Here is a 144,179-nt window from a genome sequence, read left to right as displayed (position 1 = left end):
CTTGATATAATGAAGAAGAAAACATTGTGGTTCTGTAGTCCTGGAGGGGAGACTTAGTTTTGTATCCTCTAGGCACATAGCTATGTGGCTTCCTCTCTTGCCTCTCAGAGAAACATCAGGAATATAGTTCCACAGGCTTCAATACCTGAAAACTGTGAGACATCCAATGGACTTCTCTGAGTATCATAAAACTGCTATAAAATAGACTCCTTCCTATTGAGATGGGATGACTCCACCTTCCTCCTTAGGATGCCTTTGAATTTTATCAGAGGAAATAATTACTCTAAATAATGTGGCCAGAGTAAACTTCCTGGCTTTCAGAGTAGCAAAGCTACTTGAGGGAACCACAGGACTTGTCATTGGAACCCCAGGGGTAGGTTCAGAGCTGAGCTGACTGCCAAGTGCAAGGACCCTTGGTTAAAAGGGGGAGGGGCGTGCACAGACCAGGGAACCAATCCAGAATGGCAGTTTGAGAGGAAGTAGCTGGCTGCCTGTTCTGGAACCTCTTCTAATGTTTAGAATGTTCTCTCTCATTAATCCTATTTAAAGCTCTGCTGCTGAGAGGCAAGGCACAGAGTCCTGTTTCGACTTGAGTTGTGAGGTTTCCTGTGCCGCCTCTGCTGAACGCTTAGGCTCTGGGATGGAGGAGGGGCAAGCAGACTTGAGGGCCACTGCTGCGGGCTGTCAGTGACACTCCCTAGACAGGCTCAGGCTTCTTCTCCCTCAGGCCTGCTGTTTGACTGGCCAGCCATTGATCCTGTCATTTGCTGAGGGAAAAAATGCTGGCTAAGAAGACAGGCAGGCTGCTGGTCTGCTAAAGAAGGGGTATTGGAGACAGGTGACTGACTCCCTACTGAAGTGAATGAGGGAGGTGGGGAAAAAAATCGAGGTGGTGGTGGAGGGGTGGGGGGTGGGAGCTCTTCTGCAAGAGCTTGCCTGGGAAAGTCCCTCTCTCTCACTTGGCCTGAGGAGGGAGGGCTCTAGCAAAATTTAAAAGCTAAAAAACAACACATTCTTCCTTTAGGGTTCTCAAGGAAGTGTCTGATCTTGGGGAAGGGACTCTTTCTTGTCTCAAAAGGGAGCTGAGTAGATGAGCCTGCTACTAATAATGAAGGGTTAGCCACTTGAAGAGAAAGAATAGCAGGTCCCATTGACCTCTGTGTTGTTATTTCGGAGAATCCAAACAGAGATTCGATTTTTAAAATATCCCTCTGTAATTGACAGTCAGTGCTTAAGTTTCATTTGCCGGCCAGTCAGAGCACATGGACAGGAAAGAGCTTGAGCAACTTTGACACTATCCTAGCTGTATGGCCGCATCTCATGTCAGAGGATTTGTCTGTAAGTGGAGAGAGTGCCCTGCCCCATTTTTATATCTCACTGCATCATCAACAGGACCGAATGAGGTGACCTGCAATGACAGGGCAGATGCATCCCATGGATTCAATTAATTCCAAACTCCCTGGAGGCAGAGGTGGGCAGATCTCTGAGTTGAGCTATCCTGGTCTACCTAAGAAGTTCCAGGCCAGCCAGGGCTATATTGAAAAGGAAAAGGAAACAAAACCTGCAAGACCAAGTTTCCTCTAATCTTTTCCCTTTGTTGTTGTTTTGAGACAAGTTCTCTCTATGTAGTCCTGGCTGGTCTTGAACTTGCAACTCTCTGAGTCTCTTCAGTACATTGTGCTACCACTCTGGACTCCCTGAGCCTTTTTTAATAATGAACATATATTAATTATACATGATGATGGGTCTCATGCAATCAATGCGTTTCACCATATGCACTGCAATTATCCTCTCTCCTTTCCTCCCACGCTTGATCCCTTTATGTTCCCAGCTTTCTATTTTCCTGTTTTTTTCCTTTTGTGATCCATTGTATTTTATTAGTGTTTCTTGAAAGATTCTGGCTCAGGGAGTATTTTGCAAGAACACTGGATTCTTTTTTTTTTTTTTTTTTTATTAACTTGAGTATTTCTTATATACATTTCGAGTGTTATTCCCTTTCCCGGTTTCCGGGCAAACATCCCCCTCCCCCCTCCTCTTCCTTATGGGTGTTCCCCTCCCAACCCTCCCCCCATTGCCGCCCTCCCCCCATAGACTAGTTCACTGGGGGTTCAGTCTTAGCAGGACCCAGGGCTTCCCCTTCCACTGGTGCTCTTACTAGGATATTCATTGCTACCTATGAGGTCAGAGTCCAGGGTCAGTCCATGTATAGTCTTTAGGTAGTGGCTTAGTCCCTGGAAGCTCTGAGAACAAGGGATTCTTATCAGAGAATTCTAATTGATTGTCTTCAAAGATGCTCCTTATACAAGTCTTAGGAAACCATTCTTCTTGGCAATTCTAGCCAGCAGTTGAGAGAAAACTCAGGCGTTGTGATCAAAGAAAACACCTTGGCAAAAGCAGAATCTTCTAGTGTGGTCTGATGACTCAGGAACAATTAGATAGACGAATAGGAAATGAAACTTGGAAACTCAGGACAAACACCAAGTGGACTTTGTGGAGGCATTTACTTTTTTATCTTCATTTTTTTTTCTCTCGTAAAATGGGGATAATTAAACACATCTCTTGTTCCCATTTGGCCTGCACGAGTGTGACAAGAGATTGAATGGACCTAAGGGCTGCAAATATAAGGTAATTTAGACCTCTGGTAGCTCGGGCTGTCTTTGATAAATGCCTACCTGCTTGGCAGCACTTTTGTTATCTTGTTACACAACCAACTTCAGTATGATTTGCATTAAACTCCCACAATGCCAGGCACCGTTCTCATTGCCTTGAAAGAAATTGGGGGAAAATATGCTATTTTAAAACTTAAAACTGGAAAAAAAATCACTCTGCATAAAAGGATTATTTAACTGGATTGTACTCGGGAGGAAAGGAGAAACATTCTATATTAACTTCTAATCAACTCCTACTTCACAATGTGTAGCAAGGGGAAATCATTACATCTGAAAAACAAAACAAAACAAACAAACAAACAAAAAACCCCAAGTTAAAAGCCTATTATCACTGAGCAGGGAAAGAGAGAGACACAGATAAATTATCTCTAAGGTGTCCCTGGGGTTGAGGAAAAACTTTTGTTTCAGGCTGACAGAAACAAATTGTCATGGCTGGATTTCCTTCTTCACCTAAAGAGAAGAGACTTAGTACTTTATACTGCATTTTGCACTTTCAAAATTCAAAATTCAAAAATTCTCTCACTTGAATCACACACACCCACTTCCCACTCCCTTCAATATCTCTTAGCCGAGGAAAAAGTGGAGGAAACAAATTTTACAAAAATGGTAAGGTTTTGTTGCTTACCCTACAAGCCACAGAGCAAGGCAGGAATCACACACACACACACACACACACACACACACACACACACACACACACACTTTACTCCAATTCTTGACACTCAAAACTGAAAGACACAGTGTCCTAGAAATAGATGCAGTGACATGTCATCCTGGCCAATATCATCAATGTAAAAATTCTTAGCACCTCACACACAGCAGGCAGTTATCAACTTGTCAGGATGAGTTATATTAACGAATAACTCTCTGCTCTCCGAGACACACCGTTCTATTTGCAGCATGCCTACAATCTCAGCAAGTGAAAACAAAGACCATGCAGGGTCTGGTTGGTGTAAGGCTGTAACACCAGATGTTTGGGAGCCTAAGGTAAAAGGATTGAAAGTTCAAGGTCAGCCTGGGTAACTTAGCAAGAGTCTGTCTCAATATAAAATGTATAAAAAGGGACAGGGCTATAGCTCTGTGGTAAGGTACTTGCCTAGCATGTTTGAGGACAGAGAGAGAGAGAGAGAGAGAAAGAGAGAGAGAGAGAGAGAGAGAGAGAGAGAGAGACAGAGAGACAGAGAGACAGAGAGAGACAGAGAGACATAGAGACAGAGAGTGGGAGTGACAGAGAGAGAGACAGAGAGAGACAGAAAGAGACAGAGAGACAGAGACAGAAAGAGACAGAGAGACAGAAAGAGACAGAGAGACAGAGAGACAGAGAGAGACGAGAGGGAGAGACAGAGAGACAGAGAGACAGAGACAGAGAGAGGTAAAGTAAAAGGGAATGGTATAATGAAATTTATTTTCATAATGTATATTCAGTGGTTTCTATGCTCAGAAATTATGCAATCGGTGGTTCCAGGCCTGAGGGATAGGCCTACTATGCACTGGTGGGTGAGCTCAAGTCTATTCCAAGTGTATGCTTTGCTGTCTACTTACATGATCCTGATAATCCTACTCCTCGTAGATATCTCAAAGTTACAACCTGCTCTACATGAAGTCTCTCCTTGTGAGGTTTACCCTTCCATATACATTGTTTTTTTTTTAAAGATTTATTTATTTAATGTATATGACTACACTGTCACTGCTTCAGACACACCAGAAGAGGGCATCAGATCCCATTACAGATGGTTGTGAGCCACCATGTGGTTGCTGGGAACTGAACTCAGGACCTCTGGAAGGGGCAGTCAGTGCTCTTAACCACTGAGCCATCTCTCCAGCCTGCAAAGTTGGTTTTAGGAAGGAAATTTCCATTTTGGTTCATGGTTTTATCTGGTAAAATCTATTATGATGGAGAACGTACCTAGAAGGTAGGAGCCTTCTAGGTGATGCCTGGTGTGAGAGCATTTAAGCGTTTTTACCGTAAGTTCAGTGGATCAGGAGAAATAGAGAGGGCCAGAAACAGATGGTAGTGGATGTGCTGTAAAACAGCCCCCTGCTCCATCAGCAAGCAACTCCACTAGCCAGGCTCTGCCTACACAAGGCTACAGAAGCACCCAAAACAGTGCCACCAGATGGAGATCAAGTTTTCAAACATAGCAACTTTGTTTCTGGTACCCTGAGGTTAGCTAAAGTATTAATGGATGTCCAGCCAGGCCTGTTTGATGGTGTTTGTTTGTTTGTTTGTTTGTTTGTTTTTTAATGGAAAAGAAGCAATTCAGAACTTACTCAGATTCTATTTCACCTTCAGGCTTTGGCCCCAAATTCTGGTCTCTGACATTCTCTTCTTCAGTTTCTTTGTTTATACTACTGCTGTTGCTGCTGCTGCTGCTGCTACATTATTATTATTATTATTATTATTATTATTATTTCTCTCACCAAAGATACATTTACAAAGCACTAGGAGCACACTGGGGTTATCTCAGTTTTTTCAGAGAAGAAAGTATTCTTTGTAAATGAGGAGGTTACCAAAGCAGCTGCAAAATGGAGAAGGATCCCAGGGACTCTTCTGCTTCTAGGATATTGTCCTGCTCTCCATTTTCCTACTGACTTCCTTCTGACTTCTGCTCATATTCTCTCTCTCTCTCTCTCTCTCTCTCTCTCTCTCTCTCTCTCTCTTTATCTCTCTCCCTCCACTGTTCCTTCCCCTTGCCTTTTCTTCGTGTCTTTGTCCTTCTGCACTGGACCGTCAACTGCATTTGCTGGTACTAAAAGCACAGAAGATCTGACTGCCTCTGCCACCACTACTCAGCATAGCTGGAGCTGTCTGGATGAAGCGCTCTCCCTGATCTAGTCAGCTACAGACGAGGCTGAGAGACGTCATGCTAAAAGAAGCGTGGTCTCCAACTGCCTAAGGAGCTCTCACAGGAGGCGTGTGAATATGCAGGCTGAAACCCACCGTTGTTGTCGGATTCTGGAACCAGCTCCTGGCTTATATTAGGCACTAATTCCCTGAACCGTTTTTGTTATGTATCCTGGGTGTCATCCATTTACGTCTTCAATTTGGACCTGATATATTACCTTTCTCTTCCTGTAGTTGCTTGAATGGAGAATCACAGCCCCCGAGAGCCAGCAGAGCCACTGGGGATGTCCTACTTTTTTTTTTTTTTTTTTTTTTGGTTCTTTTTTTCGGAGCTGGGGACCGAACCCAGGGCCTTGAGCTTCCTAGGTAAGCGCTCTACCACTGAGCTAAATCCCCAACCCCAAGGGATGTCCTACTTTTAATCTAATTGATGCTATAACAGGAATGCCCCGTGCATCAAAGAAGACACTCTCCAATCGAGTGGTAGCAGTAACGGTCATTCATTTGCCCACTCTGTCTCTCACTTTCTGTCTCTAAATCGATTCTTTCATGGCCAACTAAGAATGGAAACTCAGAGGGTGGTTCTCTTAAAGGGTGAAAATCTCTAAAAGGATTCCATGATCCCTGTGCTCAGGCATTCAAACTGGTACTGGCTCTTGTAGTCCGGGTTTAGCTAGAGACACTACAACGTGCTTTGGTATCAGGAGGGTGTGGGTCTGGGTACCACCACCGCTGTTCTGCTTCAAGCCCTAGCTTGACCTTACCAGGCTTCCTTTCAGTGTCCACCTCCCCACATGGGGACAAATGAAGAATGACATTAAGACACAGTATTAACCCTTATCCACAAAGGATATGTTCTAAGATCCCCAGTGGATGTCTGAAGCCACATATATGTATGTTGTATACACTTTACATACAATGTTTTCCTATACACATAAACCTATGATAAAGTTTAATTTACAAATTATACACAGAAAAGAGCCAATAATAACTAATGATTAAACATGGCAATTATTAAAGTATACTATAATAATAGTTATATGACTTTAGTCTTCCTTCCTACTAAGACAGTCTCATGTGACCCAGGCTGGCTTTGAACTCACCATGAAACCATGTAACTTTTGGGCTTTTTATCTTCCTACCTTCATTTCCCAAGCACTGGAATTGTAGGTGTGTGTACACACCATGAAGCCCAGTTTTATGCAGTACTGGGGATGGTACCCAGGGCAAGCATCCAGAGCAAACTGTCTATTGAGTTAGCCTCAACCTTGTCCCAATATTTTCCCATATTGTAGTGCCATTTTCTTGTCAGGATTTGAAAAACTGTAACGCCTCTGTCATGTAATGGAATGAAGAGGGATGTGTGGTGTAGACGTTCTGACACCATGTTAAGGCTGATACACAGTGTTTCTGAACCACAACTACAATGAGATCACAGCAGTCTATCTGATAATTAAGATGGCTACCAAATAACTGATGAGGACACATATCATGAATGTGCTGTGTATCCTATACACAAGAGATGATTTCTCTTCTGGTCAGGATGCAATTAAATTTCGTCTTGGTAATCAGGTACAATTTGATAATTATGAATTATTTATTTCTGGAAGTTTTCACTTTATTTTTGGATTGTAGCTGATTGTAGTTAATGGAAACTATTGAAAAGGGGAATGGGTGAGGGAGGAATAGAAATGTCTGTCTGAAGGACAGCAGAATGGTTTAATTCATAAATGGGCTGGGGACAATCTGAGGGAGACCCTACAGGTGTCCAGGTTCTATCCTTGGAACCCACATGCTTGCAGGAGAGAACGGACTCCTACAAGTTGCCTTCTGACCACCACTTGTGTGATAAAGAACTTGCAAACACACAATAAATACATGGGACCAACATTGTTTTGAACATTAAAGCTTGTATGATCAGTGTTTAGTCAGAAATTCTTTTTAAATTTTATTTATTTGAGTATTTTGAATATTTTTTAAGAGACAAATTTTCATGGAGTCCTGACTGGCCTCAAACTTACTATTAGCCCTTGAACTCTTGATTCTCCTGCCTCTTTCAAGGTCTAAGATTATTGATCTGTGTCATCAAGCTATTCAGTGGTTTTCTTAGTAATAGGAATTTGTCCTAAATGCAGAATTGCAGGCATAGCCTCGCCCTGGGCACTTGCCAATCTGTGTTTCAGCCAGCGTTCTATGTGGTCTTGATGCGTATTCAGTTTGGGCAATAACTTCTTGAGAAATCCTTTAAAAATGTCACTAACTGTGGTAAAGGGTAACATAGATGTGCATTCTACATATTCATAAGAACAATGATACAAATCTCTGTGTGTATGAATGTATATTTAAATATTATTAAAATCTCATGTATGTATATGTACTTAGTGATATGTGTAGTAGTCTGGATTCTCTGAAGCAACAGGACTTATAGAATATATATACATATACATGCACACATATACATATACTTATGTGGACATATCCATATATATACATATATATGTATACACACACCTTTACCTATAACTTTTCATATGCATTCAGCTCACTTGAAGAGATCTATCCATGTACTTCCTCAGATGTTTTTCTCATCAATTTCCCAGTCATGCTCTTCCCAAGTCCCTGACCATCCAGCCAATCTGAGGGAGACCCTACAGGTGTCCAGGCAGGGAAGCAAGCCATGAAGAGGTAAGAATGAAAACTTGGGTCAGGTAGACTTTGTCTACCTGGATCAGCTTTGTGGGTGGGAGAACATGTTCACTAGATTCTGGCAATGGAGAACACTGCATTGTGGTTTATATTCATAAGTAGTTTTTCATATGGGTATTTCCTATGAAAGTACTGCTCCCCATAAGAATTATTCTGAGGATCCAGAAAACCTAACTACTTTGAGGCTACTGTTTTTGGTTTTTTTTTTTTTTTCTTTCTTTTTTTTTTTTTATTAACTTGAGTATTTCTTATATACATTTCGAGTGTTATTCCCTTTCCCGGTTTCCGGGCAAACATCCCCCTCCCCCCTCCCCTTCCTTATGGGTGTTCCCCTCCCAACCCTCCCCCCATTGCCGCCCTCCCCCCATAGACTAGTTCACTGGGGGTTCAGTCTTAGCAGGACCCAGGGCTTCCCCTTCCACTGGTGCTCTTACTAGGATATTCATTGCTACCTATGGGGTCAGAGTCCAGGGTCAGTCCATGTATAGTCTTTAGGTAGTGGCTTAGTCCCTGGAAGCTCTGGTTGCTTGGCATTGTTGTACTTTTGGGGTCACGAGCCCCTTCAAGCTCTTTCAGTTCTTTCTCTGATTCCTTCAATAGGGGACCTATTCTCAGTTCAGTGGTTTGCTGCTGGCATTCGCCTCTGTATTTGCTGTATTCTGGCTGTGTCTCTCAGGAGCGATCTACATCCGGCTCCTGTTGGCCTGCACTTCTTTGCTTCATCCATCTTGTCTAATTGGCTGGCTGTATATGCATGGGCCACATGTGGGGCAGGCTCTGAATGGGTGTTCCTTCAGTGTCTGTTTTAATCTTTGCCTCTCCCTTCCCTGCCAAGGGTATTCTTTTTCCTCATTTAAAGAAGGAGTGAAGCATTCACATTTTGATCATCCGTCTTGAGTTTCGTTTGTTCTAGGGATCTAGGGTAATTCAAGCATTTGGGCTAATAGCCACTTATCAATGAGTGCATACCATGTATGTCTTTCTGTGATTGGGTTAGCTCACTCAGGATGATATTTTCCAGTTCCAACCATTTGCCTATGAATTTCATAAACTCGTTTTTGATAGCTGAGTAATATTCCATTGTGTAGATGTACCACATTTTCTGTATCCATTCCTCTGTTGAAGGGCATCTGGGTTCTTTCCAGTTTCTGGCTATTATAAATAAGGCTGCGATGAACATAGTGGAGCACGTGTCTCTTTTATATGTTGAGGCATCTTTTGGGTATATGCCCAAGAGAGGTATAGCTGGATCCTCAGGCAGTTCAATGTCCAATTTTCTGAGGAACCTCCAGACTGATTTCCAGAATGGTTTTACCAGTCTGCAATCCCACCAACAATGGAGGAGTGTTCCTCTTTCTCCACATCCTCGCCAGCATCTGCTGTCACCTGAGTTTTTGATCTTAGCCAATCGCACTGGTGTGAGGTGAAATCTCAGGGTTGTTTTGATTTGCATTTCCCTTATGACTAAAGATTTTGAACATTTCTTTAGGTGTTTCTCAGCCATTCGGCATTCCTCAGCTGTGAATTCTTTGTTTAGCTCTGAACCCCATTTTTAATAGGGTTATTTGTTTCCCTGCGGTCTAACTTCTTGAGTTCTTTGTATATTTTGGATATAAGGCCTCTATCTGTTGTAGGATTGGTAAAGATCTTTTCCCAATCTGTTGGTTGCCGTTTTGTCCTAACCACAGTGTCCTTTGCCTTACAGAAGCTTTGCAGTTTTATGAGATCCCATTTGTCGATTCTTGATCTTAGAGCATAAGCCATTGGTGTTTTGTTCAAGAAATTTTTTCCAGTGCCCATGTGTTCCAGATGCTTCCCTAGTTTTTCTTCTATTAGTTTGAGTGTGTCTGGTTTGATGTGGAGGTCCTTGATCCACTTGGACTTAAGCTTTGTACAGGGTGATAAGCATGGATCGATCTGCATTCTTCTACATGTTGCCCTCCAGTTGAACCAGAACCATTTGCTGAAAATGCTATCTTTTTTCCATTGGATGGTTTTGGCTCCTTTGTCAAAAATCAAGTGACCATAGGTGTGTGGGTTCATTTCTGGGTCTTCAATTCTATTCCATTGGTCTATCTGTCTTTCTCTGTACCAATACCATGCAGTTTTTATCACTATTGCTCTGTAATACTGCTTGAGTTCAGGGATAGTGATTCCCCCTGAAGTCCTTTTATTGTTGAGGATAGCTTTAGCTATCCTGGGTTTTTTGTTATTCCAGATGAATTTGCAAATTGTTCTGTCTAACTCTTTGAAGAATTGGATTGGTATTTTGATGGGGATTGCATTGAATCTGTAGATTGCTTTTAGTAAAATGGCCATTTTTACTATATTAATTCTGCCAATCCATGAGCATGGGAGATCTTTCCATCTTCTGAGGTCTTCTTCAATTTCTTTCCTCAGTGTCTTGAAGTTCTTATTGTACAGATCTTTTACTTGCTTGGTTAAAGTCACACCGAGGTACTTTATATTATTTGGGTCTATTATGAAGGGTGTCGTTTCCCTAATTTCTTTCTCGGCTTGTTTCTCTTTTGTATAGAGGAAGGCAACTGATTTATTTGAGTTAATTTTATACCCAGCCACTTTGCTGAAGTTGTTTATCAGCTTTAGTAGTTCTCTGGTGGAACTTTTGGGATCACTTAAATATACTATCATGTCATCTGCAAATAGTGATATTTTGACCTCTTCTTTTCCGATCTGTATCCCTTTGATCTCCTTTTGTTGTCTGATTGCTCTGGCTAGAACTTCAAGAACTATATTGAATAAGTAGGGAGAGAGTGGGCAGCCTTGTCTAGTCCCTGATTTTAGTGGGATTGCTTCAAGTTTCTCTCCATTTAGTTTAATGTTAGCAACTGGTTTGCTGTATATGGCTTTTACTATGTTTAGGTATGGGCCTTGAATTCCTATTCTTTCCAGGACTTTTATCATGAAGGGGTGTTGAATTTTGTCAAATGCTTTCTCAGCATCTAATGAAATGATCATGTGGTTCTGTTCTTTCAGTTTGTTTATATAATGGATCACGATGATGGTTTTCCGTATATTAAACCATTCCTGCATGCCTGGGATGAAGCCTACTTGATCATGGTGGATGATTGTTTTGATATGCTCTTGGATTCGGTTTGCCAGAATTTTATTGAGTATTTTTGCGTCGATATTCATAAGGGAAATTGGTCTGAAGTTCTCTTTCTTTGTTGTGTCTTTGTGTGGTTTAGGTATAAGAGTAATTGTGGCTTCGTAGAAGGAATTCGGTAGTGCTCCATCTGTTTCAATTTTGTGGAATAGTTTGGATAATATTGGTATGAGGTCTTCTATGAAGGTTTGATAGAATTCTGCACTAAACCCGTCTGGACCTGGGCTCTTTTTGGTTGGGAGACCTTTAATGACTGCTTCTATTTCCTTAGGAGTTATGGGGTTGTTTAACTGGTTTATCTGTTCCTGATTTAACTTCGATACCTGGTACCTGTCTAGGAAATTGTCCATTTCCTGAAGATTTTCAAATTTTGTTGAATATAGGTTTTTATAGTAAGATCTGATGATTTTTTTAATTTCCTCCGAATCTGTAGTTATGTCTCCCTTTTCATTTCTGATTTTGTTAATTTGGACACACTCTCTGTGTCCTCTCGTTAGTCTGGCTAAGGGTTTATTTATCTTGTTGATTTTCTCAAAGAACCAACTTTTGGTTCTGTTGATTCTTTCTATGGTCCTCTTTGTTTCTACTTGGTTGATTTCAGCTCTGAGTTTGATTATTTCCTGCATTCTACTCCTCCTGGGTGTATTTGCTTCTTTTTGTTCTAGAGCTTTTAGGTGTGCTGTCAAGCTGCTGACATATGCTCTTTCCTGTTTCTTTCTGCAGGCACTCAGAGCTATGAGTTTTCCTCTTAGCACAGCTTTCATTTTGTCCCACAAGTTTGAGTATGTTGTATCTTAATTTTCATTAAATTCTAAAAAGTTTTTAATTTCTTTCTTTATTTCTTCCTTGACCAGGTTATCATTGAGTAGAGCATTGTTCAATTTCCACGTATATGTGGGCATTCTTCCCTTATTGTTATTGAAGACCAGTTTTAGGCCGTGGTGGTCCGATAGCATGCATGCGATTATTTCTATCTTTCTGTACCTGTTGAGGCCCGTTTTTTGACCAATTATATGGTCAATTTGGAGAAAGTACCATGAGGAGCTGAGAAGAAGGTATATCCTTTTGCTTTAGGATAGAATGTTCTATAAATATCCGTTAATTCCATTTGGCTCATGACTTCTCTTAGTCTGTCTATGTCTTTGTTTAATTTCTGTTTCCATGATCTGTCCATTGATGAGAGTGGGGTGTTGAAATCTCCCACTATTATTGTGTGAGGTGCAATGTGTGTTTTGAGCTTTAGTAAGGTTTCTTTTACGTATGTAGGTGCCCTTGTATTTGGGGCATAGATATTTAGGATTGAGAGTTCATCTTGGTTGATTTTTCCTTTGATGAATATGAAGTGTCCTTCCTTAAGTTTTTTGATGACTTTTAATTGAAAATTGATTTTATTTGATATTAGAATGGCTACTCTAACTTGCTTCTTCTGACCATTTGCTTGGAAAGTTGTTTTCCAGCCTTTCACTCTGAGGTAGTGTCTGTCTTTGTCTCTGAGGTGTGTTTCCTGTAGGCAGCAGAATGCAGGGTCCTCGTTGCGTATCTGGTTTGTTAATCTATGTCTTTTTATTGGGGAGTTGAGGCCATTGATATTGAGAGATATTAAGGAATAGTGATTATTGCTTCCCGTTATATTCATATTTGGATGTGAGGTTATGTTTGTGTGCTTTCATTCTCTTTGTTTTGTTGCCAAGACGATTAGTTTCTTGCTTCTTCTAGGGTATAGCTTGCCTCCTTATGTTGGGCTTTACCATTTATTATCCTTTGTAGTGCTGGATTTGTAGAAAGATATTGTGTAAATTTGGTTTTGTCATGGAATATCTTGGTTTCTCCATCAATGTTAATTGAGAGTTTTGCTGGATACAGTAACCTGGGCTGGCATTTGTGTTCTCTTAGGGTCTGTATAACATCAGTCCAGGATCTTCTGGCCTTCATAGTTTCTGGCGAGAAGTCTGGTGTGATTCTGATAGGTCTCCCTTTATATGTTACTTGACCTTTTTCCCTTACTGCTTTTAATATTCTTTCTTTATTTTGTGCGTTTGGTGTTTTGACAATTATGTGACGGGAGGTGTTTCTTTTCTGGTCCAATCTATTTGGAGTTCTGTAGGCTTCTTGTATGTCTATGGGTATCTCTTTTTTTAGGTTAGGGAAGTTTTCTTCTATGATTTTGTTGAAGATATTTACTGGTCCTTTGAGCTGGGAGTCTTCACTCTCTTCTATACCTATTATCCTTAGGTTTGATCTTCTCATTGAGTCCTGGATTTCCTGTATGTTTTGGACCAGTAGCTTTTTCTGCTTTACATTATCTTTGACAGTTGAGTCAATGATTTCTATGGAATCTTCTGCTCCTGAGATTCTCTCTTCCATCTCTTGTATTCTGTTGGTGAAGCTTGTATCTACAGCTCCTTGTCTCTTCTTTTGGTTTTCTATATCCAGGGTTGTTTCCATGTGTTCTTTCTTGATTGCTTCTATTTCCATTTTTAATTCCTTCAACTGTTTGATTGTGTTTTCCTGGAATTCTTTCAGGGATTTTTGCGATTCCTCTCTGTAGGCTTCTACTTGTTTATTAATGTTTTCCTGTGTTTCCCTAAGTGTGTTCATGTCTTTCTTGAAGTCCTCCAGCATCATGATCAAATATGATTTTGAAACTAGATCTTGCTTTTCTGGTGTGTTTGGATATTCCATGTTTGTTTTGGTGGGAGAATTGTGCTCCGATGATGGCATGTAGTCTTGGTTTCTGTTGCTTGGGTTCCTGCGCTTGCCTCTCGCCATCAGATTATCTCTAGTGTTACTTTGTTCTGCTATTTCTGACAGTGGCTAGACTGTCCTATAAGCCTGTGTGTCAGGAGTGCTGTAGACCTGTTTTCCTCTCTTTCAGTCAGTTATGGGGACAGAGTGTTCTGCTTTCGGGCGTGTAGTTTTTCCTCTCTACAGGTCTTCAGCTGTTCCTGTGGGCCTGTGTCTTGAGTTCACCAGGCAGCTTTCTTGCAGCAGAAAATTTGGTCTTACCTGTGGTCCCGAGGCTCAGGTTCGCTCGTGGGGTGCTGCCCAGGGGCTCTCTGCAGCGGCAGCAACCAGGAAGACCTGTGCCGCCCCTTCCGGGAGCTTCAGTGCACCAGGGTTCCAGATGGTCTTTGGCTTTTTCCTCTGGCGTCCGAGATGTGTGTGCAGGGAGCAGTCTCTTCTGGTTTCCCAGGCTTGTCTGCCTCTCTGAAGGTTTAGCTCTCCCTCCCACGGGATTTGGGTGCAGAGAACTGTTTATCCGGTCTGTTTCCTTCAGGTTCCGGCGGTGTCTCTGGCAGGGGTCCTGCCGCTCCTGGGCCCTCCCCCACGGGAGCCCAGAGGCCTTATAAGGTTTCCTCTTGGGCCAGGGATGTGGGCAGGGGTGAGCAGTGTTGGTGGTCTCTTCCGCTCTGCAGCCTCAGGAGTGCCCACCTGACCAGGCGGTTGGGTCTCTCTCTCACCGGGTCTGGGAGCAGAGAGCTGCTGCGGGCCGGGATCCTCGGGTGTGGGACTTCCCGAGGCTACTGTTTTAAAAAACAAATTCCCCTGCAGTTTTTGTGTCTGACGTGATTACAGGCATGTAGACAAAGGCAGATATACAGAGAGACTGGATACGTGTGTGGAATGTTCTCTTTACTTAGGTTCTGAGTATTGTATAGGATAGGCCGTTTTCTCACGTTTAGCTTTTCCATTGATGTCCAAAGATCATTTGTAGTAATATTCCGTCAGTAAAAAGTATATCGCCTTTTAAAGTCACAAACAGTATCCTTAAAGATCCCATTTAAAGACAAATCATGGTTATACTCATTTTTATGTGTGTTACTTTGTTTTGAAGATTAAACATGAACACTTGTGGTTGACACTCTTGTAAACAGAGTTTCAGAAACACAATGTGTGCCTGTGGTGGTTATGAGCCATCATAACCATGTGGTTGCTGGGAATTGAACTCAGGACTCTGCAGGAGCAATCAGTGCTCTTAGCTGCTGAGCCACCTCTCCAGCACTCAAGGAAATATATTTTAAACCCAAGCAAGGGCAGCAAAGTCATTTAACAACTCAAGATACTTGCTACTGAGTTCGAGTACTTGCGTTTGATTTCTAGAACTTGGGTGGAGAAAGGTGAAGACAGACACATGTGAGCTGTTCTCTGATTTCCACATGCACATCATGGCATACAAACGCTCAGATTTTTTTATTTATTTATTTATTTTATGTATGTGAGTACACCATTGTCTTCAGACACACCACAAGAGGGCATCACATCCCATTAAGGATGGTTGTGAGCCAATGTGTGGTTGCTGGGAATTGAACTCAGAACCTCTGGAAGAGCAGTTACTCTTAACTGCTGAGACATCTCTCCAACCCCAAGCTGTATCTTTTTAAACGGAAGAAATTAACAAGCCACAGAAAATAGACAAAATATTAAGTAAACAAATTTATGTTTTACAGTTTGAGATTAATACCTTAAATTGTCCCAAGAATTGGCCCTGTTTACCAAAACAACAGTTACTAAGTCTCATGTTATGCTTTCATTCTTTGATTTAATGATAGCTCAGTTTAAAGACTTATGTCAAATTTCGAAAACTTTTCTATTATACTCTGGACATGTTCATGAATGTGAGTTAATTTGGCCATTGCTTTGTGGTGTTTGCTAGGATTTAGTGTGATGTATTTCATTTGCATATAGTAGTAGGCGGGAACTTGAGTTACAGTTAAATAAAACATGCTGATTTTTTGATACTCATCTAGTCTTTTTACGAACCTTTACAACCTTATTATCTCTGTAAAAAAAAAAGGCAATCTAAATAAGTAAAGGTGAGTTGATTTTGGCCACAGTTTCAGAGATTTTCAGGATTTCAGGATTTCAGAGTCCATTCTTTAGATGAATTTATTCTCTGCATTGCTTTTTCTTCTTTTTCTTTTTATATTTTTTATTAGATATATTTCTTTACTTACATTTCAAACGTTATTCCCCTTCCCGGTTTCCTGTCCATAAGCCCCCATTCCCTCTCTTCCCACTCCCCCTATACATCCTCCTTATTGTCCTCCCCCCATATTCCCTTGCACTGGGGGTCTAACCTTGGCAGGACCAAGGGCTTCCCCTTCTCCTGGTGCCCCAACAAGGCTATTCTCTGCTACATACTCTGCATTGCTTTTAATGTGTGTTTTTCTCTCTTCCCCTTTCCTCTTGCTGTCTCTATGTGACTATGGGGAGGCATCCGTGTGTGAAGATGGATGCTTGGAAAGAATATTGGGTGACAGGGGGTAGAGCTATAGGCACTTGTGATATACTGACATGCAGTCTTGTTCAAATTCAAGTCCTCATTACATCATCAAGTTTTCTTACTTACTGGCCGTCCTTAGCCTTGCGATGAGTTTCTAATGTGTTTGATCATTTCTACAATTGATCTTCCAACCATATGACTCTTAACATCTCTAAAGACTATCTGGATAGTATTCTGTGAACTACGTAAACATTTTTTGGAAAAATACTTATTTATTTATTTATTTATTTTTTGGTTCTTTTTTTCGGAGCTGGGGACCGAACCCAGGGCCTTGCGCTTCCTAGGTAAGCGCTCTACCACTGAGCTAAATCCCCAGCCCCGGAAAAATACGTATTTGATGCTCATTTATATCTGTGTGAATCAATGGAATCATAGAAATCCTGTTATCCAATCTAAAAAAAAGTCTAATAAATTAAAGATGCAAGCTGGTTCCTGGCAGTGTCAGTAGATTCTGAGTAATGGTTCTTAAAAAAATGCGTTGAGCTCAGAAATTTAAGATCCCAAATAAAGAAAGCACCTATGTTTGACCTAACATTCTTGTCTGCAGCAGTACAGAACTAAGGTTGGAGAACAGCAGAAGTCCTTACCGTGTGATTGGATGAGTGTTCATACAATTTCAAGGCTCGGCCTGTAAATGAGTCTGGAGTTTGTATCAGACCTGAGTGAATGTGAGCTGCAAGAGTTAACTCTCTGGCCCAATAAACCAGAAAAGGCTTCATGTGGGCTTACTTAGACAGTGTTTAGATTTCTGGAATCCCCTGTAGCAAACGGTAAGCATCAGTCATGTACAACAATCAGAAAACAGGTGCATACTTTAAAAGATGTCTTCCAGGCCATTTGTAATAAAAAGGCCCCAGAGGACAAAAATAGGTTCCTGAATTTCATGCTTGCTCAAGCTTCCTTCTGTTTTATACATTGTATTCTACGTGTTTCCTCTCACTTTTAAGACATCGATAATTTTAACATTAATGACAGTTCTTAATAGTTTTTGCTGTCGTTTATTAGCTGGCTTGGCTTTGGTGTTCAGACAGGGTCAGGTTGAATTTAGTTAGGAGCTTAACCTGTCTTTACACTCACTGAAGTCTCAGTGTCTTCTGAGAGCTGGGATGAGAGTCATGAACCACCATGCAGTCATTCAATCCCTCGTGATCTTGACTGAGGGTGTTATGTGAGTAAATGCTTGAGCTCCTACCTGTACACCTCTGAAACGATAACTTGGAATCACAATGCAAACAGACCCTTTCTCCATAGAGTTGATTTGGGCAGGCGATTTATACAAATAGACAGTAATAAATAAAATAGAACTAGAATAGAAATTGATATCAAAGATGTGTGGCTGCTGGCTGGACTAATGCGATTTTTGTGGCGTTTTCTGTTTCCAGGTAATTTTGTGAGCAGATGGTGGAGGTTTTTTGAAAACAGGGCTGTAAATGCCATTGAGTTCTGAAATGTCATGGAGGGGCTGTTCTTGTTGAACAGTGGAAGAGCGTTGAGAGAATCACTGACAGTTGAAGGCCGAGTTTCTGGAGTCTCAGAAGGGAACCTAGAATTATTAGTTATTAAGTCAAGGGCCATTTGTTTAATATTTTGACTCAGAGACTGTGTGTGCTAACTCTGCTGGTCCTGTGGAGGCAGCAGCATCTGTTGAAGAAAACACTACCATGGAATGGTGTTGAGGTCTGTGCTGCTCCAAGGTTTTCCCTGAGGCCATGATTTATGGAGAGAAAAAAAAAGTAGTTCCAGAAGCATGTTTGGCAGAGTCATTAACAGAGCAGGAAAGAGGTAAGCAAGTATGTGTCTAATCTCTGTTGGCCTTAACTGTGGGTGTGATGTGATTAGACTCCATTGTTTCAGCATCTGTTCCTTGTAAATAATGGGCTGCCATTTAGAATTGTGAACCACATGAAATGTTTTCCCCTGTACAGTGCTTTGGGTCAGGTTATTTTGTTAGCCCAAGAGGAATGAGAATAGGCCACTGCTCTATGTGTGGCTCAAAATAAAGAGATCTAGGACATTAATTCATGGAACATCTCCAGCCTCTCCTCTTAAAACATAGTTTGGATAGTGAACCCTGGCACACAAGGCTGAGTCTTCTTCGTTATCACTGAAGTATATTTTTTTACTGCTTCCTAGTGCTTTTCATTCTGATGCCTGTGAATGTGGCAACTGTTAGACCTGACTCGCTTGGCCAGGTAGACAGAGAGTCAGCCACCCACAAAGAGATGAGAAAAATATATAAAGTTATTGACATACACATTTAGGTAAAGATGAGCTAGGGCCAGGTAACAACTTTATATAAATAGGACTGTGGACATTATTGTTCTCCTAACATGGTGATTATTCAAAAACTGATATTGGAATGGAGTGAAGAAGAACTTGAGCATGTGGTAAAATGTCTAAATAAGTTATAAAAAGTTTATGAGAGATAAAACTTTCTGAAAGGACATTTGTCCTGGAAAATGGTAATGATTCCTGATGTCAAAATGGATAAATTATTTCTGATGACAATATGTTTTTTTTAAAAGGTTGGAATATGACACAGATAACTACTCATTTTATTTATTGGTGGAGATCTTCGCCATTGAAATAAAGATACCCAGTTTTGTCTTTTAAACTGGGAATGTAAAGCAAATAAAACAAAGCTTCTCTTTTCCCCTCCCCCAGTCATAAACATAACAGCAATTGACAGTGTTGACTGCCCCACAACCACCAACTTTCTCTGATCACTCACTCTGCATTAATGTTCATTAATGCTTATTCATCTCATATATCTTCTGCAAGTCAAGCCAATTCCCACTCTTTTGACTTATGGGGAAAAGTTCTTTATATTCTGGTCACAACATAATAATCATCTTCTCATGCACTGGCTGGTTGTACTAAACTACAGTATAAGTCATGTTTTTCCTAGTTTGATTTTTTCTAATTTATTTTTTTGCATATGTATGTTTTGTCTTCATGTATGTCTATGTACCACATGCATGTCTGGTACTTGCAGAGGCCAGAAGAGGATGTTGGATCCACTGGACCTGGAGTAACAGATGGTTGTAAAACCTGTGTGTACTTGGAATCAAACCTGGATCCTCTAGAAGAGCAAATCTCTAAATCGTTGAGTCATCTCTCCAGTGCCTTAATATGCTATTTTGATGCTGATGATAGCAATTAATTTATAAGATTTCTTCCATTTATTTAAGAAGACAATGATAGGAGGCTGGAGAGATGGCTCAGCGGTTAAGAGCACTGACTGCTCTTCCAGAGGTCCTGAGTTCAATTCCCAGCAACCACATGGTGGCTCACAACCATCTGTAAAGAGATCCGATTCCCTCTTCTTGTGTGTGTGAAGGCAGCTACGGTGTGCTTATATATAATAAATGAATAAATAAATCTTAAAAAAAAACAAAAAAGAAGACAATGATAATTTCAATACACACAGAGAACATACATAGAAGTTGTTGGGAAATGGGAGGTAAATGAGCTGCCTCTTTTCCTAGCAAAGCATACACTGTCTCTCAGAATAGTGTACATGCGAATTTTAGTGCTATGCCGGTTAAAGTTTAATTCATATAGTTGGCAGAGATGACTTGAGATTGGAGATAAAAGAATCGTCCTTGTGTAATGGAAGCTCTGTCATCTGCCTTAATTGGTAACACAGTTTGTTTTCTAAATAAGCCTATGTAGCAATCATTGCTGATAGGTATACGCCAAATTTGCCAAAGCTATAATTGTCAGGCATTACCTTGAAATTTTTACTTTAAAAAAATAACTTTCCCAGAACATGTAGCTGTAAGACAGGATGTGACAGCTGAAGTTTCATTTGGAAGTCGTCAATAGAAGATACAACTAACATAAGCCAAGGTGGTTTCCAAGCCAGACCACACTTCAGGAGTGCAGGGTGGCTATAGATACAATGCTGACACTTTGCTTTAGAGATCAAATGTAAGACCATTACGTACAACACCATAGAAATAGAGCATTAATAGTAGAACATGTGATTAACATTCCATGGCATTGTATGTTGGAAACAAAACAGTCTCATTTAAAATTATGGTAGATTTTTGGTCAACTAAAAAGTTACTGTCACTATCTAAGAGTTGAAGAAAGATGCATTGGTGAAATGAAAATGGCTTCCATAGCCTTGTGTGTTTGAATAGTTGTTTCTCAGTTTGTGGAACTCTTTGGGAAGGATTAGAGGTGTGGCCTTTTTGAAGGAGATGTATCATAGGCATAAGCTGTGAATGCCTCTGGCCATGCCCGGTGTATTCTGTACTTTCTACCTGAGGTTCCAGATGTAAGCTCTCAGTGCTTCCTGTTGCCCTGTGTTTATTGTGCCAGCACCATCTCTAACTGTGGATCTGTAAGCCCAATTTACTGCTTTCTTTTAAAACCTGCCTTGGCCATGTTATGTTTTATCACAGCAGTAGAAGGGGAACTGTATGGGAGTGTTCTGTGGAAGATCAGAATACTGATGTCTCTCCATCCAAGTACAGGAAACCAGGAAGGGGTGTGTTTTAACTGTAGCTCTACAGCGTGTAGCATGAGGTACCTTGAAGGTAGAAGATTCCAAGATGACGAGTGTAGACTGCCATGAGCAACCACATAAGGAACATTCTCATCTACTCCTAAACAGAGTTAGCAATACTAATTTATTCATTAGCTCTCTCTTTTATAGAAGACTGGAAAGCTAGCATTGATGGTCCAAAGGAACATGACTAAGTGCATATGTGAATTTATTAATGATTCAATCTATAGTTTGTCTTAGGGTTCACTACTGTGAAGAGACACCATGACCAAGGCAACTCTTATAAAGGACAAGATTTATTTGGGGCTCTATAACAGGTTAAGATGTTCAGTCCTTTATTATCAAGGCAGGAGTCTAGCAATGTCCCGTCAGGCATGGTATAGGAGGAACTGAGAGTTCTACATCTTGTTCAGAATGCAAAGAGAAGACTGGTTTCCAGGTCTCTAGGGGGAGGACATTTTTTTCTCCATCTTTATTAAATTGGGTATTTCTTATTTTAGGAGAAGGATATTAAAGCCAACACCCATAGTGACACGCCTACTCTAACAAGACTACACCTCCTAATAGTGCCATTCCCTGGGCCAAGCATATATACAAACCATCACAATTATACATTATAGTATACACAGTGAGTTGAAGTAAGATGAGGTTCTTTGTGAGGTCCTGTCTCAACCAAAGGAAACAAAAATTACATTCACTTTTTAAAATGTTTGGGAATTTTCTTGAGATTAGTTTTATCATGAAAGTGACTAGGTAGACAAAAATGGCCTTGAACTCACGGATATCTGCCTTTGCCTTCTAAGTGCTGGGATTGATGGCTATTGCAAGTGATTTTACGGGCACCAATGGCAGACAACTGAAATGACTTCAGAGGTTTGACACTGTCCCAATTCTCTCATGTTCCTTTCCTCTATTATTCCTCTATTATTCAGTTTTGTTCTTCTGTCCCTCTTTGTGTGTGTGTGAATGTGAATATGTATGTGAATGTGTGTGTATGTGTATGAATGTGTGTGTGTGTGAATGTGTGTATGTGAATGTGTGTGTATGTGTATGAATGTGTGTGTGTGTGAATGTGTGTATGTGAATATGTGTGTGAGTATATGAATGTGTGTGTGTGTGTGTGTGTGTTGGCTATATAGCACAGGCTTTCCTCAAAATCAGTGATCTTTCTGTCCCTGTGTCCTACTTGCTGGGATTAAAAAAATGCAAAACCACACCAAGCTTGAAAAATACCAGGTGTTTCTTCCTTCCTCTTTCTCTTCCTCTTCCTCCTCCTCCTCCTCCTCTCCTCCTTCTCCTCTTCTTCCTCCTCTTTTTCTTCCTACTCCTCTTTTTCATCATCTTAAGAAAAAGTACCTCATTTGTATTTTATGTACATGGGTGTTTTGTGCTGTTTATGTGACTTTCCCCTCATTCCTGCCTGGTAAATGTATGCCTGCCTTGGAAGGCAAACTGATGGTACTAGAACTCCTGAAACTGGACTTAGAGATAAATGTGAGCTGCTATATGTCCTGGGATGAAACCTGGGGGGAGGGGCGAATGAGGCTCCCAAGGTTTCCATTCTTTATAATATTTCCTGTCCAAGGCTGCCTAGGTCATTAGAAGGGTGATACTCCCACTGCACATTAAAGAGTTCAATTCATCTGCAACAGAACCAGCTGGAGGCAGGAATACACTCCATAATTGGCCATTTAATGCAATATGATCACTCCTGAAACTGTATACGTACAATCAACAACAACAAAAGACTCAGCTGGGTATAGTCATATAGTAAGAACTTACTCATACATAACAAGGAAGAATTTGGGAAGGAGAGGAGGGAGGACAAGGAGGAGTGCAATAAAGATGCAATAAATCTCAGTGGAGAAGTATAAGAGTAAACTTTAAATTTAAAAGAGAGAGGCTAGCAAGATGGCTCAGCAAATAAAACACTTGGTGTGTTGTCTGGAGGACCCAGGCTCCTTTTCCACAACACAGATGGTTGCTAAGGATGAGCTGTGACTCCAGTTGTTGGTATCTACTTCCCTCTTCTGGACACTCCCGGTACTGCGTACAGACTCAAGCAGGCAAACAGCCATGTAACTAAAATAAAAATGAAGGGTAGAAAATACAGTGTATACATGGGAATAAACCTGGATCCTCTAGAAGAGCAGCCACTTCCCTAAGTTGTTGATCCATCTCTCCAGTGCCTTGACATGCGATTTCAATGCTGCTGATAGCAGTTGATTTACAAAATCACTTTCCATCCATTTAAGAAGAAAAATACCGTTCCTTTTGGTGATGATGTCACAGTCCCGAGACAGACAGCAGCCAGGGTTAGTTAAAGCAACCCCTTTCTGGTCCTACATGGAAGCTGTGGCCTTCCTCTGAGCCAGCTTGCTCAGAGGCAGAAGCTGCTTTCTTCTGAGCATAAAATAGGCTCGGCATAGCTGTTCAGCTAAGTACAGTGTCTACTGTGCTAATTGGTGACTTTTCCTTGATGTTTGCTGTATTTGTGTATCCGTGGGAATTGTCGCATTGGTGCACCTATCTTTTAGAACATACGTCACGATTAACAGGAAGTATTGGCTCCTAAGCAAGCAATGCTCACAGCATTATTTACTTGTGAGGAACCTGCCTGACTCCATTTTGAAAGCAGCAGCCATTATGCTATATTTTTAAAAACAGGTTTCCATTTACTGTAAGAGCTGATTTGCTGTACTTAAGTCTATTTCCTAGAGCCTGACCTGTCTGACCCATGGCCTTCACATATTTTTGAGAACACTCTGAACTCCCCTGACCCTCCTTAACCGCAAACTGACCACATTCCGTTCATTCGTTCATTTTGTCTGTATTTTCTTATTGCCCCATTGTCTGTTTTCTGTAAACCTGTTTGGCAAAAGCTTGTGATTTTACTGCACTAAGCATGGACTCAGGGCTGATCTCTTTGAAGACTTAGCTTGTGATTTTACTACTTAAAAGAGGCACTAGAAATGGATCCAGGACTGACTTCTTTAGCAAGAATTAGGAGTCAGTTGACGGCTAGCTCTTAGGTGCTTCAAGTTTGTCACAAAATTGTGGTAGTAGTTTTATCCCTGGGTTCAGTTAGCATTTGAGTTTCAGTTATGACCTTGAGGTTGAACATGCCAGCGACATTTCCTTCTGTCTTTTTTTTTTTTTTTTCGGAGCTGGGGACTCCTTCTGTCTTCTTAAATAGATTGTATATGTTTCTGCCTAACACTGAGCTAGGAATACCACTAAATCAGGTAGAACTCTCCATGAATTATCCTCCAAACTCCCTAGGAAAATAATCCCTATGCTTCCTTTTTTTTTTTTTTTTTGTAAAATCATTCCTGTCCTAGCTGCTGGTAAGAAATAACTCTTTTGTGTTGGCTGTTATGATGGCTATTCTTGGTAGACAAACTGACTACAAATTAACTAAAACCCAAAGAGTTGCATATACCTGTGAGAAATCTTTCGTAATTAAAACTTAACAAGTGAGAAGACCCTTCTGGATCTTTTGAGGTGATAAGATCCGCCTTTAATCTGGACCACCCCTTCTGGTGGCAAAGGAGCTCCTCCTCCCCTCCCCCTACCTCTGCCCTTTTCTGGCTAGCAAGTTCATTCCTTTACTAGCATAAGAGTCCACTTCTTTGAAAATGTGGTATACAGTGAAGCCCAGCTTAGCCTCATGAACTGAACCATTGGATTCTTCTACTTTTTTTTTCTTGGATTCTTCTACTTTTAATTGGTAGACAGCCTTTGTTGGACTTGCGGGACCACAGCCTGTGAGCCATTCTAATAAATCCCCTTTCTACATGCCTAGAGGGAGAGCGACTCATTTTATCGGAATCTTGACTAATACAGTTGTGTTTTCTCACCTTAACCAGGAAAAGGCTGGCTAAGAATAGTGTTCGTAAGCAGCATTCCTCCTAGAACTATTTCTTTGTAATTATTCAAGTTACTGTGGAGACTACACTTATCATTAGTGTTAATTTGTCAAGAGATAGACCCGAATTTTAGGAAGAAAACTCCTATAGGAATGTATTCACCACCCAGCCTTCTTGTGGGAGAAACACAATTCCATCGCTTGTGGTCTGGCTCCAGCTTTTCTCTCAGGATTGTCCGATGTACCCTTGCCAACCAGGTAAAACGTAGCTGCAGTTCACCTGACCTCACGGTGAACTCACAGAACAAATGTTTGTTTTCTAAATCTCTCCTTAATTGTTTTAATGTCGTGGGCACCCTTCTACCTGTGGGGTAGAAGAAACACTCTACTCCACATGTGCAGTGTAAAGCAGCTATCTTGTGTCGAGGAGGAAGGAGACCTCTCTACCAAGCACAGGAAAACAGACGTGAAGCTATTGGAGGTCAAGGGCAAGGGCTACTGAGATGGAAAAACCTGCAGATCTGGGAAAGATCTTTCTCAGCATCAGGAAATACTGTTTTGTGCTCTTCCTTAAACTTCAACTACAAAGGAGGTACTCTTGTCACTCAGGCCTCATTAGCCAATTAGAACCTGTAGTCGGAGCATCAGTTATAAGAGAGGAGGGCTCTTCCTGGCGCCAGGCTCCAGGCCCCAGGCTCCGTCCTGAAGCTGGGGAAGTAAGTGCCAGTGGTTCTTTGCACGTTCCAGGAGCTGTGAAGGGTGCGTGCGAGCTTGGAAGCCACAGTATGGTGAGCGAGGCGCCGCAGCGTGGGGAGGAGTGGGCTGCTGAACCTCGGGATCCCTTTTGATAGGCGATCCTTGGGACTGGATAGGAACTAGTGACCAGATGTAGCTTTGTATGCAGTCTTTTGCGGTCCCTGTAATTCTCGGTACCTGAGTGGTGGCCTCTGAATAAGTTCACTTTGTGGGCTAAATCTATACAGAGCTTTGGGAACACGAGCAGTGTGTAGAAACATCTTTGTAGTCAACGTCACCATGCTTTTTGTCCACCAGTGGGCGGCAGGATACCATTTTAGTTTCTCTAGCATCTCTAGAATTTCTTTTCTAAGTATTTAACATTTAGGAATAAGATCCACTTGGAGTTAATTTTGTGGATGTTGTAAATGGAATCTTATGCGTTGGGTAGCACGCCATTATTATGCTGAGATGTAGAAGCACAATTGAAAATGGCAAGGATTTACCAGTGCTTAGATGGTAACCACTAAGGGTGGAGCTGCCTCTGAAACACCTGCTCATGAGACCTGTGAGAGATTAAGTGCTAGATCCCCATGCTTGTTCACCAGGATTGCGTAGACATTTGGCTCTAAGTGTAACGAAGGAGACAACCCTGATTTTAAACAGCCACTAGTCCAATGCCCATATTAAAGGACAGGCGTCTAAGAAGCTGCTCAAAGGAGCAGGTAGGGTCCTAACCAACATGACCTCCCATGGAGGCTTGAATATGCCTAGCCCACGGGAAATGGGACTATTAGTTGGTGAGACTTTATTGGAATATGTGTGTCCTTGGACAAAGTTTCTCTCTGTGTATGGGCTTTGAGAGCTCCTAGTGCTCAAGGTACGCCCAGTGCAGAAGAGGCTTTCCTTCAAGCTGGCTGTGGAAGAGGTTTTTTCTGTCTGCCTTTGGATCCAGATGTAGAACTTGGAGCTCTGACTCTAGCACCATGTCTGCCTGCTTGCTACCATGCTTCCCCGATATGATGGTAGTGGACTGAACCTCTTAAATTGTAAGCCAGCCCCAATGAAATGTTTCCTATCTAAGTCTTTCCTTATATAGGAAATTTATCAATGTTTCCTATATGAGTGTTGTCTCTTCACGGCAATGAAACACTAACCAAGACAGTGGCAAATTGATTTCCAAAGTGATTGTACAAGTTTGCACTTCCACCAACAATGGAAGAGTGTTCTCATTACTCCACATCCTTGACAGCATGCCCTGTCCCTTGGGATTTTCATCTAAGCCATTTTGATGGGTATGAGATGGAATCCCAGAGTGGTTTTGATTTTCATTTCCCTGCTGACTAAGGATGTTGAAGATTTCTTTAATTGTCTCTCAGCCATTTATGATTTCTCTGTTGAGAATTCTCTCTCTCTCTCTTTTTTAGCTCTGTAACCCATTTTTAAATTTGGTTGTTTGGTTTGTTTGTGTCTTAATTTCTGCATCCTTTTGACAATGTCCTTTGCCTTACAGAAGGTTTTCAGTTTTATAAGGTCCCATTTATTAATTGCTGATCCGAGCAACTGAGCTGTTGAGGCTCTGTTTAGGACCTTGTCTCCTGTGACAGTGCATTCTAAGCTATTCCCTCACTTTCTCTTCTGTTAGATTTAGGATATCCTGTTTCATGTTGAGGTTTTTGAGCTGCTTGAATTTGTGCAGGGTACTGTTTATCAGTCTACTTGCAGTTTTCTGTATTCAGACATTCAGTTAGACCAGCACCATTTTTTGAAGACACTTTCTTTGTTCCATTGTACAGTTTGTGATTCTTGGTATAAAATTAATTGTCGATATGACTTTACTTCTGGGTTTTTGATTTGATTCCATTGATTGACGTGTGTGTGTGTGTGTGTGTGTGTGTGTTTAAATGACAATACCATGTGGATTTTACTACTATTGTTCTGTAATACTGCTTGAGATCAGGGATGATGATACCTCCAGAAGTTCTTTCATGCTAAAGGATTGTCTTAGCTGTCCTGGGTGTTTGGTTTTTCCGTTTGAAATTCAGCATTGATTTTTTTCAAGGTCTGTAAAGAGCCATCTTGCAGTTTTGATGGGAATTACATTGATGGGAAGTACATCGTTTTTGGTGTGATGCCCATTTTTGCTATGTTAATCCTACCAGTCCAAGAGTATGGGAAATTTTCCCCATCTTCTGATATGTTCTTTAGTTTCTTTCTTCAAAGACTTGACGTTCTTGTCCTGAAGACTTGCTTGGTTAGAATTATGCCAAGTTATTTTATGTAATTTGTGGCTATTGTGAAATGTGTTGTTTCCCTAATTTCTTCTTTAGCCTGTTAATCATTTGTATAAAGAAGGCTACTGATTTTTTTTTAGTTAATTTTGTATCCAACCACTTTGCTGATGGTATTTATTACCTGTAGGAGTTCCTTAGTAAAATTTTGGGGCCCCTTATGTATACTACCATATCGTCTGCAATAATGCTGTTTTGACTTCTTCTCTTCCAATTTGTATCCCTTTGATCTCTTTTAGTGTTCTTATTGCTCTGGCCACATTTCAAGTACTACATTGAATAGATATGGAGACAGTGGGCAGCTTTGTCTTGTGCCAGATTTTTTTTTTTAAGATTTATTTATTCATTTATTATATACAGGAGTACACTATAGCTGTCTTCAGACACACCAGAAGAGGGCATCGGATCTCTTTACAGATGGTTATGAGCCACCATGTGGTTGCTGGGAATTGAACTCAGGACCTCTGGAAGAGCAGTCGGGTGCTCTTAACCACTGAGCCATCTCTCCAGCCCTTGTGCCAGATTTTAATGTGATTGCTTTAAGCTTCTCTACATTTAGTTTGATATTAGCTATTTGCTTTCTGGATATTGCTTTTATTGGGTTTAGGTATGTGCCCTGTATCTGTGATCTCTCCAAGACTTTTATTATGAAAGGGTGGAGGATTTTTTTTTTCAATTTTCTTTTTAGCATCTAATGAAATAATCACATATGGTATTTTTTATTCCTTTTGTTTCTATGTTGCATTACATTGGTGGATTTTCATATGTTCTCTTATTTCTGCATTTGTGTAGTGAAGCTTACTGGATTATGGTGGGTGATGTATTTTGTTTTTTGTTTTTTTTGTTTTTTGTTTTTTGTTTTTGCTTTTGTTTTTGGTTTTTTTTTTTCATTTTATAATACCAGTTTTACCTGGGAACTGGATCAAGAAACGCAAGAAAATTGCAGACCAACGTTCTTTACCCACAGCCACGGAATGACCAGCAGCTCACAGCTCCACTATAGAGCAAAGAGGAACTTGAGAATGCAGGACTAGTTCGGTGTGTGGAAACCAGCTAATATATTCTGCCCTGTGAACAGTCTTTTTTTTTTTTTTTATGTTGGAAGTTGACTTTTTTTTTAATCTTTATTAACTTGAGTATTTCTTATTTACATTTTGATTGTTATTCCCTTTCCCGGTTTCCCGGCCAACATCCCCCTAACCCCTCCCCGTCCCCTTCTATATGGGTGTTCCTCTCCCCATCCTCCCCCCATTACCACCCTCCCCCCAACAATCACGTTCACTGGGAGTTCAGTCTTGGCAGGACCAAGGGCTTCCCCTTCCACTGATGCTCTTACTAGGCTATTCATTGCTACCTATGAGGTTGGAGCCCAGGGTCAGTCCATGTATAGTCTTTGGGAAGTGGCTTAGCCCCTGGAAGCTCTGGTTGCTTAGCATTGTTGTTCATATGGGGTCTCGAGCCCCTTCAAGCTCTTCCAGTCCTTTCTCTGATTCCTTCAACGGGGGTCCTGTTCTCAGTTCAGTGGTTTGCTGCTGGCATTCGCCTATGTATTTGCTGTATTCTGGCTGTGTCTCTCAGGAGAGATCTACATCCGGCTCCTGTCGGCCTGCACTTCTTTGCTTCATCCATCTTGTCTAATTGGGTGGCTGTATATGTATGGGCCAAATGTGGGGCAGGCTCTGAATGGGTGTTCCTTCTGCCTCTGTTTTAAACTTTGCCTCCCTATTCCCTGCCAAGGGTATTCTTGTTCCCCTTTTAAAGAAGGAGTGAAGCATTCCCATTTTGATTATCCCTCTTGAGTTTCATGTGTTCTGTGCATCTAGGGCAATTCAAGCATTCGGGCTAATATCCACTTATCAATGAGTGCATACCATGTGTGTTTTTCTGTGATTGGGTTACCTCACTCAGGATGATATTTTCCAGTTCCATCCATTTGCCTATGAATTTCATAAAGTCATTGTTTTTGATAGCTGAGTAATATTCCATTGTGCAGATGTACATTTTCTGTATCCATTTCTCTGTTGAAGGGCATCTGGGTTCTTTCCAGCTTCTGGCTATTATAAATAAGGCTGCTATGAACATAGTGGAGCATGTGTCTTTTTTATATGTTGGGGCATCTTTTGGGTATATGCCCAAGTGAGGTATAGCTGGGTCCTCAGGTAGTTCAATGTCCAATTTTCTGAGGAACCTCCAGACTGATTTCCAGAATGGTTGTACCAGTCTGCAATCCCACCAACAATGGAGGAGTGTTCCTCTTTCTCCACATCCTCACCAGCTTGCTGTCACCTGAGTTTTTGATCTTAGCCATTTTCACTGGTGTGAGGTGAAATCTCAGAGTTGTTTTGATTTGCATTTCTCTTTTGACTAAAGATGTTGAACATTTCTTTAGGTGTCTCTCAGCCATTCGGCATTCCTCAGCTGTGAATTCTTTGTTTAGCTCTGAACCCCATTTTTTAATAGGGTTATTTGTCTCCCTGCGGTCTAACTTCTTGAGTTCTTTGTCTATTTTGGATATGAGCCCTCTATCTGTTGTAGGATTGGTAAAGATCTTTTCCCAATCTGTTGGTTGCCATTTTGTCCTAACCACAATGTCCTTTGCCTTACAGAAGCTTTACAGTTTTATGAGATCCCATTTGTTGATTCTTGATCTTAGAGCATAAGCCATTGGTGTTTTGTTCAGGAAATTTTTCCAGTGCCCATGTGTTTGAGATGCTTCCCCACTTTTTCTTCTATTAGTTTGAGTGTATCTGGTTTGATGTGGAGGTCCTTAATCCACTTGGACTTAAGCTTTGTACAGGGTGATAAGCATGGATCAATATGCATTCTTCTACATGTTGACCTCCAGTTGAACCAGCACCATTTGCTGAGCATGCTATCTTTTTTCCATTGGATGGTTTGGCTCCTTTGTCAAAAATCAAGTGACCATAGGTGTGTGGATTCATTTCTGGGTCTTCAGTTCTGTTCCATTGGTCTATCTGTCTGTCTCTGTACCAATACCATGCAGTTTTTAATCACTATTGCTCTGTAATACTGCTTGAGTTCAGGGATAGTGATTCCCCCAGAAGTCCTTTTATTGTTGAGGATAGTTTTAGCTATCCTGGGTTTTTTGTTATTCCAGATGAATTTGCAAATTGTTCTGTCTAACTCTTTGAAGAATTGGATTGGTATTTTGATGGGGATTGCATTGAATCTGTAGATCGCTTTTGGTAAAATGGCCATTTTTACTATATTAATCCTGCCAATCCATGAGCACGGGAGATCTTTCCATCTTCTGAGGACTTCTTCAATTTCTTTCTTCAGAGTCTTGAAGTTCTTATTGTACAGATCTTTCACTTGCTTGGTTAAAGTCACATCGAGGTATTTTATATTATTTGGGATTATTATAAAGGATGTCATTTCCCTAATTCTTTCTCGGCTCCTTTCTCTTTTGTGTAGAGGAAGGCTACTGATTTATTTGAGTTAATTTTATACCCAGCCACTTTGCTGAAGTTGTTTATCAGTTTTAGTAGTTCTCTGGTGGAACTTTTGGGATCACTTAAATATACTATCATATCGTATGCAAATAGTGATATTTTGACTTCTTCTTTTCCAACCTGTATCCACTTGATCTCCTTTTGTTGTCAGATTGCTCTGGCTAGAACTTCAAGAACTATATTGAATAAGTAGGGAGAGAGTGGGCAGCCTTGTCTAGTCCCTGATTTTAGTGGGATTGCTTCAAGTTTCTCTCCATTTAGTTTAATGTTAGGTACAGGTTTGCTGTATATGGCTTTTACTATGTTTAGGTATGGGCCTTGAATTCCTATTCTTTCTAGGACTTTTATCATGAAGGGGTGTTGAATTTTGTCAAATGCTTTCTCAGCATCTAATGAAATGATCATGTGGTTTTGTTCTTTCAGTTTGTTTATATAATGGATCACGTTGATGGTTTTCCGTATATTAAACCATTCCTGCATGCCTGGGATGAAGCCTACTTGATCATGGTGGATGATTGTTTTGATATGCTCTTGGATTCGGTTTGCCAGAATTTTATTGAGTATTTTTGCGTCGATATTCATAAGGGAAATTGGTCTGAAGTTCTCTTTCTTTGTTGTGTCTTTGTGTGGTTTAGGTATAAGAGTAATTGTGGCTTCGTAGAAGGAATTCGGTAGTGCTCCATCTGTTTCAATTTTGTGGAATAGTTTGGATAATATTGGTATGAGGTCTTCTATGAAGGTTTGATAGAATTCTGCACTAAACCCGTCTGGACCTGGGCTCTTTTTGGTTGGGAGACCTTTAATGACTGCTTCTATTTCCTTAGGAGTTATGGGGTTGTTTAACTGGTTTATCTGTTCCTGATTTAACTTTGATACCTGGTATCTGTCTAGGAAATTGTCCATTTCCTGAAGATTTTCAAGTTTTGTTGAATATAGGTTTTTATAGTAAGATCTGATGATTTTTTGAATTTCCTCTGAATCTGTAGTTATGTCTCCCTTTTCATTTCTGATTTTGTTAATTTGGACGCACTCTCCGTGTCCTCTCGTTAGTCTGGCTAAGGGTTTATCTATCTTGTTGATTTTCTCAAAGAACCAACTTTTGGTTCTGTTGATTCTTTCTATGGTCCTTTTTGTTTCTACTTGGTTGATTTCAGCTCTGAGTTTGATTATTTCCTGCCTTCTACTCCTCCTGGGTGTATTTGCTTCTTTTTCTTCTAGAGCTTTTAGGTGTGCTGTCAAGCTGCTGACATATGCTCTTTCCTGTTTCTTTCTGCAGGCACTCAGCGCTATGAGTTTTCCTCTTAGCACAGCTTTCATTGTGTCCCATAAGTTTGGGTATGTTGTACCTTCATTTTCATTAAATTCTAAAAAGTTTTTAATTTCTTTCTTTATTTCTTCCTTGACCAGGTTATCATTGAGTAGAGCATTGTTCAATTTCCACGTATATGTGGGCATTCTTCCCTTATTGTTATTGAAGACCAGTTTTAGGCCGTGGTGGTCCGATAGCACGCATGCGATTATTTCTATCTTTCTGTACCTGTTGAGGCCCGTTTTTTGACCAATTATATGGTCAATTTTGGAGAAAGTACCATGAGGAGCTGAGAAGAAGGTATATCCTTTTGCTTTAGGATAGAATGTTCTATAAATATCCGTTAAGTCCATTTGGCTCATGACTTCTCTTAGTCTGTCGACATCACTGTTTAATTTCTGTTTCCATGATCTGTCCATTGATGAGAGTGGGGTGTTGAAATCTCCCACTATTATTGTGTGAGGTGCAATGTGTGTTTTGAGCTTTAGTAACGTTTCTTTTACGTATGTAGGTGCCCTTGTATTTGGGGCATAGATATTTAGGATTGAGAGTTCATCTTGGTTGATTTTTCCTTTGATGAATATGAAGTGTACTTCCTTATCTTTTTTGATGACTTTTAATTGAAAATTGATTTTATTTGATATTAGAATGGCTACTCCAGCTTGCTTCTTCTCACCATTTGCTTGGAAAGTTGTTTTCCAGCCTTTCACTCTGAGGTAGTGTCTGTCTTTGTCTCTGAGGTGTGTTTCCTGTAGGCAGCAGAATGCAGGGTCCTCGTTGCGTATCCAGTTTGTTAATCTATGTCTTTTTATTGGGGAGTTGAGGCCATTGATATTGAGAGATATTAAGGAATAGTGATTATTGCTTCCCGTTATATTCATATTTGGATGTGAGGTTATGTTTGTGTGCTTTCATTCTCTTTGTTTTGTTGCCAAGACGATTAGTTTCTTGCTTCTTCTAGGGTATAGCTTGCCTCCTTATGTTGGGCTTTACCATTTATTATCCTTTGTAGTGCTGGATTTGTAGAAAGATATTGTGTAAATTTGGTTTTGTCATGGAATATCTTGGTTTCTCCATCAATGTTAATTGAGAGTTTTGCTGGATACAGTAACCTGGGCTGGCATTTGTGTTCTCTTAGGGTCTGTATAACATCAGTCCAGGATCTTCTGGCCTTCATAGTTTCTGGCGAGAAGTCTGGTGTGATTCTGATAGGTCTCCCTTTATATGTTACTTGACCTTTTTCCCTTACTGCTTTTAATATTCTTTCTTTATTTTGTGCGTTTGGTGTTTTGACAATTATGTGACGGGAGGTGCTTCTTTTCTGGTCCAATCTATTTGGAGTTCTGTAGGCTTCTTGTATGTCTATGGGTATCTCTTTTTTTAGGTTAGGGAAGTTTTCTTCTATGATTTTGTTGAAGATATTTACTGGTCCTTTGAGCTGGGAGTCTTCACTCTCTTCTATACCTATTATCCTTAGGTTTGATCTTCTCATTGAGTCCTGGATTTCCTGTATGTTTTAGACCAGTAGCTTTTTCTGCTTTACATTATCTTTGACAGTTGAGTCAATGATTTCTATGGAATCTTCTGCTCCTGAGATTCTCTCTTCCATCTCTTGTATTCTGTTGGTGAAGCTTGTATCTACAGCTCCTTGTCTCTTCTTTTGGTTTTCTATATCCAGGGTTGTTTCCATGTGTTCTTTCTTGATTGCTTCTATTTCCATTTTTAATTCCTTCAACTGTTTGATTGTGTTTTCCTGGAATTCTTTCAGGGATTTTTGCGATTCCTCTCTGTAGGCTTCTACTTGTTTATTAATGTTTTCCTGTGTTTCCCTAAGTGTGTTCATGTCTTTCTTGAAGTCCTCCAGCATCATGATCAAATATGATTTTGAAACTAGATCTTGCTTTTCTGGTGTGTTTGGATATTCCATGTTTGTTTTGGTGGGAGAATTGTGCTCCGATGATGGCATGTAGTCTTGGTTTCTGTTGCTTGGGTTCCTGCGCTTGCCTCTCGCCATCAGATTATCTCTAGTGTTACTTTGTTCTGCTATTTCTGACAGTGGCTAGACTGTCCTATAAGCCTGTGTGTCAGGAGTGCTGTAGACCTGTTTTCCTCTCTTTCAGCCTGTTATGGGGACAGAGTGTTCTGCTTTCGGGCGTGTAGTTTTTCCTCTCTACAGGTCTTCAGCTGTTCCTGTGGGCCTGTGTCTTGAGTTCACCAGGCAGCTTTCTTGCAGCAGAAAATTTGGTCTTACCTGTGGTCCTGAGGCTCACGTTCGCTCGTGGGGTGCTGCCCAGGGGCTCTCTGCAGCGGCAGCATCCAGGAAGACCTGTGCCGCCCCTTCCGGGAGCTTCAGTGCACCAGGGTTCCAGATGGTCTTTGGCTTTTTCCTCTGGCGTCCGAGATGTGTGTGCAGGGAGCAGTCTCTTCTGGTTTCCCAGGCTTGTCTGCCTCTCTGAAGGTTTAGCTCTCCCTCCCACGGGATTTGGGTGCAGAGAACTGTTTATCCGGTCTGTTTCCTTCAGGTTCCGGCGGTGTCTCTGGCAGGGGTCCTGCCGCTCCTGGGCCCTCCCCCACGGGATCCCAGAGGCCTTATACAGTTTCCTCTTGGGCCAGGGATGTGGGCAGGGGTGAGCAGTGTTGGTGGTCTCTTCCGCTCTGCAGCCTCAGGAGTGCCCACCTGACCAGGCGGTTGGGTCTCTCTCTCACCGGGTCTGGGAGCAGAGAGCTGCTGCGGGCCGGGATCCTCGGGTGTGGGACTTCCCGAGGCTACTGTTTTAAAAAACAAATTCCCCTGCAGTTTTTGTGTCTGACGTGATTACAGGCATGTAGACAAAGGCAGATATACAGAGAGACTGGATACGTGTGTGGAATGTTCTCTTTACTTAGGTTCTGAGTATTGTATAGGATAGGCCGTTTTCTCACGTTTAGCTTTTCCATTGATGTCCAAAGATCATTTGTAGTAATATTCCGTCAGTAAAAAGTATATCTCCTTTTAAAGTCACAAACAGTATCCTTAAAGATCCCATTTAAAGACAAATCATGGTTATACTCATTTTTATGTGTGTTACTTTGTTTTGAAGATTAAACATGAACACTTGTGGTTGACACTCTTGTAAACAGAGTTTCAGAAACACAATGTGTGCCTGTGGTGGTTATGAGCCATCATAACCATGTGGTTGCTGGGAATTGAACTCAGGACTCTGCAGGAGCAATCAGTGCTCTTAGCTGCTGAGCCACCTCTCCAGCACTCAAGGAAATATATTTTAAACCCAAGCCAGGGCAGCAAAGTCATTTAACAACTCAAGATACTTGCTACTGAGTTCGAGTACTTGCGTTTGATTTCTAGAACTTGGGTGGAGGAAGGTGAAGACAGACACATGTGAGCTGTTCTCTGATTTCCACATGCACATCATGGCATACAAACGCTCAGATTTTTTTATTTATTTATTTATTTTATGTATGTGAGTACACCATTGTCTTCAGACACACCACAAGAGGGCATCACATCCCATTAAGGATGGTTGTGAGCCAATGTGTGGTTGCTGGGAATTGAACTCAGAACCTCTGGAAGAGCAGTTACTCTTAACTGCTGAGACATCTCTCCAACCCCAAGCTGTATCTTTTTAAACGGAAGAAATTAACAAGCCACAGAAAATAGACAAAATATTAAGTAAACAAATTTATGTTTTACAGTTTGAGATTAATACCTTAAATTGTCCCAAGAATTGGCCCTGTTTACCAAAACAACAGTTACTAAGTCTCATGTTATGCTTTCATTCTTTGATTTAATGATAGCTCAGTTTAAAGACTTATGTCAAATTTCGAAAACTTTTCTATTATACTCTGGACATGTTCATGAATGTGAGTTAATTTGGCCATTGCTTTGTGGTGTTTGCTAGGATTTAGTGTGATGTATTTCATTTGCATATAGTAGTAGGCGGGAACTTGAGTTACAGTTAAATAAAACATGCTGATTTTTTGATACTCATCTAGTCTTTTTACGAACCTTTACAACCTTATTATCTCTGTAAAAAAAAAAGGCAATCTAAATAAGTAAAGGTGAGTTGATTTTGGCCACAGTTTCAGAGATTTTCAGGATTTCAGGATTTCAGAGTCCATTCTTTAGATGAATTTATTCTCTGCATTGCTTTTTCTTCTTTTTCTTTTTATATTTTTTATTAGATATATTTCTTTACTTACATTTCAAACGTTATTCCCCTTCCCGGTTTCCTGTCCATAAGCCCCCATTCCCTCCCTTCCCACTCCCCCTATACATCCTCCTTATTGTCCTCCCCCCATATTCCCTTGCACTGGGGGTCTAACCTTGGCAGGACCAAGGGCTTCCCCTTCTCCTGGTGCCCCAACAAGGCTATTCTCTGCTACATACTCTGCATTGCTTTTAATGTGTGTTTTTCTCTCTTCCCCTTTCCTCTTGCTGTCTCTATGTGACTATGGGGAGGCATCCGTGTGTGAAGATGGATGCTTGGAAAGAATATTGGGTGACAGGGGGTAGAGCTATAGGCACTTGTGATATACTGACATGCAGTCTTGTTCAAATTCAAGTCCTCATTACATCATCAAGTTTTCTTACTTACTGGCCGTCCTTAGCCTTGCGATGAGTTTCTAATGTGTTTGATCATTTCTACAATTGATCTTCCAACCATATGACTCTTAACATCTCTAAAGACTATCTGGATAGTATTCTGTGAACTACATAAACATTTTTTGGAAAAATACTTATTTATTTATTTATTTATTTTTTTTGGTTCTTTTTTTCGGAGCTGGGGACCGAACCCAGGGCCTTGCGCTTCCTAGGTAAGCGCTCTACCACTGAGCTAAATCCCCAGCCCCGGAAAAATACGTATTTGATGCTCATTTATATCTGTGTGAATCAATGGAATCATAGAAATCCTGTTATCCAATCTAAAAAAAAGTCTAATAAATTAAAGATGCAAGCTGGTTCCTGGCAGTGTCAGTAGATTCTGAGTAATGGTTCTTAAAAAAATGCGTTGAGCTCAGAAATTTAAGATCCCAAATAAAGAAAGCACCTATGTTTGACCTAACATTCTTGTCTGCAGCAGTACAGAACTAAGGTTGGAGAACAGCAGAAGTCCTTACCGTGTGATTGGATGAGTGTTCATACAATTTCAAGGCTCGGCCTGTAAATGAGTCTGGAGTTTGTATCAGACCTGAGTGAATGTGAGCTGCAAGAGTTAACTCTCTGGCCCAATAAACCAGAAAAGGCTTCATGTGGGCTTACTTAGACAGTGTTTAGATTTCTGGAATCCCCTGTAGCAAACGGTAAGCATCAGTCATGTACAACAATCAGAAAACAGGTGCATACTTTAAAAGATGTCTTCCAGGCCATTTGTAATAAAAAGGCCCCAGAGGACAAAAATAGGTTCCTGAATTTCATGCTTGCTCAAGCTTCCTTCTGTTTTATACATTGTATTCTACGTGTTTCCTCTCACTTTTAAGACATCGATAATTTTAACATTAATGACAGTTCTTAATAGTTTTTGCTGTCGTTTATTAGCTGGCTTGGCTTTGGTGTTCAGACAGGGTCAGGTTGAATTTAGTTAGGAGCTTAACCTGTCTTTACACTCACTGAAGTCTCAGTGTCTTCTGAGAGCTGGGATGAGAGTCATGAACCACCATGCAGTCATTCAATCCCTCGTGATCTTGACTGAGGGTGTTATGTGAGTAAATGCTTGAGCTCCTACCTGTACACCTCTGAAACGATAACTTGGAATCACAATGCAAACAGACCCTTTCTCCATAGAGTTGATTTGGGCAGGCGATTTATACAAATAGACAGTAATAAATAAAATAGAACTAGAATAGAAATTGATATCAAAGATGTGTGGCTGCTGGCTGGACTAATGCGATTTTTGTGGCGTTTTCTGTTTCCAGGTAATTTTGTGAGCAGATGGTGGAGGTTTTTTGAAAACAGGGCTGTAAATGCCATTGAGTTCTGAAATGTCATGGAGGGGCTGTTCTTGTTGAACAGTGGAAGAGCGTTGAGAGAATCACTGACAGTTGAAGGCCGAGTTTCTGGAGTCTCAGAAGGGAACCTAGAAGTATTAGTTATTAAGTCAAGGGCCATTTGTTTAATATTTTGACTCAGAGACTGTGTGTGCTAACTCTGCTGGTCCTGTGGAGGCAGCAGCATCTGTTGAAGAAAACACTACCATGGAATGGTGTTGAGGTCTGTGCTGCTCCAAGGTTTTCCCTGAGGCCATGATTTATGGAGAGAAAAAAAAAGTAGTTCCAGAAGCATGTTTGGCAGAGTCATTAACAGAGCAGGAAAGAGGTAAGCAAGTATGTGTCTAATCTCTGTTGGCCTTAACTGTGGGTGTGATGTGATTAGACTCCATTGTTTCAGCATCTGTTCCTTGTAAATAATGGGCTGCCATTTAGAATTGTGAACCACATGAAATGTTTTCCCCTGTACAGTGCTTTGGGTCAGGTTATTTTGTTAGCCCAAGAGGAATGAGAATAGGCCACTGCTCTATGTGTGGCTCAAAATAAAGAGATCTAGGACATTAATTCATGGAACATCTCCAGCCTCTCCTCTTAAAACATAGTTTGGATAGTGAACCCTGGCACACAAGGCTGAGTCTTCTTCGTTATCACTGAAGTATATTTTTTTACTGCTTCCTAGTGCTTTTCATTCTGATGCCTGTGAATGTGGCAACTGTTAGACCTGACTCGCTTGGCCAGGTAGACAGAGAGTCAGCCACCCACAAAGAGATGAGAAAAATATATAAAGTTATTGACATACACATTTAGGTAAAGATGAGCTAGGGCCAGGTAACAACTTTATATAAATAGGACTGTGGACATTATTGTTCTCCTAACATGGTGATTATTCAAAAACTGATATTGGAATGGAGTGAAGAAGAACTTGAGCATGTGGTAAAATGTCTAAATAAGTTATAAAAAGTTTATGAGAGATAAAACTTTCTGAAAGGACATTTGTCCTGGAAAATGGTAATGATTCCTGATGTCAAAATGGATAAATTATTTCTGATGACAATATGTTTTTTTTAAAAGGTTGGAATTTGACACAGATAACTACTCATTTTATTTATTGGTGGAGATCTTCAACATTGAAATAAAGATACCCAGTTTTGTCTTTTAAACTGGGAATGTAAAGCAAATAAAACAAAGCTTCTCTTTTCCCCTCCCCCAGTCATAAACATAACAGCAATTGACAGTGTTGACTGCCCCACAACCACCAACTTTCTCTGATCACTCACTCTGCATTAATGTTCATTAATGCTTATTCATCTCATATATCTTCTGCAAGTCAAGCCAATTCCCACTCTTTTGACTTATGGGGAAAAGTTCTTTATATTCTGGTCACAACATAATAATCATCTTCTCATGCACTGGCTGGTTGTACTAAACTACAGTATAAGTCATGTTTTTCCTAGTTTGATTTTTTCTAATTTATTTTTTTGCATATGTATGTTTTGTCTTCATGTATGTCTATGTACCACATGCATGTCTGGTACTTGCAGAGGCCAGAAGAGGATGTTGGATCCACTGGACCTGGAGTAACAGATGGTTGTAAAACCTGTGTGTACTTGGAATCAAACCTGGATCCTCTAGAAGAGCAAATCTCTAAATCGTTGAGTCATCTCTCCAGTGCCTTAATATGCTATTTTGATGCTGATGATAGCAATTAATTTATAAGATTTCTTCCATTTATTTAAGAAGACAATGATAGGAGGCTGGAGAGATGGCTCAGCGGTTAAGAGCACTGACTGCTCTTCCAGAGGTCCTGAGTTCAATTCCCAGCAACCACATGGTGGCTCACAACCATCTGTAAAGAGATCCGATTCCCTCTTCTGGTGTATCTGAAGGCAGCTACGGTGTGCTTATATATAATAAATGAATAAATAAATCTTAAAAAAAAACAAAAAAGAAGACAATGATAATTTCAATACACACAGAGAACATACATAGAAGTTGTTGGGAAATGGGAGGTAAATGAGCTGCCTCTTTTCCTAGCAAAGCATACACTGTCTCTCAGAATAGTGTACATGCGAATTTTAGTGCTATGCCGGTTAAAGTTTAATTCATATAGTTGGCAGAGATGACTTGAGATTGGAGATAAAAGAATCGTCCTTGTGTAATGGAAGCTCTGTCATCTGCCTTAATTGGTAACACAGTTTGTTTTCTAAATAAGCCTATGTAGCAATCATTGCTGATAGGTATACGCCAAATTTGCCAAAGCTATAATTGTCAGGCATTACCTTGAAATTTTTACTTTGAAAAAATAACTTTCCCAGAACATGTAGCTGTAAGACAGGATGTGACAGCTGAAGTTTCATTTGGAAGTCGTCAATAGAAGATACAACTAACATAAGCCAAGGTGGTTTCCAAGCCAGACCACACTTCAGGAGTGCAGGGTGGCTATAGATACAATGCTGACACTTTGCTTTAGAGATCAAATGTAAGACCATTACGTACAACACCATAGAAATAGAGCATTAATAGTAGAACATGTGATTAACATTCCATGGCATTGTATGTTGGAAACAAAACAGTCTCATTTAAAATTATGGTAGATTTTTGGTCAACTAAAAAGTTACTGTCACTATCTAAGAGTTGAAGAAAGATGCATTGGTGAAATGAAAATGGCTTCCATAGCCTTGTGTGTTTGAATAGTTGTTTCTCAGTTTGTGGAACTCTTTGGGAAGGATTAGAGGTGTGGCCTTTTTGAAGGAGATGTATCATAGGCATAAGCTGTGAATGCCTCTGGCCATGCCCGGTGTATTCTGTACTTTCTACCTGAGGTTCCAGATGTAAGCTCTCAGTGCTTCCTGTTGCCCTGTGTTTATTGTGCCAGCACCATCTCTAACTGTGGATCTGTAAGCCCAATTTACTGCTTTCTTTTAAAACCTGCCTTGGCCATGTTATGTTTTATCACAGCAGTAGAAGGGGAACTGTATGGGAGTGTTCTGTGGAAGATCAGAATACTGATGTCTCTCCATCCAAGTACAGGAAACCAGGAAGGGGTGTGTTTTAACTGTAGCTCTACAGCGTGTAGCATGAGGTACCTTGAAGGTAGAAGATTCCAAGATGACGAGTGTAGACTGCCATGAGCAACCACATAAGGAACATTCTCATCTACTCCTAAACAGAGTTAGCAATACTAATTTATTCATTAGCTCTCTCTTTTATAGAAGACTGGAAAGCTAGCATTGATGGTCCAAAGGAACATGACTAAGTGCATATGTGAATTTATTAATGATTCAATCTATAGTTTGTCTTAGGGTTCACTACTGTGAAGAGACACCATGACCAAGGCAACTCTTATAAAGGACAAGATTTATTTGGGGCTCTATAACAGGTTAAGATGTTCAGTCCTTTATTATCAAGGCAGGAGTCTAGCAATGTCCCGTCAGGCATGGTATAGGAGGAACTGAGAGTTCTACATCTTGTTCAGAATGCAAAGAGAAGACTGGTTTCCAGGTCTCTAGGGGGAGGACATTTTTTTTCTCCATCTTTATTAAATTGGGTATTTCTTATTTTAGGAGAAGGATATTAAAGCCAACACCCATAGTGACACGCCTACTCTAACAAGACTACACCTCCTAATAGTGCCATTCCCTGGGCCAAGCATATATACAAACCATCACAATTATACATTATAGTATACACAGTGAGTTGAAGTAAGATGAGGTTCTTTGTGAGGTCCTGTCTCAACCAAAGGAAACAAAAATTACATTCACTTTTTAAAATGTTTGGGAATTTTCTTGAGATTAGTTTTATCATGAAAGTGACTAGGTAGACAAAAATGGCCTTGAACTCACGGATATCTGCCTTTGCCTTCTAAGTGCTGGGATTGATGGCTATTGCAAGTGATTTTACGGGCACCAATGGCAGACAACTGAAATGACTTCAGAGGTTTGACACTGTCCCAATTCTCTCATGTTCCTTTCCTCTATTATTCCTCTATTATTCAGTTTTGTTCTTCTGTCCCTCTTTGTGTGTGTGTGAATGTGAATATGTATGTGAATGTGTGTGTATGTGTATGAATGTGTGTGTGTGTGAATGTGTGTATGTGAATGTGTGTGTGTGAATGTGTGTATGTGAATATGTGTGTGAGTATATGAATGTGTGTGTGTGTGTGTGTGTGTGTGTGTGTGTGTGTGTGTGTGTGTTGGCTATATAGCACAGGCTTTCCTCAAAATCAGTGATCTTTCTGTCCCTGTGTCCTACTTGCTGGGATTAAAAAAATGCAAAACCACACCAAGCTTGAAAAATACCAGGTGTTTCTTCCTTCCTCTTTCTCTTCCTCTTCCTCCTCCTCCTCCTCCTCCTCTCCTCCTTCTCCTCTTCTTCCTCCTCTTTTTCTTCCTACTCCTCTTTTTCATCATCTTAAGAAAAAGTACCTCATTTGTATTTTATGTACATGGGTGTTTTGTGCTGTTTATGTGACTTTCCCCTCATTCCTGCCTGGTAAATGTATGCCTGCCTTGGAAGGCAAACTGATGGTACTAGAACTCCTGAAACTGGACTTAGAGATAAATGTGAGCTGCTATATGTCCTGGGATGAAACCTGGGGGGAGGGGCGAATGAGGCTCCCAAGGTTTCCATTCTTTATAATATTTCCTGTCCAAGGCTGCCTAGGTCATTAGAAGGGTGATACTCCCACTGCACATTAAAGAGTTCAATTCATCTGCAACAGAACCAGCTGGAGGCAGGAATACACTCCATAATTGGCCATTTAATGCAATATGATCACTCCTGAAACTGTATACGTACAATCAACAACAACAAAAGACTCAGCTGGGTATAGTCATATAGTAAGAACTTACTCATACATAACAAGGAAGAATTTGGGAAGGAGAGGAGGGAGGACAAGGAGGAGTGCAATAAAGATGCAATAAATCTCAGTGGAGAAGTATAAGAGTAAACTTTAAATTTAAAAGAGAGAGGCTAGCGAGATGGCTCAGCAAATAAAACACTTGGTGTGTTGTCTGGAGGACCCAGGCTCCTTTTCCACAACACAGATGGTTGCTAAGGATGAGCTGTGACTCCAGTTGTTGGTATCTACTTCCCTCTTCTGGACACTCCCGGTACTGCGTACAGACTCAAGCAGGCAAACAGCCATGTAACTAAAATAAAAATGAAGGGTAGAAAATACAGTGTATACATGGGAATAAACCTGGATCCTCTAGAAGAGCAGCCACTTCCCTAAGTTGTTGATCCATCTCTCCAGTGCCTTGACATGCGATTTCAATGCTGCTGATAGCAGTTGATTTACAAAATCACTTTCCATCCATTTAAGAAGAAAAATACCGTTCCTTTTGGTGATGATGTCACAGTCCCGAGACAGACAGCAGCCAGGGTTAGTTAAAGCAACCCCTTTCTGGTCCTACATGGAAGCTGTGGCCTTCCTCTGAGCCAGCTTGCTCAGAGGCAGAAGCTGCTTTCTTCTGAGCATAAAATAGGCTCGGCATAGCTGTTCAGCTAAGTACAGTGTCTACTGTGCTAATTGGTGACTTTTCCTTGATGTTTGCTGTATTTGTGTATCCGTGGGAATTGTCGCATTGGTGCACCTATCTTTTAGAACATACGTCACGATTAACAGGAAGTATTGGCTCCTAAGCAAGCAATGCTCACAGCATTATTTACTTGTGAGGAACCTGCCTGACTCCATTTTGAAAGCAGCAGCCATTATGCTATATTTTTAAAAACAGGTTTCCATTTACTGTAAGAGCTGATTTGCTGTACTTAAGTCTATTTCCTAGAGCCTGACCTGTCTGACCCATGGCCTTCACATATTTTTGAGAACACTCTGATCTCCCCTGACCCTCCTTAACCGCAAACTGACCACATTCCGTTCATTCGTTCATTTTGTCTGTATTTTCTTATTGCCCCATTGTCTGTTTTCTGTAAACCTGTTTGGCAAAAGCTTGTGATTTTACTGCACTAAGCATGGACTCAGGGCTGATCTCTTTGAAGACTTAGCTTGTGATTTTACTACTTAAAAGAGGCACTAGAAATGGATCCAGGACTGACTTCTTTAGCAAGAATTAGGAGTCAGTTGACGGCTAGCTCTTAGGTGCTTCAAGTTTGTCACAAAATTGTGGTAGTAGTTTTATTCCTGGGTTCAGTTAGCATTTGAATTTCAGTTATGACCTTGAGGTTGAACATGCCAGCGACATTTCCTTCTGTCTTTTTTTTTTTTTTTTTTTTTTTTTTCGGAGCTGGAGCTGGGGACTCCTTCTGTCTTCTTAAATAGATTGTATATGTTTCTGCCCAACACTGAGCTAGGAATACCACTAAATCAGGTAGAACTCTCCATGAATTATCCTCCAAACTCCCTAGGAAAATAATCCCTATGCTTCCTTTTTTTTTTTTTTTGTAAAATCATTCCTGTCCTAGCTGCTGGTAAGAAATAACTCTTTTGTGTTGGCTGTTATGATGGCTATTCTTGGTAGACAAACTGACTACAAATTAACTAAAACCCAAAGAGTTGCATATACCTGTGAGAAATCTTTCGTAATTAAAACTTAACAAGTGAGAAGACCCTTCTGGATCTTTTGAGGTGATAAGATCCGCCTTTAATCTGGACCACCCCTTCTGGTGGCAAAGGAGCTCCTCCTCCCCTCCCCCTACCTCTGCCCTTTTCTGGCTAGCAAGTTCATTCCTTTACTAGCATAAGAGTCCACTTCTTTGAAAATGTGGTATACAGTGAAGCCCAGCTTAGCCTCATGAACTGAACCATTGGATTCTTCTACTTTTTTTTTCTTGGATTCTTCTACTTTTAATTGGTAGACAGCCTTTGTTGGACTTGCGGGACCACAGCCTGTGAGCCATTCTAATAAATCCCCTTTCTACATGCCTAGAGGGAGAGCGACTCATTTTATCGGAATCTTGACTAATACAGTTGTGTTTTCTCACCTTAACCAGGAAAAGGCTGGCTAAGAATAGTGTTCGTAAGCAGCATTCCTCCTAGAACTATTTCTTTGTAATTATTCAAGTTACTGTGGAGACTACACTTATCATTAGTGTTAATTTGTCAAGAGATAGACCCGAATTTTAGGAAGAAAACTCATATAGGAATGTATTCACCACCCAGCCTTCTTGTGGGAGAAACACAATTCCATCGCTTGTGATCTGGCTCCAGCTTTTCTCTCAGGATTGTCCGATGTACCCTTGCCAACTAGGTAAAACGTAGCTGCAGTTCACCTGACCTCACGGTGAACTCACAGAACAAATGTTTGTTTTCTAAATCTCTCCTTAATTGTTTTAATGTCGTGGGCACCCTTCTACCTGTGGGGTAGAAGAAACACTCTACTCCACATGTGCAGTGTAAAGCAGCTATCTTGTGTCGAGGAGGAAGGAGACCTCTCTACCAAGCACAGGAAAACAGACGTGAAGCTATTGGAGGTCAAGGGCAAGGGCTACTGAGATGGAAAAACCTGCAGATCTGGGAAAGATCTTTCTCAGCATCAGGAAATACTGTTTTGTGCTCTTCCTTAAACTTCAACTACAAAGGAGGTACTCTTGTCACTCAGGCCTCATTAGCCAATTAGAACCTGTAGTCGGAGCATCAGTTATAAGAGAGGAGGGCTCTTCCCGGCGCCAGGCTCCAGGCCCCAGGCTCCGTCCTGAAGCTGGGGAAGTAAGTGCCAGTGGTTCTTTGCACGTTCCAGGAGCTGTGAAGGGTGCGTGCGAGCTTGGAAGCCACAGTATGGTGAGCGAGGGGCCGCAGCGTGGGGAGGAGTGGGCTGCTGAACCTCGGGATCCCTTTTGATAGGCGATCCTTGGGACTGGATAGGAACTAGTGACCAGATGTAGCTTTGTATGCAGTCTTTTGCGGTCCCTGTAATTCTCGGTACCTGAGTGGTGGCCTCTGAATAAGTTCACTTTGTGGGCTAAATCTATACAGAGCTTTGGGAACACGAGCAGTGTGTAGAAACATCTTTGTAGTCAACGTCACCATGATTTTTGTCCACCAGTGGGCGGCAGGATACCATTTTAGTTTCTCTAGCATCTCTAGAATTTCTTTTCTAAGTATTTAACATTTAGGAATAAGATCCACTTGGAGTTAATTTTGTGGATGTTGTAAATGGAATCTTATGCGTTGGGTAGCACGCCATTATTATGCTGAGATGTAGAAGCACAATTGAAAATGGCAAGGATTTACCAGTGCTTAGATGGTAACCACTAAGGGTGGAGCTGCCTCTGAAACACCTGCTCATGAGACCTGTGAGAGATTAAGTGCTAGATCCCCATGCTTGTTCACCAGGATTGCGTAGACATTTGGCTCTAAGTGTAACGAAGGAGACAACCCTGATTTTAAACAGCCACTAGTCCAATGCCCATATTAAAGGACAGGCGTCTAAGAAGCTGCTCAAAGGAGCAGGTAGGGTCCTAACCAACATGACCTCCCATGGAGGCTTGAATATGCCTAGCCCACGGGAAATGGGACTATTAGTTGGTGAGACTTTATTGGAATATGTGTGTCCTTGGACAAAGTTTCTCTCTGTGTATGGGCTTTGAGAGCTCCTAGTGCTCAAGGTACGCCCAGTGCAGAAGAGGCTTTCCTTCAAGCTGGCTGTGGAAGAGGTTTTTTCTGTCTGCCTTTGGATCCAGATGTAGAACTTGGAGCTCTGACTCTAGCACCATGTCTGCCTGCTTGGTACCATGCTTCCCCGATATGATGGTAGTGGACTGAACCTCTTAAATTGTAAGCCAGCCCCAATGAAATGTTTCCTATCTAAGTCTTTCCTTATATAGGAAATTTATCAATGTTTCCTATATGAGTGTTGTCTCTTCACGGCAATGAAACACTAACCAAGACAGTGGCAAATTGATTTCCAAAGTGATTGTACAAGTTTGCACTTCCACCAACAATGGAAGAGTGTTCTCATTACTCCACATCCTTGACAGCATGCCCTGTCCCTTGGGATTTTCATCTAAGCCATTTTGATGGGTATGAGATGGAATCCCAGAGTGGTTTTGATTTTCATTTCCCTGCTGACTAAGGATGTTGAAGATTTCTTTAATTGTCTCTCAGCCATTTATGATTTCTCTGTTGAGAATTCTCTCTCTCTCTCTTTTTTAGCTCTGTAACCCATTTTTAAATTTGGTTGTTTGGTTTGTTTGTGTCTTAATTTCTGCATCCTTTTGACAATGTCCTTTGCCTTACAGAAGGTTTTCAGTTTTATAAGGTCCCATTTATTAATTGCTGATCCGAGCAACTGAGCTGTTGAGGCTCTGTTTAGGACCTTGTCTCCTGTGACAGTGCATTCTAAGCTATTCCCTCACTTTCTCTTCTGTTAGATTTAGGATATCCTGTTTCATGTTGAGGTTTTTGAGCTGCTTGAATTTGTGCAGGGTACTGTTTATCAGTCTACTTGCAGTTTTCTGTATTCAGACATTCAGTTAGACCAGCACCATTTTTTGAAGACACTTTCTTTGTTCCATTGTACAGTTTGTGATTCTTGGTATAAAATTAATTGTCGATATGACTTTACTTCTGGGTTTTTGATTTGATTCCATTGATTGACGTGTGTGTGTGTGTGTGTGTGTGTGTGTTTAAATGACAATACCATGTGGATTTTACTACTATTGTTCTGTAATACTGCTTGAGATCAGGGATGATGATACCTCCAGAAGTTCTTTCATGCTAAAGGATTGTCTTAGCTGTCCTGGGTGTTTGGTTTTTCCGTTTGAAATTCAGCATTGATTTTTTTCAAGGTCTGTAAAGAGCCATCTTGCAGTTTTGATGGGAATTACATTGATGGGAAGTACATCGTTTTTGGTGTGATGCCCATTTTTGCTATGTTAATCCTACCAGTCCAAGAGTATGGGAAATTTTCCCCATCTTCTGATATGTTCTTTAGTTTCTTTCTTCAAAGACTTGACGTTCTTGTCCTGAAGACTTGCTTGGTTAGAATTATGCCAAGTTATTTTATGTAATTTGTGGCTATTGTGAAATGTGTTGTTTCCCTAATTTCTTCTTTAGCCTGTTAATCATTTGTATAAAGAAGGCTACTGATTTTTTTTTAGTTAATTTTGTATCCAACCACTTTGCTGATGGTATTTATTACCTGTAGGAGTTCCTTAGTAAAATTTTGGGGCCCCTTATGTATACTACCATATCGTCTGCAATAATGCTGTTTTGACTTCTTCTCTTCCAATTTGTATCCCTTTGATCTCTTTTAGTGTTCTTATTGCTCTGGCCACATTTCAAGTACTACATTGAATAGATATGGAGACAGTGGGCAGCTTTGTCTTGTGCCAGATTTTTTTTTTTAAGATTTATTTATTCATTTATTATATACAGGAGTACACTATAGCTGTCTTCAGACACACCAGAAGAGGGCATCGGATCTCTTTACAGATGGTTATGAGCCACCATGTGGTTGCTGGGAATTGAACTCAGGACCTCTGGAAGAGCAGTCGGGTGCTCTTAACCACTGAGCCATCTCTCCAGCCCTTGTGCCAGATTTTAATGTGATTGCTTTAAGCTTCTCTACATTTAGTTTGATATTAGCTATTTGCTTTCTGGATATTGCTTTTATTGGGTTTAGGTATGTGCCCTGTATCTGTGATCTCTCCAAGACTTTTATTATGAAAGGGTGGAGGATTTTTTTTTTCAATTTTCTTTTTAGCATCTAATGAAATAATCACATATGGTATTTTTTATTCCTTTTGTTTCTATGTTGCATTACATTGGTGGATTTTCATATGTTCTCTTATTTCTGCATTTGTGTAGTGAAGCTTACTGGATTATGGTGGGTGATGTTTTTTGTTTTTTGTTTTTTTTTGTTTTTTGTTTTTTGTTTTTGTTTTTGTTTTTGTTTTTTTTTTTTCATTTTATAATGCCAGTTTTACCTGGGAACTGGATCAAGAAACACAAGAAAACTGCAGACCAACGTTCTTTACCCACAGCCACGGAATGACCAGCAGCTCACAGCTCCACTATAGAGCAAAGAGGAACTTGAGAATGCAGGACTAGTTCGGTGTGTGGAAACCAGCTAATATATTCTGCCCTGTGAACAGTCTTTTTTTTTTTTATGTTGGAAGTTGACTTTTTTTTTAATCTTTATTAACTTGAGTATTTCTTATTTACATTTTGATTGTTATTCCCTTTCCCGGTTTCCCGGCCAACATCCCCCTAACCCCTCCCCATCCCCTTCTATATGGGTGTTCCTCTCCCCATCCTCCCCCCATTACCACCCTCCCCCCAACAATCACGTTCACTGGGGGTTCAGTCTTGGCAGGACCAAGGGCTTCCCCTTCCACTGATGCTCTTACTAGGCTATTCATTGCTACCTATGAGGTTGGAGCCCAGGGTCAGTCCATGTATAGTCTTTGGGAAGTGGCTTAGCCCCTGGAAGCTCTGGTTGCTTAGCATTGTTGTTCATATGGGGTCTCGAGCCCCTTCAAGCTCTTCCAGTCCTTTCTCTGATTCCTTCAACGGGGGTCCTGTTCTCAGTTCAGTGGTTTGCTGCTGGCATTCGCCTATGTATTTGCTGTATTCTGGCTGTGTCTCTCAGGAGAGATCTACATCCGGCTCCTGTCGGCCTGCACTTCTTTGCTTCATCCATCTTGTCTAATTGGGTGGCTGTATATGTATGGGCCAAATGTGGGGCAGGCTCTGAATGGGTGTTCCTTCTGCCTCTGTTTTAAACTTTGCCTCCCTATTCCCTGCCAAGGGTATTCTTGTTCCCCTTTTAAAGAAGGAGTGAAGCATTCCCATTTTGATTATCCCTCTTGAGTTTCATGTGTTCTGTGCATCTAGGGCAATTCAAGCATTCGGGCTAATATCCACTTATCAATGAGTGCATACCATGTGTGTTTTTCTGTGATTGGGTTACCTCACTCAGGATGATATTTTCCAGTTCCATCCATTTGCCTATGAATTTCATAAAGTCATTGTTTTTGATAGCTGAGTAATATTCCATTGTGCAGATGTACATTTTCTGTATCCATTTCTCTGTTGAAGGGCATCTGGGTTCTTTCCAGCTTCTGGCTATTATAAATAAGGCTGCTATGAACATAGTGGAGCATGTGTCTTTTTTATATGTTGGGGCATCTTTTGGGTATATGCCCAAGTGAGGTATAGCTGGGTCCTCAGGTAGTTCAATGTCCAATTTTCTGAGGAACCTCCAGACTGATTTCCAGAATGGTTGTACCAGTCTGCAATCCCACCAACAATGGAGGAGTGTTCCTCTTTCTCCACATCCTCACCAGCTTGCTGTCACCTGAGTTTTTGATCTTAGCCATTTTCACTGGTGTGAGGTGAAATCTCAGAGTTGTTTTGATTTGCATTTCCCTTATGACTAAAGATGTTGAACATTTCTTTAGGTGTCTCTCAGCCATTCGGCATTCCTCAGCTGTGAATTCTTTGTTTAGCTCTGAACCCCATTTTTTAATAGGGTTATTTGTCTCCCTGCGGTCTAACTTCTTGAGTTCTTTGTCTATTTTGGATATGAGCCCTCTATCTGTTGTAGGATTGGTAAAGATCTTTTCCCAATCTGTTGGTTGCCATTTTGTCCTAACCACAATGTCCTTTGCCTTACAGAAGCTTTACAGTTTTATGAGATCCCATTTGTTGATTCTTGATCTTAGAGCATAAGCCATTGGTGTTTTGTTCAGGAAATTTTTCCAGTGCCCATGTGTTTGAGATGCTTCCCCACTTTTTCTTCTATTAGTTTGAGTGTATCTGGTTTGATGTGGAGGTCCTTAATCCACTTGGACTTAAGCTTTGTACAGGGTGATAAGCATGGATCAATATGCATTCTTCTACATGTTGACCTCCAGTTGAACCAGCACCATTTGCTGAACATGCTATCTTTTTTCCATTGGATGGTTTGGCTCCTTTGTCAAAAATCAAGTGACCATAGGTGTGTGGATTCATTTCTGGGTCTTCAGTTCTGTTCCATTGGTCTATCTGTCTGTCTCTGTACCAATACCATGCAGTTTTTAATCACTATTGCTCTGTAATACTGCTTGAGTTCAGGGATAGTGATTCCCCCAGAAGTCCTTTTATTGTTGAGGATAGTTTTAGCTATCCTGGATTTTTTGTTATTCCAGATGAATTTGCAAATTGTTCTGTCTAACTCTTTGAAGAATTGGATTGGTATTTTGATGGGGATTGCATTGAATCTGTAGATCGCTTTTGGTAAAATGGCCATTTTTACTATATTAATCCTGCCAATCCATGAGCACGGGAGATCTTTCCATCTTCTGAGGACTTCTTCAATTTCTTTCTTCAGAGTCTTGAAGTTCTTATTGTACAGATCTTTCACTTGCTTGGTTAAAGTCACATCGAGGTATTTTATATTATTTGGGATTATTATAAAGGATGTCATTTCCCTAATTCTTTCTCGGCTCCTTTCTCTTTTGTGTAGAGGAAGGCTACTGATTTATTTGAGTTAATTTTATACCCAGCCACTTTGCTGAAGTTGTTTATCAGTTTTAGTAGTTCTCTGGTGGAACTTTTGGGATCACTTAAATATACTATCATATCGTATGCAAATAGTGATATTTTGACTTCTTCTTTTCCAACCTGTATCCACTTGATCTCCTTTTGTTGTCAGATTGCTCTGGCTAGAACTTCAAGAACTATATTGAATAAGTAGGGAGAGAGTGGGCAGCCTTGTCTAGTCCCTGATTTTAGTGGGATTGCTTCAAGTTTCTCTCCATTTAGTTTAATGTTAGGTACAGGTTTGCTGTATATGGCTTTTACTATGTTTAGGTATGGGCCTTGAATTCCTATTCTTTCTAGGACTTTTATCATGAAGGGGTGTTGAATTTTGTCAAATGCTTTCTCAGCATCTAATGAAATGATCATGTGGTTTTGTTCTTTCAGTTTGTTTATATAATGGATCACGTTGATGGTTTTCCATATATTAAACCATCCCTGCATGCCTGGGATGAAGCCTACTTGATCATGGTGGATGATTGTTTTGATGTGCTCTTGGATTCGGTTTGCCAGAATTTTATTGAGTATTTTTGCGTCGATATTCATAAGGGAGATTGGTCTGAAGTTCTCTTTCTTTGTTGGGTCTTTGTGTGGTTTAGGTATAAGAGTAATTGTGGCTTCATAGAAGGAATTCGGTAGTGATCCATCTGTTTCAATTTTGTGGAATAGTTTGGATAATATTGGTATGAGGTCTTCTATGAAGATTTGATAGAATTCTGCACTAAACCCATCTGGACCTGGGCTCTTTTTGGTTGGGAGACCTTTAATGACTGCTTCTATTTCCTTAGGAGTTATGGGGTTGTTTAACTGGTTTATCTGTTCCTGATTTAACTTCGGTACCTGGTATCTGTCTAGGAAATTGTCCATTTCCTGCAGATTTTCAAGTTTTGTTGAATATAGGCTTTTATAGTAAGATATGATGATTTTTTGTATTTCCTCTGAATCTGTAGTTATGTCTCCCTTTTCATTTCTGATTTTGTTAATTTGGACACACTCTCTGTGTCCTCTCACTAGTCTGGCTAAGGGTTTATCTATCTTGTTGATTTTCTCAAAGAACCAACTTTTGGTTCTGTTGATTCTTTCTATGGTCCTTTTTGTTTCTACTTGGTTGATTTCAGCTCTGAGTTTGATTATTTCCTGCCTTCTACTCCTCCTGGGTGTATTTGCTTCTTTTTGTTCTAGAGCTTTTAGGTGTGCTGTCAAGCTGCTGACATATGCTCTTTCCTGTTTCTTTCTGCAGGCACTCAGAGCTATGAGTTTTCCTCTTAGCACAGCTTTCAATGTGTCCCATAAGTTTGGGTATGTTGTACCTTCATTGTCATTAAATTTTAAAAAGTCTTTAATTTCTTTCTTTCTTCCTTCACCAGGTTATCATTGAGTAGAGTATTGTTCAATTTCCAAGTGTATGTGGGCATTCTATCTTATTGTTATTGAAGACCAGTTTTAGGACGTGGTGGTCTGATAGCACGCATGGAATTATTTCTATCTTTCTGTACCTATTGAGGTCTCTTTTATGACCAATTTTGGAGAAAGTACCATGAGGAGCTGAGAAGAAGGTATATCCTTTTGCTTTAGGATAGAATGTTCTATAAATATCCGTTAATTCCATTTGGCTCATGACTTCTCTTAGTCTGTCTATGTCTTTGTTTAATTTCTGTTTCCATGATCTGTCCATTGATGAGAGTGGGGTGTTGAAATCTCCTACTATTATTGTGTGATGTGCAATGTGTGTTTTGAGCTTTAGTAAGGTTTCTTTTACGTATGTAGGTGCCCTTGTATTTGGAGCATAGATATTTAGGATTGAGAGTTCATCTTGGTGGATTTTTCCTTTGATGAATATGAAGTGTCCTTCCTTATCTTTTTTGATGAATTTTAGTTGAAAATTGATTTTATTTGATATTAGAATGGCTACTCCAGCTTGCTTCTTCTGACCATTTGCTTGGAAAGTTGTTTTCTAGCCTTTCACTCTGAGGTAGTGTCTGTCTTTGTCTCTGAGGTGTGTTTCCTGTAGGCAGCAGAATGCAGGGTCCTCATTGCATATCCAGTTTGTTAATCTATGTCTTTTTATTGGGGAGTTGAGGCCATTGATGTTGAGAGATATTAAGGAATAGTGATTATTGCTTCCTGTTATATTCATATTTGGATGTGAGGTTATGTTTGTGTGCGTTTCTTCTCTTTGTTTTGTTGCCAAAACGATTAGTTCCTTGCTTCTTCTAGGATAGCTTGCCTCCTTATGTTGGGCTTTACCATTTATTATCCTTTGTAGTGCTGGATTTGTAGAAAGATATTGTGTAAATTTGGCTTTGTCATGGAATATCTTGGTTTCTCCATCTATGTTAATTGAGAGTTTTGCAGGATACAGTAACCTGGGCTGGCATTTGTGTTCTCTTTGGGTCTGTATGACATCAGTCCAGGATCTTCTGACCTTCATAGTTTCTGGCGAAAAGTCTGGTGTGATTCTGATAGGTCTGCCTTTATATGTTACTTGACCTTTTTCCCTTACTGCTTTTAATATTCTTTCTTTGTTTTGTGCGTTTGGTGTTTTGACAATTATGTGATGGGAGGTGTTTCTTTTCTGGTCCAATCTATTTGGAGTTCTGTAGGCTTCTTGTATGTCTATGGGTATCTCTTTTTTTAGGTTAGGGAAGTTTTCTTCTATGATTTTGTTGAAGATATTTACTGGTCCTTTGAGCTGGGAGTCTTCACTCTCTGCTATACCTATTATCCTTAGGTTTGATCTTCTCATTGAGTCCTGGATTTCCTGTATGTTTTGGACCAGTAGCTTTTTCCGCTTCACATTATCTTTGACAGTTGAGTCAATGATTTCTATGGAATCTTCTGCTCCTGAGATTCTCTCTTCCATCTCTTGTATTCTGTTGGTGAAGCTTGTATCTACAGCTCCTTGTCTCTTCTTTTGGTTTTCTATATCCAGGGTTGTTTCCATGTGTTCTTTCTTGATTGCTTCTATTTCCATTTTTAATTCCTTCAACTGTTTGATTGTGTTTTCCTGGAATTCTTTCAGGGATTTTTGTGTCTCCTCTCTATGGGCTTCTACTTGTTTATTTATGTTTTCCTGGAATTCTTTCAGGCATTTTTGGGATTCCTCTCTGTAGGCTTCCACTTGTTCTCTAAGGGAGTTCTTCACGTCTTTCTTGAAGTCCTCCAGCATCATGATCAAATATGATTTTGAAACTAGATCTTGCTTTTCTGGTGTGTTTGGATATTCCATGTTTGTTTTGATGGGAGAATTGGGCTCCGATGGTGCCATGTAGCCTTGGTTTCTGTTGCTTGGGTTCCTGCGCTTGCCTCTCGCCATCAGATTATCTCTAGTGTTACTTTGTTCGGCTATTTCTGACAGTGGCTAGACTGCCCTATAAGCCTGTGTGTCAGGAGTGCTGTAGACGTGTTTTCCTGTTTTCTTTCAGCCTGTTATGGGGACAGAGTGTTCTGCTTTCGGGCGTGTAGTTTTTCTTCTCTACAGGTCTTCAGCTGTTCCTGTGGGCCTGTGTCTTGAGTTCACCAGGCAGGTCACTTGCAGCAGAAAAGTTGGTCTTACCTGTGGTCCCGAGGCTCAAGTTTGCTCTCGGGGTGCTGCCCACGAGCTCTCTGCGGCGGCAGCAACCAGGAAGATCTGCGTAGCCGTTTCCAGGAGCTTCAGTGCACCAGGGTTCCAGATGGCGTTTGGTGTTTTCCTCTGGCGTCCGAGATGTGTGTGCAGAGGGCAGTCTCTTCTGGTTTCCCAGGCGTGTCTGCCTCTCTGAAGGTTTAGCTCTCCCTCCCACGGGATTTGGGTGCAGAGAACTGTTTATCCGGTCTGTTTCCTTCAGGTTCCGGCGGTCTCACAATTATTTCTAAATATACAAAGGAACATATTCTAGAGAGAAAGCTTATGAATGTAATCAGTTTAGTAAAGTCTTTGCACAACTGAATCAACTCCAGAAATATAAAACACAGTCTAGAGAAATTATACCAATGTAATCAGTAGTAAGCCTTTGCACAACAGAGTTATCACTAGACACCTAGAAAAATACACATTGAAGAGGAACCCTATGTAAGAAATGTAGTAAAGACTTTATCTGTGGTAGTTATCTTCTTTATTTTTAAAATGTTTTTTTCCTTTTCTTTTTTTTCGGAGCTGGGGACCGAACTCAGGGCCTTGCGCTCACTAGGCAAGCACTCTACCACTGAGCTAAATCCCCAACCCCCTTAAATTTTTATTAGATATATTTCTTTACATTTCAAATGTTATTCTGCTTCCCGGATCCTTGTTCATAAGCCCTCATTCCTCCTGCCCTCCCCCATACAGGTATTCCCCCTATACATCCCCCTTGCTACCCCCCCATATTCCCCTGCACTAGGGGTCCAACCTTGGCAGGACCAAGGGCTTCTTCTTCCCCTGGTGCCCCATCAAGGCTACTCTCTGCTACATATGCAGTTGGAGCCCTGGGTCAGTCCATGTATAGTCTTTTGGTAGTGGTTTAGGCCCTGGAAGCTCTGGTTGGTTGGCATTGTTGTAGTTATCTTCTATTATACAAAGGAACACTCACTAGATAGAAATCCACAAACAGAGAAAGCTCACCGCCCAGACAGGTAGGCATTCCTGAGACTGCAGAGCGGGAGAGACCACCAATACTGCCCACCCCTGCCCACATCCCTGGCCCAAGAGGAAACTGTATAGGGCCTCTGGGAACCAGAAGATAGGGGCACTCAAGAGGCAGGTCCCCTGCAGTCCAGACACCGCCCTGGCCTGAAGGGACCTGGTCAACAGCCTCTGCACCCAAATCCCATGGGAGGGAGAGGTAAACCTTCAGAGGGGCAGACATGCCTGGGAAGCCAGAAGAGACTACACTCTGCCTACATTTCTGACTCCAGAGGAAAACATCTAAAGCTATCTGGTACCCCGGTGCACGGGGGCCCCCGGGAAAAGGCAGCGCAGGCCCTACTGGTTGCTGCCCTCACGGAGAGCTCAAAAGCAGCCCCCCACGAGCAACTTGAGCCGAGGGATCACAGGTAAGACCAACTTTTCTGCTCCAAGTGACCTGCCAGGTAGACTCAGGACACAGGCCCTCAGGAACAGCTGAAGAAGAATAGACAGGAAAGACTACACGCCTGAAAGCAGAACACTCTGTTCCCATAACTGGCTGAAAGAAAACAGGAAAACAGGTCTAAAGCACTCCTGACACACAGGCCTATAGGACGGTCTAGCCACTGTCAGAAATAGCAGAACAAGGTAACACCAGAGACAACCTGCTGGTGAGAGGCAAGTGCAGGAACCCAAGCAACAGAAACTAAGACTACATGGCATCATCGGAGCCCAGTTCTCCCACCAAAGCAAAAACTGAATATCCAAACACACCAGAAAAGCAAGATCTAGATTTAAATCATATTTGATCATGATGATGGAGGACTTCAAGAAAGACATAAAGAACACCCTTAGAGAAACACAGGAAAACATAAATAAACAAGTAGAAGCCTATAGAGAGGAATCACAAAAATCCCTGAAAGAATTCCAGGATTAAACCACTGAACTGAGAATGGAACCCCGGCTGAAGGAACCTTAGAAAGGACTGAAAGAGCTCGAAGGGCTTGAGACTCCATATGAACAACAATGCCAACCAACCAGAGCTTCCAAGGACTAAGCCGGTACACAAAGACTATACATAGACTGATCCTGGGCTCCAACCTCATAGGTAGCAATGAGTAGCCTAGTAAGAGCACCAGTGGAAGGGGAAGAAGCCCTTGGTCCTGCCAAGACTGAACCCCCAGGGAACATGATTGTTGGGGGGAGGTCAGTAATGGGGGGCAGATGGGGAAGGGAACACCCATAGAGAAGGGGAGGAGGAGGGGTTAGGGGTATGTTGGCCTGGAAACCGGGAAGGGGAATAACAATTGAAATGTGAATAAATACTCGAGTTATAAAGATGGGGGAAATAAAAAAGGACCTTAAAAAGAAATAGTCCCTTTAAGCAAGTGAAAGATCTGAATGATAAGAACTTCAAGCCTCTGAAGAAAGAAATTGAAGATCTCAGAAGATGGAAAGATCTTCCATGCTCATGGATTGGCAGGATTAATATAGTAAAAATGGCCATTTTACCAAAAGCGATCTACAGATTCAATGCAATCCCCATCAAAATACCAATCCAATTATTCAAAAAGTTAGACAGAAAAATCTGCAAATTCATATGGAATAACAAAAAACCTAGGATAGCTAAAACTATCCTCAACAATAAAAAGACTTGCAGGGGAATCACTATACCTGAACTCAAGCAGTCTAACAGAGCAATAGTGATTAAAAACTGCATGGTATTGGTACAGAGACAGGCAGACAGAACAGTGGAATAGAATTGAAGACCCAGAAATGAACCTACACACCTATGGTCACTTGATGTTTGACAAAGGAGCCAAAACCATCCACTGGAAAAAAGATAGCATGTTCAGCAAATGGTGCTGGTTCAACTGGAGGTCAGAATGTAGAAAAATGCAGATCGCTCCATGCTTATCACCCTGTAGAAAGATTAAGTCCAAGTGGATCAAGGACCTCCACATCAAACCAGATACACTCAAACTAATAGAAGAGAAAGTGGGAAAGCATCTTAAACACATGGGGACTGGAGAAAATCTCCTGAACAAAACACCAATGGCTTATGGTCTGAGATCAAGAATCGACAAATGGGATCTCATAAAACCGCAAAGCTTCTGTAAGGCAAATGACACTGTTGTTAGGACAAAATGGTAACCAACAGATTGGGAAAAGATCTTTACCAATCCTACAACAGATAGAGGGCTTATATCCAAAATAGACAAAGAACTCACGAAGTTAGACTGCAGGGAGACAAATAACCCTATTAAAAAATGGGGTTCAGAGCTAAACAAAGAATTCACTGAGGAATGCTGAATGGCTGAGAAATACCAAAAGAAATGTTCAACATCTTTAGTCATAAGGGAAATGCAAATCAAAACAACCCTGAGATTTCATCTCACACCAGTGAGAATGGTTAGATCAAAAACTCAGGTGACAGCAAGCTGGTGAGGATGTGGAGAAAGAGGAACACTCCTCCATTGTTGGTGGGAATGCAGACTGGTACAACCATTCTGGAAATCAGTTTGGAGGTTCCTCAGAAAATTGGACATTGAACTACCTGAGGACCCAGCTATACCTCACTTGGGCATCTACCCAAAAGATGCGCCAACATGTAACAAAGACACATGCTCCACTATGTTCATAGCAGCCTTATTTATAATAGCCAGAAGCTGGAAAGCACCCAGATGCCCTTCAACAGAGGAATGGATACAGAAAATGTGGTACGTCTACACAATGGAATATTACTCAGCTATCAAAAACAATGACTTTATGAAATTCATAGGCAAATGGATGGAACTGGAAAATATCATCCTGAGTGAGGTAACCCAATCACAGAAAAACACACATAGTATGCACTCATTGATAAACAGATGTTAGCCCAAATGCTAGAATTACCCTACATGCACAGAACAAATGAAACTGAAGAAGGAAGACCAAAGTGTGAATGCTTCACTCCTTCTTTAAAAGGGGAACAAGAATACCCTTGGGAGGGAATAGGGAGGCAAAGTTTAGAACAGAGGCAGAAGGAACACCCATTCAGAGCCTGCCCCACATGTGGCCCATACATATACAGCCACCAAACTAGATAAGATGGATGAAACAAAGAAGTGGAGGCCGACAGGAGCCGGATGTAGATCTCTCCTGAGAGACACAGCCAGAATACAGCAAATACATAAGCGAATGCCATCATTGAACCACTGAACTGAGAACGGACCCCCCATTGAAGGATTCAGAGAAAGGACTGAAGGAGCTTGAAAGGGCTCGAGACCCCATAAGAACAACAATGCCAACCAACCAGAGCTTCCAGGGACTAAGCCACTACCCAAAGACTATACATGGACTGACCCTGTACTCCAACTGCATATGTAGCAATGAATAGCCTAGAAAGAGCACCAGGAGAAGGGGAAGCCCTTGGTCCTGCCAAGACTGAACCCCCAGTGAACATGATTGTTGGGAGGGTGGTAATGGGGGGAGGATGGAGAGGGGAATAACCATAGAGAAGGGGAGGAGGAGGGTTTAGGGAGATGTTGGCTCGGAAACTGGGAAGGGGAATAACAATCGAAATGTAAATAATAAACTCGAAAGTTAATAAAGTTGAAAAAAAAAAGCAGTAACGGAAAGAGGTCAAGTAACATATAAAGGCAGACCTATCAGAATCACACCAGACTTCTCACCAGAGACTATGAAAGCCAGAAGATCCTGCACAGATGTCATACAGACACAAGAGAACACAAATGCCAGCCCATGTTACTGTATCCAGCAAAACTCTCAATTAACATAGATTCAGAAACCAAGATATTCCATGAGAAAACCAAATTTACACAATACCTTTTTATAAATCCAGCGGTACAAAGGATAATAACTGGTAAAGCCCAACCAAAGGAGGCAAGCTACACCCTAGAAAAAGCAAGAAACTAATCGTCTTGGCAACAAAACAAAGAGAAGAAAAGCACATAAACATAATTTCACATCCAAATACGAATATAACAGGCAGCAACAATCACTATTCCTTAAAATCTCTCAACATCAATGGTCTCAACTCCCCAATAAAAAGACATAGATTAACAAACTGGATATGCAATGAGCACCCTGCATTCTGCTGTCTACAGGAAATACACCTCACAGACAAAGACAGACACTACCTCAGAGGGAAAGGCTGAAAAACAACTTTCCAAGCAAATGGTCTGAAGAAGCAAGCTGGAGTAGCCATTCTAATATTTAATAAAATCAATTTTCAACCAAAATTCATCAAAAAAGATAAGGAAGGACACTTCATACTCATCAAAGGAAAAATCCACCTAGATGAACGCTCAATCCTAAATATCTATGCTCCAAATACAAGGGCACCTACATACATAAAAGAAACCTTACTAAAGCTCAAAGCACACATTGCACCTCACACAATAATAGTAGGATATTTCAACACCCCACTCTCATCAATGGACATATCATGGAAAGAAATTAAACAGAGACATAGACAGACTAAGAGAAGTCACGAAGCAAATGGAATTAACCGATATTTATAGAACATTCCATCCTAAAACAAAAGGATATACCTTCTTCTCACCACCTCATGGTACTTTCTCCAAAACTGACCTATAATTAATTGGTCATAAAACAGGCCTCAATAGATACAGAGATAGAAATAATCCCATGCGTGCTATCAGACCACCACGGGCTAAAGCTGGTCTTCAACAAAAATAAGGAAAGAATGCCCACTTATACATGGACATTGAAAAATGCTCTACACAATGATAACCTGGTGAAGGAAGAAAGAAAGAAATTAAAGACTTCTTAGAATTTAATGAAAATGAAGGTACACATACACAAACTTAGGGGACACAATGAAAGCTGTGCTAAGAGGAAAACTTATAGCTCTGAGTGCCTGCAGAAAGAAACAGGAGAGAGCATATATCAGCAGCTTGACAGCACACCTAAAGGCTCTAGAACAAAAAGAAGCATACACCCCCAGGAGGAGTAGAAGGCAGGAAATAATCAAACTCAGAGCTGAAATCAACCAAGTAGAAACAAAAAGGACAAAGAATAAACAGAACCAAAAGTTGGTTCTTTGAGAAAATCAACAAGATAGATAAACCCTTAGCCAGACTAGTGAGAGGACACAGAGAGTGTGTCCAAATTAACAAAATCAGAAATGAAAAGAGAGACATACCTACAGAATCAGAAGAAATTCAAAAAGTCATCAGATCCTACTACAAAAGCCTATATTCAAGAAAACTTGAAAATCTGTAGGAAATGGACAATTTCATAGACAGATACCAGGTACCGAAGTTAAATCAGGAACAGATAAACTGTTTAAACAACCCCATAACTCCTAAAGAAATAGAAGCAGTCATTAAAGGTCTCCCAACCAAAAAGAGCCCAGGTCCAGATGGGTTCAGTGCAGAATTCTATCAGACCTTCATAGGCGACCTCATACCAATAATATCCACACTATTCCACCAAGTTGAAACAGATGGAGCACTACTGAATTCTTTGTATGAAGCCACAATTACTATTATACCTAAACCACACAAAGACCCAGCAAAGAAAGAGAGCTTCAGACCAATTTCCTTTATGAATATCAACGCAAAAATACTCAATAAAATTCGTGCAAACCTAATCCAAGAGCACATCAAAACAATCATCCACCATGATCAAGTAGGCTTCATCCCAGGCATGTAGGGATGGTTTAATATACAGAAAACCATCAACATAATCGACTATATAAACAAAATGAAAGATAAAAACCACATGATCATTTCATTAGGTGCTGAGAAAGCATTTGACAAAATTCAACACCCCTTCATGATAAAAGTCCTGGAAAGAATAGGAATTCAAGACCCATACGTAAATATAGTAAAAGCCATATACAGCAAACCTGTACCCAACATTAAACTAAATGGAGAGAAACTTGAAGCAATCCACTAAAATCAGGGAGTAGACAATGCTGTCCACTCTCTCTCTACTTATTCAATGTAGTTCTTGAAGTTCTAGCCAGAGCAATCAGACAACAGAAGGAGATCAAAGGGATACAGATTGGACAAGAAGAAGTCAAAATATCCCTATTTGCAGACGATATGATAGTATATTTAAGTGATCCCAAAAGTTCCACCAGAGAACTACTAAAGCTGATAAACACCTTCATCAAAGTGGCTGGGTATAAAACTAACTCAAATAAATCGTAGCCTTCCTCTACACAAAAGAGAAACAAGCTGAGAAAGAAATTAGGGAAACGACAGCCTACATAATAGTTCCAAATAATATAGAATACGTCGGTGTGACTTTAACCAAGCAAGTGAAAGATCTGTATGATAAGAACTTCAAGCCTCTGAAGAACGAAATTGAAGATCTCAGATGATGGAAAGATCTCCCATTCTCATGGATTGGCAGGATTAATATAGTGAAAATGGCCATTTTACCAAAAGTAATCTACAGATTCAATGCAATCCCCATCAAAATACCAATCTAATTCTTCAGAGAGTTAGACAGAACAATTTGCAAATTCATATGGAATAACAAAAAACCCAGGATAGCTAAAACTATCCTCAACATAGTTGAGGACTTCCAGGGGAATCACTTTCCCTGAATTCAAGCAGTCTTACAGAGCAATAGTGATAAAAACTGCATGGTATTGGTACAGAGACAGGCAGACAGAACAGTGGAATAGAATTGAAGACCCAGAAATGTACCCACACACCTATGGTCACTTGATTTTTGACAAAGGAGCCAAAACCATCCAATGGAAAAAAAGATAGCATGTTCAGCAAATGGTGCTGGTTCAACTGGAGGTCAGCATGCAGAAGAATGCAGATCGATCTGTTCTTATCACCCTGCACAAAGCTTAAGTCCAAGTGGATCAAGGACCTCCACATCAAACCAGATACACTCAAAGTAATAGAGGAAAAAGTATAGAAGCAACTTGAACACATGGGTACTGGAGAAATTTTCCTGAACAAAACAATGGCTTATGCTCTAAGATCAAGAATTGACAAATGGGATCTCATAAAACTGCAAAGGCAAAGGACACTGTTGTTAGGACAAAACAGCAACCAACAGATTGGGAAAAGATCTTTACCAATCCTACAACAGATAGAGGGCTTATATCCAAAATAGACAAAGAACTCAAGAAGTTAGACTGCAGGGAGACAAACAACCCTATTAAAAAATGGGGTTCAGAGCTAAACAAAGAATTCACAGCTGAGGAATGCCAAATGGCTGAGAAACACCTAAGGAAATGTTCAACATCTTTAGTCATAAGGGAATTGCAAATCAAAACATCCCTGAGATTTCACCTTATACCAGTGAAAATGGCTAAGATAAAAAACTCATGTGACAACAAATGTTGGCGAGGATGTGGAGAAAGAGGAACACTCCTCCATTGTTGGTGGGAATGCAGACTGGTACAACCATTCTGGAAATCAGTCTGGAGGTTCCTCAGAAAATTGGACATTGAACTACCTGAGGACCCAGCCATACCTCTCTTGGGCATATACCGAAAGATGCCCAACAGATAACAAAGACACATGCTCCACTATGTTCATAGCAGCCTTATTTATAATAGCCAGAAGCTGGAAAGCACCCAGATGCCCTTCAACAGAGGAATGGATACAGAAAATGTGGTACATCTACACAATGGAACATTAGTTAACTATCAAAAACAATGACTTTATGAAATTCATAGGCAAATGGAAGGACTGGAAAATATAATCCTGAGTGAGATAACCCCATCACAGAAAAACACACATAGTATATACTCATTGATAAGCAGATATCAGCCCAAATGCTTGAATTATCCTACATGCACAGAACACATGAAACTCAAGAAGGATGACCAAAATGTGAATGCTTCACTCCTTTTTAAAAAGGGGAACAAGAATACCCTTGTCAGGGAATAGGGAAGCAAATTTTAGAACACAGGCAGAAGGAACACCCGGTCAGATCCTGTCCCACATGTGGCCCATACATATACAGCCACCAAACTAGATAAGATGGATGAAGCAAAGAAGTACAGACCGACAGGAACCGGAGGCAGATCCCTCCTGAGAGACACAGCCAGAATACAGCAAATACATAGGCGAATGCCATCATTGAACCACTGAACTGAGAATGGGCCCCCCGTTGAAGGATTCAGAGAAAGGACTGAAGGAGCTTGAAGGGGCTTGAGACCCCATATGAACAACAGTGCCAACCAACCAGAGCTTCCAGGGAGTAAGTCACTACCTAAAGACTATACATGGACTGACCCTGGGCTCAACCTCATAGGTAGCAATGAATAGCCTAGTAAGAGCACCAGTGGAAGGGGAAGCCCTTGGTCCTGCCAAGACTCAACCCCCAGTGAACGTGATTGTTTTGGGGAGGGCGGTAACGGGGCGTGTATGTGGAGGAGAACACCCATGGAGAAGTGGAATGGGAAGCGTTAGGGTTATGTGGCCCAGAAACTGGGAAAGGGAATAACAATCGAAATGTAAATAAGAAATACCCAATTACTAAAGATGAAAAAAATAAAAAAGAATGCCACCCCCTGTAGAAAAAAATATAGGGCCCATACCTTTTCATACCACTATATTCAAATTCCTGCTCCCCTTACACTTGAAGCCATAAATTAGCACCATATGCATTTTTTTTATTGGAAAGATTTTATATTTCGCAGGTATTTTTTCCTTATTCACTTTACATCCAGTTCACTGACCCACCCAGACCACCCTCACAAAATCCTTACCCCTTTCCCCTTCCCTTCTTTTCTGAAAGTGTGGAGTCATCTTTGTGTCCTTCCTGCCTTGGCACTTCAATACTCTGCAGCTAGGTATTTCCTTGCTGAGGTCAGACAAAGTAAGCTTCTTCCCAACTTCCTCAGACCTGCTGAGCCTGAACCATACAGATAAGCTTCCTTTTCCCACCCATATTCCCTGCTTGTTGATTCTTCTGGTGCAGGTATACCTGCCGTGAACAGCCTGCTATCCCAGCACCCTCCATTCTCTTGCTACCTCTTATCCAAACTTCATCAGAGTTGCTGAGCCTGAAGCACACCAGTATGCTTCCTTTCCCCCCACTCATCTTCCATGCTTGCTGAATCCTCTGTAGTAAGCAGAGCTGCCCTGAACAGCTTGATATCTTAGGGAGACATCCATGTTCCTGCCACCTCTCCTTCCTTCAAGTCTGCTAAGCCTGAACCATGGAACCTGCCGTTTATCCAACCTTGACAGTCCCCATAGTCTATCACAGTCTTACCAATGTGTAAAACTTCTCACCTAGACATACAAAATTCTGTTCACATCCATCCCTTAAGAGTATTCATAACAACCTGTAAATGTGCAGAAAGGAATCATATTATCCACCTCCATGTTCTCTCAGCTGCTTCTCTCTCTGGTCTCCTCTCTAAAACTTTTCTCCCGCCCATCATTCCTTCTTGTCCAATGACAGGCCTCTTTCTATCTTGTACATGCCTTCACCTGCATAATGACATCATCCTACAATCCCTCCCCCAAATTGCCCTAGTGTGCTTTAAATCAAGACTGCAAACTCATTTTGGGGTCTCTTCCTCTTTCTAGACGGTAGACCCTAGCATGCTGGTCTTCTGAAGAATAAAACACATTTCTTTAGGTGATTCTTGGACATTTGAGAGATTCCTCAATGGAGAGTTCTTTGCTTACCCCAGTGTTAACAGGGTTATTTTTGCTCTCCAGAGTCTATGTTTTAGGAATTCTATGAAGCCACAGTTAGGCTGATATCAAAAGCACACAAAGATCCAATAAAGAAAGAAATTCAGATCAAATTCCCCTATGAATATCGATGCAATAATACTCAATTAAATCCTTCAAACTTATTTCAAGAACATTTCAAAATGATCATTCACTATGATAAAGCAGACGTTACCCCAGAAATGCAGGGATGGTTCAATATATGAAAATTCATCAACATAATCCACTATATAAACAAACTAAAATTTTACATTATTACTAAAACCTTGAACAAAATACAACACCCCTTTATGTTAAAAGTCTTGGAAAGATCGGGAATTCACGGTCCATACCTAAACATATTAAAAGCAATATACAGCAAACAATAGGCAATAAATTAGATGATGAAAACCTTGAAGCAATCCCACTAAAATCAGGGACTAGAACATGACTACCCTATCTATTTCCCTATATAGACAATATTGTACTCGCAGTTCTACCCAGAGCAATTAGCCAATGGAAGGGCTTCAAAGGTATATAAATTAAAAAGGAATAAGTCAAGATATAACTATTTGTGGATGATATGGTAGTATACTTAAGACTCCAAAATTTCACGAGAGAACTCCTAAACCTGAGAAGTTCAGCAAAGTGGCTGGATATGAAATTAACTCAAATAAATTAGTAGCCTTCCTCTATTCAAAGTTAAACAGGCTGAGAAAGAAATTAGGGGAAAGACACCCTTCACAATAGTCACAAATAATATAAAATATCTTGATGTGACTCTAACCAAGCAAGGGAAAGATCTGTATGACAAGAACATCAAGTCTCTGAAGAAAGAAATTGAAGAAGATCACAGAAAGTGCCAAGAACTCTGATAGTCATGCACACTTTAAGCAGTGTTAACTGTATGCATTTATCTTCTCTGATCTATGGTTCAGAGTTTATACTGAATTACATTTTGCAGAACTTACTACCTTCTGTTAGTACCCATTGCCATTTGTGTATTTGTGTGACTATGGTTCCATCTTCCTGAGTTAAACCGTTCTGCATTGTGTCTCTACTTTGAGCCCACGTGCAACCTTCTCTCAGAGTTCATTGCATGCTTGCTTCTTCCTTTCTGTCTCTACGTTATTTTCTTTTTTGAGTTTTTATTTTTTTTATTTATTTTTTTCTCCATCTTTATTAACTTGGGTATTTCTTATTTACATTTCGATTGTTATTCCTTTTCCCGGTTTCGGGGCCAAATCCCACTAACCCCTCACCATCCCCTTCTCTATGGGTGTTCCCCTCCCCATCCTCCCCCATTACCACCCTCCCCAAAACAATCATGGTCACTGGGGGTTCAGTCTTGGCAGGACCAAGGGCTTCCCCTTCCACTGGTGCTCTTACTAGGCTATTCATTGCTACCTATGAGGTCAGAGTCCAGGGTCAGTCCATGTATAGTCTTTGGGTAGTGGCTTAGTCCCTGGAAACTCTGGTTGGTTGGCATTGTTGTTCATATGGGGTCTCGAGTCCCTTCAAGCTCCTTCAGTCCTTTCTCTGAATCCTACAATGGGGTTCCATTCTCAGTTCAGTGGTTCAATGATGGCATTCGCCTATGTATTTGCTGTATTCTGGCTGTGTCTCTCAGGAGGGATCTGCATCTGGTTCCTGTCGGCCTGCACTTCTTTGTTTCATCCATCTTATCTAGTTTGGTGGCTGTATATGTATGGGCCACATGTGGGACAGGCTCTGAATGGGTATTCCTTCTGCCTCTGTTCTAAACTTTGCCTCACTATTCCCTCCCAAGGGTATTCTTGTTCCCCTTTTAAAGAAGGAGTGAAGCATTCACATTTTGGTCATCCTTCTTGAGTTTCATGTGTTCTGTGCATCTAACATAATTTGAGCATTTGGGCTAACATCTGCTTATCAATGAGTGCATACTATGTGTGTTTTTCTGTGATTGGGTTACCTCACTCAGGATGATATTTTCCAGTGCCATCCATTTGCCTATGAATTTCATAAAGTCATTGTTTTCGATAGCAGAGTATTATTCCATTGTATAGATGTACCACATTTTCTGTATCCATTCCTCTGTTGAAGGGCATCTGGATTCTTTCCAGCTTCTGGCTATTATAAATAAGGCTGCTATGAACATAGTGGAGCATGTGTCTTTGTTATACGTTGGCGCATCTTTTGGGTATATGCCTAAGAGAGGTATAGCTGGGGGAGGATTGGGAGGGGAACACCCATATAGAATGGGACTGGGAGGGGTTAGGGTGATATTGGCATGGAAACTGGGAAAGGGAATAACATTTGAAATGCAAAGAAAAAATACCCATTATAATAAAGATGGAAAAAACTAATGAATAAACAAACAAACAAACACACAAACAAAAACCCTGTATTCTGTTTTCCAGATTGTCTTTAGCATTTTGAACTACTATGAAAACATAAAACACTCATAGCGGTTTCAAATAAATGTTAACCTGCTGGGTGAAAAACAAAACAAAACAAAACAAAAAACAAACCTTTGGTAAAGCTCAAAAGACACATTGAAACCCACACAATAATTGTGGTAGACTTCAATACCCTACTCTCATCAATGGAGAGGTCTTTGGTAGAGAAACTAAGCAGAGACACAGTGAAACTAATAGAGGTTATGAACCAAATGGATTTAACAGATATATCCAGAACATTTCACCCTAAAGAAAGAATACACATTCTTTTCAGAACCTCATGGTATCTTCTCCAAAATGGAACATATAATTGTTTACAAAACTGTTCTTAACCAATACAAGAAGATTGAAATAATTCCATGCACCCTTTCAGACCACAATAGCCTGAAGCTGGTCTTTAATAAGAGCAAAGGCAAGAGAAAACCCACATACATGTGGAAACTGAACAACTCTCTACTTAATGATCATTTGGTCTAGGATGAAAAAACAACCACTTTCTGGAATTTAATGAAAATATGAACACATCATACCCAAACTTATGGCACACAACGAAAGCAGTGCTAAAAGGAAAATTCGTACCACCTCGAATGGCTGAGGAACACCTAAATAATGTTCAAATTCATCATTGATCAGAGAAATGCAAATCAAAATGACCACTCAGAATATCTAAGATCTAACCTCAATTAACAACGCATGTTTGTGAGGATGTGGTGAAAGAGGAACTCTCCTCCATTGCTGGTGGGATTGCACACTGATACAACCACTCTGGAAATCAATTTGGAGGTTGCTCAGAAAATTGGAAATAGACATACCTAAAGATCCATAAATACTACTCTTGGGAATATACCCAAGATGCTCCAGCACGCCACAGGGGCACATAATCCACTATGTGCATAATTGCTTCATTTGTGATGGCTAGAATGTGGAAACAACCCAGATGTTCCAAGACAGAAGAATAGATAAAGAAAATGTAGTTCATTTACACAATGGAATACTAACCAGCTATTAAAAATGAGGACATTCTGAATTTTTCGGGCACATGGATGGAACTAGAAAATGTCATCCTGAGTGAAGTAACTCAAACCCAAAAGGACATACACAGTATGTACTCACTAATAAGTGGATATTAGCCAAAATAAAAACGTACAGAATACCCATAGAGTCCACAGGACTCAAAAAGGTCAACAAACTGAAGGGCTCAAGTGAGGAAGCCTCAGTTCCACTTGGGAGGGAACAGAAAGCAATCACAAGGGGGAGGGAGGGAGGTACTGGGAGGGAATGAGGTTGGGAGGGTCATGATCTGGTATCATGATCTGAAGCCCTGAGGTCCAGCAGAAAACAGTGAAACAGATGAACTTGGGAGGAAGGAGGTTGAGAAGACCCTCTAGAATATACAAGAGACCTGGGAAGTGAAAGATTCTCTGGGCTCAAATGGGGTACCCTAGATGAAAGACCCTACTCTGAAAAGACTGAACTTTTTGAGTCCACCTGTCTTTTCCCCAGGAAGTGAGGGATGGAGTAGCTATCCTATAGTCAAAGCTCTGACCCATATTTCTTCCTGTCTGAAAGAAATGCAGGAATGGAAATGGAGAGGAGTCTGAGGAAAAGAAGGTCAAGCAACAGGCCCAAAGTGAGATCCAGCTCAAGGGGAGGCCCCAAGACCTGAAACCATTACTGAAATTATGGAGCATTCACAAAAAGGATGTATCATGGCTGCTCTTCAAAAGACCCAAGAGGCAGCTGAAAGAGTCAGATGCAGTTATGTGCACCCAACCAGTGAACAGAAGCTGCTGACTCCTCTGGTTGAATTGGAGAAAAGCTAGAGGAAGCGAAGGAGGTGGGTAACCCTGGAGGAGGACCAGCAGTCTCATTTACCTAACCCCCTAAGATTGCTTAGACACTGGATCACCAACCAGGTAGTGTCCCACGCGTGACCTCTCGCCAGCAAGAAAACACGCGGGGACATGCGGATCCTTGCTACAACCAAACTTTTATTAATCTTAAGGAAAAGCCCCGCGCGCCGGCATGGCGCGGTTTATATACCCCCTAGTGCGGCGCATCCACACCTGATTGGTTGCTTACCCATGATCTCAATAGGCACGCCCCGGAGTGGGCAAAGACCTGGCACGAAGGTACTCTTGCACATGCGCACAGTTAACTTCCTGAAAGGAAGTCAGCTGGCGCGGCGGAGGCCTGCGCCATCTTGTCTAGCTCGGCCTTCCACGTGGGCGCAGTGGAAGCCAGCGCCATCTAGTGGTGGCGAATGTTATTGCGGCCCTCTACATCTCCCCCTTATTATTTTAATTAATTAATAACAGTAAATTATTGTCTAGGCTGGTCTAGGTCCCTGCAGTTACGTCCATCTGTTGTGGCTCCTGTCTTAGGTCGTTCCTCTATGTCACAGCCTTATCCGTCGAAGGGTAACCCTATCGCCACCGGGCCCCGTGTCTTAGATTGGTCTGTGCATGAGGAAAGTTGCCCGTCTCTGGATACCACAGTGCTGTGTGACAGTAACTGATAATGACCTAGGGCGAACTCTAAAACGAGGCCAGCCAGAAGGTGAGTTAGTGGGGAGATCATGATCACCCTATCACGTGCAATGAGGAAACCTCAGCGATGTAGAAGGGCTGATCAAAGAATCATTGAGTCTCTCTCATCCCAGTGCAATGGATCCACATATCCATGGGGTGCAAGAGCAGAGAACTCAGATACCGACTAATTTTGAAGATAGATAACCAAATTTTAGGGGAGGCCCCTTGTTCAAATGGCCACAAGTGCTTGAGTGATAACGGCCTTGTCACGTTTCGGTTGAGATCTGAGTTTTTAAACCAACCATAGCATGAACACTAATCCACAGCATAGGGCTGCACCAAACAGAGCCACCCCCACCCATTCTTAGAAGTACTAGGAATCCAAATCCAAAGAGGCAGTGTGAGGGCTAGAGGTAGTTTCCGAGGGATCCATCCGGGAGTCATTTCTAGGTGTCAGAATTCTCCGTGTCAGTCGTTCCGGTAGCCAGAATGGGTTGTCTTCTTCCTGTGGGAAAACACAAACCGCTCCCCTGGATCTTATTAAAATAGGATCCGGGCCTTTCCATAGACCAGTCAAAACATCTTTCCATTTTACCATCTCTTTTGGTCTATCAGGCTCTGAATAGTGACGTTCGGCCACAGTATGGCCTTGGGCATCAAGATTTAAAAAATTAAGGGTGAAGAGTGCCATGGAAACAGCTACTCTTGGTACTGAGGGTAGAGCCTCCTCGACTCCCCCTTTTTGATTAATTAAATAGGATTTGAGAGTGCGATGGGCACGTTCTACAATGCCCTGTCCCTGAGGATTATACGGGAGACAAGTCAGATGAGTCACCTCCATCTGGTGGCAGAATTGTTGAAATTTTTGAGAAGTATAAGCTGGTCCATTGTCTGTCTTAAGGAGTTTGGGTTTTCCCCAAGCGCTCCACGCCTCGAGGCAATGTTGAATTGCATGCGAGACCTTTTCTCCTGTTAGAGGTGTAGCAAACATAATGCCAGAGCATGTATCAATAGAAACATGCAGATACTGAAGTTTTCCAGAAGAAGCGATATGAGTAACATCCATTTGTCAGACCTGTAGCGGTCAGATTCCTCGTGGGTTAATTCCCACATGTGGTACAGGCAGGTATTGACAACAATTTTGACATTGGGTAACTATCTCCCTAGCTTCTTTTCTAGTCAAAGCAAATCGGCGGTGTAAAATTTCAGCCGTCACATGAAATTGTCTGTGAAATTCTTTTGCTACATCTAATTGAGGGGACAAGGCAACTGCAATCACTCTTGTAGCTTTGCCCGCTAGGTCATTTCCATGGGACATTGGCCCAGGAAGGCCTGAGTGAGCTCTAATATGTGTTATGAATACAGGGGATCTCCTGTTGAGAAGGGTAGATTGAATTTGTTGAAAAATTTGAGCAAGTTTGCTGGAAGGCCTGATTAATCCAGCCACCTCAAGAACCTTAACTGCATTAACCACATAAGAGGAATCTGACACAATGTTAAGCGGGCCTGGGAAGGTCTCGAGGACCTCTAGCACCACTAAATATTCCACAACTTGAGGTGAGGTTTCATTATACTGCTTAGATACTACTTTATCATTGACCACATAAGCACCTATACCAGTTTTTGACCCATCTGTATACACTACAACCCTATCAACAAGTGGTTTCTGAGACATTATGTGTGGGAACACAATGGCTTGGCTTAAAGCAAATTGTAGGATTGGGTGTTTTGGATAATGATTATCAATCTGTCCAGCAAAGGAAGTGACTAACACTGCCCAAGCATTTGAGGTAGCAGCTAATGTTTGAACCTGAATGGCTGTATATGGTACTATCAAGGTTTTGGGTTCTTTCCCAAAATGAGTAATAGCTGCCTTCAACCAGCGGAGTGCAAGCTGAGCAACCGCATTGGGATACCAGTCAATAATCTTAGCAGGAGATGCATTGGGATGGATCCATAATAAAGGCCCATCCTGCCACAAGACAGCTGTTGGCAATTGCATAGTTTTGAAAACACACAGATCAAAAGGCTTAGTCTCATCAATGTGCTGCAATTGAGCATCCTGTAAGGCTTTTTCTACAACTTGTAAGGCCTGGTTCGCGGCTGGCATCAATGTTCTCGGAGAGGAGATATGAGAGTCCCCTTCCAAAATATCAAATAAAGGTTTTAACCCAGCAGAGGAAATCTTTAAAAATGGTCTTAGCCAATTTATATCTCCCAATAATTTTTGGAAATCATTTAAGGTATGTAAATGATCTCTGCGAATCTCTAATTTCTGGGGAACTATTTTTTCAGGATAAATGACCGATCTCAGAAATGAGCCAATTTCTGCAATTTGAACCTTTTCTGCAGCGACTTGTAGTCTCCATTGTCCCAATGTTTTGATTAAGATGGGATATGAGGTCTGTAAGGTTGTTAAATCTTTATCACACATTAAAATATCATCCATGTAATGAGCCAGCAACAAAGATGGAAATTGCTTCCTTATAGGTTCAAGGGCTCGTTGCACATATAGTTGGCAAATAGTGGGGCTATTGGCCATGCCTTGAGGCAGGACCTTCCACTGAAATCTCTTATCAGGTTCAAGATGATTAATAGCTGGTATAGTAAATGCAAACCTCTGTCTGTCTTGTGGACACAAGGGGATAGAAAAGAAACAATCCTTAATGTCTATAATTATTATCTTCCATTGCTTAGGTAAGGCGGAGAGTAAGGGTAGGCCTCGTTGGATCGAGCCAAATAAACGCATCTGTGTATTAATGGCTCTCAAATCATGGAGAAGTCTCCATTTTCCTGATTTTTTTCTTTATCACAAAAATAGGAGTATTCCAAGGTGAAATGGATGGTTCTAAATGACCAAGCTGTAATTGTTCATTAACCAATTTAGTGGCAGCTTCTAATTTTTCAGAGGATAGATGCCATTGAGGAACCCATTTTGCCTCCTCCGTGAGCCAGGGTATGGGCATAGAATCCTCAATGGCACCTAGGAAAAACCCAGGCCCTGCCTTCCTATATTACCTTCTTGTGGGACCGGTTCTAATTTTCCTTGTTCCTTTTTTCCTAATCCCTTTCTTTCCTCGTAGCCCATTCTCTTCATAATCTCGACAGCTTGTCGAGAGTACTCGTTGGTCAATGTCAGACCTAGACCCCGTAAGACATCCCTCCCCCAAATGTTAACAGGAAGAGGGAGGACATAAGGAATAAACCTTCCTGATTGGCCTTCTGGAGCATGCCAGATCAAGGAGCGTGAGCTGACAGTGGGGCTGGCCTCATACCCTAGTCCTTGTAAGGAATGGGATGATTGAGTGACAGGCCATGCCTTAGGCCACCAACTAGAGGAGATAATGCTCTTATCAGCCCCTGTATCTAAAATTCCCGTAAAGGTTTTCCCTTCTATATTCAACTCTAAAGAGGGTCTGGAATTAAGGTCCATCATTAAATAAGCAGAATCAGTCCCAGAAGAGCCAAACTTCGCGGTGCCTCTAGGGACCCCGGAAGAAGGAAAATGATCATGTAAGCTTGGAAGAATAATCAACTGAGCAATCCTGTCACCTGAGGAAATGGAAAAAACGCCTTGATGGCAAGAGCAGAGAACTTGAAGTTCTCCCGTGTAATCTTGATCTATTATTCCAGGGTGAACAATAAGTCCCTTTAAGGTTAAGGAGGACTGTCCCATAATAATGCCGACACTTCCCACGGGTAGGGGGCCTTTGTAGTCAGTGGGGACAGGTTGTACACCCATCAGTGGCATTAATATGAATTGGGTGGTGGAACAGAGGTCCACTCTTGCTGAGCCTCTTGTGGCTCTGCGAACCGTGGTGTCCGTCTGTTGTAAGCTGGAGTCCCATATGTTTTGGGGCCCTGAGACCTGGGGCCCAGATACCCGTTTTTTGGAGTGTTTACACCCCCTTCTGCCTGGGGAGGCCCAGGCTGAATAAGCTTGTCTCTGATATCTTTAACTGAACGACACTCACTAGCCCAATGATAGCCTTTCCCACACTTAGTACCCAGTCCTGGTGCTCTCTTCCTTGTGAGGGCTTGACACTCCTTTTTCAAATGTCCTGGTTTGCCACAGTTATAGCAGACCCTGCGATCACCTGTACCTGAGCACTTTTGGCCCTGTAGGATATCAGCCGCGAGGCCGGCATTAGTAAGTGGGCCTCCAAGTTCTCAGCAAACTCTCAGCCAGTCCTGTAATCCTTTGCTCTTCCTAGGTGTAATAGCTGTTCTGCATTCCTGTGTGGCTTGCTCATAGACCAACTGTTCCACTAAAGGCATTGCCTGTACAGGGTCTCCAAAGATCCTGCCTGCTGCCTCTGTCATCCTAGCCACGAAGTCTGAGAATGGCTCCTGGTGGCCTTGTATGATTCTCGTTAAGTGTCCCCCGGACTCTCCCTTCTTGGAAAGTGCCTTCTACGCCTTAACGGCGGCAGCGGAAATTTGAGCGTATGCTCCCCAGTCATAGTTAGTTTGATTATTGGCATATTGCCCTTGTCCTGTTAGCAGATCAAGCTAACAGTCTCTCTGATTGCCTTCAGCAATGGCATTGACTTTGGCCTGTGCCTGAGAGGCGTCATACCACAAGGCTTTCCATTCCATGTATTGTCCCATATTAGGGAGCACAGCCTTCACTGTTGTCTGCCAGTCTCCTGGAGTCATGGCCAGAGTAGCAAGCCTTTCGACTTGAGCAATAGTAAAATTGGCACTAACTCCATAGTTACGGACCGACTCGGCAAGTTCCTTAATTTGAACATATTCTACTGGTGCGTGAACACGGCCTCCATCGGCGGCCTCAAACACCGGGAATGCCTGCTGTATCTTTTTCTGTTCCTCTTTAGTGAGGAAGGAATCTGAGTGGAATCTCTCCATATAAGATGGAGGGGCGCTGGGGCTTATAGGCTGGGAAACCGCATGGTTTCCTCCTCCTACTTCCTTTGTTTACCCAAGCTGTTAGCTCGTTGTTCCTCTGGGTAGTATCTTTCTTTTTCACAGCGAGCTGCCTCCTCTTCTAAATCCTCTCCCTTAGAGGAGCTAAGCTCGTCTGTCTCTGAGCTATCAAGCTCTGAAGTCTTTGAATCCTTTACCGGATAAAGACTTCTCCTTTTCAAGACCTTTTTCTCTCTTCTCTGTTTTATCTCTCCTGGGGCGTTTTTTCCCCACTCTCTCACCTCTGCAGAGGGGACTGACTTCTTGTAATCTTTCCTTGAGCTCTTTAATTTCTTATCTAACCCTGTTTCTGACACACTGCCTTGCCCTTCCCCCAACACTCTCCGCCTTACTGTTACAGCTGGGCAGCTCCCACGCGACCTCTGACACCATCTGACGGTAGCTAGAAGCTCAAAGGTCAATAGAAACAACCCGAGGGCTGCTACAACCATCATAGAGACTTCCGCCGCATCTAGCAGAGGAGTGAGGTGGAACAGATTAAGGCTAAACATTGCCTCTCAGAGTCTCACCCGCGTTCCGCAGCTTCTGGATCCTTTCCGTGAACAGAGGCCCCCCCTTGGCGCCAGCGGTGATAAGGCGTTTTTCCCGGGTTTTAGCACCAAATGTCCCACGCGCGACCTCTCGCCAGCAAGAAAACACGCGGGGACATACAGATAATTGCTACAACCAAACTTTTATTAATCTTAAGGAGAAGCCCCGCGCGCCGGCATGGCGCGGTTTATATACCCCCTAGCGTGGCGCATCCACACCTGATTGGTCGCTTACCCATGATCTCAATAGGCACGCCCCAGAGTGGGCAAAGACCTGGTACGAAGGTACTCTTGCACATGCGCACACAGTTAACTTCCTGAAAGGAAGTCAGCTGGCGCGGTGGAGGCCAGCGCCATCTTGTCTAGCTCGGCCTTCCATGTGGGGCGCAGTGGAAGCCAGTGCCATCTAGTGGTGGCGAATGTTATTGCAGCCCTCTACAAGGTAGTATATAGCAGCTGAGATGAGGCCTCCAACACATATACAGCAGAGGACTCCCAGGTCTGTGTTCAGTCAGAGAGGATGCACCTAATCCTCAAAGACTAGAAGTCCCAGGAACTTTACGGGTTTGGTGGAGTGCATGGGATGGGAATGTCCTTGTGGAGAAGTTAAGGGAGGGTGATTGCAAGGGGAGGGAGGTATGCAATATGGAACCCTGGGAGGTTGAGGACCAAGAGGTGAATAAATATGGAGTGATAAAAAATAAATAATTAGTAAAAAAAATACCTAGGGTACATTCCGAAAAGATAAACTAGTACACAACAGAGACATTTGCTCAACTATGTTCATAGCAGCTTTGTTCATAATAGCCAGAAACTGGAAACAACCCAGATGCTCCTCAAACAAAAAATGGATAAAGAAAATGTGTTATATCTACACAGTAGAATACTATTCAGGTATGAAAAACTAATGGATGAAAATTGATAATGTCATCCTCAATTAGGTAACCACACCTAAAAAGACATGCAGTGTATGTACTTACTTATAAGTGGATATTAGCAATAAAATACAAAATACTCTCAGTGCATTCTATAGACCCAGAGATGCTAAACAACAAGGAAGGCTCAAGAGAGAATGCATGGGTTTCACAAGGAGGGGGAGTAAAAGAGTAATAGGAGGAAGATGGAGGGAGGGCACTGTGTAAGAGAAGTATAGAAAAAGGAATGGGGAAGGGATTCAGTATCACATATGAGGTGAAACATAAAACAGGATCACAGAGCCCAGAGAATAAATGGAAATCTACAGCAGACATGGTGTGTTTGTGTGTGTATCTGTTTATATGTCTGTGTGTGTGTGCTTGTGTGTATCTGTTTGTATGACTGTGTGTATGTGCCTGTGTGTGTGCCTGTATGTGTCTGTGTGTGTTTAACTGTTTATATGTCTGTGTGTGTGTGCCCGTATGTATCTGTTTGTATATCTCTCTGTGTGTGCGCCTGTGTGTGTGTGTATGTGTGTGTGTGTGCGCGCCTGTGTGTGTGTGTGTGTGTGTGTGTGTGTGTCTGTGTGTGTGTGTTTGCTGAATGAGGTCCTCCTGAGGATGTATCAGACACCTGGGGTGGAAAAGTTCTCAGGACAAACAGTGGTGACATTACCTGATACTCATAGCAGTGGGGATATGGAAGATGAAGAAGCTGCCTTCTATAGTCAGGTAGAAACTCCAGTAGAAGAATAAGGACTCCATCACACAAGAGGACACAAATTTTTGAGTCCAAATTTATCCTTCCTGCAAGAAAGGCAGGGACAAGATGGAACAGAGACTGAGAGAATGGGCATCCAACAAGAGGCCCAACTTTAGACCCATCTCACAGGAAGTACAAGTCTCTGACACTATCAACGATAATTCGTTATGCTTGGAGACAGAAGAATAGCTTACCTTTCCTCTGATAGGTTCCACCAAGCACTGACTGAAGCAGATTTAGAAACCTACAGCCAAATGTTGTGTTCAGAGGCTCTTATGGGACACTTGGCAGAATGACTGAGGGCCAGAAGAGGATAGCAACTACACAGGAATACCAGGAATCAAGTAAACTGAACCTCTCAGAGACTGAACTACCTACCTAAGATCATACATGAAGTAGTCCTAGGCCCCCACACATATGCTGCAGATATGTAGCTCAGTCTTCATTCTGGGCCCCAAACATGGAGTGGGAGCTGTTCTTAAAGCTGTTGCCTATCTGTGGAATCAGCAGCCCTTTTCTAGACTCAGTGGGCATGGATGGGCCTAGGTGTGCAGATATTTGATATACAGAAGGGAGCAAGATGCAGGGGGCCAACCCTCTTTGAAGGTAACAGGAGGTAGAATAAAGGGAAGGCCTGTGTGAGAGGTGGGTTTGGGAGGCAACATGGATTGCGATGTATAGTGAAAAGTATAAGCAAAATATTGTAGATTGAAAACTGTCAATAAAATCTTTACAAAATTTATTCAAGTCTACATCAAAATGATTATCCACCCGGATAAAGTTGTCATCACCCTAGACTTGCAGATATGGTCGAGCTTATCTAGAGTATTAAACATTATCTACTTCATCAATAATGGACAAAGGCCGCATGAGCAAGTAATGAGATGCAAAATGCTTTTGAAATTGTTCAACATCACTACTGATAACATCCTTGAGAATATAGGGATACCATTGTGAATAGAAACGATGACCAAGGCCATCTTGTAAAGGACAATATTCAACTGGGCCTTGCTTATATGTTCACAGATTCCATCCTTTAACATCAAGACAGGAGCATGGCAGCATCCAGGCAGACATGGTGCAGGAGGAGCTGAGAGTTCTACATCTTCATATGAAGGCTGCTAATTGAAGGCTGAATTCCATGCAGCCTGTACCAACAGTGACACACCTACTCCAACAAGGCTAAACTAACTCCAAGAGTGCCATACCTTCTAAGAATGCTACATCCTGGACTGAATATATAGATAAGATCTATGAAGCTAAGAAATGCATGCTGACAGGAATCAGATAAAGATGTCTCCTGAGAGACACAGTTAGAGCATGTGAAATAGAGAGGTGAATGCTAGCAGCAAACCACTAAACTGAGAACGGGACTCCTGTTGGAGGAATTAGAGAAAGGATTGAAAGAGCTGAAGGGGCTTACAACCCCGTAAGAGCAGCATTCCAACCAACCAGAGCTTGCAGGGACGAAACCACGACCCAAATACTACACATGGATGGACCCATGGCTCCAACTCATAGGGAGCAGTGGATGGCCTTGTTGGGCAGCAATGGAAGGAGAAGCCCTTTGTCAATATAAGTAAAATTTTTAAGAGATAAGTGACATCATGAACAGCAGAGGACAAGGGTAGAAATGACAATTTATGGAGTCCGGTCTTCGCATGCTGTGAAATTGTAAAGGAAAGGCAGCAGAGTATTGTGAGAAAAACAGTCCAAGGAGAGTAATGGACACAGATGTGTAACCCTGTAGCTATCTGCCCAGGGTTTCAACAGAGGTCAATGTGTTGCATTGTTGAGATGGCAGCTCTGTCCCCCTTTGCACAAAATCGGATACCACTTAGGCTCATGTCACTCCTTCCTCAGGACTTAGCCCTTCCATTAGGTTAGTTGTCAGTGTCCACAGACTGCACTAAGCCAACCTTATCAATCAGGCCACTGTTCAGTATTCATTTTAATCTCTCAGAGACTCCTCAGTCCACTCCTTTGTAGCTTCCCATCACACATGTGCCTTCTTGCCTTTAGCTGTTTGTATGTAGTGCTTCCAGGTTTCTGGTTTGTGTTGTCTTAACTGTTCCCCTCCAGCATAGAGCCCAGAGTCTGACAAACACTGACCTCTAACTCCCTCCTTCAGTTAAATCTGTTCCCAATATATACTACATGCACTTAATATGTGAAGGGAATGTACATTGCCTGTCCCTCTGATTTGTGAGGGTATATCATAAAGTTGCTAAATAGTACACCTTGATGTACTGTATTGCTTGTCCTAGGGACTTAGCATATGAGTTTTGAATTAAACTGCTTGCCTATTAATTGTAAGAGTTTCCCATTAAAATATTCGAAGTGAAAGTCATGCATTTTAAAATTTTTATTACATCAGTACCATTTTTAGTGCATTTTTAAGTGAAATCCATCTTTAACCCTACTCTGAAATACTGCTCATATTACCAAGTCATGTGTTATTAGTTGGCAAAGAGAAAAGATATTTGAATGTGGCTTCTCTGAACTTTCTTTCTTTCTTTCTTTCTTTCTTTCTTTCTTTCTTTCTTTCTTTCTTTCTTCCTTCCTTCCTTCCTTCCTTCCTTCCTTCCTTCTTTCTTTCTTTCTTTCTTTCTTTCTTTCTTTCTTTCTTTCTTTCTTTCTTCCTTTTCCTTTGTAAAACTTTTATCCTGCTCCCTCCAGAAGTGGCCATTAATGGGGGCTTTATGAGCCACTCCAAATACCTGATAGAAAGTCTATGCCCCATTCTTGTGTAGGGTGTTTTCAGGAAAACACCTGTACTGGATTCATGACTGTCATCACTTTGTCATATCCAGAAGACCTAGTTTCACATCACGTCTCCCCAAATTTTGTTCTTATATCATTTCTGACTCCCTCTTCAACAACAGTACCTGAGCCTTGGAGGATGTTGTGCTGGTTGAATTTAATGAACTTTCCATAAATCTACATATAATCTGGGAAGACTGAACCAGAGTAGAGGTATCTTCTCTATCACATTGTCTTGAAGGAAGTCTGTGGGTCATTTTCTTGTGATTAATGTAGAATGTCCTCTGTAATTATAGGTGGTGGTTCTGGATGTTGGTACTCCAGGGTGGATCGTCCTCAATTGTATAAGAAAACAGGTTCAGCAAACCATGGGAGCAAGCACTGCCCCTCCCCATCTCTCTGTCTCTGTCTCTGTCTCTCTCTGAGTGTGTGTGTGTGTGTGTGTGTGTGTGTGTGTGTGTGTGTGTGTAAGTGATGATGCATATATGTAGAGGTGAGACTGCAATGTCTTAGAGTTGGTTTGATCCTCCTACCAAGATTGAGGGTCATCAGGCTTGGATGGAAAATGATCTTATGTGCTGCATCATCTAAATGGATGCTTTTTTACGAATTTCTTCTCATTAACATTCTTTTCATTTAAAAACATAAGTGTTTCTAATATTTCTGTCCCTTTCTAAATACATCAAATCTTAGAAAGTATTAAGGAACACATAAGGCTGTGCATGTACTTTAGAGGCAGTGTGAGTTTGCTTCACACATGGAAGGCAGCTCTGTAACAGTGAAAACAAGCACAGCATTTTAAGGTAAGTAAATAATTTTTAGTACAATCAATAATTGTATAAGACTCCGGGGCCTGATGCTCAAGTTCCTGATTTTTTTATCCATTTGTGTCCAGAAGAAGCCAGTGTGTTTTTCCTGCTGTTTGAAATATTTCCAGAAGTTTATGTAAAGGTATAAACGTAGCAATCTTTGTCCAGAATATATAAAGATGTCTAATAACTCAACACTAAAAGGACAGTGTGGGCAATGGATTTCAAGACATTTCTCCAGAGATTTCCAAATACTTCATTTATATATTCGAAGATGCCCAGCTAGAAGAACATAGCAACCAGAAAAGCAACAGCTTTTGGTCCAGCCCCTGTTCCAGTTGTTCAGGACACACATGAATATCGAGCTGCACATCTGCCTCACATGTACTGGGAGGCCTGTCTCCAGCCCCTGTATGTTCTTTTGCTGGTGGTTCAGACGCTGAGAGCCCAAAGTGTCAAGTTTACTTAACTCTGCTGGACGGCCTATGGAGTTTCATCCCCCTTTAGGGCTGCAATCCTTCTTCTGAATCTTGTATATGAGTCCTCAAGCTCTACCCAGTGTTTAGCTGTGGATGTCTGCATCTGTCTGAGTAAGCTGTTCAGTGGAGCCTCTCAGAGGACAGCCATGTTAAACACTTGTCTGCAGTTGTTATAATTGTTATAAAATACTCTGTTATAGAGTACTATGAAATGTGAAGGATTGGTGCTTGCCCACGGATGGGTATCAAGTTTGGCTAGTAATTAGCTGTCCATTCCCTCAGTCTCTACTCTGTCATCAATTCCTGATTTTTTTCTATCAGTTTCTTTATATGGTAGATAAATTTGATGAGTGTAAACTGAGGACGATCTTTTGTTTTGTTTTGTTTTGTTTTCAGAGCTGGGGACCGAACCCAGGGCCTTGCGCTTGCTAGGCAAGCGCTCTACCACTGAGCTAAATCCCCAACCCTGATGAGTGTAAACTGAACATTGCTGCTTCCCTGGTATAAAGCCTATTTTCCAAGTATTCTATCTAGTTGTTTTGTAGAAAGTTTGGTAGCTTAGTGCATAGAGCAGGGGAGTGCAGTTGAGAAATATATTTTATATGTTTATTATTTATGTAACATAGAGTATAATATAACAATATATATTCATATATATTTATATGCTGAGTGTGTAGGTCAGTGGTAGAGCACTTGTGTAGCGTCTAAAAGTGCAAGAGCACACGTGAGACTGTAAAGGAACTGAGAAATAGCAACCTTCTATATTGGAACTATAAATATAAAATGGTTCAGTCTTCAGCACCTGAATGTGCACAGAACTTAAAAATGATAAAAGGGAGGAACCCCAAGAAGTACAGCATGATGAATAGGTAAACAAAGTGTGGCATATCAATACAATGGACTAGTATCTAGCAATGACAAGACTTATTGATACTAATCCTAAAATATTAATAAAAATGACAAACATTAAACTCTGTGAAAGAAGCATTTCTAATGTCCAAAAAGGGACTAATATTATATTAGATGATTTCATTTCTATTAAATACCTAGAATGAACTGGTTGGTGGTGACATAAGCCTTTAATCGCATCACTCAGGCGGCAGAGTCATGTAGTTCTCCAAGAGTATAAGGCCAGTCTGGTCTACAGAGCTAGATTCAGGACAGCCAATGCTGCTACACACACACACACACACAACACACACACACACACACACACACACACAAAACACACACAACACATACACATAACACACACACATTCATTCTGAAAATAACTCACTCACTCTCTCACTCACTCATTCAATCAAATCCAACAAATACCTCAAAAACCAGACACAAAAAACCAATCAATCAATAAGACAGCAGCAGCAGCAGCAGCAGCAGCAGCAGCAGCAGCAGCAGCAGCAGCAGCAGCAGCAGCAGCAGCAGCAGCAGCAACAGCAACAACAAACACTAACAGAATGAGAATCCTAAAGCAGAAGTTAGATTGGGTTCCAGCCTGTTTCCTCATTAATCAAAGGGCCCCTCAGAAAAGCATTCATATTATGGGCTATTGCAATGGCATTGGTGCTGTACACAACCTGATTTTAAGTTTCTATATTTGAAGGTCATACTTCTATCATCAAAGAGGGATAGTTGGAACTGGTGCCTAAAATGTTGATAGGGGGTAGGCTGTGGAGGAATAAAGAGTAACTTGTAATGGCCACAGGGTTTTTGGCGAAAGATAAAAATTTTTTTTAAAAAACCAATAGGGTAATAGGGGCATAATTTTAATAAAATACTAAGAAAGCACTACTAGATTGTATGCTTTTAGTAATAAACTTAGCACATAAGTTTACTACATACCTGTGAATCTAATATTATTGAAAGATTATGCTTCTTTCCTATGTGTGAATAATTTGCCTACATATATGTGTGTGCACTGTGTGCATGTCTGGGCCTGTGAAGATATAAGAGGGGTCTAGATCACCTGGAATTAGATTTGAAGATGCTTTGGGGCTTCCACGTAGGTGTCTTTGTAGGTTGCAGGGTTTGTAGGTGACAGATATTGAGGATTACCTTTGCCCTCCAGTAGCAGACCGGTTATCTTCCAGTATTAAGAACTCTGGTTAGTAGGGTGAAGAGTCTAGCTAGACCCCGGCTCAACCTCTTCTACTGTGATGACAGAAGTGTTACCATCAGAAATCAGTCCTGAACATCAGATTGTGTAGACCAACCAATAGTCTTGGCACAAGCCTGTGACAGTTGAGGCTTCCTATAGGACCCTATGGTTAATGACTCAGCAGTTTGCTACCCATTCCTGTTACTGGAGGTGAAATTGTGTGGCACAAGATGTCTAGGTGGAGCCTTGTGTCTTCTGTTAGTTTTTGGCTCTGTATGTATTCCCTTGGCGCATGCATGCATATATATATATATATATATACATACATATACATATACATATATATAAATATATATATGTATATATATATATTTTTTTCATTTGTTTTTTTAACTTGGTGACAAATATTAAACTGTTATACTTGGCACTGTTTGCTTTTGTTCGCTGAGAGAAATGTAGAATAAACCCACAGTGTTTTTGGAATAGGTGGATGATTGCCTCTTAAGGTGACTGGCATTGACAGTAGTGGGAAAATAAATAACTATAAAATAACATACATGTATTAATAAATCATGCAAGGGAGAAAAGTACTGAGACAGAGGTCACAGAGACCTCATGGTGATGAAAAGAGAAGTAGCCTCGATCCTGGACATGCTTGCGACGTTTACCTCCCTGGCGGTTTTGAGACTGTCCATTCTAACCAGTGCTGGAGGACTCCTCCCCCGATCCATGTACTTCCGCTTCCTGGAGCTGTTGTGGGCCTTCACCAAGATGGCAGTTGTGAGACTTGCTCCGTCTAGTCTGTCCAGTGTGGGTGGACCCCACATCAGCGGACTTCCAGAACACGCCCGATCCTTAAAGGCTTTGTGGTCTCACGGGGCTGTCTGTCAGAACCAGTCAACTGCAGGATGGAGCTGCGGTCATCTCCACAAGGACTTCATCTGCTCAAGAGGTAAAGGGGCAGCGCGCAAGTCTGGAGTTTAGGAAGGAAGGATTTGGCCTGTGATACACAAGGAGCAAAGGCAGCCCTCACATACGTCCCCTGTTTTCCTGCCTCATTACAAACAGCTCTGGAGCATCACATAAATCAGTCAGCAACCTTTCTACAAGGGCTCCCAGAAGACATCTGAAGCAGATGACACCGTCTCTGGGAAGGTAACTTACTACTTCTGAGATAGAATCTCACTTTGTGGGCAGCCTGGTCTACAGAGAAACCCTGGCTCAAAACACCAAACCAAACCAAAACCCCAAAACATTAACAGAGCCCAGGCAATCTCACAAGTCTCTGTATCACGATTTGCCAAACAGCAAGACAAGGCGTTCTGCTAGTCTCCCTAGCTGCTTGTCTCTCTTCAGGATCCCTAAGCATCCTTTTCATGATGGGTACCAGGTGACCCATGATTTGAAGACAGAGCCCAAGCCTGGGGACTCATGAGTTTATACCTGCTGAATGCTCTTTGTCATATGGGACCTCCACCCTGTGGGACAGCAGCTGCTAGGCCTTTATGAAACTACCTAATTTTATTTTTATGTTTATATTTAAATTGTTTTAAAACACACACACACACACACACACACACACACACACACACACAATCGTTTTGCCTCTGTGTATTTTCTGTGTACCACGTGTGATAGAACCTGGTGCTGGTTCCCCTGGGACTGCAGCTATAGACAGTTGTGAGCTGCCCTGTGTGTCCTAGCAATCAGAACTGAGTGTTCTTCAAACCAAAACTAGAGCTGGTCACTGCCAAGCCCCCATGTAGATTTTCTTTTTGTTTTCCCTGTTATTGTTATTTTTGCTGTCTTTCCTTTTTTATTAGATAGTTTATGTATTTACATTTCAAATGTTATCCCCTTTTCTGCCTCTCCCATTCATCCTCTATAACCACCATGATTCCTGAGAATTTCTTAATATATAGAGCATTAATTTTAATAGACAGCACTGGAAAATTTATCATAAGACAAATTGTCAACTTTAGGACAAAAATATCAATAATGAATATTAGATTAACATTACCTGTTTGCTAATGGATAAAAGACATATTGAACAGGAACTGTGACCATGCCCCCTCACAGAAGGTGAGTGAGGACCTTCTGTTCTCTTGATTTTGCACTGATATACATGTGACGGTCAGAGACTGCCATTGACTTCCTCTCACTTTCCAGTGCCCCACACATGTGGAGCTAAGTGTGTAGTGGTCAGAGGGCAGAGCCAACTGACAGTTCTGTTCTGCCACATTGTGGCTTCTGAGGACTGAACTCAGGCCATCAGGCCTCCCTGTGGGTTCCACCCCTGGTCCCTCTGTTCTGGAGACAAACCTCACCCAGCCAAGTCCCTCGTGTGATTGATTTACTATCTTGGAGCACATTGATATTCACACTTGCAGGCAAGTAGCTTTGGGGCTCCCCTTATCCCCACATCTACAGTTGGGTTTTCAGGGAAAATGTTTTACCAAGTGAGGTTTACCAACTGCAAAAGTGCTTCATTATTTTTCTGGGGGGGGCTATTTTTTCCTTTTCTTTTATTTTCTCCATCTTTATTAAACTGGGTGTATCTTTTTTTTCAATTTTTTTTATTAACTTGAGTATTTCTTATTTACATTTTGAGTGTTATTCCCTTTCCTGGTTTCCGGGCAAAGATCCCCCTACTCCCTCCCCCTCCCCTTCTTTATGGGTGTTCCCCTCCCCATCCTCACCCCATTGCCGCCCTCCCCCCAACAATCTAGTTCACTGGGGGTTCAGTCTTAGCAGGACCCAGGGCTTCCCCTTCCACTGGTGCTCTTACTAGGATATTCATTGCTACCTATGAGGTCAGAGTCCAGGGTCAGTCCATGTATAGTCTTTAGGTAGTGGCTTAGTCCCTGGAAGCTCTGGTTGCTTGGCATTGTTGTTCATAAGGGGTCTCAAGCCCCTTCAAGCTCTTAAACTGGGTGTATCTTATTTACATTTCAATTGTTATTCCCTTTCCCGGTTTCCAGGCCAACATCCCCCTAACCCCTTTTGCTCCCCTTCTATATGGGTGTTCCCCTCCCCATTCTCCCCCATTACTTTGCCCCAAGAATCCCATATATTGGGGGTCCAGCCTTGGCAGGACCAATGGCTTCCCCTTCCACTGATGCCCTTACTAGGCTATTCATTGCTACCTATGAGGTTGGAGCCCAGGGTCAGTCCATGTATAGTCTTTGGGTAGTGGCTTAGTCCCTGGAAGCTCTCGTTGCTTGGCATTGTTGTTCATATGGGGTCTCAAGTCCCTTCAAGCTCTTTCAATCCTTTCTCTGATTCCTTTAACAGGGTCCCTTTCTCTGTTCACTGGTTTTCTAATGGCATCCACTTATGTATTTGCCATATTCTGGCGGTGTCTCTCAGGAGAGATCTACATCTGGTTCCTGTCAGCCTGCACTTCTTTGCTTCATCCATCTTATCTAGTTTGGTGGCTGTATATGTATGGGCCACATGTGGGGCAGGCTCTGAATGGGTGTTCCTTCTGCCTCTGGTCTAAACTTTGCCTCCCTATTCTGGGGGGGATTTTTATTTGATATTTTTTTCCATTTCAAATCTTATCCCCTTTCCTAGTTTCCCATCCATGAACCGCCTATCACATTGCCCCTTCCCCTCTTCTATGAGGGTTTTCCCCCACCCATCCACTCACCCCTTCCCACCTCCCTGTCTCAGCATTCCATTACACTGGGAGGTGGAGCCTTGGCAAGACCAAGGGCTTCTCCTCTCATTGGTTCCCAAAAAGGTCATCCTCTGCTACATATGACCTGAAGACAGGAGTGTGTCAATGTGTACTTTGTAGATGGAGGGACATCTGGGTTCTTTCCAGCTCCAGGCAATTACACAAAGGGTGCTATGATCATAATTTGAGCATGTGTCTTTGTTATATGTTGGAGCCCCTTTTAGGTATATGCCCAGGATGGGGTATAGCTGGGTCCTCAGGTAGTACTATGCCCAATTTTCTGAGGAACATGCTAAGTAATTTCTAGAGTTGTACCAGCTTGCTCTCCCACCTACAAGGAGGAGTGTTCCTCTTTCTCCACATCCTCACCAACATCTGTTGTCACCTGAGATTTTGTTCTTAGTCATTCTACTGGTGTGAGGTGGAATCTCTTCATTTTCTTGATTTGCATTTCCCAGATGATTAAGGATGTTCAATAGTTCCTTAGGAGCTTCTGGGCCATTTGATATTCCTCAGTTTAGAATTCTTTGTTTAGGTTTGCACCTCCTCATTTTGTAATAGAGCTATTTGATTCTCTGGAGTCTAAACATAGATTTCTTTTTTATATTGCATATTAGCCTTCTATCAGATGTAGGAGTCGTAAAGATCTTTTTCTAATTTGTTTGTTTCCATTTTGTCCTAATGACAGTGTCCTTTTCCTTGCATAATCTTTGCAAATTTTTGAGGTCTCATTTTTTGATTCTTGATCTTAGAGCCTAAGCTATTGGTGTTCTATTCAGGAAAATTTCCCCAGTGCCCATGTGGTCCAGGCTCTTCCCCAATTTTCCTTTTATTATTTTGAGTGTATCTGCTTCTATGTGGAGATCCTCAATTCACTTGGATTTTAGCTGTGTATAGGGTGATAAGAAAGGATTGATTTGCATTCTACATGCTGACTGCCAGTTGATTCAGCACTATTTGCTGAAATGCTGTCTTTTTTCCACTGGATGGTTTCAGCATCTTTGTCAAACATCAAGTGACCAAAGTTGTGTGGGTTCATTTCTCTGTCTCCAGTTCTACTCCCTAGATCTACCTGCCTGTCTCTGTACCAAACCATACAGTGTTTATCACTATTGCTATGTAATACAGCCTGACGCCTGGGATGGTGAGTCTCCCAGAAGTTCTTTCATTGTTGAGGACAGTTCTCACTACCCTGGATTTTTTGTTATTCGAAATGAATTTGCACATTCCTCTTTCTACCTAAATGAGGAATAGAGTTGGAACTTTCATGGGAATTACATTGGATCTTAGATTGCTTTTGGTCAGATGACCATTTTTACAATTTTAATCCTGCCAATATGTGAGCATGGGAAATCTTTCCATCTTATGAGATCTTCTTCAAATTCTTTCTTCAGAAATTTAAAGTTCTTGTCAAAGAGATCATTCACTTTCTGGTTCGAGGCACACCTAGGTATTTTAATATCATTTGTTACTGTTGTGAAGGGTGTCATTTCCCTAATTCCTTTCTGAGCCTGTTTATCCTTTGAATAGAGGAAGGCTGTGGACTTTAGTGGTATTTCTTCAAGTTTTTCTCCATTTAGTTTGATGTTGGCTACTGGTTTGGTGTATATTGTTTTTACTATGTTTAGGTATGGGCCTTGAATTCCTGATCAATCTAAGAATTTTAAAATGAAGGCTAGCCCTCATTTTTTACTTTTCATATATTATAGTTTTTTTCTTTTTTTAATCTTTATTAACTTGAGTATTTCTTGTTTACATTTTGATTGTTATTCCCCTTCCCGGTTTCTGGGCAAACATCCCCCTAACCCCTCCCCATCCCCTTCTTTATGGGTGTTCCCCTCCCCATCCTCCCCCCATTGCCGCCCTCCCCCCAACAATCTAGTTCACTGGGGGTTCAGTCTTAGCAGGACCCAGGGCTTCCCCTTCCACTGGTGATCTTACTAGGATATTCATTGCTACCTATGAGGTTGGAACCCAGGGTCAGTCCATGTATAGTCTTTGTGTACTGGCTTAGTCCCTGGAAGCTCTGGTTGGTTGGCATTGTTGTTCATATGGGGTCTCAAGCCCCTTCAAGCTCTTCCAGTCCTTTCTCTGATTCCTTCAACGGGGGTCCTGTTCTCAGTTCAGTGGTTTGCTGGCATTCGCCTATGTATTTGCTGTATTCTGGGTGTGTCTCTCAGGAGAGATCTACATCCGGTTCCTGTCAGCCTGCACTTCTTTGCTTCATCCATCTTATATAATTGGGTGGCTGTATATGTATGGGCCACATGTGGGGCAGGCTCTGAATGGGTGTTCCTTCTGCCTTTGTTTTATACTTTGCCTCCCTGCCAAGGGTATTCTTGTTCCCCTTTTAAAGAAGGAGTGAAGCATTTGCATTTTGGTCATCCCTCTTGAGTTTCATGTGTCTGTATATCTAGGGCAATTCAAGCATTTGGGTTAATATCCACTTATCAATGAGTGCATACCATGTGTATTTTTCTGTGATTGGGTTACTCACTCAGGATGATATTTTCCAGTTCCATCCATTTGCCTACGAATTTCATAAAGTCATTGTTTTTGGTAGCAGAGCAATATTCCATTGTGTAGAAGTACCACATTTTCTGTATCCATTCCTCTGTTGAAGGGCATCTGGGTTCTTTCCAGCTTCTGGCTATTATAAAGAAGGCTGCGATGAACATAGTAGAGCATGCGTCTTTGTTATATGTTGGGACATCGTTTGGGTATATGCCCAAGTGAGGTATAGCTGGGTCCTCAGGTAGTTCAATGTCCAATTTTCTGAGGAACCTCCAGACTGATTTCCAGAATGGTTGTACCAGTCTGCAATCCCACCAACAATGGAGGAGTGTTCCTCTTTCTCCGCATCCTCGCCAGCATTTGCTGTCACCTGAGTTTTTAATCTTAGCCATTCTCACTGGTGTGAGGTGAGATCTTAGGGATGTTTTGATTTTCATTTCCCTTATGACTAAAGATGTTGAACATTTCCTTAGGTGTTTCTCAGCAATTCGGCATTCCTCAGCTGTGAATTCTTTGTTTACCTCTGAACTCCATTTTTTAATAGGGTTATTTGTCTCCCTGCGGTCTAACTTCTCCAGTTCTTTGTATATTTTGGATATAAGCCCTCTGTCTGTTGTAGGATTGGTAAAGATCTTTTCCCACTCTGTTGGTTGCCATTTTGTCCTAACCACAGTGTCCTTTGCCTTACATAAGCTTTGCAGTTTTATGAGATCCCATTTGTCGATTCTTGACCTTTTTTTAAAAAAGATTTTATTTATTTATTATAGATGAGCACACTGTAGCTGTCTTCAGACGTGCCAGAAGATGGCATCAGATCCCATTACAGACGGTTGTGAGCCACCATGTGGTTGCTGGGATTTGAACTCAGGACCTCTCTGGAAGAGCAGTCAGTGCTCTTAACCGCTGAGCCATCTCTCCAGCCCCCATAAAGTTAAGCAGTTTTTTTTTCTGGAGCTGGGGACCGAACCCAGGGCCTTGCGCTTGCTAGGCAAGCGCTCTACCACTGAGCTAAATCCCCAACCCAATTCTTGATCTTAAAGCATAAGCCATTTGTGTTTTTTTCAGGAAATTTTCTCCAGTTCGAGATGCTTCCCCACTTTTTCTTCTATTAGTTCGAGTGTATCTGGTTTGATGTGGAGGTCCTTGATCAGTTGGACTTAAGCTTTGTGCATGGTGATAAGAACGGATCGATCTGCATTCTTCTACATGCTGACCTCCAGTTGAACCAGCACCATTTGCTGAAAATGCTATCTTTTTTCCATTGGATGGTTTTGGCTCCTTTGTCAAAAATCAAGTGACCATAGGTGTGTGGGTTCATTTCTGGGTCTTCAATTCTATTCCATTGGTCTATCTGTCTGTCTCTGTACCAATACCATGCAGTTTTTATCACTATTGCTCTGTAATACTGCTTGAGTTCAGGGATAGTGATTCCCCCTGAAGTCCTTTTATTGTTGGGGATAGTTTTAGCTATCCTGGGTTTTTTGTTATTCCAGATGAATTTGCAAATTGTTCTGTCTAACTCTTTGAAGAATTGGATTGGTATTTTGATGGGGATTGCATTGAATCTGTAGATCGCTTTTGGTAAAATGGCCATTTTTACTATATTAATCCTGCCAATCCATGAGCATGGGAGATCTTTCCATCTTCTGAGGTCTTCTTCAATTTCTTTCTTCAGAGTCTTGAAGTTCTTATTGTACAAATCTTTTCCTTGCTTGGTTAAAGTCACACCGAGGTACTTTATATTATTTGGGTCTATTATGAAGGGTGTCGTTTCCCTAATTTCTTTCTCGGCTTGTTTCTCTTTTGTGTAGAGGTAGGCTACTGATTTATTTGAGTTAATTTTATACCCAGCCACTTTGCTGAAGTTGTTTATCAGCTTTAGTAGTTCTCTGGTGGAACTTTTGGGATCACTTAAATAAACTATCATATCATCTGCAAATAGTGATATTTTTGACTTCTTCTTTTCCGATCTGTATCCCCTTGACCTCCTTTTGTTGTCTGATTGCTCTGGCTAGAACTTCAAGAACTATATTGAATAAGTAGGGAGAGAGTGGGCAGCCTTGTCTAGTCCCTGATTTTAGTGGGATTGCTTCAACTTTCTCTCCATTTAGTTTAATATTACCTATGGTTTGCTGTATAAGGCTTTTACTATGTTTAGGTATGGGCCTTGAATTCCTATTCTTTCCAGGACTTTTATCATGAAGGTGTGTTGAATTTTGTCAAATGCTTTCTCAGCATCTAATGAAATGATCATGTGGTTTTGTTCTTTCAGTTTGTTTATATAGTGGGTTATGTTGATTGTTTTCTGTATATTAAACCATCCGTGCATCCCTGGGATGAAGCCTACTTGATCATGATGGATGATTGTTTTGATGTGCTCTTGGATTCGGTTTGCAAGAATTTTATTGAGTATTTTTGTGTCGATATTCATAAGGGAAATTGGTCTGAAGTTCTCCTTCTTTGTTGGGTTTTTGTGTGGTTTAGGTATAAGAGTAATTGTGGCTTCATAGAAGGAGTTTGGCAGCACTCCGTCTGTTTCAATTTTGTGGAATAGTTTGGATAGTATTGGCATGAGGTCTTCTATGAATGTCTGATAGAATTCTGCACTGAACCCATCTGGACCTGGGCTCTTTTTTGTTGGGAGACTTTTAATGACTGCTTCTATTTCCTTAGTAGTTATGAGGTTGTTTAAATGGTTTATCTGTTCCTGATTTTACTTTGGTATCTTTTATCTGTCTATGAAATTGTCCATTTCCTGCAGATTTTCAAGTTTTGTTGAATATAGGCTTTAGTAGTAGGATCTGATGATTTTTTAAATTTCCTTTGATTCTGTAGTTATGTATTCCTCTTCATTTCTGATTTTGTTAATTTGGACACACTCTCTATGTCCTCTGGTTATTATGGCTTAGGGTTTGTCTATCTTGTTGATTTTCTGAAAGAACCAGGTTTGGATTCTGTTGATTCTTTGTATAATCCTTTTTGTTTCTACTTGGTTGATTTCAGCTCTGAGTTTGATTATTTCCTGCCTTCTACTCTTCCTGGGTGTGTTTGCTTCTTTTTCTTCTAGAGCTTTTAGGTGTGCTGTCAAGCTGCTGTTATATGCTGTCTCCTGTTTCTTTCTGTAGGCACTCCGAGCTATGAGTTTTCCTCTTAGCACAGCTTTCATTGTGTGCCATAAGTTTGGGTATGTTGTATCTTCATTTTCATTAAATTCTAAGAAGTCTTTCATTTCTTTCTTTATTTCTTCCTTGACCAGGTTAACAGTGAGGGGAGCATTTTTCAACTTCCATGTATATGTGGACCTTCTTTCCTCATTGTTATTGAAGACCAGCTTTAGCCTTTGGTGGTCTGATAGGACACATGGGGTTATTTCTCTCTTTCTGTATCTGTTGAGACAGATGATCGATTATATGGTCGATTTTGGAGAAAGTACCATGAGGTTGTGAGAAGAAGATATATCCTTTTGTTTTAGGATAGAATGTTCTATAAATATCTGTTAAATCCATTTGGTTCATGTCTTCTCTTAGTCTGTCTATGTCTCTGTTTTGTTTCCGTTTCCATGATCTCTCATTGATGAGAGTGGAGTGTTGAAATCTCCTGCTATTATTGTGTGAGGTGCAGTGTGTGCTTTGAACTTTAGTAAGGTTTCTTTTACATATGTAGGTGCCCTTGTATTTGGAGAATAAAGATGTAGGATCTAGAGTTCATCTTGGTGTATTGTTCCTTTGATGAATATGAAGTGTCCTTCCTTATCTCTTTGGTGTCTTTTGGTTGAAAATCGATTTTATTCGATATTAGAATGACTACTCCAGCTTGCTTCTTCAGACCACATGCTTGGAAAGTTGTTTTCCAGCTTTTAACTCTGAGATAGTGTCTGTCTTTGTCTCTGAGGTGTGTTATTTTCGTATTTGGATGTGAGATTATGTTTTGTGTTTGTCATCTCTTTATTTTGTTGCAAGATGATTCGTTTCTTGCTTTTTCTAGCGTGTAGCTTGCCTCCTTATGTTGGCCTTTACCATTTATTATCCTTTGTAGTGGTGGATTTGTAGAAAGATATTGTGAATTTGGTTTTGTCATGGAATATCTTGGTTTCTCTATTTATGTTGATTGAGAGTTTTTTTTTATTAACTTGAGTATTTCTTATATACATTTCGAGTGTTATTCCCTTTCCCGGTTTCCGGGCAAACATCCCCCCCCCCTCCCCTTCCTTATGGGTGTTCCCCTCCCAACCCTCCCCCCATTGCCGCCCTCCCCCCATAGACTAGTTCACTGGGGGTTCAGTCTTAGCAGGACCCAGGGCTTCCCCTTCCACTGGTGCTCTTACTAGGATATTCATTGCTACCTATGGGGTCAGAGTCCAGGGTCAGTCCATGTATAGTCTTTAGGTAGTGGCTTAGTCCCTGGAAGCTCTGGTTGCTTGGCATTGTTGTACTTTTGGGGTCTCGAGCCCCTTCAAGCTCTTCCAGTTCTTTCTCTGATTCCTTCAATAGGGGACCTATTCTCAGTTCAGTGGTTTGCTGCTGGCATTCGCCTCTGTATTTGCTGTATTCTGGCTGTGTCTCTCAGGAGCGATCTACATCCGGCTCCTGTCGGTCTGCACTTCTTTGCTTCATCCATCTTGTCTAATTGGGTGGCTGTATATGTATGGACCACATGTGGGGCAGGCTCTGAATGGGTGTTCCTTCAGTCTCTGTTTTAATCTTTGCCTCTCCCTTCCCTGCCAGGGGTATTCTTTTTCCTCATTTAAAGAAGGAGTGAAGCATTCACATTTTGATCATCCGTCTTGAGTTTCGTTTGTTCTAGGGATCTAGGGTAATTCAAGCATTTGGGCTAATAGCCACTTATCACTGAGTGCATACGATGTATGTCTTTCTGTGATTGGGTTAGCTCACTCAGGATGATATTTTCCAGTTCCAACCATTGCCTATGAATTTCACAAAGGTATTGTTTTTGATAGCTGAGTAATATTCCATCGTGTAGATGTACCACATTTTCTGTATCCAATCCTCTGTTGAAGGGCATCTGGGTTCTTTCCATTTTCTGGCTATTATAAATAAGGCTGCGATGAACATAGTGGAGCACGTGTTTCTTTTATATGTTGAGGCATCTTTTGGGTCTATGCCCAAGAGAGGTATAGCTGGATCCTCAGGCAGTTCAATGTCCAATTTTCTGAGGAACCTCCAGACTGATTTCCAGAATGGTTTTACCAGTCTGCAATCCCACCAACAATGGAGGAGTGTTCCTCTTTCTCCACATCCTCGCCAGCATTTGCTGTCACCTGAGTTTTTGATCTTAGCCATTCTGACTGGTGTGAGGTGGAATCTCAGGGTTGTTTTGATTTGCATTTCCCTTATGACTAAAGATGTTGAACATTTCTTTAGGTGGTTCTCAGCCATTCGGCATTTCTCAGCTGTGAATTCTTTGTTTAGCTCTGAACCCCATTTTTTAATAGGGTTATTTGTTTCCCTGAGGTCTAACTTCTTGAGTTCTTTGTATATTTTGGATATAAGGCCTCTATCTGTTGTAGGATTGGTAAAGATCTTTTCCCAATCTGTTGGTTGCCGTTTTGTCCTAACCACAGTGTCCTTTGCCTTACAGAAGCTTTGCAGTTTTATGAGATCCCATTTGTCGATTCTTGATCTTAGAGCATAAGCCATTGGTGTTTTGTTCAGGAAATTTTTTCCAGTGCCCATGTGTTCCAGATGCTTCCCTAGTTTTTCTTCTATTAGTTTGAGTGTGTCTGGTTTGATGTGGAGGTCCTTGATCCACTTGGACTTAAGCTTTGTACAGGGTGATAAGCATGGATCGATCTGCATTCTTCTACATGTTGCCCTCCAGTTGAACCAGCACCATTTGCTGAAAATGCTATCTTTTTTCCATTGGATGGTTTTGGCTCCTTTGTCAAAAATCAAGTGACCATAGGTGTGTGGGTTCATTTCTGGGTCTTCAATTCTATTCCATTGGTCTATCTGTCTGTCTCTGTACCAATACCATGCAGTTTTTATCACTATTGCTCTGTAATACTGCTTGAGTTCAGGGATAGTGATTCCCCCTGAAGTCCTTTTATTGTTGAGGATAGCTTTAGCTATCCTGGGTTTTTTGTTATTCCAGATGAATTTGCAAATTGTTCAGTCTAACTCTTTGAAGAATTGGATTGGTATTTTGATGGGGATTGCATTGAATCTGTAGATCGCTTTTGGTAAAATGGCCATTTTTACTATATTAATCCTGCCAATCCATGAGCATGGGAGATCTTTCCATCTTCTGAGGTCTTCTTCAATTTCTTTCCTCAGTGTCTTGAAGTTCTTATTGTACAGATCTTTTACTTGCTTGGTTAAAGTCACACTGAGGTACTTTATATTATTTGGGTCTATTATGATGGGTGTCGTTTCCCTAATTTCTTTCTCGGCTTGTTTCTCTTTTGTATAGAGGAAGGCAACTGATTTATTTGAGTTAATTTTATACCCAGCCACTTTGCTGAAGTTGTTTATCAGCTTTAGTAGTTCTCTGGTGGAACTTTTGGCATCACTTAAATATACTATCATGTCATCTGCAAATAGTGATATTTTGACCTCTTCTTTTCCGATCTGTATCCCTTTGATCTCATTTGTTGTCTGATTGCTCTGGCTAGAACTTCAAGAACTATATTGAATAAGTAGGGAGAGAGTGGGCAGCCTTGTCTAGTCCCTAATTTTAGTGGGATTGCTTCAAGTTTCTCTCCATTTAGTTTAATGTTAGCAACTGGTTTGCTGTATATGGCTTTTACTATGTTTAGGTATGGGCCTTGAATTCCTATTCTTTCCAGGACTTTTATCATGAAGGTGTGTTGAATTTTGTCAAATGCTTTCTCAGCATCTAATGAAATGATCATGTGGTTCTGTTCTTTCAGTTTGTTTATATAATGGATCACGTTGATGGTTTTCCGTATATTAAACCATCCCTGCATGCCTGGGATGAAGCCTACTTGATCATGGTGGATGATTGTTTTGATGTGCTCTTGAATTCGGTTTGCCAGAATTTTATTGAGTATTTTTGCGTCGATATTCATAAGGGAAATTGGTCTGAAGTTCTCTTTCTTTGTTGTGTCTTTGTGTGGTTTAGGTATAAGAGTAATTGTGGCTTCGTAGAAGGAATTCGGTAGGGCTCCATCTGTTTCAATTTTGTGGAATAGTTTGGATAATATTGGTATGAGTCTTCTATGAAGGTTTGATAGAATTCTGCACTAAACCCGTCTGGACCTGGGCTCTTTTTTGTTGGGAGACCTTTAATGACTGCTTCTATTTCCTTAGGAGTTATGGGGTTGTTTAACTGGTTTATCTGTTCCTGATTTAACTTCGATACCTGGTATCTGCTAGGAAATTGTCCATTTCCTGAAGATTTTCAAATTTTGTTGAATATAGGTTTTTATAGTAAGATCTGATGATTTTTTGAATTTCCTCTGAATCTGTAGTTATGTCTCCCTTTTCATTTCTGATTTTGTTAATTTGGACGCACTCTCCGTGTCCTCTCGTTAGTCTGGCTAAGGGTTTATCTATCTTGTTGATTTTCTCAAAGAACCAACTTTTGGTTCTGTTGATTCTTTCTATGGTCCTTTTTGTTTCTACTTGGTTGATTTCAGCTCTGAGTTTGATTATTTCCTGCCTTCTACTCCTCCTGGGTGTATTTGCTTCTTTTTCTTCTAGAGCTTTTAGGTGTGCTGTCAAGCTGCTGACATATGCTCTTTCCTGTTTCTTTCTGCAGGCACTCAGCGCTATGAGTTTTCCTCTTAGCACAGCTTTCATTGTGTCCCATAAGTTTGGGTATGTTGTACCTTCATTTTCATTAAATTCTAAAAAAGTTTTTAATTTCTTTCTTTATTTCTTCCTTGACCAGGTTATCATTGAGTAGAGCATTGTTCAATTTCCACGTATATGTGGGCATTCTTCCCTTATTGTTATTGAAGACCAGTTTTAGGCCGTGGTGGTCCAATAGCACGCATGGGATTATTTCTATCTTTCTGTACCTGTTGAGGCCCGTTTTTTGACCAATTATATGGTCAATTTTGGAGAAAGTACCATGAGGAGCTGAGAAGAAGGTATATCCTTTTGCTTTAGGATAGAATGTTCTATAAATATCCGTTAAGTCCATTTGGCTCATGACTTCTCTTAGTCTGTCGACATCACTGTTTAATTTCTGTTTCCATGATCTGTCCATTGATGAGAGTGGGGTGTTGAAATCTCCCACTATTATTGTGTGAGGTGCAATGTGTGTTTTGAGCTTTAGTAAGGTTTCTTTTACGTATGTAGGTGCCCTTGTATTTGGGGCATAGATATTTAGGATTGAGAGTTCATCTTGGTGGATTTTTCCTTTGATGAATATGAAGTGTCCTTCCTCATCTTTTTTGATGACTTTTAGTTGGAAATTGATTTTATTTGATATTAGAATGGCTACTCCAGCTTGCTTCTTCTGACCATTTGCTTGGAAAGTTGTTTTCCAGCCTTTCACTCTGAGGTAGTGTCTGTCTTTGTCTCTGAGGTGTGTTTCCTGTAGGCAGCAGAATGCAGGGTCCTCGTTGCATATCCAGTTTGTTAATCTATGTCTTTTTATTGGGGAGTTGAGGCCATTGATATTGAGAGATATTAAGGAATAGTGATTATTGTTTCCCTTTATATTCATATTTGGATGTGAGGTTATGTTTGTGTGCTTTCATTCTCTTTGTTTTGTTGCCAAGACGATTAGTTTCTTGCTTCTTCTAGGGTATAGCTTGCCTCCTTATGTTGGGCTTTACCATTTATTATCCTTTGTAGTGCTGGATTTGTAGAAAGATATTGTGTAAATTTGGTTTTGTCATGGAATATCTTGGTTTCTCCATCAATGTTAATTGAGAGTTTTGCTGGTACAGTAACCTGGGCTGGCATTTGTGTTCTCTTAGGGTCTGTATGACATCAGTCCAGGATCTTCTGGCCTTCATAGTTTCTGGCGAGAAGTCTGGTGTGATTCTGATAGGTCTCCCTTTATATGTTACTTGACCTTTTTCCGTTACTGCTTTTAATATTCTTTCTTTATTTTGTGCGTTTGGTGTTTTGACAATTATGTGACGGGACGTGTTTCTTTCCTGGTCCAATCTATTTGGAGTTCTGTAGGCTTCTTATATGTCTATGCGTATCTCTTTTTTTAGGTTAGGGAAGTTTTCTTCTATGATTTTGTTGAAGATATTTACTGGTCCTTTGAGCTGGGAGTCTTCACTCTCTTCTATACCTATTATCCTTAGGTTTGATCTTCTCATTGAGTCCTGGATTTTCTGTATGTTTTGGACAAGTAGCTTTTTCCGCTTTACATTATCTTTGACAGTTGAGTCAATGATTTCTATGGAATTTTCTGCTCCTGAGATTCTCTCTTCCGTCTCTTGTATTCTGTTGGTGAAGCTTGTATCTACAGCTCCTTGTCTCTTCTTTTGGTTTTCTATATCCAGGGTTGTTTCTATGTGTTCTTTCTTGATTGCTTCTATTTCCATTTTTAATTCCTTCAACTGTTTGATTGTGTTTTCCTGGAATTCTTTCAGGGATTTTTGCGATTCCTCTCTGTAGGCTTCTACTTGTTTATTAATGTTTTCCTGTGTTTCCCTAAGTGTGTTCATGTCTTTCTTGAAGTCCTCCAGCATCATGATCAAATATGATTTTGAAACTAGATCTTGCTTTTCTGGTGTGTTTGGATATTCCATGTTTGTTTTGGTGGGAGAATTGGGCTCCGATGATGGCATGTAGTCTTGGTTTCTGTTGCTTGGGTTCCTGCGCTTGCCTCTCGCCATCAGATTATCTCTAGTGTTACTTTGTTCTGCTATTTCTGACAGTGGCTAGACTGTCCTATAAGCCTGTGTGTCAGGAGTGCTGTAGACCTGTTTTCCTCTCTTTCAGTCAGTTATGGGGACAGAGTGTTCTGCTTTCGGGCGTGTAGTTTTTCCTCTCTACAGGTCTTCAGCTGTTCCTGTGGGCCTGTGTCTTGAGTTCACCAGGCAGCTTTCTTGCAGCAGAAAATTTGGTCTTACCTGTGGTCCCGAGGCTCAAGTTCGCTCGTGGGGTGCTGCCCAGGGGCTCTCTGCAGCGGCAGCAACCAGGAAGACCTGTGCCGCCCCTTCCGGGAGCTTCAGTGCACCAGGGTTCCAGATGGTCTTTGGCTTTTTCCTCTGGCGTCCGAGATGTGTGTGCAGGGAGCAGTCTCTTCTGGTTTCCCAGGCTTGTCTGCCTCTCTGAAGGTTTAGCTCTCCCTCCCACAGGATTTGGGTGCAGAGAACTGTTTATCCGGTCTGTTTCTTTCAGGTTCCGGCGGTGTCTCAGGCAGGTGTCCTGCCTCTCCTGGGCCCTCCCCCACAGGAGCCCAGAGGCCTTATACAGTTTCCTCTTGGGCCAGGGATGTGGGCAGGGGTGAGCAGTGTTGGTGGTCTCTTCCGCTCTGCAGCCTCAGGAGTGCCCACCTGACCAGGCGGTTGGGTCTCTCTCTCACCGGGTCTGGGAGCAGAGAGCTGCTGCGGGCCGGGATCCGCGGGTGTGGGACTTCCGGTAAACACAGAACGTGCCCGGTCCTAGAGAAATTCTGCTTCCGTGTGTCCCAAGCTCACCAGGCAGCTTTCTTGCAGCAGAAAATTTGGTCTTACCTGTGGTCCCGAGGCTCAGGTTCGCTCGTGGGGTGCTGCCCAGGGGCTCTCTGCAGCGGCAGCAACCAGGAAGACCTGTGCCGCCCCTTCCGGGAGCTTCAGTGCACCAGGGTTCCAGATGGTCTTTGGCTTTTTCCTCTGGCGTCCGAGATGTGTGTGCAGGGAGCAGTCTCTTCTGGTTTCCCAGGCTTGTCTGCCTCTCTGAAGGTTTAGCTCTCCCTCCCACGGGATTTGGGTGCAGAGAACTGTTTATCCGGTCTGTTTCTTTCAGGTTCCGGCGGTGTCTCAGGCAGGTGTCCTGCCGCTCCTGGGCCCTCCCCCACGGGAGCCCAGAGGCCTTATACAGTTTCCTCTTGGGCCAGGGATGTGGGCAGGGGTGAGCAGTGTTGGTGGTCTCTTCCGCTCTGCAGCCTCCGGAGTGCCCACCTGACCAGGCGGTTGGGTCTCTCTCTCACCGGGTCTGAGAGTTTTGCTGGATACAGTAACCTGGGCTGGCATTTGTGTTCTCTTAGGGACTGTATGACATCTGTCCAGGATCTTCTGGCTTTCAAAGTCTCTGGTGAGAAGTCTGGTGTAATTCTGATATGTCTACCTTTATATGTTACTTGACCTGTGTCCCTTACTGCTTTTAGTATTCTTTCTTTGTTTTGTGCATTTGGTGTTTTGACTATTATGTGACGGGAGGAATTTCTTTTCTGGTCCAATCTATTTGGAGCTCTGTAGACTTCTTCTATGTTTATTGGCATCTCTTTCTTTAGGTTAGGGAAGTTTTCTTCTGTGATTTTGTTGAAGATATTTACTGGTCCTTTGAGCTGGGAGTCTTCACTTTATTCTATACCTATTGTCTTTAATTTTGATCTTCTCATTGTGTCCTGGATTTCCTGTATGTTTTAGGACAGTAATTTTTTTCTGTTTTACATTATCTTTAACAGTTGTGTCGATAATGTCTATGAAATTTTCTCCTCATTAGGTTCTCTCTTCTATCTCTTGCATTCTGTTGTTGATGCTTGTATCTACGGCTCCTTGTCTCTTCATTAAGTTTTCTATATCCAGGGTTGTCTCCCTTTGTGCTATCTTTACTGCTTCTATTTCCATTTTTAATTCCTTCACCTGTTTGATTGTGTTTTCTTGGAATTCTTTCAGGCATTTTTGTGATTCCTTTCTATAGGCTTCTACTTGTTTGTTTATGTTTTCCTTTGCTTCTCTAAGGGAGTTCTTTATGTCTTTCTTGAAGTCCTCCATCATCATGAACAAATGTGATTTAAAATCTAGATCTTGCTTTTCTGGTGCGTTTGGATATTCAGTTTTTGCTTTGGTGGGAGAATTGGGCCCCGATGATGCCATGTAGTCTTGGTTTCTGTTGCCTGGGTTTCTGTGCTTGCCTCTTGCCATCAGGTTGTCTCTGGTGTTACCTTTTTCTGCTATTTCTGACAGTGGCTAGACCGGCCTATAGACCTGTGTGTCAGCAGTGCTGTAGACCTGTTTTCCTGTTTTCTTTTAGCTAGTTATGGGAACATAGTATTCTGCTTTCAGGAGTGTAGTCTTTCCTGTCTACTGGTCTTCAGCTGTTCCAGGCAGGTCACTTGGAACAGAAAAGTTGGTCTTACCTCTGGTCTCAGGCCTGAAGTCTCTCCTCTGGGGCTGCGTTCCAGCTCTCTCTGAGGGCAGCAACCAGAAGGGCCTTTTCTCGGGTCGCTGTGCACTGGGGGCCAAGATGGCACTAGGCGTTTTCCTCTAGATTCAGAAATGTGGGCAGAGTGTAGTCTCCTTTGGCTTCCCGGGCATGTCCGCCCATCAAATAGTGATATTTTGACTTTGTCCATACCAATTTGCATCTCTTTGACCTCCTTTTGCTGTCTGATTGCTCTGGCTAGGACTTTGAGTACTATGTTTAACATGTAGGGAGAGAGTGTGCAGCCTTGTCTCATCCCTGAGTTTAGTGGGATTCCTTTACATTTCTCTCCATTTAGTTTGATGTTAGCTACTGGTTGGCTGTTTATTGCTTTTTCTATGTTTAGGTATGGGTCTTGAATTCCTGATCTTTTCAGGACTTTTATCATGAAGGGATATTGAATTTTGTCACATGCTTTCTCAGCATCTAATGAAATGATCATGTGGTTTTCATCTTTGAGTTTGTTCATATAGTAGATTATGTTGCTGGATTTCTGTACATTGAATCACCCCTGCATCTCTGGGATGAAGTCTATTTGATCATGATGGATGATCGTTTTGATGTGTTCTTGGATTCCATTTGTAAGAATTTTATTGAGTATTTTTGTGTTGATATTCAAAAGGGAAATTGGTCTGAAGTTCTCTTTCTTCATGGGGTCTTTTTGTGGTTTCTGTACAAGAGTAATTGTGGCTTCATAGAAGGAATTTGGTAGTGCTCCATCTGTTTCTATTCTTGGTAATAGTTGGGACAGTATTGCTATGAGGTCTTCTATGAAGGTCTGATAGAATTCTGCACTAAATTTATCTGGTCCTGGGCTCTTTTTGGTTGGGCAACTCTTAATAACTTCTTCTATTTCTTTAGGAGTTATGGGGTTGTTTAGATGGTTTATGTGGTCCTGATTTAACTTTGGTACTTAGTATTTGTCTCAAAAATGATCATTTCCTCCAGATTTTCTGTTTTTCTTGATTATAGGTTTTTGTAGTGGGACCTGATGATATTTTAAAATTTCCTCAGATTCTTTTGTTATGTCTCCCTTTTCATTTACGAGTTTGTTCATTCACATACACTCTCTGTACCCTCTGGTTAGTCTGGCTAACAGTTCATCTGTCTTGTTGATTTTGTGAAAGAACCAGCTATTGGTTTTGTTAATTCTTTGTGTAGTCATTTTTGTTTTTACTTGGTTGAAAGAACCAGCTCTTGGTTTTGTAAATTCTTTGGGTAGTCATTTTTGTTTCTACTTGGGTTATTTCAGCCCTGAGTTTGATTATTTCCTGTCTTCTACAAATACACCTCCTGAGTGTATTTGTTTCTTTTTGTTCTAGATCTTTTAGGTGTGCTGTAAAGCTGCTGAGTACACTCTCTCCTGTTTCTTTTTGCAGGCACTGAGAGCTATGAGTTTTCCCCTTAGCACTGCTTTCATTGTGTCCCATAAGTTTGGGTGTGTTGTATCTTCATTTCCATCAAATTCTAAGAAGTCTTTAATTTCTTTCTTTCTTCCTTGACCAAGTTGTCATTGAGTATAGAGTTGTTCAAGTTCCACGTATATGTGAATGTTCTGTCACTATTTTGTTTTTTATTGAAGACCAACCTTAGTATGTGGTGATCCAAAAGGACACGTGAAATTATTTCTATGTTCCTGTATCTGTTGAGGCCTGTTTTGTGACCAATTATATGGTCAGTTTTGGAGAAGCTACCATGAGGTGCTGAGAAAAAGGCATATCCTTTTATTTTATGATGGAATGTTCTTTAAATACCTGTTAAATCCATTTGGTTCATAATTTCTGTTAGCTTCAATATGTCTCTGTTTTTTTTTTTTTTTGTTTCTATGATTTGATGAGAGTGGGGTGTTGAAATCTCCTACAAGTATTGTGTGATGTGCAATGTGTGTTATGAGCTTTAGTAAGGTTTCTTTTGTGAATGTATTTGCCCTTGCATATGGAGCATAGATATTTAAGATTGAGAGTTCATCTTGGTGGATTTTTTCCTTTGATGTGTATGAAGTGTCCTTCCTCATTTTTTGATGACTTTTGGTTGAAAGTCAATCTTATTCTATATTACTGTGGCTACTCCTGCTTGTTTCTTCAGATCATTTGTTTGGAAATTTGTGGTCCTTTTACTCTGAGGTAGTGACTGTCTTTGTCTCTGAGGTGTGTTTCCTGTATGCAGCAAAATGCTGAATCTCCTTTATGGATCCAGTATGTTAGTCTATGTCTTTTCATTGGTGAATTGAGTCCATTGATGTTGAGAGATATTAAGGAATAGTAATTGTAGGTTCCTGTTATTTTCGTTGTTAGAAGTGAAATTATGTTTGTGTGACTCTTCTTTTGGTTTTGTTGCAAGGAGATTACGTTCTTGCTTTCTGTATGGTGTAGTTTCCCTCCTCGTGTTGTAGTTTTCTATCTATTATCCTTTGTAGGGCTGGATACAGTAATTGAAAATTTCGAGATTTATATATATGTTTTTTGCCTGGCCTGACATTTGTGTTCTCTTAGGGTCTCTATGACATCTCTCCAGGATCTTCTGGCTTTCATATTCTCTGGTGCAAAATCTGTCATAATTCTCATAGGTCTGCCCTTTTATGTCACTTGACCTTTTTCCCTTACTGCTTTTAACATTCTTTCTTTGTTTTGTGCATTTGATGTTTTAACTATTATGTGACGGGAGGAATTTCTCTTCTGGTTCAATCTATTTGGAGTTCTGTAGCCTTCTTGTATGTTTATGGGTGTCTCTTTCTTTAGTTTAGGGACATTTTCTTCTATAATTTTGTTGAATATATTTACTGGCCCTTTAAGTTGGGAGTCCTAACTTTCTTCTATTATCCTTAGGTTTGATTTTCTCATTGTGTCCTGGATTTCCTGGATGTTTTGGGCTAGGAGCATTTTGTGATTCACATTATCTTTGACATTTGTGTCGATGTTTTCTATGGTATCTTCTGCCCCTGAGATTTTCTCTTCTATCTCTTGCACTATGTTGGTGATGCTTGTATCTATGGCTCCTTGTCTCTTCCTTAGGTTTTCAATATTCATGGTTGTCTCCCTTTGTGCTTTCTTTATGGTTTCTATTTCCATTTTCAATTCGATCACCTGTTTGTTTTTTTCTTTTGTTGTTGTTGTTGTTTTGTTTTGTTTTTTTGGTAATTCTTTCAGGGATTTTTGTGTTTCCTCTGTAAGGGATAAATCGATCCATTCTTATTGCCGTGTACAAAGCTCAAGTCCAAATGGATCAAGTACCTCCCATAATACCAGAATACTCAAACCAATAGAAGAAAAAGTAAGGAAAAGCTTTGAACACATGGAGTTTGGGGAAAATTCCTGATCAGAGCACCAATGGCTATCCTCAAGAATTGTCATATGGGACCTCATAATATTTCAAAGCTTCTATAAGGCAAAGGATACTGTCTTTAGGACAAAACAGCAACCAAGAGATTGGGAAAAGGTCTTCACCCCTCTGACATCTGATAGAGGGCTAATATTCAATATGTATTAAGAACTCAAGAACTTAGACTCTAGAGAGCCAAATAACCTTATTAAAGAAATGGATACAGAGCTAAACAGGGAAATCTGCTGAGGAATATTGAATAGATGAGAAGTACCTATAGAAATGTTCAACAACCTTAGTCATCAGGGGAACGCAAATCAAAACAATGCTGAGATTCTTCCTCACAACCCGCAGAGTGGCTAAGAACAAAAACTCAGGTAATGACAGGTCTGGCAAGGTTGTGGAGAAAGAGGAACACTCCTCCATTGTTGGTGGGATAACAAGCTCATAGAACTGCTTTGGAAATCAGTTGGGAGTTTCCTCAGAAAATTGGACATAGTACCACTTGAGGACCCAGGTATAACAATTCCTGGTCATAGAGCCAATATATGCTCCAACATATGTCAGACAAATATACTCCAATGAGTCCATAGCAACCTTATTTCTAATAGCCAGGAGCTGGAAAGAATCCAGATGTCCATCAACAAAGGAATGGATATAGAAAATGTGGTACATTTATACAATGTAGTACTACTCAGCTATTAAAAAACTTCATGAAATTCATAGGCAAATGGATGGAACCAGAAAATATCATCCTGAGTGAGGTAACCCAATCAGAAAACAACATACCTGGTATGCACTCACTGATAAGTGAATATTAGCCCCAAAGCTCAGACTACCCAAGATACAATCCACAGATCATATGAAGCTGAAGAAGAAGGATGACAAACATGTGTATGCATCAGTACTTCTAAGAAGGGGAAATAAAAATACTTATAGCAGGAAATATGGAGATAAAGGTTTGGAGCAGACCTTGAAGCAAAGTTTATATAAATAGATAAATGAAGAAATAAGTAAGTAAGTAAATAAAGAAAACAAAATCAAAGAGAAAAAAAGAGAAAGAGAATATCCACAGTATATGTGGAACTGACAGCACTTTAATAAATTATATTGATCCATAGAGATAGCTGCATGGAAAAGACAGAAACTTAGTCCATTACACAGACCAAGCACAAAAGTCAATGCCACATACATCACATACATACGGATCTGCATAATACTTCACACAACAAATGTGGCAGAGGAGAAAGTAGGAAATATATTTGACTTCACTGTGCAGAATGGTACTTCCTAAACATTACTCCTATAGCATAGAGAATTAAACACCCATTCATAAATCATACCTCCTGAAATTTAAAACATGGCATAAATCAATGATCATCATCATTTGACTGAAAATGATGCCTCTACCATTCATAAAAATCTTAATAATTCTTATAAAAATAAGTATATTTACTCTATAAACACAAGAAAAACCTTATCTATTAAGCTTCACACCTACCAAGTAGCATTCATGATACGTAAAGTAGTCTGCATGATTTCAGAACAGAAATGCAAACATGGTTATCCCAAAGCTACAAATACTGCAAAGTAAACCAGTTACTGGCTCGTAAGATGTTCTGGTACAGTAGTGGAACACATATTATGGAAATAATTCTCTTTCCTGATTCTATTTCAGACACACTCTATGTGATGGAAGCCAGGCCTGAAACTGCTAAAGCAGCCAAAACCCTAAGAGTAGATATGTCCTGAGCCAAGAGGAAAACTCAGTACTCTTATCCGTATCAATGAAATGACTGTCATAGCTATAGATCTGTGTTTGGAACCCTCATTAGAAAAGCATCATCTTCTTGTAGGCTATGGACACTAACACAGAGACCCCAACCTGGAAAGTGTACAGAGAAGGTGGTAACTCCATTTTAAATGGGATGACTTCTTTACATCTCTCCCTCAAGACTTCATTATCTCTATAGCAAATAAACGTAGAGATTCTAAGAGATTGGGGTGATAGATTACTGTAGTGAGTGACTTACAGACATAATACCAAGTCCCTAGTAAAAGAGAAGAAAAAACAACATGGAATCTGAGAAGTAATACTAAGAAGTCAATAGGATTCAAACAAGGAATTGCTGAGTGGATGAAGGTAGAGGTCAGTACTTTCCCTTTCGTGCATTCAGAGGACCTGTGGGAGCATCACCTAAAGACAGCACAATGGCACCAGCCACCCTGGGTTTCCCTTCAGTATTTAGGTATTTTAGTAATATCTGCAATTTAATGAGTATAAATATCCTCCACTTGGGAGGACAGATGTGATGTTTGGATTCCACTGAGCATGGATGTTTGTTAAAATTTATTCTCAGTCTAATAGGTCAGGTCTGCACCTGAAGGGTGCACTGTGCCCTCATTGATTTTGGTGAACAGGATTTTTTTCATTAAAATTGTTTATTATATTTACACGTACAGTTACTTGTTTTTTGTCTTCTAATTTTTCCCCATCTTTATTAACTTGAATATTTCTTATTTATATTTCGATTGTTATTCCCCTTCCCAGTTTCTGGGCCAACATTCCCTTAATCCCTCCCCCTCCCCTTCTTTATGGGTGTTCCCCTCCCCATCCTCCCCCCCTTACCGCCCTCCCCCCAACAATCATGTTCACTGGGGATTCAGTCTTAGCAGGACCAAGGCCTTCCCCTTCCACTGGTGCTCTTACTAGGCTATTCATTGCTACCTATGAGGTTGGAACCCAGGGTCAGTCCATGTATAGTCTTAGTCCCTGGAAGCTCTGGTTGGTTGGCATTGTTCATATGGGGTCTCGAGCCCCTTCAAGCTCTTCCAGTCCTTTCTCTGATTCCTTCAACGGGGGTCCTGTTCTCAGTTCAGTGGTTTGCTGCTGGCATTCGCCTATGTATTTGCTGTATTCTGGCTGTGTCTCTCAGGAGAGATCTACATTCGGTTCCTGTCAGCCTGCACTTCTTTGCTTCATCCATCTTATCTAGTTCGGTGGCTGTGTAAGTATGGGCCACATGTGGGGCAGGCTCTGAATGGGTGTGAACAGGATTTTATGTGTGAGAAGAACAAATACTTCTCATGCACTTACCAGATGACGCAATCCAGGAGATTGGAACCTTGATCAAGGAGAATCCATGTCTCTGTGACTGCAGTGTCCCGAAAGTGGCTCATTTGTCCTCCTTTGCCATTGGGCAGGCAGCAGGCCAATACCATGACAGTAGATGTATCCATGTCCAAGGTGATCCTTAGTGAAGCTCAGTTTTTTCAGAGATAAAGTGACGTCACGAACAGCAGACAGCGTTTGCAGACATGACAATTTATGGAGTCTGGTCTGCATACGCTGTAAAGTGGTAAAAGAAAGCCAGCCAGCACTGTTAGTAAAGCAGTCCAAGGAGAGAAGCGGGCCTCTGATTTGTGAGGGTTTATCATGACATTGCTAAGTAGTACTCCCTCTTGTCAAGGACTCTGCTGCTAGTCCTAGTGACTCATCCTATGAGTGTTGACCTAAACTGTTTGCCTTTTAATTAAGAGTTTCCCATTAAAATGTTCTAAGTGAAAGCCACGAGTTTTTGTACTCTTTATTACATCAGTAGGTTTTTAGTGTATTTTTCAAGTGAAAACCAGTCTTCAACTGGTACTCTTTAAAACTACTCATATTACCAAGGTGTGTGTAATAAGTTGGCAGAGAAAAGACATTTGAATGATGGCTTCTCTGAATTTTTTTGGTAAAACGTTTCTGCTGCTTCCTCATAAGTGTTCATTAACTGGGGCTTCAGGAGCTCCTTCCCATACCTGAAGGAATTAGAATGCCCCATTCTTTTGTGGGGTGTTTCAGCAAAGCCCCCTGTATTTGATTCATGACTCCTAGCATTTTGTTCCATCCGGAAGACCCAGTTTTACAGGAATCCTCCCCAAAATTTCCTCTTCCATCCTCTCTGACTCTCTGTTCAACAGCAGCACTGGAGCCTTGGAGGCTGGGATGCTGGTTGATTTTAACCACCTCTCCACAAAATATAGATATAATCTGGGAAAAGTGAATCACAGTAGAGGTATCTTCTCCATCACATTGTCCTGAGGGTCCAAGTCTGAAGCTCATTTTATTGTGATTGATGTATAATTGCCCTGCTAAGTGCCCTGACAAAAGAGAGAACCCCAAATGGTCCAGCATGATGAACGGGTAAACAGAGTTTATCATATTGATACAATGGACTAGTCTCTAGAGATGGACAGAGGCATTGACACTATCTTATGATAAAAGAAGCTATTATTTAATGACCAAGAAAGGTGATATTTCTATATTAGATGACTTCATTTATGTTAAATATGCAAAATGACCTCGTTGGTGAGGGCATAGAACTTTATCCCAGCACTCAGGAGGCAGAGGCAAGTAGATTTTCACGAGTTCGGGGCCAGCCTGGTCTACAGAGGTAGATTCAGGACAGCCAGAGCTACACACACTCAAACACACACACACACACACACACACACACACACACACACACACACACACTGAGATAGATAGATAGAGAGAGATAGAGAGAGAGAGAGAGAGAGAGAGAGAGAGAGATATTCTTGAAAACTAATCACCCAAGGAATAAAACAAACAAAAACCTCAAAAAACCTGACACCAAAACTAATCAATGGATCAAACAATATCAGAAGCAGCAGCAGCAACAACAACAACAACAACAACAACACCCAGCAGAATGTGACACCTAAGCAAAAGTTAGTTTGGATTACAGCCTGTTTACTCATTGACCAAAGGTATTCATGAAACCCGGGCACATCATGGTCTATGCAAAGGCAGTGGTGCTCTACACATCCTGATCTTAAGTTCCACTACTTAAAATGACACTTCTGTCATTAAAGAGGGATAGGGTGAGTTGGTGCCTAACAAGTTGATAGGGGGTAGAGTCTGGAGGAATAAAGAGTAACTTCTAATGGCCACAGGGTTCCTTCTCAAAGATAAAAATGTTTTTAAAACCAATAGGGTAATGGGTGCATAATTTTAATGACATACTAAGAAAGCACTCCTAGATCATATACTCAGAAAGAATGAACTTAGTGCATAAGTGTATTACATACCTGTAAAGCAATTATTGAAATGTTATGCTTCTTTCACATGTATGAATGTTTTGCCTACATGTCTGTGTGTGTACTATATGTATGTCTGGGCCTGTGAAGATATAAGAGGGTTGTAGATCACCTATAATTAGATTTGAAGATGCCTTTGAGCTTCTTTGTAGGTGTTACTATAGGTTTTAGGGTTTGTAGCTGAATGATGTTGAGGATTACCTTTGCCCTCCAGTAGCAGACAGGTTACCTTCCAGTATTATGAACCCTAGTTAGTATGGTGAAGAGTCTAGTTAGACCCCGGCTCAACCTATCCCCCACTGTGATGACAGAAATGTTATCTTCAGAAATCAGTCCTGAACATCAGATTGTATAGAGCAACCAATAGTCTTGGCACTGGCTTGTGATGGTCAAGGTTTTCTATAGGACCCTTTGGGTAATGACTCAACAGGTTGCCACCCATTCCTGTTGCTGGATTTGTAACTTGGTGGCACAAGATGTCTAGGTTGAGCCTTGTGTCATGTTAGTTTTTGGTTCCAAATGTATTCCATACATATAGGAAGCTAATAGAGTAGCAGATTTCCATTTAATTTTTTCAACGGGACTTTAGTATTTGTTGTCCCTCCCCTTATTTCCTACTTTACCTAGGCTTGCATGCCAGGGCTGTGGGTGCCTGGTTAAGAAAAAGAAACTGATCCTCTCCCTTATCAAGTATGAATCTGTGTGCCCATCCAACATGCAGCCAGCAGGTGACCAGGATACACTAGAGAGAGTGATCAACCCCAGTCAACATCATGTTGATGAATATGAAAGGAGGGTAACGGGGCTTGAAAAATGCGAGGGAGGTAGAAGTGTGTACCCTTTGCCTCTACCTATTTCTCCCGGTTCCCTCTCATTAACCCCTCCTATTCTAGCTTTTATCTCTTCCCAACACTATACACTCCTTCCTCTTCCTGGGCAGATATTCTTCTGCCCCCTAGTTCCCTAGTAGATAGTCAGGAATCCTGTGTGGTTATCCAGATTGTAGTTCTCATATCAGATACTTAAAACCTAACATCCTTAACAGCAGACACATGAAATGTTTGTTGTTTTGGGTCTGGGTTTGCTCAATCAGGATGATTATTTAGGTCCATCAGGCCAGTCTTAGGGTTACAGATTGCAATGGCTGCCCTAACAGCCCTCAGTATTCCCTTTGAAGGCCATGTAAGTAGATCTACTTCAGCGTCAACATTGACAGTGCTTTGAACAAGTACCGAGGGGGCTGGGCTCCTGCCACTGGAGTCTGAGGGGGGCATACATAGGTCATAATCATAGGGTCCCGCCCTTAAGCCAGCTCCATTGTGTGCTCAGAGCGCATCACTGTGGTGGTGCCGGCACAGCTGAGCTGCTAGTTTATAGCTCAGTATTTGCTGAACTAGCAGGACGTGCCAACATTTTGTTGGCAAGTATTGATTGTTAATACAGAGAATTATTGTAGAATTTGGGAGGTGGCGATCAGTTAACGGGGAGGGAAGAGGGAAAGAAGGTCCTGGGCGGCCCTAGCTCAATAATGGATGAAGACTCGATGACCTTCAACTTCCCCCGAAGGAGACGCTGGTACACACGTCTGTGGCATTCCTGTCGTCGTTTAGGTTGCCTGTGTCATCAGAGATCAAGGCAATTTCACCGCTATCGGATCGGGTATGACCCGGTGGGTCGATTACAACGAGCGGCAAGTGTTGGGGACCTGGTGACAACAGAGAATATGATCCACTCCAGGAGACATCATGTGGATGAATATGATAGACGGGGCAGGTAATGGGGCCTGAAATTGATGAGAGCAGTAAAAGCAGGTTGGTGGGAACTGTTAGGTCATTCAGGGCTAAGCAGGAAGAAAAAAAATCAACTTCTAGGCTACATCCTGAGGGTGGAGAATGGTCATACATAGGCTCATTTTCACTGGGGACCCCTGGGTTTTATACCTGCTAAATGCTCTTAGTCGTATGAGACCTCCACACTGTGGAACAGCAGCTCCTAGGCCTTAATGAAACTACATAATTTTATTCTTATGTTAACCCTTACATTTTGTAAACATACAAAAAGACACACACACTCACACACATAAATACCGTTGTTTTGCCTCTGTGTATTTTCTGTGTACCATTGTGATAGAACCTGGTGCAGGATCCCCTGGAACTGCAGCTATAGACAGTTGTGATCTGTGATATGGGTCCTAACAATCAAAACTGTGTTCTCTACTAAATGAAACTAGAGCTGTTATTGCCAAGACCCCCATCTCGATTTTATTTTTTTTTGTTGTTGTTCTTTTCTGCTTTTCTTTTTATTCGATATCTTATGCATTTACATTTCAGTGTTATACCCTTTCCTGCCTCTCTCATTTCCACTCCCCACTCCCCCTAATTCTATATTTTCTTTCTTCCTTTCTCCCTTTCTCCCTTTCTCCCTTTCTCCCTTTCTTTCTTTCTTTCTTTCTTTCTTTCTTTCTTTCTTTCTTTCTTTCTTTCTTTCTTTCTTTTTTTAACATTTTATTTATACGAGTACACTGTAGCTGTCTTCAGACACACCAGATCCCATTACAGATGGTTGTGAGCCACCGTGTGGTTGCTAGGAATTCAACTCACGACCTCTGGAAGAGCAGTCTGTGCTCTTAACCTCTGAGCCATCTCTCCAGGCAAGATTTTCTTAATATATAGGGCCTTATTCTGAACATACAACACTAGAAAATTTATCATAAGGTAAATTGTCAACTTTAGTGCAAAAATATCAATAAGATCAATATGACAGGTTCGCTAATGGATCAAAGACATTTAGAACTGGAACTGTGACCATGCTCCCATGTAATCACCTTCTCTACTGTTGTTTTTACATCGATACACATGTGAAGGACAGAGATTGTCCTCATCTCACTTCCTGTGCCCCACACGTGTGGAGCTTAGGGTGTGGTGGTCAGAGACAATGTCGACTGCTAATTATGTTGTACCACCATGGGGTTTAAGGCCTGAGCTCAGACAAGCAGGCCTCCCTGTGGGTTCCAGCCCATCGTCCCTCTGTTCTGGAGACTTCACTCAAACAAGTCCATGGTGTGCTTTATTTACTGTCTTGGAGCACACTGATCCTCACACTTGTAGGCAAGTGAGCTGTGCGGATCCCCTTATCCCAAGATCAGCAGTCAGGTTTTGAGGGAAAATGTTTTATCAATTGAGTTTTAACAACTACCCCAGCCCCTCATTCCTTTTTTTGAGGGGGTTTATTGGATATTTTTTATTTCCATTTCAAATGTTATTCCCCTTACCATGAACCCCCTATCTCGTTGCCCGTCATCGTCTTCTATGAGGGTGTTCCCCAACCCATTTGCACACTCATTCCGGATTCCCTGCCTTGGCATTCCATTTCATTGTGACTAGACCTTGGCAGGACCAAGGATTTCTCTTCTCATTGGGGCCCACAAGGCCATCCTCTGCTACATACGCAGTTGAAGCCATGGGTCTGTCCATGTGAACTCTTTAGATGGAGGGACATTTGGGTTCTCTCCAGCTCCTGGCTATTGTAAATAAGGCTGCTGTGAATGTAATGGAATATGTTTCCTTGTTTTATGTTGGAGCCCTTTTTGTGTATATACACAGGCGTGTGTAAAGCTGGGTCCTCCAAACAGATTTCCAGAGTTGTCCCAGCTTGCTCTCCCACCTACAAAGGAGGAGCGTTCCTCCTTGTCCAAATCCTCGCCTACCTCTGTTGTCACCTGAGTTTTGATCTTAGCCATTCTGCCTGGTGTGGGGTTGAATCACAGGGTGGTATTGATTTGCATTTTCTCTGATGACTAAACATGTTGAACAGTTCTTTAGGTTCTTTTTGGCCATTTGCTATTCCTCAATTGAGAATTCTTTGTTTATCTCTGCTCCCCATTTTGTAATAGAGTAATTTGATTCTCTGGAGTCCAACTACTTGAATTCTATATGTATATTGGATATAAGGCTTCTATCAGATGTAGGATTCATAAAAATCTTTCCCAATCTGTTAATAGCCATTTTCTTCTAATGACAGTACCCTTTGCCTTACAGAAGCTTTGCAATTTTATGAGGTCCCATTTCTTTATTCTTGATCTTGGAGAATAAGCTATTGCTGTTCTGTTCAGGAAAATTTCCCAAGTGCTCTGTTTTCCAGGCTCTTCCCCACGTTTTCTTCTATTAGGTTGAGTATATTTGGTTTTATGTGGAGATCCTTGATTCACTTGGCCTTATCTGTGTGCAGGGCGATAAAAAAGACTTGATTTGCAGTCTACATGCTGAGTGCCAGTTGATCCAGCACCAGTTGTTGAAAAAGCTATCTCTTTTTCCACTAGATGGTTTTAGCTCCTTTCTCAAAAATCAAGTGACCATAGGTGTGTAGGTTCATTTCTGGGTCTCTTATTCTATTCCAATGATCTACTTGCCTATCTCTGTACCAAACCATAACATTTTTATCATTATTGCTCTGTAATACAGCTTAAGGTTAGGGAGGGTAATTCCCCCAGAATTTCCTTTATTTTTGAGTATAGTTTTAACTATCCTGTTATTTTTGTTAATGCAAATGAATTTGGAAATCTACCTCTATGAAGAATTGAGTTGGAATTTTGATGGGGATTGCATTGAATCAGTAGATTGCTTTTGGACAGATGGCCAATTTTATAATATTAATCCTGCCAATCTGCGAGAATGTGAGATCTTTCCATCTTATGAGATCTTCTAATTGTTTCTTCAGAGACTTGAAGTTTTTGCCATACAGAATTTTCACTTGCTTGGTTAGAGTCACACTGGGTTATTTTATTTTATTTGTGATTATTCTGAAGGTGTCGTTTCCCTAATTCCTTTCTTAGCCTGTTCATCCTTTGAGTAGAGGAAGGCTACTGATTTGTTTGTGTTAATTTTATATCCACCACTTTGTTGAATTTGTGTAAGGGGCATCCTTGTCTGCTCCCTGATTTTAGTGGTATTTCTTCACATTTCTCTCAGTTTAGTTTATGAAACACCAGCATATTTCCCTAGTCCACATGCTTCTTGGTCATTTTGTAATTCTAAGGCATTAATTAGTCTTTAAGCTGGAGTTTCATATAAAGAATACAAGAATGAATTACAGTTTTAAAATATTCTTCTGCTTATTGAATATTTTCTTTGAAAACACTGACTTGTCCAACGGTAATTTTTCATTCTGTCAGTCCATTTACTCCCCACATGTAACTTAGATATCTCCTGTGTAGAATACACATTCTAATATCTCTCAAGGTCTTCCCATTTGTAATTCCTTGTTTCTCTGCCCAGTCAAGCTTCCTTACATTCTATAAATTTAAATATAACATGAAATGAACCTTGCTCTTTGGAACCATCCTTTCATTTTGCTGAAACTCTTTTGAATCTCAAGCAAGGCAGCTAGGCCACCATAGGTTATTACCTTGTAGGAATATTTACCCAATTTTGGTGTGAGTACATGGGCACATTGATCAATATATGGCAAAGCATGAGGTCCTGGTTTGTATACTGGTACTGAGTACAGAAATATTACACATGGGCATAAAAGAATGAAATGTGGAAATAAAAATGAATCAAAGTATGGATGACTGACGACTTATGTTTTTGTTCATTGTTAAAAATGTACATAGATACAAGCAGCCTGTATAATTGCAATTTACCTATGGATTGTGACATATTTTGTTTAATGTAGGGCACAAAGCATTGCATGATTACCTTTTATTTTGTAGAGTAACAGTGTTAAAATATTGCTAATTATTGTTCTACAACAGTAAATAGGATGAGTGACCTTGAACTCTTAGAGAGGCTAAAATGTGAATGAAAAAGGAAAGTAACCACACGGATGAGATCGGAGGATTATCAAGCTCAGGACATGGTCAATAAAGAGAGTTCTTTTCTATAAGAAATGTAAATTTTTTTCTGTGAAAATTTTTATGTGTACTGCTGATAAAATCCCGTTTTTCTCTCACAGAAAAGTTCTGTTTGTTATCACTAGGAAGAGAAATCATTATCATGATCAGCAAATGCTGAGCTCTCAGGAGCTGGAAATGCTTGTAGTGTTGTAGCAGATTTCTTGCCAATCCAAATTCAAACATCACAGCAGCCCCTTGTTATTGTTGTAAAAATATAAAAATAAAAAGTATTGTGGTCTTTTACCTGCTAGGTCCTCACCGCGGTGCCCCAAGGTATCTGCTAGATAACTTGGCGGAAACACATCCCCACTCCTCAGCGGCCCAATGTCTCTTGCCACCACACACTTTCCTATACTCAAACTGTTACATAAAAGAACACACAACACAATAATCTTTGACACAATTGATAAGATATAATTGCCCACTTAAACATACAAAGCCCAGTACCATCCATCCCTTAGGAACATTAATAACAACCTGTAAATACACAGAGCAGAATCTTAACATCTCCTGCCATGGCTTCTCCCCTCTCTCCATCTTTGTCCTGTCTCTCCTCTTTCCTCTAGTCTCCTCCTCTTCCTTCAAACTTCTCTCCCGCCCATCCTTCCTTCTCCTCCAATGACAGGCCTCCTTCTATCCTGTACCTGCCCCTCACTTGTACTTTACAAATTCAATGGGGATGTGGTTCTGGTAAAGTCACCTGAGTTCTGAGTCCTTGACTAGGCAGCTGTCCTTGGGGCAGTGGAATTAGCATCAAAATACAGATAACTTCAGGGCAAACTACAACACCCTGTAAGATAGCTACTATGTTTATTGTTCATCCCTTGGATGGGGACATGGAATCGTGGAGTTCCTAAAAATCCCAAGTAGTAACTAGTAAGTTCCAGATATTAAAGTAGGGTTTAAATTGAAGCTGAGATCAATTGGGGAACTTTTCTAGGATTCAGAGTATGTAGTACTTGCAGGTGATGATAGTCTTATTTGGAATTCATAGATGTCCTTAAATGTGCTTCCAATTTGCAGGACATCCCTACATTATGCGTGTGCCCACAACCATCCAGATGTGGTAACACTTTTACTGGAAAATAACTCCAACATTAACATCAAGGATGATGAAGGCTGCACACCGTTGATTAAGGTAGCTATTGGCCATCTGTTTTGGTATAAAATGGATTAGAGGTGTCCTTGTTTGGTTTTTGCTGCTGTGAGAAAACACTGAACAAAACCAACTGAGGAGAGGGAAAAGTTATTTGGCTTACATGTATACATCCCAGTTGATCCTTGTGGGAAACCTGGTCAGGAGCTCAAATCAGGAACTCGAGGGAAGAACTAAACTATAGGGACCAGGGGAGAATGCAGCTTTCCATGGCTTTTACCCAGGTTTGCTCATCATTTCTTCTACAACTGAGAACTTTCTTCTCAGGCATGCCCCTACCACAAGACCTTGGGCTTTCCTACTTCTTTTTTTGGTTAGATACATTTCTTTCATTACATTTCAATGTTATTCCCTTTCCCTGTTTCCTGTCCATAAGCCCCATCTCCTCTCTCTTCCCCATATGGGTTTTTCCCTATCCATTCCTCTTACTGCCCCCATATTCCCCTGCACTGGGGGTCAAACCTTGGCAGGACCAAGGGCTTACCCTTCCACTGGTGCCACAACAAGGCTATTCTTTGCTGCCTATGCAGTTGGAGCCCTGTGTCAGTTCATGTATAGTTGCTTTCCTACTTCTATCTGAATAAAAAAAATTCCACACAGTTGCCCAGAACCCAGTCTGATAGAGACAATCCCTCAAGTGAGGATCTTTCCAGGTGTATTAAGCCTGTGTCACATTGGCAAAAAGAACAAAATCTAATCAAACAAGCAATCTCTGCACTGTGACAGCCAACCAGCACAGACCTGAGTACTTAGAACATCTAGGTGGGTTGGTAGAACCCCTTAATTCTACCACTTGGAAAAAGATGTGGTGGGGAGATCATTAAATTAGTCAATCCTGGAGTATTTGAAATGATCTTGTGTCAAAATAGAAAGATAATATGAATAACTAAAACTCTGATTTAAGGGTAACTATTCAGTGTCATGGTAGAAATGTCTCTCTTGGCTTCCTTGAAGTGACGATGTATTTCTTTGTACAATTTCCACAGGCCGTGCAGTGGCAAAACACAGATTGTGTTTCTATATTGCTCAAGTACAATGCTAATCCAAATCTGTCAGATTTCCATGGGAATACAGCCTTTCATCATGCCGCTTCTAGGGGAAACATAAAAATTGTACAATTGCTCCTGGAGTACAACGTTGATTTTGAAGCCAAAACAAAGGTAAAGGTCATTCAACTTCATTCCCAATGCACTTCTACCTGTCACACTCAGACCTGTTTTCTACATGCAGAACCTCAAGCATTCTCTCTGAATGTGTTCAGAGGAGTGCTTTTTTCTTTAAATAGTATATATATATATATATATATATATATATATATATATATATATATATGTAATTAGTGCAAAAGAACACAGAACAGCATGGTTTTCCTCAGCATTGACCTTGTGTAAAATTCAAGAATAAAGGCTTTAGGACCACACACACACACACACACACACACACACACACACACACACACATCTGCACTGACAATAAAAATAAATACATTTCAAGTTAAATGATTATAGATTTCAAGTTAAATGATTGTAGAATAAATAGAAATGGCTTGCAGCTAAGGAGGTACTAATGTGGGTTTGGCTTAGGGATGAAGGCAGACTGGAAAAGGAAAGAGGTGACAGGCAAATTAGGAAATTTGATCATTGGAGACAATATGCAAAAACATTTTTATTATTTTCAAAAAGTTTTGGTATTCATAGAAGATGCTATTGACCTTGGGAGATGATTCTTAGTTTAGAAAAGAAATATATTTGAAGTGCAGATTGAGAAACTCTGCTCCAGATACCTCTTGAGCACACTCCTTCAACAGGGGCATACCAAACTTTATATTTTGGGGTTGTGTCCATGGAGGTCCTAGTCTTTGGAGCTAAGAAGATTGGAACCATTGAGTGTTTGGGGAAAATTCTGGAAGGGATTGGTGTTCATATGCAGTGTTGTATAGACAAAAGATGTGTCAAAGGGAAGAAGAGAGCTGTGTGTGGAAAGCACAGCAGGTGTTGTAGGAAAAATGATGCCTTGTGACTCAGTACAGTGTGTGTTTATGTTCACAAAATCTGTGATGAACTTTATAAAATGTTTTACAAAATGTAATATTGTTTTCTTTACAGTATGGCTTGACACCATTGGAACTTGCAATATATGGACATCACCCTGAAATGGTAAACTTCTTAGAATCAATGAGTGCAGATGCACAGGCCATGCAAGTGTCAAGCAGGTACAGTTTCTTCTCTTCTACAATCTTAGTGTTGTTCTTGATGGTGACAATTACTTTAGTAGGAATATTAAAATGATATTAAATGATTTGAAAAACTCAGAGACAGATATTTAGAAAGCTTATGACACAGGAAATATGGAGACTGTTCCAACACAACAAAAGAACAGCAGTACCAGGATTACTACATAGCTCAGTAGTTCAATTCGTGAGTCATGAACCAAGACAAAGAATAAGCTAGATCAGCTGTTGGTCCACTTCAGTATTTTTTATTTTGACACAGTTTGCCACTGAATTAAAGGTCATGTGTGTCATTGGCAAATGTTCTACCATGAATAAACACCCCCAGTCCCTGAGTCTGAAATTTTATAATTTCTGACTCTAAAAATGACAGCATAAGCCATATGTTTAGAATTATACATACATAATCACAGGTAACAAATAGTGTTTCCTAATGATCTATTTGAGTTTTGAAATGTTGAACGCAGCAGAAAACTACCTTTTGCTAGGAGGTGTTCAGTAAACTTTCATCCTGTAATTAACCAGCAATGTTCTTGATACTGCAGTCCAAAACATTTTTGTTCCACATTTCAAATGGAGCTTTCAATGTAGATATATAAATAGTTCATTTCCTTCCACACATTCTGGTATTGTAGAATTATAAATCTTGTCCTAGATTTTGCGAATGTTTTGCTCTTAAAAATGTTGTTCTTACAAAGCCATATGCCCTGTCCATATGAAATACATTGTTTATGCTGAAATTCCCTGTTTAGTACACGTTTACCTATTGTTTATGTTGAGCCATTATTTCCAAACAACAGATCTGTGCTTTAAGGCGAGCCATTCTAGAGAGAGCTCACTCTCCTTTCAAAACTTTAATGCTCTTTGAAATATTTAATTTTATTTTTTCTTATTCATTTTACATCAAACTCACTGACCCTGTCTCAGTCTCCCTATTCTACAGTCCTTTCCGGTTCCCCTTCCCCTTCACCTCCGAGCAGTCATGGATCCCCTATGTATCCCCACACCCTGGCACTTCAAGTCTCTGCAAGGGTAGACACTTCCTCTCTCTCCAAGGTCGGACAAGGCAACTCAGCTAGAAGGAGGTATCCCATGTATAAGCAACAGCTTTTTGATAGGCCCCATCCCAGTTGACTGGGACCCATATGAAAACCTAGCTGCTCTTCTGCTACATATGAGTGGGAAGGTGTGAGTCCAGCCCGTGTATGTTCTGTGGTTGGTGGTTCAGTCTCTGAGAGCCCCAGGCGTCCAGGTTATTTCTTATCTCCTTGCAGACCTGGAATCTTTCCTCCTAGTGTTCCTTAAGAGTCTACTGCCATACATCCCTGAGCAAGGCAATTATTCTCTTTAGAGTTTTTAAGAGGGAGGGAGGAGAGAGAGAGAGAGAGAGAAAGAGAGAGAGAGAGAGACAGAGAGAGAGACAGAGAGAGACAAAGAGAGACAGAGAGAGACAGAGAGAGAGACAGAGAGATTGTGTGTATGCATGCTTGAGCCTTTTAGTTTGTGTTCTAGTTAAAAGCTAACCATGCCTCATGTTTTCTCTTGAGAAAGTCGCAAGGATACCAGTCAACAATCATAGTGAATTGCTGAAAAATAAATTCAAAATTGTTTGGCTAGACCTGTAGTCCCATGAATTACATCCCAGACTGTGGGAGGTAGGAGACACACAGACCTTTGTGAGTTAAGTACAACATGGTCTATGGGGTGGGTTTCAGACCAGCATGGCTACATAGTGAGATCCGGTTTCAAAAAACATTGTTTGTGAACATCTAAACTAAGACACAGGGGACTCAAATATAAAGGGCTTCAAATGCTCGCTAAATGTTTTTCTTATGAATAGTACAATAACCATAACTTATAAATCTATGCCACAGTGTAAGAAGACCAGCACATAAAAAAGGAGTGAAGCATGTAAGATTTTTGGAAGGTAAGATTTTTTATATCATATATAAATTTACTATATTGTAGCTGGTCTTATTCACCCTAGATAAAATAGTGCGGACATTTTAGCTCCTCTCCTACTGTGACCACACAAGGCAGCCCAGCTAGCAGAAAGGAATCCAAATGCAGGCAACAGAATGAGAACTTGCCCTCACTTCAGTAGACCAGGAGTCCACATGAAGAGCACGTGAAGCTGCACGTCTGCTACATGTGAATATGGGGTCTATGTGCAGCCTTGGTGTGCTCTTTGATCGGTGGTTCAGTCCCTGTGAGCCCTCATGGGCCCCTGTTCGTTAATCTGCAGATTTTCTTGTTGTGTTCCTGACCCTTCAATGGCAATGTCCTCCTTTGAATTCAATATCCTTCACCCAACTCTTTCACAAGACGCCCCAACCTCCACCTGATATTTATTTGGCTGTGGGTGTGTACATCTGTTTCTATCCAGGGCTTGATGAAGACTCTCAGAAGAATTATCCAAGGCTTCTGTCTGCAAGCATAGCAAAATATCATTAATGGAGTCAAAGACTGGCTCTCTCCCACAGGGTGGGTCTCAAGTTGGGCCAGTTATTGGTTTGGTATCTCCTTAATGTCCGTTCCATTTTAACCTGCATATCTTGGTGGTAGGATAAATTTTGGGTTGATGTTTTTCTGAGTGCTTTGGTTTTCTCCTCCTTCTCCTGGAAGTCTCCCCTGTGTACAGAAGATGACCACTGAAAGCTGCATATCACCTGCTGCTAGTAGTCTCCGCGAGTCTCAGCTCCATAGGTAGACTGCTAAGAGCCCCCATAGTTCCTGGTCTTTGTTTCACCACAGAGATGCCTCTCCACTGGTATCTTCTGTCCCAGCTCCCACACCACACCTGCTCTGCACCTTAGTTCCCCTCCCCATCTCCCACAGATTTCCCTCCCTCAATCGAATCCTGATATCTATTTCATTTTCCCCCCTGAGTGAGATTCACACATCTTCCCTTGCGCCCTCTTTACTTAGCTTCTTTAGGTCTGTGCACGGTGGCCTGGTTATTCTGTAATTTATGGCTGCTAAGGTCCTCACCTTTAAGTGAGTACATACCATGCCTGTCCTTCTCGGTTTCAGTTACCTCATCCATTATGATGTTTGCCAATCCCATCCATTCTTAATTTTTAGAAAAAAACTGTCAAGTTCCTTTTCAAAGGGGGTTGTAAATATGTCCTCCCACTAACAATGGAGGAGTGTTTCCTTTGCTCAATATCCTTGCCAGCATGTGCTGTCACTTGTGTTTTCTGTTTTAGCCGCTCTGACTGGGGTAGGATGGAATCTAAGAGTTCTTTTTATTTGCATTCAGTGATGACTGAAGACTGAACATTTACTATTTCTCGGCCTCCTGAGATTCCTTGTTGAGAATTCTCCATCTACCACTTTACCTCATTTTCCAATTGGTTTATTGGTGTCTAACTCCTTGGGTTTTTATGTATAATTTGACCATTATTTCTCTTTCAAGTGTAGGATTGGTGAAGATCTTTTCCCAATGCATAGGCTTCTGTTTTGGCCTTTAATGGTTTCCTTTGCTTTACAGAAGGTTTTCAGTTTCATGGGTCCCCATTTATCAGTCCTTGGTCTTAGAGGCTGGGACATTGGTGTTCTGTTTAGGAAATTGTCTACTGTACTCATGTTCCAAGGATATTAATGTTTCTGCTTCAATGCTGAGGTCTTTCATCCATGTGAACTTGAGTTTTGTGCAGGGTGATAAATACTCATCTATTTGCATTCTTCTTCATGCAGACATCCAGTTACACCTGCATCATTTGTTGAAGATATTTTCATTTTTTCCCCCATTGTATGGTTTTGCCTTCTTTGTCATAATCATGTGTTGGTAGGTATGTGTGTTTTTTCTTTGATTTGATTCCACAGATCAACTTTTTGTTTCTGTACTAATTCTATGCAATTTTTGTTATGATTGCTTTGTGATATGTCTTGAGATCAAGGATGGTGATACCTCCAAGAATTATTTTATTATTCAAGATCTATATTTATATCGATATCTATCTATCTATCTATCTATCTATCTATCTATCTATCTATCTATCTATCAGTGATCTTGGGTTTTTTTGTTTTTGAAAGAATTGCTCTTTCAAGGTCTGTAAATAACTGTCTTGCAATTTTGATGGGAAGTGCAGTGAATGTGATGATGCTTTTTATAAGATGGCCATTTTCACCTTGTTAATCCTATCCATCTGTAGCATAGGAGACCTTTCCATCTTCAGATGTCCTGTTAATTCCTTTTTCAGAGACATAAAGTTTTTGACAGACAGGACTTTAAGTAGCTTGATTAGAGTTGTATTGGGCTATTTAATATTCCCTGTGGTTACTGTGAAGGGTTTTGTTTGGCTAAATTTTTTTCTTATCCCTTTTAACTATTGTATGAGGGAGGGCTGCTGGTTTTCGGAGTTAATCTTGTATCCAGACACTTTTCTGTAAGGGTTTATCACCTTTGGTGTAGGTGTACTTTGGTAGATTTTGCGAGGTCTCCTTTGTATGTGGGCAGCTTTGCTTACTCTCTGGTTTTAAGTTTCTCTGCATTTAAGTTGTTATTGTCTATTGGCTGGTTTAGGTATGCAAGTTTGATCACTGAGGTCTCTAAGACTTTTAACATGAAGGGGTGTTTGTTTTTATCAATGGCTTTATCAGCATCTAATGTGATGATCAAGTAAAATTTTTCCATAACCCCACCCCTACCAGCTGCAGCTATCCATTCATTTTCATGGCTGTCAAGCCATCTCCCCTGTATCTCCCCAGACCCGATCCTGAAACACTCAATTGTCCCAAATTTACCCACTCCCACCTACTTCCTTCCTTCCTCTGCCTCCTCTGAGTATTTTCCGGTATGTTCTAAGTTAGATTCAAAATCCTCTCTTGGTCCTTTCTTCTTCATCTTCTTTTGGTCCTGAGTATAGTATTGATATCCTGTACTTTATTGCTAATATCCACTTAGAAGTGAGTATACGCCATCCATGTCTTTTGGGTCTGGGTTATGTCACTCAGGAAGATACTCTCAAGTTCTATTCATTCACCACCAAAATTCATTATCTTTGTCCTTAGTAGGTGAATAGTATTCCACATTGTCTTTTTTCATTTTAAAAAATTTATTTTTTTAATATTTATTTATATGAGTACACTGTAGCTGTCTTCAGACACACAGAAGAGGGCATCGAATCCCATTTCAGATGGTTGTGAGCCACCATGTGGTTGCTGGGAATCGAACTCAGGACCTCTAGAAGAGCAGACAGTGCTCTTAACCTCTGAGCCAACTCTCCAGCCCCCCAAAATTTATTTTTAAAAAAGTATGTGTACATGTGACCTATGAAGCCAGAAGAAGTCATTCTCATAGAGTTGGAGTAAGAGTTTTAGAGACGGGACTGAGAACTGAACTGTAGTCCTCTGGAAGAGCACCATGTGTGCTTAAATGCTGACCCATATCTCAGGTCTATAAATTATTATTTTTAACTTAATATAATTTTTCTTTACTTATTCACTTTAAATTCAGCTCATCGATTGTCTCCTGGTCACTCCCTTTACACAATCCTTCCTCCATCTCCCACTCCTTCTCCCCTGAGTGGGTAGGAGACTTGCACTTGACGTGTCTGCAAGTCTAGGTGCTTCCTTTCCCATTGAGTCCCGACGAATCAGCCGAGTTAGTACAACATATCCCAAGGATAGGCAATAACTTTTGGGATAGCCCTCGCTCCAGTTCTTTGGACCCACATGATGACCAAGCTGCATGTCTGCTGTGTAGGTCGGGGAGGCCTAGGCCCAGCCCATGTATGTACTTTAGTTGGTGTTCCCTAACCTAAGAGCCTCAAGGGTCCTGGTTAGTTTACTCTGTTGGTTTTCCTGTGGAATTGCTATCCCATTTTGGGTACTCAGTACTTTCCTGTATTCTTCCACATAGATTCCCATGTTCCCTCCACTGTTTGGCTGTGGGTATCTGTATCTATGTGTCCAAGTGAGATGCTGGATGGAGCCTCTCAGATGACAACTTGCTCATGCCTGCAAACATTAAAGAATATCATTAATAATGTCAGGGATTGGTACCTGCTCATGAGATTGGTCTCAATTTGGGCTGCTCTTGGTTGGCCATACTCTCAGTCTCTGCTCTAACCTTGGACTTGCAATATTTTTGGTAGACAAAATAAATTATGGGTGCCATATCCCCAACGTGGTCAGTCACAGCTAAGGTCATCCCAGTTTTTTCTTGGGTGCCTCAATGATTCTAGGTCTCTGTCTCATCAGAGATGCCCCCTGCTCTTCACCCTTGTCAGTTGCAGATTTCCATTCTTTTTCAGAACCTTCCATCCATCTCTCCTCTTCCTTCCCCACACCTGATTCTGAACCCCTCCCTACCCCTCTGTATCTCTTCTCTATCTAGTTCACTCCCTCCGACTTCCTCTTAGGACTGCTTTGTACACTCATTTAAGTGAGATTCAGGCATCCTCACTTGTGCATTCCTTCTTGTGTAGCTTTTCTGAGTCTGTGGATAGTTCTATGGTACCTGCACTTTTTGGCCAATAACCATCTATAAGTGAGTACATACCACACATGTCCTGTTGGGACTCAGGATGATGTTCTCACGTTCCATTGCTTTGACTGTATAATTCATGCTGCCCTTGTTCTTAATGGCTGCATAGTATGCCATCCTGTAGGTACACATCTTTTCCTTTATCCATTGTTCAGTTGAGGGACATCTAGGTTGTTTCCAGTTTCTGGTTGGTATGAACAAAGCTACTAGAACATAGTTTAAGATGTGGTTCTTTGGTATCGTGTGACATCTTTCTGACCACACCCAGGAGAGTTATAGCTGGCCCTGGAGGTAGAACTATTCTCAGTTTTCTGAGAAACCACCCAATTGATATCCAGTTGTTGTTGACACCCACCAGTGATGGAGTAGACTTCCCTTTGCTCCACATCCTGCCAGCATTTACTCTCACTTGAGTTTGTCACCTTGTTTTGTGATGGGTGTCAAATCACATGTCAGTGGGTTTGAGTAAGCAGCCCTTGGTTTTGTTCTCTGTATTGTTTGCCATGTTTCTATGTTTAATTTTCATACCATCTTCTCTTGAGCCTGTTTGCTTCTTTTTTTCAATATTTCAGATTTGATGTTTAGCTGCTTTTATGAAATCGCTCCATTTTATGAAGGGACATAGTGCTATGAACTTTCCTTTTGCACTGCTTTTATTGTGTTCCCTAAGTTGGGATGTTTTGTGACTTCATTTTCATTGAATTCTAGAAAGTCTTCGATTTCTTCTTGCACCAGTGGTCACCGAGCATAGCATTGTTCAGTTTCTATCAGATTGTATGCTTTCTGTTGTTTTCTTGTTGATGTAGTCCAGTTTAGTCCATGGTGACCTTATTAGATGCAAGAGTTTTTTGGGGGGATTGTTGTTGGTTCTTTTTTTCCCTTTTCTTGTATCTGTTGATGTAGATCTGTATCTATATATGTTCAATTTTGGAGAACATTCCATGAGATGCTGAGAAGGTACATATTTTTTATTTGTGTGAAAGGTTCTGTAGATATCTGTTAGGTCCATTTGGTACATGCCATCTATGAGTTGCATAATTTTTCAGTTTAGTTTCTCTTTTGGTGACATGTCCTTTGGTCATAATAGTTGGCTGTGCTTCTGTTTTTGTTCTCTTTTGTAGGTTTTCCATCTCCAAGGTTCCATCAGTTTGTTTCCTTTATTGTTCTTTTATCATTTGCAGGTATTGACATGTTTTATTCATTTTTCACCTGTTTGATTATATTTTCCTGTACATTTTAAGGGATTTATTAACTTCTCCTTTAAATTCCTCTATCATATCAATAAGATTGGTTTCAAAGTCATTTTATTATGCTTTGACTGTGTTAGGATATCCAGGTCTTGCAGTAGTAGGATATCTGGGCTCTGGATGTGTCATGTTGATTTGGTCTTGTTGAGTGTATTCTCATGCTGGCCCTCAGCCAACTGTTTATCCCTGGGTGTTTTTCTGGTGCGGTGTCCTGAGGTGGGCTCTGGGTTTTTCTCTTTTTAGGGGTGAAGTTGAGGCATTGTCTCACTAAATTGTAGTTCTGTTTGTCTAAGGAATCGCAGTGATCGATGTGCTTTTGCTTCCTCAGTGTTGGAATTCACATTGTGTGCCACCAGACCCAATCTGTTATTCTTTCCAGAATCATTAGCCCAGAGAAAAAGAATCACAGTTGATTATATTCATACTGGTAAGGACTGGGCTTTCTGTCATTCTGAGAGAGTTCAGTTAGGATCATCGCAATTGTTTATGGCTATTTATTTCTAGACATTAATGTTTGATAAATTACTGTCATCCTTGATTTGAAATATACAGGGAATGGATTGGTTCTAAGTGAAGTAATTGGCTACAAATAAAAAGAATACTCTAGAATACTCTCTAGATTGCTCTTATAGACATTGATACTAATAATGAGTGTGATTATTCATAATATTCTTCTATACTTGTAATAATACATACTTTGTTTTTATTTTCAGGAGTATTTGTTTTTAACAATGAAAGGCCTTTGTCCCGGTAAGGTTTAACAATACATTAATACTAGAGAAATGCAAAGATAAGAAGCAAATTATTTTGGGTATACTTTGAGACTTGTGTCTTACAGGTCCCACAATATTCTGAATATAATTTTAGGTTGAAAACTTGTTCAGTGTATTTCATAAGAAAATGAAAATTATACTCACCCACCATTTCCAAGAACAAACTATACAGTTTTTAAAAAGAGCCTGCTAGGATTAACTGTGCAAGTTAGTGTCTACTTAAGATTCTTTGGCTTTTCAAAGCCTTACTAAATACTTGTGCACTAAGACCCACACTCATAGTTATCATTTCAGTCATTCATCTTGTCTGACATGTTACATAATTTGGAATGATTCTCAGTCATTACTAGAGGATGGCAACAATTTCTTTCCTCCTTTGGCACCAGCTATGAATGCAAAGGTGTAGCATATATCATAGATGTTTTGAAGACACCCATGAGTTGCAGTCCATCCAATGACAGGCTGAGAGAATTTGAAGGTGGATGTTAAGAATTCTCTCTGTACATTTATTGGGTGTTATGGTTATTCTGAAGGGATGGATATGTACAAGATTTTGTGTGTCTAGATGAACAAACTATATCTTATCTTGGTGGGCGGTTTATGTCCTTATAAGTTAGTTATAAGTTAATTGTGTGAATGTATTGTTCATTAAGTAATTAACATAGGACTCTGGTTGCTGGGTTACAGTTTGTTGAGTCATGACGTCACTGGGTTGTTGGGAGTGTGAGAAGAGTCTGTGACAGGAAGCCGTGCTAGGCTATAGAATGCTTGGGGCTAGCTTGACATTTGGCCACACTAGCATGGCCCATGGAACGTGATGTGGGTTTCAGGGTGGGAACAACCCTTTATGGAGACAGTGTGTGAAAATGGAGGACAGAGAAACATCTAGAGCATGTGATTCCACCTGGCATGGGAACTCGAGGGAATCATTCACCTTTTAATTATTCCACAAGACCCATGTCTTTCTGAAAGCTCCACCCATCAATTATCCATTCATATGATCAGTTTTCCACAGTAACGGATCCTTTGAATCTCAATAGATTAGCTGAATGTATAGAACTAAATGAGCATGTGACTATTATTTATCTCTCTATAAAGGAGGTTTTTGCCTTCCATATCAGTTGGACATGAACATACAGGTGAAGGCCCATCCATTCCTGTCCAGGATGCTAGGTTAGACACTGGTTTGGTAGAAAATTAAAAGGTGTTTTTCAAGCTAATTCTGTGCTCATTAAGAGTAATTACCTCCGCAAGAGAAGATAATTATGTTGTTCTCTTTATTTGGGCTCTACATCAGGATAATAACATTTTATAAATACTATCAAATGACTTATTCCCTCCATGTTTAAAATTCCCTAAATCATAAAAGCTAATGTCAAAATCAATATTCAAACTTTTCCATACTAAAACTGTTCAAAGACTCCTTGCAAAATACGCATGTTAACTTCTACTTGGAAGTGCAAATAGTTTCACAATCTCAATGCACTTAGTCTTATTGTTCTTTGTTTCTGTTATTACCTTATTATGTTCATAAAAATGCATAAATGGCACAGAAACAGGCAGATGGTGACTTCAGGATTCATTCATGCATGAGTTAAGAAGGAGCAGCTTGAACATTACAAAAGCAGTGGTGGGTTTTGAAGAGTTCTAGCAGCAACAGAAATATATTTGATGTTCAACAAGCAAACCAGTTGGGTGGTACCAGCATGGATAGTGAAATATTCACAAAGTATCATGGGAAAAGGTGCTTTGTTGCATCAGGGGCAGAGACTGTTATGAGTAATGTAGTCAGGGGACTAATTCCATTGCTGGAAAGGTGTGTGTGTGTGTGTGTGTGTGTGTGTGTGTGTGTGTGTGTGTGTGTGTGTATGTGTCTGTGTAATGGTTTCATTAGGCTAATTTTGTGTTGCTAAATTCCTTCCCTTTTTTCCACATGGGGAAAAGTTGAAAGGAAAGTATTCCCAGACTTGTAATGTAATATAAGTTAGGAAATCAAACAAGAAGTAATTCAATGCATTGGATTAATGTTTAATATGAATATTAAAATATCATTCTAAAAATACCCCACAGTCGAGTAAGACCACCAGGACAGCTAAAATCCATTCTGAAAACATCAAACCAGCATAATTCAGGTAAGATTAAGTGTAAGTTCTCTACTGATTCTACCCTAACTATAAAAAGAATTTTGTTTCTGCTAGAAAAGTAAGGAAATCAAATATGAATATATTTATATCCTTTCTTCACGTGTGGCAACCATTTTAGACTTCAGATTTATTAAGGTATTGTTTCTAAGAAATTTCAAATTCAAATGATACCATCTGACGTGTTAGCTTCTTCAAATTGAACTACTGATGCGTGTAGTGTCTTTTGATACAAAGAATACACTATTCCATGATTTTTTTACACAGCAGTAAGTTGACTTTGTAATAAAAGACATTTTTATTTCAGTTTTTATATATAATATATATATGATTATTTCTACATGTCATAGGTGTCAGTGTGTGAAAATATGATCATATTAAAAAGCAAACCAAAAACAGTATTCAATTACTTTTATTATGTTTTGGAGACTAAATATCATTAGCATAATCTGGAATTTTTCCCTTCAAAATATTTCAATCATACTTATTTTATAATTCACAGATTATCTTATAGTTATTTTTAGTTGTCTTCCATTTAATGTGAATATCTTGATATTATAAATATCTGGCTCACTCAGGAACCTTTGGAGAAGTGAATGGTGTGTGAGATTTGTAGGTAGTGCTGGGGAATGAAAACTGATATTCTAAGCATTCAATGAAAGCAGCCTCCATATGGGCTACTCTGACAGCACCTTTTCCCTGTAGTCCTATTAATTAGCAAAAGATATAGTGATACTTGATTTATATGCTGTAAGACATAATTTCTAGTAAAAACAACATTGGCACAGTAGATGGAAGGTTGAAAAAACCACATCATTCTCCAGTACACAGCATTGAATGATCCATTGAGTGAGTCTGAATAAGATTAGATTCCAACAGTGGGAGAAGCACCACAAAATTTATCCTTTCAGCAACCTACACCACAGCATCTCTCATACTTACTGTGCCTTTGGAGAGAGCCAGCCAGAGAATAGTGTAGAGGAACCTAAATGACCCTCTTCACATAACCCTGAGGGAAACAGAATTATCATAATGTGGGTGTCTTTTTTTAAAATGTATTTCAGCACTGGAGTTTTGTTTGTGTTGTCGAGGACTGTAAGAGGCCCCACACATGCTGAGCATACGGTCCACCATAGAGACATTTTCTCAGCCCATTTGTTGATAGGACAAAAACTTGCTCTGGTCATGGACAATGCCAAGGGGTGTGCAGTGGAGTTTTACATACTGTAAAGGAAATGAACTAGGGTTGTTCATTCTCTGAAGCATGTTTCAAGGGCAGGCTTTATCCAGACAGTGAAACTTGAGACACACTATGGTTTATATGTGGAAATATATTTTAAAAATGTTTTATGTGAGATTGCTGCTCTATCTGCAAGTTTCTTTCATGCTTCTCTCTCTGGAGTAATAATTCATGTTGCATAACTACTAAGGAAGTCTTTCCAGTTGCTCTTGCCATGGCCGGCAATGGAAGTTGATATTGAACTTCTTTTTGATGGAAATGAGCTAGGGGTCAATGCTAGATCTGAGGGCCCTTAACATCTTCTTCAGAAGATCTCGACTACAGTAACACACTGATCTCCAAGTGCTTTGTCACACTTGCAGCTGGAAATGTTTTGTAAAGTTCTTTGGGTCTCCTATATTTGACTATGCTGCAATGACAGTCACCAGAGACTGTGCTTCCCGGTGGTAGCAATGAATGTTCCCCTAAAGTGAAGGAAGTTCAAGTCGACCTTTGTAGCAGCCCCTTTCACTGCTGTACCAGATGAGCATGCTCACCTAGAGTGCTGCAAACATCCCTAGTCCAGAGGCAAAAAGCAGCAGTGGCAACATGACGCTGTCCTTTTAACCCTTCACTATGGGACAACAATTCAGGCTAAGATGGTAATTTCTGTGTCTGATAGTGATCAGGATCATAGGTATTTTGCACAACAATTTTTTTGTGGTGTGTAATGTGATATTTAAGTCTTTACTAAGATAATAGTAGAATCACACACAGTACAAAGAAATATCACATTGTGTCTGTTTTGCAAAACCACAGATTACAAGGAAGACATTGATCTTGATCCATCCCATTGGTCTTTCTCCATCTGCCCAGTTTTACATACAGTCCTATGTATGTGTTATAGTCTTTTTTTTAAAATTTTTTTATTAACTTGAGTATTTCTTATATACATTTCAAGTGTTATTCCCTTTCCCGGTTTCCGGGCAAACATCCCCCTCCCCCCTCCCCTTCCTTATGGGTGTCCCCCTCCCAACCCTCCCCCCATTGCCGCCCTCCCCCCCCCCCAGTCTAGTTCACTGGGGGTTCAGTCTTAGCAGGACCCAGGGCTTCCCCTTCCACTGGTGCTCTTACTAGGATATTCATTGCTACCTATGGGGTCAGAGTCCAGGGTCAGTCCATGTATAGTATTTAGGTAGTGGCTTAGTCCCTGGAAGCTCTGGTTGCTTGACATTGTTGTACTTTTGGGGTCTCGAGCCCCTTCAAGCTCTTCCAGTTCTTTCTCTGATTCCTTCAACGGGGGACCTATTCTCAGTTCAGTGGTTTGCTGCTGGCATTCGCCTCTGTATTTGCTGTATTCTGGCTGTGTCTCTCAGGAGCGATCTACATCCGGCTCCTGTCGGTCTGCACTTCTTTGCTTCATCCATCTTGTCCAATTGGGTGGCTGTATATGTATGGGCCACCTGTGAGGCAGGCTCTGAATGGGTGTTCCTTCAGTCTCTATTTAATCTTTGCCTCTCCCTTCCCAGCCAAGGGTATTCTTTTTCCTCATTTAAAGAAGGAGTGAAGCATTCACATTTTGATCATCCGTCTTGAGTTTCGTTTGTTCTAGGGATCTAGGGTAATTCAAGCATTTGGGCTAATAGCCACAGTTGCACAACAATTTTTATAAGTAGTAACTTTTGATAAAATTTTCTCTGTCTTTGAAAAATACTAGGAAATGGAAAGGAAAAATTTTTGCATATATTTATTATTTCCAAGTAATTATTCTCTTTAAAGTCTTTTCATAAATGGTGCCAAAAGATATAGGGTCACAAATATTAGCCTTCGCACATTATTGTCATATTTCCTGTAGTTGTTTAGTGACAAACTTTGTTTCCCTCTTTAGAAGCTGGTATACAAATTACAGGAAGATCACCATGGTAAGAATGTGTGCATTGTACAATACATTAATCTGTAAAAATATAATGTTCAGAACCTGACATTCTCTTCGCCTCTGTGTACTACGATTTCAGCTTCTTTATTTCTTTTATAATCACAAGCTGAACAATTATCTCCCACACAGCATGAGATATGGACAAACATCCTTAGGTAGGGAGATGATTCAGTGGATAAAGTGCTTGCCATGAGTCTGTGAGAATGGACGTTTGGATTCTCAGAATCCACATGAAGTCTGATCTCATGTGCATCTGAATCCTGGGGCACTTATGGTGACAGAGAATCCCCTGAAGTTTACTGGATAGTTTGCCTGGGTTTCTTATTCATGAAGAAGGGATTGAGCCACAAAACTGAGGTTGGAAGAATGTTGCATGCTGTTATTCTAAAGGCTCCCTGACAAGCCCTCCTTTGTTGTTCCTAGGTGTGTGAATGTGGATAATGTCAGCTCTACCTCCTCTGTGAAGGTAAAATTCTTCTTTGTGAAATTAATTTTCTTATGAATTTTGTTATAATTCAGCAATAGTGTAACTGGGATCAGTTTTATATGGAAAGATTGCTCAAGGGAGTCTACATTGTAGATGTGGAGATTTCTACAAACTGCAAGAGAACAGTAAGTCCTTGTGGGTAGTGGTGGCCAATAAGAGAATGGACTCAAAAGACATAGTGAGTGGAAGACTGAGCGCAGTCCTCGTACAATAGAAGATGTCTGATGTTTGACAAGTATTGTTTGCAGAAATGAGTAAACATTCGACTGATTTTAAAATGTGACTGTTACTAGACCATAGTATTTCTTTTTTTAAAATTCTTTATTAGATATATTTCTTTACTTACTTTTAAATTTTATTCCCCTTCCCGGTTTCCTGTCCATGAGCCCCCACCCCTTCCCCCTCACCCTCTCCCATATGGGTTTTCCTGGCCTGGAGAGATGGCTCAGTGGTTAAGAGCACTGACTGCTCTTCCAGAGGTTTTGATGAATCCAATTCCCAGCAACCACATGGTGGCTCACAACCATCTGTAATGAGATCTGATGATCTCTCCTGGTGTGTGTGAAGACAGCTACAGTGTACTTATATATAATAAGTACTTCTTAGTAAGTCCAGATATTTCTATAATCCAGGAATCTCCTAAGTGCCTTGACCCTCAGGAAAATGCATGCAGTTTTTTTCATCTTTATTAACTTGGGTATTTCTTATTTAGATTTCGATTCTTATTCTGTTTCCGGGTTTCCAGCCAACATCCCCCTAAGCCCCCCCCATCCCCCTAGCCCCTCCCCGTCCCCTTGTCTATGTGTGTTCCCCTCTCCATCCTCCCCCCATTACCACCCTCCTCTGGTAAGTTGTAAGTAGGCATATTAGAAGATATTTTATATTTAATAATGAATTTTAATTTTCACGTGTCAATATCCTGTAATTCCTAAGTAATAAAGTTGATTTAAGAGCATGCATCCTAAAAGAAAAGAGTGAATTTCAGGACCAAATAAAAAGTTAACTCTCCCCTCTGCATTGCAGGGAGAATCAGTGAGAAAGAGCCACATAAAACCTAAGAGGACCCAGAACAGTTTTAGAAAATCTGGACTTTATTTGTGTTCTCGTTTAGAGCCAATTCCTGAAGAATTGGAAGAAGATACATCTGCAACGGTAATCCCCACTAATCTGAGAAGTAACCTTTTTCCTTTTTGTGAATGGAAATGATGAGTGTGTGTGTGTGTGTGTGGGGTTATTTAACATTAACACAAATGCTAAGCAGTGCATGGGAGGATCAGACAAAGAGATGGGAGTTCATGTGTTTGAACACTTGGCCACTGTTTGGGAGATTGTTTAACTTTCGGGGTCTGGCCTCGCTAGCAGAAGGTTTTCAGTGGTAGATTTTAATGGCTGTGACTACTTGTGGTACCAGTACTGTGTTATCTGCTTCCCGGTCTACCAGCCTGTGAGAACCAATAATGTACTGCCAAAAGTCAGGCCTCCCTGTTCCTTCCTTGAAACAAGTGACTGGTTTTCCCCATCAGATATTTTGTCACAGAAAGTACAGAAACAAATTCAAAAGTAACAGCCATCTTTCCTGTTTAAATCCCCTTTCAGAAGTTACAAAGCAAGCAGAAGGGTGTGTCTGCTGATCTTACACACACTACTTACTCCTTACTCCACTGCATACTGTCAACACGTAGCTAATTACCTTCCTCCAGACCTCTAATTTCATCATTAGGAAAGAGGAAGTTCAGATATAATTATTACACATAATGGAATCATTAGAAACTGTAAATTTACAGAAACCAAACTCAAATGCTCTTCCTTTATGCCTAGATCAATTTGGTTTCCAATTAACTACTACAGGTGATGAACCTGAGTAATTTTTATTCTAGGAAGACCTTAGCAAAGACATAGAACTCAGGTACTTTAATAAACAGAAATTCACTCGGCAATCACCTTCTATTGCAGTGAAAAGTCATTAGGATTTTCTAAACTAAAATTTCTAATACAAGCATATTTTATCCTAACTAGAATTTTATGATGCTATAGAATGTACAAATAATGGCGATGAATATGGTAACTAAGGTTTATATGCCCATGATTAGAATACAATCCACCATATCATTACAGCAGTGGGATCTTACAGAGACAACTAAGACAAAGGTAGTTTCCATTCTTCCAAGGAATAAATGTCACTGAAGTAAAACTAAACATCATTTCTGATGTTAAACTTGAATAAAACCAAACGAACACAAGACTTCCCACAAGACTACATAGAAATTGCAGTGTAATAAGTATAAAATAAAAAAAGAAAGAACCTAGCTAGATAATATCAGTTCTCTACCCCATGCTAGCAGAATGCAAGGTATAAGTCTGTCGTCTCCGTCCCGCAGAAAGGAGCAACAGCTCGACGTTCTTCTCAAAGCAGTTATTCAGGAACCTTTCTCTCTGCATGCAAGCAGCAATCTCTCACCCCCAAGCACACTCCCTATTCAAAAACCTGTAACCACGCCCCATCAGTCCAGCCTACATGGTCTCAGCTTATAGGTCCACGCCAGATGGCCTGATCTTGTGTCATGGTGCGCCTGTGCAGCTCTCCCGATGGGCGTGGCTTACTTTTGGGTGTATGAGGAAGTCAGGTGCTAGTCATAAGACTTGGCAGCAGTCCTGGGCGCCATCTTGGGATTGCCGCCCCACCTGCTCCCCACATAAGTCGTCATAAACAGATACAGCCAGACATGATTTACAATGACACAGGCATGTTTCAAAGATGATGCCTAGTTTGACAGAAAGAAAAAGCTCACATGAATGAGAAATTCATACTTACTACATTTCATTTTTTATTCTGAACTGCTATACACCAATCTCTCTCAATCCTTTTATTTTAAAAGCAGAATATGTATGTATATACATATATTTGTACATATATGTATACACACCTCATATACACATATGTATGTACAAATACATACACATGGATATGTACAAACACTTGTGTATATACATATTTGCCAGCCAGATGGTTCAATGGGGTAGTGATAAGGAGTCTGGTAACACATTGCATATGAAAACATGACTATGTGTGTAACATACCCCATGGTTTGCTATATTCAAGTCTGTCTTTCTCAGGAAATCCAAGGAACTTAAATTCTCTCATGATCCATTTGAATAGTGTGAACACTAAAAGGAAATGCATGCTTCTTCAACATTATTCTTTGACCAACAGTCCTCCTTCACCTGTTCTGTTGAATCTTCTCTGTGATATATTGCTTGTTGAAGCAGAGAATGTTTGACGTGTCAGTTTCGCTAATAAGAAACGTAAATCATCCTCAAACCTGGCACTGAAAGTCAAAAATAGACTGCCATGTTATGGGTTTCCCTGAGGTGTAAGGAAGAACAAACATGTGAAGATCTTATTTCTTATGCAGTATGAGTCAATGAGGCTTCCCATTTACAATGCAGCATCAAACCCATTCACAAGCCCAACTTTCTGAATTTATCTATTTAAATCAACGAGTGTTTCAGGCATCCTATCTAAGCTAGCTTTATGGAATTTGATAACACATTTTGTGACCCAATCCCCTGGGTAACACCACTTCACAGCTTGGAATGAATCCTTCAGGCTCTGTTAAATACACTCTTATTGTAGTAGCTGATGCTTATGTTAGTCACTTTCTATAGTTGTAAAAAATATCATGGGAAAGAAAATGTTTAGAAGAAAGAGATGGTGTGAAGTGGGTCTCTTGGTTGAATTGGATACAGACATCACCATCATGATTCAGGCAGACAAGCATGACGATGAAGCAGCAGCTGAGAGATCACATCTTGACCTACACAGGAGAGAGAGAACTTAGTGGAAATGACACCAGTCTATTGAAATCTTAAACCTCATTCTGGCAACAGTTTTACTACAAAACAGCCCCACCACCTACTGCTTTTGAAAATAATTCAGCGCTCTGCACAGCAAGCATAATATTAGCCTATGGGGCTGTTGACATTCAAGCCACCACAGAGGTGCTGGATGAGGTCTTCATATACATCCTGTAAGTGTAGCAATAGTAACGATGTTACAGAACAGTTGACCATTCTGTGCCCTCCTCCTAGAATGTGTTGTTTACTCAATAAACAAATTTCTACTTATCGTGTGGCTCAGCCTTTGCACAGACCTTTAATCTCTCAAGCTGGAATGTAGACATTTCCTTAGTACACACCCTTAATGCTAAGTAATCAAGGTAAACTTAGTTTATAGAATGAAGCACCTTGTTTAAAAGTAATGCCTAATTGCATGAAAGAGAAGGTGATTATCCAGAGAAAGATTTGATGTAAAAGAATATACCCAACTCTCTCAAGAAGGAATAGGAAAAGGAAGCTACTTGAGGGGTAGTGCAGAAAGTGGAAAGCGAAGGGTGAAGAGAGGAGAGGAGAGGAGAGAGAAGGGGGGGGGAGGTGGCATTTTTACCTGGAGAGCTTTAGAGAGAAATATTGTAGAATGAACCATAGAATATGAAGGAGAGAGAATATTACAAAATCGCTATTTAGAGGAGAAGCAGAGCAAAACATCAGAGGCCAAGAAACACATTTTGTCACTTCTTTTTATATATTTCCATCTTAAAAAGTACCATGACTTTAGATCCCAAAGAGCAGAATAGTGGTAAGTATAAACCTAAGCATGTCCACATTAAAGATTTTTAAAGACTCTGGGCCGTTTACTCATCCTGAAAGGAAGCAGACATTACTGAATATCATTGAATGTATTGCTAAATATCTACGGAATACAGAAATAGTTTGGGGACTATAAATCAAGGTTCTGACATTATCAGAAGGGTGATAAAATGAATAAAATCAGTGAATTTTAAATCAAAAGTAACAATGCTAATTTTCCTTATAGGATGAAAAAACTAAAATGGAAAATTTCCATTCCGTGCCTTCTGAGGCTGCTGCTGATGTTGGACCTTCCGCTTATACTGCTGACAGCCTGGATGCTGTTGAGCCTGCGCAGACTAAGTCCACCAATGCCGCTGCCAGTCTGACTGCAGCTGAGCCTGCGCCAACTAAGTCCACCAATGCGGCTGCCAGTCTGACTGCAGCTGAGCCTGCGCCGACGAAGTCCACCAAGGAGGCTGCCAGTCTGACTGCAGCTGAGCCTGCGCCAACTAAGTCCATCATTGCCGCTGACAGTCTGACTGCAGCTGAGCCTGCGCCAACTAAGTCCACCACTGCCGCTGCCAGTCTGACTGCAGCTGAGCCCGAGCTGTCCCTTACATATGCTGCTGACAGTACTGTGTCAGGTGACTCAGGACCAGCTAGTCACATTGGATTGGATTATGTAGTTGATTTACCTCTTTACAAGGAGAGTACAAGGTACAAACCCCATGCTGACCCAGAGCGCACTCCTGGTCCCCGCACTTGTTATTCCCTAGACTCCATTTAAATGACTAACCTGACTCTTTTGATATCCCTAGTGAAGAAGAAATATTTTATACTGCTTCTTCAGATGAGGAATCTTTTATTCCTGACATAGAAGAAGGTCTGCCTGCTACTCAGGCACCTGTTGATATTTTTGATGCTTCTGCGTCAGCTGAACCAATAAACCACAGCATGAACCCTCTCAGGAAGAGTGGATATCTTCGGGCACCAGCGATAGCACACATCCCCTTTTTGCCTTTTATATGGCTTGTATCCTCACTTTTCTCTGTCATAACATGGATGAAAATCCAAATTCAACATGCATGGCATGAAGAAAATGGCCATGGAGCTCCCACTAACAAAAAAGTTGGACCAGGTAAGTTAGACAAAAATAGTAGCTTAAAATAGATGAATTTTTTTTTCTAGAAACCTAGGTCTGTTTTGTTAATAAATTTCATGCTTCTATAGGGCTATTCATGAATAACCTAGAACCTGAAATTTTTATTTTTTTTCAATTTATACAAGATATTTTTGGCAATGTGACAAATCCAGTTTGGACAAATACAAGTGACATGTAAAACTGTTTTCTGATTGGTTGTTTTCTAGTCTAGAATGAGGAGATTATGGTCACTCCCAGTGAAGACCTTGTGTTTCCTGAATGACTAAGCAGGGGTAACTTCCTGTTAAATGTTATTGTCTATTTATCTCTGTCATTCTGAACTGTGACTTCTGAGGTTAGCATAGCCTTTGACCGCAATATTCCAAAAGAAGCAACTTCTGAGATTAAAAATAACAAGAGAAGCATCCACCTTCTCACTGTTTCTCTCTACATTGATCCCGATGATAATGACACTGATGTTGTTGATGCTGGGCATAACAATATCACCAGTGATGTGCCTGATGATGCTGTTGATAATTCTTCTTTTTCTTCTAGTGGCTGCGGCTCCTGATCCCTAGACCCTTGATGTTCCTCCAGGATCGATTGGAATGCCACAGCAGTCTGTGTGGGAGAATTGATCATATATATAAATTGTAGAGTTAAAGGTATAATGTGATAGTAGACTGAAGTAAAAATTTATTGTTTCACTGGAGACTCAGTTGTGCCATGTGATGCTTCCTAGAAAAAATGTTCAATTATTTTCAATTTTATTTTTTACTTGTTTACTTTACATCCTGCTCACTGCCCCCTCCCTGTCAGCCTCTCCCACAATCCTTCCCTTGCGCCCCGCCTCCTTCTCCTCTGAGAGGGTAGGGGCCACTTGGTTATCTTCCCACCCTGGAACATGAAGTCTCTGTGAGACTATGCCCTTCCTCTCCCACTGAGTCCAGACAAGGCCGTCTAGATAGAAGGACATATCCCGCATACGGGCAACAGCTTTAAGGATAGTCCCTGCTGCAGTTTTTTTTGGGACTCACATGAAGATCGAGGTCCATATGTACTACCTATGTGTGTGGAGGCTTAGGACCAGCCTCTGTATATTCTTTGGTTGGTGGATCAGTCTCTAAGAGCCCTAAGAGTCCAGGTCAATCGATTTTGTTAGTCTTCCTGTTGCGTTCTTATCCTCTGAGGGACTGCAATCCTTCTACTTTTTCTTCCATAAGAGTCTTCAAGATCCATCCAATTTTAGCTGTGGGTGTGTACATCTAAGTCAGCTGCTGGGTGCAACCTCTCCAGACAGCCTGTGCTAGACTCTGTCTGCTAGCATAACAGGGTATCATTCAGAGTCAGGGACTGTCGCTTGTTCAAGGGATCAGTTTCAAGTTGGGTGGGTTATTGGTTGGCTGTTCCCTCAGTCTCTCCTCCAGCCCTATTCCTTCATTTCCTGTAGACAGGAAAAAATTTGGATTTAAAGTTTTGTGGTTGGGTCGATGTTCCAGTTGCTCCACTGGGCTTCCTGCATAGCGAGAAGAGCCAGGATCCCCATGCTCTGTATCCCCAGTGCAGTGAGTCACAAGCTCCAGTGATTCTTGTTGCCTCCCATACCTCAGTCTCTGTCTCTCTCTGAGGTCCCCTCCTCACTCACCACCCCTATCTGTTGCAGATTTCCATTCATTATCATGGTTCCCTCCCCCTCCCCACACTGGACCCTCAGTGACCCTATTCCTTCCTTTCTCCTTTCCCAACCAGTTCCCTTCATCCATATGCCTTCCATGACCCTTCCATATTCTCAATTATCCTTTCTTGTGCCCTTCTTTTGTTCAGTCTTCTTGGTTCTGTGGAGTGTAGCACGGGGCACACTTGATTTTATAGGCTCCTTACTGAGAGGGGAGAGGTCATGCTTAGCTTCCTTTTCACTGAGCCCCACTGGATTGTATACCTACTTTAGGCTCCTAGGCATATGTATGTATGTGTGTTAATATTATACAACATGGTAAATTTTATCATAAGATAAAATTTTATCATGAAACTTTAATAAATTTTCTAGTGTATTGCAAAAATTTTCACCAAGAGAAATTTATACCAATATGACTTGTGCTTGCAGATGGGTCAAACAAAGACATTTTGAATTGGATCTATAACCCTGAACCCCAGTATAAACCTTGTGTACATCTTGTGTGTGCATTGATCCACATGTGAAGGATAGAGACTGATATTGTCTTCCTCTCGATTTCCTGTACCCCACTCACGTGGGTAATTGTGTGTGGGTCAAAGGACAATGCCACTCTACAGTACTGTTCCGCCACATTGTGGGTTCTAGGGACTGAACTCAGGCCATCATCCTTCTGTATGGGTTCCACCCCTGGTCCCTCAGTTTTGGGGACATGCTCATTCACTCAAATCCCAGTGTCTTGGAGCACACTGATCTTCATCCTTGCAGGAAAGCAAGTTTTGGGGATCCCCTTATTTCCACATATGCAGTGAGGTTTTCAGGAAACGTGTTTTACCAAACACCTCAGGCTCTAATCCTTATTTCCTATTGTTAGGCTGTACTAGGTTATGAAGGAGAACCATAGCACAGTAGTAGATGTTCCATAATCCACATGCTTCTTGATAATTTTGTAGTTCTAAAGGCTTAACTAGTCTTTAAGTTACAGTTTCATATAAATAATAAATTCTGAATTAGAATTCCAAAATCTTCCTGTTTATTGAATATTTTCTTTAAATACACTGACTTGACGACCTGTAGTTTTTCATTCTGTCAGTCCGTTTATTCCCCACATGTAACTTAGATGTGTACTGTGTAGAATACACATTCTACTATCTCTCAAGGTCTTCCCATTCTTAAACCTTTTTGTTTCTGTGCCCAGTCTCAGAGCCTGTAAATCATTCATAGGTAATGTCAACAGCCTGTGAATCAACCCCAAGAAACGCATACCAACTCTGTCACTTCTCCAAAGGACAAGCCTACAGTCTGTCAGTCATTCATAAGAAATAACTACACCCTGACCATCATTCATAAGGAACACCCAATGCCTGCCAACCATACATAGTACATATCTACAATTGTTCAATATGCATAGCAAACAT

The 144,179-nt window shown here is 41.0% G+C and overlaps 1 protein-coding gene and 1 pseudogene across 7 annotated transcripts; one reads left to right on the top strand and one right to left on the bottom strand.

Annotated features, from left to right (window-relative positions):
- The first annotated feature begins 25,690 nt into the window (after positions 1-25,690).
- Poteml1 (POTE ankyrin domain family member M like 1) lies at positions 25,691-141,801 on the top strand. 7 transcript variants are annotated; one of them, XR_015639753.1, is made up of 15 exons: positions 85,485-85,777; positions 113,355-113,517; positions 118,661-118,775; positions 119,780-119,953; positions 120,899-121,005; positions 122,898-122,950; positions 129,477-129,513; positions 131,607-131,668; positions 134,785-134,818; positions 135,256-135,298; positions 136,343-136,471; positions 140,193-140,461; positions 140,514-140,665; positions 140,767-141,086; positions 141,645-141,801. XR_015639753.1 is itself a non-coding variant. In XM_087589419.1 (14 exons), the coding sequence occupies exons 2-14, from the start codon at positions 113,468-113,470 to the stop codon at positions 141,665-141,667; spliced, it is 1,620 nt and encodes a 539-aa protein (XP_087445545.1). In that variant the 5' UTR covers positions 25,691-25,803; positions 113,355-113,467; the 3' UTR covers positions 141,668-141,801. The 7 variants fall into 7 exon arrangements, 5 of the variants coding, with proteins under 5 accessions (XP_087445545.1, XP_087445547.1, XP_087445543.1 ...); XM_087589419.1 differs by lacking the exon at positions 85,485-85,777 and adding an exon at positions 25,691-25,803 and having other exon boundaries at positions 140,193-140,665; XM_087589417.1 differs by having other exon boundaries at positions 85,491-85,777; positions 140,193-140,665.
- LOC148000500 (igE-binding protein pseudogene) lies at positions 71,978-76,957 on the bottom strand (annotated as a pseudogene).
- Positions 141,802-144,179: the final 2,378 nt, after the last annotated feature.

Source organism: Rattus norvegicus, chromosome 16 (assembly GCF_021556685.1).
Source record: "Rattus norvegicus strain SHRSP/BbbUtx chromosome 16, alternate assembly SHRSP_T2T, whole genome shotgun sequence".
Classification (NCBI taxonomy): Eukaryota; Metazoa; Chordata; class Mammalia; order Rodentia; family Muridae; genus Rattus; species Rattus norvegicus.
This window is presented reverse-complemented; position numbering and strand designations above follow the sequence as displayed.

Coding starts and splice junctions, on each gene's coding strand:
- Poteml1 (XM_087589417.1), top strand. CDS start 85,555: ATGTACTTCCGCTTCCTGGAGCTGTTGTGGGCCTTCACCAAGATGGCA. Junction 118,776..119,779: donor GCTGCACACCGTTGATTAAG/GTAGCTATTGGC, acceptor CAATTTCCACAG/GCCGTGCAGTGGCAAAACAC. Junction 131,669..134,784: donor ATCAAACCAGCATAATTCAG/GTAAGATTAAGT, acceptor TTCCCTCTTTAG/AAGCTGGTATACAAATTACA.